The following is a 121,357-nucleotide window of genomic DNA, read 5'->3' as shown; positions in this document are numbered from 1 at the left end:
CGTTATTGGTTATCTTGACCTAACGAGTTATTTTTGTATGTGTAGGTTTCTGTGGTTTGTAAGGCCGGTGACTAATGATTCCGTTACAGTGAAGTATTTTGAAATTATAAGTTACTAGACACAGTATCCTCATATCACAGTTGAAAAAACTGATCCACATAATCAAGATGATCTGACTTATTAGTTATGAGCAGGGGCTCTTGGGCCAGCCTGCCTGAGTATAAATTCTCACTCTGCCTCCAGGGGGTTCTGTGTGAATCTTGGACAAATTATTTTTGTTTTTGTTGTCGTTGTTATTATTTGTGCCTCTTTTTCCTTACCTTTTAAGTAGCGAGGAATATGTGGACTCTATCTCCTACTGTGTTGGCAGGATTAAATGAGTAAACGTCTGTGCTGCCCACTTCCCTGGGTTTCAGCATTCTCCAGGCAATCAGTGCCAAACTCAGAGGCATTCTCCACTGTCTTCGTCAGTCTGGGATGCTGTAACAAATTACCGCGTGTCGGGTGGCTTAAACAACCAGCATATTCCTTATGGTTTGGAGGCTGAGACTTTCAAGGTCAATGTATCCTTGAGAGGATTGCCAGCTCGAAGATGGCTGTCTTCCCAATATTTTCATATCCCAGAGAGCAGAGAGAAGCAAGCAATCTGGGGGCTTGTATAAGAACACTAATCCCATTCATGAGGGCTCTACTCTCATGACCTCATTTTATCCTACAAATCACCTCCCAAAGGCCCCACCTCGCAATACCATCACCCTGGGAGATGGGGTTTCGACATACGGATTTTGAGGGGATGCAAACATTCAGTCCACACATCGGCTAAGTCTCCCCAACATGCAGTCATCAAACCTGTAGCTAATATCAAAGTAATATTTATATCTCTCTGCCCATTTCCATTCCTACATCCACTATCACTGAAGCCCTGTTACATTTTATTCCTTATTTTTCTTGTAGAGATTTAATTGATTCCTCTAACTCCAATGCTCCCCTCGCTCCAGTCTGCTTAACAGCCCTGCCAGGTAAGTCTTCCTTAAAACACCTTCCCATTTCACCTGGTTGTTTTTTAGGTGTAAATGTCAGAATCCTCTCCACTCCCCATCCTATACCTTTAATCCGTTACAATACGGCTCACTATGTTATTTTCCTCTTACCAATGTAAGAAATTTCCATAAGCTTAAGAGCTTAAACCAGCACAGATTTATCAGCTTATGGCTGTGGTCAGAGATCCAACACAGTCCTCACTGTGCTAAATTCAAGGTAGCAGCAGGTTTCCTTCCTTCTAGAGGGTCTAGAAGAGAATGTTTCCTTGTTGTTGTTTTTTTTTTTCCAGTTTCCAGAGGTAACCCACCTTCCTTAGCTTGTGCCCCACGACTTCCTCCATTTTCATGGTCAGCAGCCTTTCTGAACATTGCTCTATGGCTACACCTCCCTCTGAATTTAAACTCAGCTGGGAAATATCCTCCATTTTAAGGACCCCTGTGAATACATTCGGCCCACCTGGACAATCCAGGCTACTCACCCTATTGTCTCATCTCAGGATCCCCTTGTCCCATCCAATTCAGGCATTTTGGATGTGGCTGAGACACTCACCTGTGTAACATTTCCTCTCATGAGCATTTTATGGTTCAAGGCACTTATGAATGACTTTTTCTTTTTCTTCCTTAGCCTTTCTGCATTCAGTATGTCTGGTGGATTATATGAATCCTTTTTATTTGTTCCCCTGCACTAATCTTTAATAATGTATCATGGGTTTAAAACGCTAACTGATAGACAATTTAGAAGACAGAAATCCTCTAAGATTTTTGTCCTAAAATATCTGTCATGCATTTTGCCATGTACAGTAACATGTCACAGGTGGCTACCCTATGGCCGGGGAGGGACATGATTCTGCCATCACACTCCCCTCATTTTCACCAATGTGCTGATCACCTAACCAAGGCTCTATGCTCCCCGCTTCACTCACTTCCTCCTCCTTTCCATTGACTACCCTGTTCCCATCACTTCCTTCATTCAGCACATCAGGATTTCATGACCACATTCTTCTCTAAATGGAAAGGGTATCTTGAATCTAATGTCTGACAACTGTTCTTACTGTATATGCACACACTGACCTGCACAGGACCCCGTTCAGCTCTTTATTTTCCTAGAATCTCACAGAGGAATCAGTTCCATGATGATGGTAATGATGATGATGATATTGACAATGATGACAGGGACCTCTCAAGGATTCTGATAAAGAGGGAATCAATAAAGGGAGGGAATCATTGCAAAATTGCCCCAGAGACAGGCTTAAAAGTAAATAACTTCTATAGTGTTTAATGAAATTGCCTAATATTTAACTATTTTTAAAAATTTATATCGCTGAATTTAAAATTTTAACGGGAATTCTCATTCACCAGTAACCAAGATTCAACTCTAGGACCAAAGTCTAAGGATTTCAATCTTCTAACAAATTGTCCACTAGCCTTTTAAACACGTGATCCTTTTAAAAAGCTTAGTGCTGGGCTGAAAATAAGCAGGATTCATATAATCTCACCAGACACAGTGAATGTGGAAAGACTAAGGAAGAAAAACAAAAAGCCCTTCATAACGTCTTGAACTTCACGTTGCTCACAGGAGAAAATGTTTGCCAAGTTGAGTGTCACATCAACATGACGCCTGAGTGGGATGGGGAAGCTGATCTTCCTCATCAGACATTTATCCTGATTTGTTAGATGCCAACACAGTTTCCTCATTTGATTTGCTTCTAACAAGTATGGAAGAATTTACGTTCTACCAAAAGCAGTCTAAACATTTTCCCCTGCTGTCAGGTCTCTGGACTGAATGTCTCCACAAGAAGGACATGAATATGCTTCATAGGGAATTCTTCCTGAGAAGCAACAGGATTTTCGAGGGCAGAACTGCAGGCCCCCCATGGAGGGCTGGAGGAGGGCTACAGGGGGCACTGGAAAAACAGCAGGAGTGGGTTCAGATACTACCTATCAGGTCGCCAAAGACAGCATTGCTATCTCTGAGGATATGACATTCTCCCAAAAGTTCCATGAGTGAAGGTACCTGTGAACACTAAGCAGGTTGTTAAGAAACAGCAGCACATAATTTGCGTCACAACTCAATTACAGTATGTTTTGATATTTGGAAAATAATTAGCCCATTGTCCTTTGAAACTGCAGCAGTAGCAATAGAAATAAAAAAGGCTGAGCCGTCTTGTAGACATCAATCAATAAACAATTCTAAATCTGCAGGATTCCTTGACGATATGCAAGCAATGAGCTAGATGTGTCTTGCAGATACTTCTTATTGCAGGGCGCTCTCCTGCAAAGCATAGAACTAGTTTTCTCAGCAGACAGAGGGAACCAAGTCAAGATTGCAATTCTTGAGAGATATACTATATGGCAGGAAAGATCACACAATTACATCCAGCCAAATATGAATAAATGTAATCAAATATTATCAAATGTGATTGGAGCACAGATGAAACAGAAATTCCTTTCACCTGGGATCTAGAGAGACTTCTTCAGAAAATGTGGCTTTGGAGATGGCCAAAGATATGGGTTGAATTTTGGCAGAACAGGATGTAAGGAATTTTAAAACTGATTCTAAAATTCATATAAAAATACAAAGGATCCCAAATATCCAAAACAATTTTGAAAAAGTAAAACAAAGTTGGAAGACTTGCACTATCTGATTTTCAGCTTTTTTTTTTTTAAACTACAGTAATCAGAAAGTATGGTGTTGGTGTAAAACAGGAAAATAGAATAGTGGAGCAGAATAGAATGTTCAGAACTAAACCAACACTTATATTGACAATTGATTCTCAAAAAGGATGTAGTGGAGAAAGGATCTTTTCAACAAGTGGTGCTGGAAGAATTAGAGAGTGATATGCAAAAAAAAAAAAAAATGAACTTTGATCCACACCTCAGAAAATATACAAAAATTAACTCACAATGGATCATAGATCTTAATAGGAAATCTAAAACTACAAAACAGCTAGGAGAAAAAGCATAGGCTTAAGCTTTATGACCTTGGGTTTGGCAAATATTTCTTTGCTATGACACCAAAAGTATAATCTATTTTAAAAAGAAACTGATAGAGTGAACTTTATCAAAATGAAGACTCTTCAAAGCTGTTCTAAACACTGCTAAGCAAATGAAAAGACAAGCCATAGACAGAAGCTATTTGCAGATCATATATCTGATAAAGGTCTCTCTTTGTATCTGATCCAGAATAAAGAGGTCTCAAAACTCAATAATAATGCAAACACCTGAATGAATGAATGAGGCCAGAAAACACACTTCAGTAAAGATATCCAGATGGATAATAAGCATATGAAAAGATGCTGATTAAAGATGCCATTAGTCATTAGAGAAATGCTTTTAAAAACCACAGTGAGATACTAGTACACATACATACAAGAATGAATACGATTAGAAAGACCGACCTTACAAAGTGCTGGTAAGGAAGTAGAGCAACCAGAGCTGATACACACCACAAGGAATTTACAATAGTACAACCATTTTGGAAATGTCTTTAACAGTTTCTTTAAAAAAGGTAAATACCTATCTACCATATAACCCAGATATTCCTCATGTGGTGCTTTAGAAAAGAAAAGCATATGTCCATATAAAGACTTGTAACCAAATATTCACTGCAATTTTATTTATAATAGCTCAAGTTGTAAATAACCCATGCATCCATCAAGAAGTAAATGGAGAAACAAATGATGGTCTATCCAAACACTGCTCACAACAAACTCTTCAGTAAAAACTCAGCACTAAACAATACTCTGCTATAAGAAAAATAAGCTATTAATACAGCAACACAGATGACTCTCAAAATAATTACACTGAATGAAAGAAGTCAGACAACATAGAGTAGATACTGCATTAATCCATTCATACAAGGATCTTGAAAATGCAGACCAATATGTTGTGATGGAAAGCAGATCAATGGTTTCCAGGGGAAGAGATGGGGAGGGAGGGAGGGACAACAAATGGCAGGAGAGAAGCTTTGTGGGTGATGGGTATGTTCACTCTCTTGAATGTGGTCATGGTTTCTTGGGGATATACTTATGTCAAAACGTATTAGCTGTACACTTTATACGTGTGAAAATTACTTTGCCAAGTATACCTCAAAGCTGTTTTAAGAAAAAAGGCACTTCAGTCCTGATCCACCTCAGCGCCTGATTGGAGCGACATGATCAGTCCCTCACCCTGTTTGCCTAACAGGAAGGTAGAAAACCTCTCACGGAAAATAACATATGGATTTTTCATTTGCAATGTCTGCCATGTAATAAAGAATTTCAAGACATGCAACATGTCAAGACTATATAACGGATAATATGAGAATAAGAAACATTAGACAAAGGATGCAAACCCCCAGGTGATGTAGGCATCAGAGTTACCAATAAAGGCTATAAAATACTTTTAATATATTCAAGAAAATAAGGAAATTATGGGAGAATAGACAACAGGGTAAAGACTTTCACCAGAGAAATATACTGGAATGTATTTTTAAGAGAAATCAAACAGATACTCTAGAACTGAAGCTTTCAGCTCTGGAAACAGGTAAACAGAGCTAATTAGGATCCCTTTTAAGTAAAACTTTTAGTAATGCCGGGTAAAATACAACAACAAATGTAACACAGAGCTAACTATGGAAAGAGAAGTTCCCAGGTGACAATATAAAGAGGACACTTAAAGCCCAGAGTGGTAATCTTGTGAGCTGATGCCACCACACCCTGGAGGGAAGGGGTTTTAATCTGCACATAAATAGAGATACAATGTCCATTTAGGAAAAAGGGTCCATACCAGATGTAGAAGACACTTCCTTTATATCTATATAGTCAGAGACAGAGATGTAAAGTGGCAGCAGAGGTCACAGTGACACAGGGCCCTGGGCCAAAGATTGTGAACACCTCTGCAAGCTGGGAAAGGTAGGAGGACGAATCCCTCACTAGAGCCTCGGTGTGGAACGTAGCCTTGGCCACACGTTGGTTTTAGCCCACTGACAATGACTTTGCACTTCTGCACAATAGAAGAGTGAGACGATGAATGTGTATTGCTTTAAGCCACTGAGTCTGTGGTCCTTTGTTACAACAGCAAAAGGAAGGAAACTCAGGAACCAACATGAACATGAACCCCAAGCTGCCTGCTGTGCTGGCAGGAAGTTCTTTGTCTCTGATCCTGAGGGAGTCTCCTGTCTTCTGGCAGCATCCACAAACTACCTCATGCTAACTTGACAGCTTGCAGAGGGTTAAATCTTAACCCTGCACATTTCTTGATATTTAGTTAATAAAAATGATGGTGTCATCATGGGTATTTTTCTATCTTTTAAATACCCTTCAGTCTTCTAATAAAGCTACCTCTAATTGAGAGACAGTGTAAATAGTTTTCAATCTTCATAATAAATAACTGTGGTTTTATTTGGTTATTTAAATTATGAATAATAATATTCACATTAGTAAAAGTTATTAAAATCAACATTGTTTAATGAAAATATCATTTCTTTTTGCATGAACATGTATTAACTACAATAAATGTTCCATGCTTTGTTCTACGATTTACTGTTAGAGCCTTAAAGAATAATATTTTCCTCAAAAGATATTATGGCAAAGGGATTTCTTTTGGTGGAACAGTTCCTACATCAAATCTGGTGCATGGCTCAGGCCACTGGGAACCTAGAGTTGATAGAAATTAGGAGGCATTATAAACACAAAATGATTTTTAATGAATTAAACAACTGGATGTGTGAAAACAAAGAATCCGAGAATATTCTAGTGAAATAAATGTATTTTTCAGCTTAAGCAAGACACTGGGTGAATAAATCTAAAATGAAAAAACCACCCAGAGATCAGCAGTGAGTCATGCATGCAGTGTGACTGATCAAAACCAAGTTGTTTCCAAACCAGTGTGCAGGCTTGATGCCTTCATGAATCAAGTCTGTGTGGCACCAGGTCACCTCGAATACATGTTGATGAGGTATTTATAAGCCCTTCACCATCCCAGCACAAAGCCCACACATGAGCCACAAGACCATCACCTACACATCTGCAAAACACACAGCATGGTGAATAGCACTTTTCTTGTTCAGTAGCCGGTGGCAGGGCACTGTGAGCAGACAGAGATACAGGGACACAGAGACACAGAGGCACTTCCCCTCACTCAGCTGATAACCTTCCGTGCATTCCTGGGGACAGGATTGTCATAAAATGCACCATGGATTGATCCTCCTCCTAGGAAAGGAACGGTAGGTCTGTCCTCAGGTTGGAGCAAGGGTGGCCGGAGGATCTCAGAAGAGCTGTTTCAGCACAACCAATAGAATTTTCGGCCACCATGACCAGGAGAGACAGGTCTCCTGCCATCCCGGTAGGCACTTGGGCTCCTGACAAAAGCTGGGCTCAGTAAAGGCTTGAGTAGAAGGCACAGACCTGAGGGTTGCCCCAGCAAGAGACAGGAGGTAGGGTCTGGTTTATACTGCTCTGGGTGTATCCCAGCCTCATCCGAATACGAAATCAGAAATTTGCAAAACAGCAGAGCTGGGATGGATCATCTACTCCAGACTCCTCACATTACAGTTTAAAGGGTGGCAGCCCTGGGAGGCAAAGCAACGTGCTAAAGGCAGAACGTGGAAGAGGCAGCGCGAGATAAAATGCACCGTGCCAACCCCTGTTCAAGGATGCTGACACTGAGTGTGGAGCCAAGGTTTCCAACGAGGAGAATGAGACAGTGTAAATACTTTGTTCCCCCCAAAACCCCAAATATTTTTTAATGGCACAAAACTCACCTTAACTAGCTCTCTACTGAGGGGGCTCTCTTCTGCTTCTTCGTCTTTCTGTCTGTCTCCATTTCTCTCTCTCAGACAAAAACACATACAATTTTGTGAAAAGGGACTTCCTACCATACAAAGACAAAATTCATATCTTCAAAAATACACCTGACAATGCACGTTTCTCAATTCAAGTCTTTGTGTGGGGTCTGGGCAACTGGCTTATTTTCTAGAACATTCGGTGGTTAGAAAATCAGATCATCTTCCCCAAAGGAAGAGTTCTGGTCCGTGTTGATGAAGTTGGGGATGTCACATTTCATGAGCAAGTTCGGCTCCTCCTCTGGCCACCTGCTGCATCTGATGGCTTCCTGGAGCCGAACATCACTGTCAAGGGCTATGGTTGGGATACCAGCTTTGGCCTTGTCGAAGTGTCCCACTTCATTGACGTAGCTGTGAAAGATGGACCTAGATTCGTCATTGACCTGCCAGAGAACATCTTGGGCACCAGCGGTCTCCCAAAGTCTGACACAAATCTGTTCAGTCTGAATCTGTTCTCGGGAGACTCTGCATTGCTATAAAGAAAACCAAAATAAAATATCGCTCACACTCTAACTCGGTGACCTGAAGAATCATAGTTTTTGCCATCTACTGAGAGCAAACCCCTGCAGAGAGCATGCTGACAAGCACTGGAAGTGAAAGACATCGCTTCTGAACACATACAATTACACCCAAGGCAAAAGTCTCAAGTGAGGACCCTTGGAAAATCCTGAAAAGACATCGGGCCCTGAGAATCCTCAATATTGGTGTCTCGCACACCAGTGTTTCTCAGTGGGACAATCAGATCATCTTCATCAGATTTAGTTAAAGTGCTTCTTAAAATGCAGAATTCTGGTGTGCACACCCTCAGAGTCTCAGAGGTAAGGACGGGTAGTCTGTATTTTCATAGCCACCAAGATCACTAAACATGCTCAGGTTTAGCACCGCGGTCTACATCGGGTCACATGAGCATCGACAATGCTGTCTCATGTGGTGGGGTGGCCATGTGTGTCAGGGTGCTGTCCTACCCACGTGACTCCCCTGATTCTCAAAACTCACAGTGCAGCCCCATTGGGCAAGAAATACCACCATTTCACAATGCATACTCAAGGCGCCCGACTGACAGATACAATCAGTGATAGGAGAGGGGACAAAACTCAGCTTCCTGATACCTTCTTTCACTTACTGTGGGACAAATGATCAATTCAATGGTAATAAATTAGTGAGTGAGTGAATAAGATGACTCGTTATTCCCACGAGTGCCTGGAAGAGCGAGCCTGGGCACACTGAGAACCGTAACAGCCCATCTACGTAATTGCCATCCTCCCCAGATCTATGTAAAGGTTACTACCACGCAGGCAGTGTCTCCTGAAGGGCAAGAATCATGTCTGAACACACTCTCAAATCCAGAACAGAACCTGACAACAATTAGGCTCTGGAGTCTGTGTTTAGCGAGTGTGGAATCTCAGTGATTTCAGCTCTTAGACCTTGCCTTCCCATCCCACCCCTCATGATATGGCCCCTAAGACCAGTTCTTTCAGGGCTGGGGCCACGGAACCCATTTACAGGACTGGAAGAATCTGATCATATAAACCATCCCCCAGATTATCATCAAGTGTCACCTGCATTTCAGGGATCAGTAATTCCAGAAGCTTTGCAGTTCAGGCAGCTGAGGGATTTTTATATCAGCTCTGTCTTCTACTGTGACTGCCTGGGTGATATCCGACAAGGAATTCTCAAAAGCCTGAGCTTTTCCTTTCAGGAATAATCTAATTAACAAATCTCGCTGACCACTCAACCAATGTGATGTGAAGATCAATGATTTACACAGGAGTACAACATTCACTAGGTCGTGGATTTAGAATCAGAGAAAAATCATTTGAGAAAGATTGACAGAATTTAGCTTTAATGCAAATTTAAGTATTCTTACCTTTCAGTAAATCATCTTCCCCTACTTATCACTTCACCCAAGTTTAAAAGATATTTGAGAACAGGGATGAGTGTGCCAGCAATCTGGGACCCAATAACCTAAAATGTCACCTAGGAAAAAGAGAGGAGTAACACATTTTTAAAAAGCATGGTGAGGATGGCGGGGCCATCCCCCAACTCCACACTAAGGAGCTCTGAGTAATAGCTTTCCTGCCTGCCTGGAGCATCAGCTGATGTGAAAACCCACCCAGAAACCTCACTGTCCAGCAGCTCTTCCGTAACACAGGCTACACTTCCTCAGAATTAAGAATTGGGTCAAGTAACCCCTTCGCTGAAGAATAAAGACAAAGGAGAACAAGAGGTTTCTGCCCCTCCCCAGGGGAGAGCCCAGACCTTGGGCTGCATGCACTGCACCCACCTCCCAGGAGAAGAATTAACTGGAGAAGGTCTTTCTGCGAAACTGGGGCAGCAAAGTTTGAGATGGGAACAAATTGACCAGCTGGCCAGGGACAGCCCCCTTCGTCGCTGCCTTGGCAGCTGCCTCCTCCCCCTCAGCACATCCTGCCCACCTCCAGTGGCTAAGTTGTCAGGGAAACTGTGCTTTGGGACCTGGGGCAAAAGAGGCTGCCCCCAGGCCAAGCTGCGGAAGAGATGGGAGCTAAACCACCAGCTCCCAAGCGGCAGGCTCCATACCCCCCCCAACACCCCGCCGCCCCCTCACCCTACCGCAACCCCGGGGCAATATGACCCGGAGAAACGTGACCTGGGAACGAGGGTCGGCCACATCAGGCCTCCAGAGAGATGGGAGCTTATCCTCCACCTCGCCAGGGGCAGCCCCTCTCTCCTCTCCAACACCTGATCTCACCGCGCCCACCTCCCAGGAGCAACCTGACCGGGTGTGGGGTGTCAGGCGAATCTTGCGCGGGAGAGGCCATCCCCAGGCCAGGTCAGTGGATAGGAGAAGAAGTGGCCCCATTAGGCGGGGCAGCCGGACATCGCAGCTGCCTCTGCACTTCGACCGCATCGCGCCCTTCTCCCAGGAGCAAGCTGACCTGGAGACGGGCATCCGGCTTCTTGGGCAGCAGAGGACGCCCCCAGGATTGGCAGCGGGGAAGAGGAGAGCAAATTGACAGGCTCAGCGCTGCAGGTCTTCTACCCCCGCCGTCGCCACCCCCGCACCTTAAAGGCACCGCCAAGGGCACCCCTCCCCCAGCAGGTTGAATGGGACAGGTGTGTCTGGTGATCTGGGGGAGGAGAGGCCACTCCCACACCAGGCAATCGGGGAGACGGGAGCCAATCCACCAGCTCCCCAAGGCAGCCACCTACCCCCGCAGCAGCCACCTCTCTTGACCCCTGACCTCACGGTGGCCTCCTCTAGGGAGCAGGCTGACCTTGAGATGGACGTCCGGCGAACTTGGGACAACAGAGACCGCCCTCAGGGCAAACCATGGGGGGAAATGGGAGCAAATGGACCGGCTCCATGGGAAAACCTGCCGCTGCTGCCACCACCCCCAACGTACCACGCCCGCCTCCCGGGGTCAGGCCGACTAGGATACACGTGTCCCGTAACCCAGGGCAACAGAGACCGCCCCCAGGACAAGCCGCGGGGAAGATGGGAGCAAATGGGCCCGCTCCCCCGCTGCAGGCCCCCGACCCCCGCCACCCGTGCACCCTGACTACCCTGCCTCACGCCCCCAGCAGGCAAAGTGGGACAGGGGTGTCCGGGGACCTGGCGCAGCAGATGCCGCCTGCAGGCCACGCGGCACTGACATGGGAGCTAATACACAAGCTACCCCGGGGCAGCCTCCCTATCCCCGCAGCCACCACCTTACCAGCCCCCTGACTGCACCGCACCCATCTCCCAGGTGCAACCTCACCTGGAGTCGGACGGCAGGCAAATCTCCGGCGGCAGAGGTCGCCCTCAGGCCAGGCCGCGCGGGACAGAAGAAATGGAGCTACTCCCTGGAACGGACCGCCTCCCCCTGCAGCCGCCGCCGCCGCCTCCCAGGGGCAAGCTCACCTGGAGACCCGCGTCCCGCCTCTACGGCAGCAGAAGCTGCCACTGGCTCCGCCGCGGGGGAGAGCTGAGTGAACTGACCGGTTTCCGCGCGGCAGTCCCCCTAACCCCGTGGGCCCCGCACATTAATGGCACCGTCCCGACTCAGCAAGCTGAGTGGGACAGGCGTGTACGGTGACCAGGGGCAGCAGAGGCCGCTCCCAGGCCCGGCAGCCGGGAGAAGGCAGCTATTCCACCAGTTCGCCAGAGGCAGCCGCGCTCCGCCCCCCTGTCGCTGCCGCTGCCCCCTGACCTAACCGCCCCACCTCCCAGGAGCAAGCTTACCTGGAGTCCAACATCTGGCGAATCTCCAGCGGCCAAGGCCCCCCTAGGCCAAGCTGCAGGGAAGAGAAGAAATCGACCGGCTTGCCCTGGCAGCCTCCCACGCACCGCCGCCTCCGCCGCCCCAAACGATTGCACTAGCCTCCCGGGGTCAGGCTGACTGCGAGGATGTGCACTTGCCTTCTAATCCTGGCCACGTGAATGAGCACCTCCCTGCATCCCTACACTCCCTGCACCTCTGCACCCCTGCCACTATCTGCACTTCTGCACTGCCTGCACTTCTGCACCCCTGCACCCCCGCATCCCCTGAACTTCCTGCGCCCTCCACAGCCCCTGCACCCTTTTCACCAGTTACACTTTTGCACTGCCTACACTCCTGCACCCCTGCATGTCCCACACACCAACTCTTGGGCCTGTGGCAGAGTCTCTGCTGTTAGACCAATGCACAGGAACTCACATCTTTGCCAGTATATGATGCATCAGTGGACGTCTGGGGTTGGCTGCAGGAAGGTACATGTTCCCGGTCACTAGCCTGGGCCACTAGGGTGATCTCTCTGAGGTCACCAAGGGCGGGCTCAGAGATGCTGTTTTCCGGGAAGAGAGGAGTTGAAACAGGTCTTGAGGGCAGAGCTGTGCTCACCAGGCCGTCCACGCTTCATGTTTTACACAGGGCTTCGGAGAAGTGAAATGGATCCAGCCAAGTAAGACCGGCCTGCTGTACGCCCACCTCAGTCCTGGGCTTTGAGTCAGACCGACTGGCTCCCACCCTCACGGCCCAGTTTTGGTACCTGAATGGTCCCTTTGAGGCATCCCATCAGTTCTCATGAAGAAGTCTGGCTGCTTCCACCCCATGGCCCTCCCTCCTGTGCTGGCCTCAGGAAGTTTCCTTATTTGGGGAAGAAGGCAGCCCACCCCTACCCCACCCCTCACCATGCTCTCACCCAGGCTGCTTCTCTCTCTGCCCATCAGAGTCTGGAAAGCCATCCCTCTTCAGTTATGTCCCTTCTGAGATGGACTTGCTTCCACTCAATTCTAGGCAAGGATGCACCATGGAATGCACTGGGTAAGAGAACCAAAATAAATACTTTCTTCTGTGAGGTTTTCTGTTTATCTACTGGGATGGGCTGTGTGTAGTTTGCTACAGCTATTGGTGTGAGAGGCTAAAACAGCCTGTGTGTCCTTGTTTTCATCTCCCCGCTGTCTTTGGGTTTTCCCTTGACACTCCTGAGACATTTACTTCTTTTAGTTTTATTCCTGTTATTACACAGGGGCCCTACTGACATGGAGGTAAGGTGTTGGGGGAGCAGGACAGAGCAGGGCATCTGTAGTCCTGTGATTAGTTCTCACTGAGCCTATGCCCTGAGCTGTGACCTCCACAAGTGTGTCTCTTTCCCCCCACCCCAATTTGGGTGAGACAGAAGGGATTTCCCTTCTCCCAGGTTGGTTAGGCTCTGGTAAAATAATTTCTCATTAAAAAAACAAACAAACAACAAACAACTTCCCCAAATGAAACAGAATGTTTTGGGTATATTTCAATAGAGTTATTTTCTCCTTTCCAGGCAGGAAGCATGAGGAGTTATCCTCTGAGGCCTTCATTCTGAGAACAGGACACGGTCCTGGAGGTAAAATTCATGAAAAAGAGCAGGGGGCCCCTCTGACTGGCCCCCTGGAGTTGTCACACTCGGACTTCCCCACGCTGAGACTTCCACTGGCCTCAGGGACCTGTTAAATCTGCCTGCCCTGGGGGTTGTTACAAAAGCGGGTTCTGCCCTGGGAGCTGTGACTCGCCAAGCTTGCCTGGCTGCCTCTCTGTTTTGGGAGCAGATTTTCCCCTCATTTTTCTGGGATCTAAGAATTACAGTGGGATTGCAGCTCCCTCAGCTCTGGTGTTGTTTTCAGGACAGAAGGAGCAATTTCTGAGCTCCACACGAGCTGGAACAAAGGCTGGAATCCTCCCCTCCTCTGCCTCCGTGCAATAAGTGGCTGTGGTTCTAGCCGAGTTTCTGAAGATGTGGATTTAAACACACACATCCCAGCCCCTACAGGAGCACACAGTCCCATAAATCCCCCCAGTTTCCACTGGTAACTACTGAGCTGATGGGGACACGGGTTTCGGGTCCACAGAGGCCTGACTGCACTACTTGCTCCGTGGCCTATTAACGTGGTTGCTCTGGGTCTTGTCTGAAGTGGCTTGCTTACCGCACCTGGTACATGGGAAACACAAAATAAGTTCTAGAAACTTCACTTTTTCTCCCTCCAGGGCCTTCAAACATAGAAAGTATTAAGTGAACTCAGACGGCCTAGTCACCGCAATGAGGTCCGTCCAGCCTGGCTCTCCTGAGTGATGGGCACTGACTTGCACCTTAACTCGGAACAGTAGGGGAACCGCCTTCTTCTAACTGGGCCTCTCCCCACACCGGGCACGCCCTCAGCTGAGACGGTGTCAACTCCCCCATTGAGGTGTGTGCTGGTGGCTTCAGTGTGACCTGGCCCTGCCGGGATATGAACCTGCAGTGAGTGAGGTGGAGGGTCGGGTGGAGAGGGGTCCCTTCTGGGGTGGCAGGGGGCCCGGTAGCACCCAGCCCGGCCTGGTGCCTGGGGCTCCCTAACACCTCCTACAGCTCCTGGGTTGGCTCCGGTCCTGGCCAATCCATACACCCTCCCAGCATCTTCTCATTAAGTCCCTTTTTGCTTTTATCAGCGAGAGGTGGCTTCTGTTGCTTGTTCAGTGAAACAGTACATAGGGAAACCAGACTATTTCTAACATCAGTAAAATACCAACCTCAGTTATCTCGCCGGGCAGACCGTGCAGCACAAAGGCCTGCAGAGGGCTGTGCGAACGGCTTACGTGAAGGGTCCTCATCATCTGTCTTCAGAGATGCAGAAGCTGGTGGTTCAGGTAAAACCTCAGGGAGGGATTGAGGAATCCAAAGCTGGTTGGTTTCAAAGGCTAACTGGTCAGACCAGACCCCTGAGCTGTGGTCAGAAGCCTAGCTCAACATCACGCAGACTCAGCACCCTAAGTGCCAGGTGGGGGCGGTGGTGTTCCCTTTGCAGGCTCTCATTGGGGATTCACTGTAGTCCCTTAAATGCAGCAGAGATTCCAGCCCCCTTAGCCCCCACCCTGCGTGTTCCATGACACAAATCCCGGGAGTGTTTAATTTTCATCTTTGTTTAGGAGGATGAAGGAGGGGCAAGAGGAGACATAAATTCATACTGACTGACACAAGGTCACAGCCAGTACCTCCTCCTTGGAGAGATATGTGCTCCCAAAATGGTGGCTGGGGGGCTGGGCGGAGACCCTCCACTGGTCCCAGAGGGACTCCCTCATCTGGCCACAACTGATGGGTTGGACAACATATCCAGAGGGAGACAGAGCATCTTTCCTGGGAATTTGGAACTGACACACAGAAATCAAGTTCACTCATCTGGGGATTGGCGAGGGTGAGGGGCGGTGGTTGGAAGTCAAATGAAACCAGAGCATGAGAGAAAGTTAGAAGTGAAAGAGAGAGAGACAGAGAGACTGAGCTTGTGAGAGCAAATAGTCAGAAAGAAGGAAAACAATCAGGGGACAGAGGAATTCCAGCTCTTGACTGTCTAGTTTGTCCTAGCCCATCAACGACCCCGCGGGATGGTTAATAAAATTCCAGTTTTGCAGATACGGATAAAGGCTGAAAGAGGTGGGGGCTGGGTTTGGGTGCACAGTTAATTCAAGTGCCGCTGGACCCCTCATTTCCCATTGCCTGAAGGCACTGTAATCCTCACTGGGAACCCTGCGGTCCCCTGACAGCCCAGCACCCTGATCAAATGGCCCCTGCGGGAGTGGGAACCCCTCTGAGGGTGAAGAGTTCCCTGAACCGAGATGCCATGCATCAGCAGGCTCCTGCACACCCCAGGTTAACATCTCCACAGCTGTGCAGTCTCCCGACCCACTTCCCTCCCTGCCAGGCACCCCTTCCTTACCACCGAGTGTACTGCAGGAATTCAGACACAGGGATGCCCAAAGCAACACGAGCCCACCGGCTATACAAACAGCAGACTCCCAGCCCCACCTGGGTTCCGAGGGGACAGTAGGCGTCCTCAGCTTCCATGTGTCTAAGACAATCTTCTTCAGCTGGTGGTTATAGAGAAAAATAAAAGGTCCAAAACATAGTTCAGTGAGGAATTCCTCCAAGGACCTGACTCCAGAGACTACAACCAGGGGTCCCTACCCCCCGGACTTGGGGTGAAGGTGGATTATTGATCAGCACAACCTCCGGTGGCCCAGCTCCTCAACTTGGCTGCCCAGAGTGGGCTGGGGGAATGGGTAAAGCCAGGGCACTCAGGAAGAGCACAGAAGACCTGATCTCCCCTCTCCGCACTTGTAAACCCTTCCTCAAATCTCAAGGCATCTGACAGAGAGCAGCCACCACAATAAGGAGATGCTCCCATCTCTTCACTCACTCCATTCTGTTCACTTACGTGCTGAGCATCCACTGGGTCCCAGGACATGACACATAGGATGGCCGATGGGACAGGCTTGGTCCTTCACCCTGGACCCTGTTCAATCTGATGGAAGAATGATCACTCATAAAGAGTTTCTCAAAATTATACAGAGAGCAAAGACAAACTGCAGAGTGAACCAAATTTAAAAATATATATGAAGATCCCCCAGTCTCCCCGCCTAAGGTTAACAGCATAAAGCAAAAAGATCTTGCCTTTGATCACCAAGGAAGTTGTCACCCCCTCTCAGGTGGAAAGGACAGTTATTCTTTGAGCAGGACACAGAAGTGCTTCATCGGATTGGACCAGGGCATCTACAGTCATTCAGCAAATGTGTATAAGCTCCTACTACGTACGGGAATCTCCTAACTAGACCAATTCACAAGGTTCTCGGGCTTTATCAGTCAACAAAATAGACATGACTCCCCATCACTGGGGGCTCAGAGTTTTAGTAGAGGAAACAGGCAGCATGTTGGGGGTAGTAAGAGCTTGGAAAAATTAAAAAAAAAAAAAAGAGTGATATGAGCAAACTCCGGTGATGGCGGTGGGGTGGGAGGCAGGCAGGAGGGAATAAGGCAATCCTGGCAGATCTCACGGAGTAATGAACTTGAAGCAGAATAGATCCGGAGGAAGAAGGAAGAACCGGAGCCAGAGGCCCCCTGAGTGAGGGGGAGAGTGTGGGCAGAGAGGCAGAGCACGCCGGGTCCTGAGGCCTTTGTGACGACTTTGGCTCCTAATGAAATGATGACCCGTTTAGTGAGTTTTGAGGGGAGGGGTGATATAGTCCAACTTAAGCTTTTGTGTTTGTGTTTTTTTGTGGGAGGTAATTTATTTATTTTAATGAAGGTGCTGGGGATTGAACCCAGGATCTCTTTTTTTTTTTAACATTTTTTATTGATTTATAATCATTTTTGAACCCAGGATCTCTTGCATGCTAAGCATGCGCCCTACCACTGAACTAAACCCACCCCATCAATGTATGCTTTTGCAGGCTCCCTATGACTCTGTGTGGATGAGAGATTGTAGGAAAGCAAAGATGGAAACAGGAGGCTATTGGTGTCCAGGAAGGGCTGAAGGTGGCTCTTAGGAGGGCGGGGAGCAGGGAGCAGGTGGTTAAGAAGACAGAATACCCAGAATTTTCTAACAAGCTGGATTTGCTGTCTGTGTGTGTAAGAGAAAGACAGAAAGAACATTGTTAAAACATCTGGACCTGGACAATGGGAGGGATGTCCTCTCCATCCACAAGGGATGGGACAAGGTGGGGCTGAGCAGGTGGAAAAGGGCTGGTATCAGCTCAGTTCTTCAATGTCATGGTTAAGGTGTGTATTACATATTGCCACAGAAATGCCTAATAGGTAGAGGAGTCTGTTTTCTTTTTCTTTTTAACATTTAAAAAATATAATTTAAATGTATTAATTGTATTATGTGAATGATTTGGGAAGTTTGTTTCATGCCAAGGTATATGTTATATATAGCCAAATGGAAAATATATCAGAAAGGGGAGAAATGAGGGCTTTCACATAAACTGACTGTCCATAACGTAGGTAAAATTTCAATAAAACCAGTGTTCAGTGCAAAAACCTCATCTTGGTGTTACATAAAAATAAATGAAAAAGGACTATGTTAATATATCATTATTTCATGTTACATAATAGCCCCAAACAAACACACTGATTAACTATGAGGCTTGTAGAAATGCTATTCGCTTTTTTCACATAAATACAGAAATGCAGAAAGGTTCTAAGGTAGAATAAGCATCTTAGTGGAAATAATACAGATTTGAGCATTTTACATGATATATATATTTACTGATACAAAATTTGGAAAAGTAATTACATAGTAGAACATATGTATGAATGTGAAAGCAAGATTAATGAAAGAAAAAGAATGTGAGTCTCAGGGATAAAGGTCCAGATGGAAAGGGCAAATCAGGGAGTTTTGGAGAAATCGAGAAATTGATGGCATGCCAATTTCCAAGGCTGGGTTGCTTCCACCAAAGGAATAGCAGAGAGAGAGATGAGAGGCCCAGGAGCCAACCCTGGGGCACACCTACAGTGTATGTTTGGGAAAAAGAGGAGACATTGGCAAAGGACCAGCCAGTAGACCAAAAGCAGAAAACAGACAGAGCGATGGGCTGGAGTTTAAGTTAAGCAGGAACACGGGGGAGGAGGGATGGAAGAGCTGGGTCAAATGCTGCCGAGGGTCTACGCATGATGAGGACTGAAAATTGACCGCTATATTTAGCAACGTGTGGTCACTGATGGCCTTGACAGGGCAGTTTCCATAGAGCGAGGGATCAGGGGAAGAGCCAGAGTGGGTGTAAAAGGGGATGGCTCAAGAGAAGATGCAGACAGTGAGTTTAAACAACTCCTTAAAGATTTGCTGCAAAGACACAGGGTGGCAATTGGTGGGGGTGAATTAGGGTCAAGGAGTGCTGTTTGTTTCTTTTAAGAAGATGGACGTTTATATACTGATGGGAGCCAACTAGCAGAACAAAATAGATGAGGTAGTGAAAGAGAGGATGGTTTTGGGAGTGACAACCCAGAGAAGATGGGAGGGATGGGGCCCTGGGGACTTTTCGAGGAATTGGCTTTCGATGTCACCTGTAATAAGAGGTGGGGCACCGAGAGTGAGGTCACAGACAACACTAGGTGAGCGGATGTGCTGGGAGTTGCTTGTGAAACTTCTCTTCTGTTGGCTTGTTTGCTTGTTCAAAGTAGAAAAGTAACCTTACCAGCTGAGGGATGAGGAGGAAGAAAGAGTTACTGGAGCCATGAGAAGAAGATAAGAAAGAGCCTTCCAGGGAGAATGGGACAGTGAAAAGAGCAGGGGGAGATGGGGGAGTGCGCTCCCAGAAAGTTACATTTTCTCTTTGACGTCCCCAAATGTGTGATGTGTGATTACCCTTCCTGCTGTCTACGAAATAAAAATTAAGTATGGTTCAGAGGAAATGCCATTTCATTCTAAGAGGCTACCTGTTTCTCAGGAATGGCCATCTTAAACTGCAAATATTACAAAAAATGTTGAAAAGATGAACCTGTGTACCTAAAATCCCCTATTTTCTATTAATCTGTTTACTATTTAATTCCCCTATCAATAACTCATAACCAATAATGCCATGATGGAGGTACACTGATGCTTAAAAGGAAATGAGATCTGTATCCTTTTCCTAAATTCCATGGCTTCCTTAATATACAGTTCCCCTTGGAATTTAGGAATGTCTGGTATAAGAAGTGAGAAACAGTTTGAGAAAATCCCGGCTCAGAATTACACAGCACAACCGCATCTCAGAAGTATATACAGCCGTAAAGAATTTTAGAAGCAAAACTCCGTAACTACTCTTAAAGACTTTTGCAAACCTGGGCCTGCCCAGATGTTTCCAAACTGGAAAGGGACTCCAATCACTTGCCTGGTACCGGACCAGAGGCTGGCCAGCCTTTTCTGTAAAAGCGAGAGAGTAAATATTTTCAGTTTTGCAGATCATTTTGTTGTAACCATGCAGGTCTGCAATAAGAAAGCTAAGAGCACTGGGAGACAGGAAACAAATGGGCATGCCCACACCCTCCCTTCCACTCAGGGCAGCTTCTCTGTGGTGGGCAGTTTTGCCACAATAACTTGTTTCTTTGTTTCCATTGGTTTCTTTTTTTCCACCTTACTGCTCAAGCTCAGAAATTCAGGTGGTCCTGGTCCTTCAGCATCCATGCAGAGAGAAGGCTGAGTGGGGTTGGGAACCCCACCTGATGGAGAAGAGAGATTGCTGGGAGGGACACTACGGTGGCCACCATGACACGAGACAATCACACCTTCTGGGGTGAAAGGGAATGAAGACAAGGGAGGGACAGAGCAGTGGGACCCCTAGGTCGCCTGCCAGGCTTTCTCTCCCTCCACAGCCACCCTGGGTGCCTGGGGGGTGTTGGGATTCAGCTACGGTGATTAGGCTGAAGGGACTCAATATAAAGGACCATCCAGCTCCTCACTAGGTTCCAAACGCAGCCCCTCAAAGTCCACCCTCTGAGTTTCTGGAACTCAGCTGGAAGAATAAATGAGCAGGCCAGATCCGGAGCCCAAGCCAAACACGACGGTGGTCACGTGGGGTTGTAACCCCATGCTCAGTGGTAGGGGACGCCTTGCAAATCTGCAGAAATCCCTGTTCCACCTCATTCCTGGGGGAAACCCCAGATCTCCTTCTGCTCTGTCTGTTCTTCTCTTGATGCTATTGTCCTGGATGGATGCAGAGTCTTTGAACCTGGCCCTCCAAACGTACATAAGCAGCCTGTTCGATAAAACAAATTATGCACTTTTTCACATTTGCCAGTTTTTTGATTCCAGAAATTTTGCGGGACTCATTCTCACAGTCTCCTGTGCCCCCACCACTTGGTGGCCCTCTGCTCATGGAAACACCATTTCCCACAACTGCACCCTGCCTCCCAGCTGGTCAGAGGGGAAAGTCCCACAAAGACACAGGTGATTGTGAGGATCCTGTCCCCCAGCAGAAAGCCTACTCCTGGAGCCACGGACAGGGATCTGGCCTCCTGAGCCGCTCAGCTCTAATTCAAAGCCTAAACTGGGGGCCCCGAACATTGCTGACTGACTTTCTGAGTCACCTGGACTGGAGGGGCCTGATTTATCTTTCCAGGAATGGATGTAGTGCAGCTTCCATTTTCAGGGCTGATATTGACGATGGATCTAGTTCCCCCCACTGCACCGCAGGAAGGAGAGGCCCTTCCATCCCACAGCTTGGAAACCCAGCCCAGGTAAGTTCTGAAGCAGTGTATTGCTGCCAGGTCCAGTATCCATGCAGAGTGGCCTCTGTCCCTGAATGAGCCCCTTACCTGGGCCTTTTCTGCCCCGACACAACCACAACCCAGTCTGTGCCAGAGATCTGGGGCTCTGTGTGTCCAGGGCACACAGTTGGGACCTGAGCCAGGTGTCCCCTGGGCCTCAAGGGGGAGAGGTCTGCCTCTGCATCAGGGGAAGGTGATCCCTCATGGCTGGCAGGACGCTCTCAATATGGACCTCCAGGCGCCCAGGGAGCAGTTTCCCTGCAGGTGTTAGAAGCCATCATCAGGAGGGCAGGCCCCTCTTTGTGCAGACCATCCCGCAGTGCTGGGCCCACGTGCTGACCACAGAAACCTACATGTCCCCAGGTTACCCCAGGCAACCTCACAAATTCGTCACTTGGTGACCTGGGTACCACGGGATCATTGGCCATCCCATGAGGGTGGTCCTTGCAGGCATGGACTCCAGGTGCTCCCGTTAAGAAATCCCCCTGGGTTTCTGTGGTCACAGAGCCCACACCAGAATATTCTAGTCCTGCAGTGACCACCACAGCAGTCACCTCCCCTGTGCATGTCCAGGAAAAAATGACAGCAATTTATTGCCAGGAATCGTGATGAACAAGGGGGTGGGATTCCATACTAGTTTTAGGATCCTGGTAACTCACTCTGCACCCCAAAAAGCATCCATGAGAAATGTGTTTATTGGGATATCTGTGCCCCTAGAAGAGCTGTTCCTTCGGGCTCCTGGGACCCTCCAGCCCCTCTCAAGATTCTCAGAGCTTGGGTCTAAATTTCTATCTCCCTCCTTTGGTGTACAGCCACCTGTGTCTCGTGATCACAGGTCACTTTATTGCATGACTTGGCATGTTCTTAGTTCTCGTCCTCCACCCCTGCACTAGACTCCCACGATGTTCCCACTGACCCTTGGCTCCCTGGGTGGGTCAGGGGGCCCTAAGTCTGCACCCTTCACTCTCCTCCTCTACCCCCAACTCTGAGGCCACCCCTAGATGGACTGGAAGGTGTTTGTAAATGAGTCTTACACAAGGACATGACTGGACAAAGCAGGGCTCCACCCCCGGAAAGCACACCTGCTCCCTTCTCTGATGAGGACCCCACAGCCCCACATTGCCTCCAGGGGTCTACTCAGCACACAGTCCCCCAGTTCTGGGCAAGGCGTCTCCCTGGAATCCTTGCTTCCAGGCAGAGTCTCTCTGTCCTTCTGAGTTTAGAGTTGTTCCCATGTTCCTGAGCACCAAGGTGCCCAGCACAGACCCTTCACTGACCTGGAGAGACAAGGAAGATATGTGGCCACAGGTATCACAGGACACACCTGCTGGGACCCCAGGCCAAAGGGCCATCCTTCTGCCTTCTCAGGTGTGGATCCCGTGGTACCTTTTTGCAGGGGGCCCAAATGGGGAGTGGGGCCCAAAGCAGTTCATGGGGCTCTCTGGGCAGGGAAGACTTGGGCCAGGCAGCCTTGCCTGGTTTCCCTCCTGGGGCACTCTGAAAACTCCTGCTCCTCTGGCTGTGGCTGGAGGCCCCCCAAACTTCAGGGCGGGGCCCTTTCTCTCAGCCTCCACTGCCTCCAAGGCCACGCTGGAGCTGGCATGGGGAAAGAGCTTTCTTGCCCTCTTGTGGCCAAGCTGCCAGAGGTGGATGCTGCGGGGAACTGGAAAGAGTTAGCAGTTGCTCAGATGTGAGTGGTTAGGCAATTTGACACCCTGTCAACTAGCCTTAAACATTGGAAAGAGGGCTTTCCCGGGAAAGCTGGAAGTTACTTTCAGTAATTTGTTTAAAGATTTCTTTTTTTTTTCCCTTAAAGACTCATAAAACCTCTCCCAGGTCATTCCTGGTATGGACCATTATCCAGGGATCAATCGGGAAATGCAGGAGGAGAGGGGTGGGGGTTGGGGAGAGGGTAGGTGAGATCAGAGCCCACAGAGAGGAGATGCCCCTCCCAGGAGCCACAAACTGGGCAGTGGCTGCTGGCATCCAGCTCTCCTGTTCTCAGGCCCATTTCATCTGTGGGGTGTTTCCAAAAGAAACAATGGTGGAAGGGCCATGGAGGACCCCTAGACCTCCCAGAATAGACAGGGGGAGCAGAGTCACCATGCTGGCCCAGAGCTTGGAGACAGACCTGCAGTGGAGACCACAGGTCTTCTGAGAAGCCAGTTTCGAAATAAAGGCAGTATGCGCTGGAATACCCATTTCGAGCAATTGCTTCACCATAGACATGTAATTTACATAGTTCTTCTCACCACGAAACTGTGTTCCCAACACGCTACATGAATGACGGCTTCAACACACATTCATTTCTGAGATGTGAACAAGTGTAGAGCCGCTCATTCGTCCAGCATAATGGGCATGGTTACACCTAGGAAAGCTTACCAAGATTTCTCAGCAACAGCCAATTTCGAAATAAAGGCAGTGTGCGCAGGAAAAGCCGGTTGGAGTGAGGGCTTCCCCATACACATGTAAGTTATATAGTTCCCCTCACCATGAAACGCTGTTCCCAACATGCTACATGCATGAAGGTTTTGACACACATTCAGTTCTAAGAAGTTAGCATGTGGAGAGCCGCTCTTTCATTCAGCATAAAAGGCCTGGTTACACCCAGGAAGATTTACTCAGATGTCTCAGCTGGTTCCTTCACCCAGATTCAAAATAAAGGCCGTTTTTGCTGGGAAAGCCTGTTGGAGCGTGTTCAGAGCTGTTTCGGGCTCTGTCCCAGCTGGAGGGTGCAAACCCCAACCTCCAGAATGAGGGACAAGGACCCCACCGGCCAGGTGGTGTTGCCTTTGCTGGGGAACAGTGATCTTTGGGTTAGATATTTTGCAGCTCTCTCTAAAACCTGTTTTGACTTAAGTTTGCATCCTAGTCACCAGTTTCAGGGCAACAGAAAAAGCATATCCTACATCCCTTTGCACTGAAATCTTCCCAAAAGAGCAAATATTTGCCCATGAAAATACCAGCTGCTCTTCTAAGGCCCCCTAAGTACCCAGCAGTGTGGCCGGTGCACTCTTGATCAGGAACAGGATGAGAGGGACCAGCGGTCTTCCAGCAGGGTTGGCCTGGTGTGGCAGCTGCGCTGTGGGTCCGTGGTGGGAGGGCCATTCAGGGAATCCTGTTTGAGGGGCCTCTGTGCACGCCTGCATTATGCTCTGAGGTTTCATACAAAGCTCCAGGCATCCTAACTGGTCAGATACAGCCCCCACCCTCGGGCTGGAACCACCAGGACCTCAGTACCTGTAACAGGGACGGTGCCCGGTGTGGGGAGAGGTCATGGGACACTCTGGGGGCAGGGGTAGTGGTGCTGGGGAAGGCAGGGGGTGCAGTGAATGGTGGAGGGAGCAGGGTCCCTTGCTTGGGGGTGAGAGTTCTTGGGGAGACCACAGAGCATGGCACACACAATCCCCACCCCATACCCCAAATTCCTAGCCCCGCCAACACAGGGGCTTCTCTGAACACTCTCACCGTGGCTAGCCTGTAAGACCGCACCTAACCCGGCATCTGGCACCCCTGCACTATCTCCCCTCTTAGGACAGATCCCGTCTCCTTGGAAACTGCCCAGCAGCGTGAATTCAAGGCCGGCAGCGGGCCTGGAGGATCTGCACTTCAGGTGCCCTACCTGGCCAGCCGTTTGTGCCTTGGCTCAGTCCTCTATCTTGCCCAACGGCAGCCTGGGTCCACGTCCGGTGCAAGGGGAGGCCGCGGAGCCCAGGCTGAGCCACACACATGGACAGGTGAGGGTGCCCCCGCCCCGCTGCCCCACCGCCCCACAGCCCCGCCCACTGGTGGCAGCACCGCCCCAGCATCCGGCCAGCGCCAGCTGCAGGTGAGGAAGCCTGCTCGGCACCGCCCGCCCCGGCCCCGCCCAGCTGCCCCATAAGCCTCCCCCCAGCCCCCGTCCTGGCCGAGCCCTGGCTCCCATTGGCTCCGCAATTTCTGCCCTCTCACGTCTAGCCTCGGGAGGACACAGACGCAAGCGCTAGAGGAGGGCCCCCCGGCGTTGCCATGGCTACATGCGCCGCGCTCTGCGCGGGCCGGTGTGAGCTTCTGGGGCGGGCAGCGGGCTCCGGAAGTGTGCAGCTACCCGGGACCATGGAGGTGCTTGCTGCTGGGGCTGGCGGCTTGCTCGCCTGGGCGACTAGTTCTTGCCTGGTCAGTCGGCGGCCGACATCCTGTCTGGGGCGGCGTCCCACAGACGGTAAATGTACGGCCGCGCCGTTGGCGGGGCCAGTGGACATGGACCGGGGTGGGATCCTGGTTGGTGTGGCTGCCGGGGAGGCGCTGTGGTGCCAGGGAGCGGGTTGGGGCGGGGAGGACAGGGCTGGGGCACAGCCTCGGGCTTTCCTCCCCCTCGGGCACTGGGGCTGGGACCGCGAGTCCGGGTAGCCCTGCTTGGCCGCGGCCTCCCAGAACCCCCGGGAAGGGCAGGCGGAGGACCTGACTTTTATGAAGCGGGGCCTTATCCGGGTTTTGAAGAGCCCCAGAATCAGATGTTGGAATGGGGTGGTTTATCAGCCTTGTTTATCTGCAGGGAAATTTCAGTTCCATCCAGATGTTGGCTCCTTCGGTAAAACTCAGGAATAAGACAAGGGTCATTGCCGATTAGCAGTTATCTAGGGCTTGACTCAAAATAGACTGTGCGGGGTGTAGGGATGGTAGATGGGCCTTCCCTCTCAAAGTTGGCAGTCTTCTGGGATTAGAGGCCCCAGTTGAGGATTACATCTTCATCTGCGGTAATGGAGGTTGTGGGAACATTAACACAGAGAAGGGAGGAGTGTGGCTGCGATAACTCATTAAAGAAGCCAGGACCCTTGCCTGGCTCTTGTGTAGGAGAGTCTCGCCTAGGGTAGGGCAGCAGTTATCAAAGTGTGTCTGAGGCCCCTGAGATGCAAGACTATTTTCATAGAAACGCCGGTATGTCACCTGCCTTTTGCACACTCTTGCACTCCCGAGTTTCCTGTGGGGATTTCCAGGGAAAACCTGGTCTGTGATATCACAAAACAGGGAATTTAGAGGCAGATAGAATTCAGAACTCACCAGTCCAAAAGAGTTTTGCAGAAATTAAAATCACTGCTCTTCTTCTCATTAATGATTTTTGTTTAGAAAAATATACTTATTTTTTGCTTAAGAGTATTAATGGTAACATGTAGTAGGTTGTTATTATTTTTAAGTGAAATCATAAGCATTTTTTAAAGTTCTTATTTAAGTTCTAACACAGGAACTATTGATAGATTTAACCCACATAAACAGCAGCCTTTTGGAGTCCTCAGTAATTAAGAGTGTACAGGGGTCTGTAGGCCAAGAAGCTTGAGAGCCCCTGGAGAACGTGTGCTCAGGTACTAGTCAGGTACTTAGCGTTGTTAGACAGATGCCAAGATGTCTTCTGCATGTGCTTCCGGACTCGAAGTAATTGGCCACATGGAGACGGGTGGGCAGTGCCTCCACTATACAAACCAGAAGCTGCTGAATGTGTCTGGATTGTAGGCCATGGGCTGTGCAGGGATTCCCGTTGTATCTGTTCTATCTAAGCCGGGATTCCTGTGCAGAGGCTTGGCCCTGAAGACCCGCTCTCCTTTGCTCCCTGCCAGGTACCTTCTGTGTGACGTCAACCCTCCAGAGGGCTTCAGCCTCCATAGGAGCGTCTGTATCCACATCGCCTTCCTCCTGAAGACCCTGCTGAAAATGGAGGAATCGGTGCTGGTGATACCCCCTTGGGGCCACCTCTACCATTGGCAGAGCCTGGACATCCACCAGGTCCGGATTCCCTGGTCTGACTTTTTTGATCTCTCAAGTCTCAACAGAATCATCCCTGACACTGAGTACCAACCGTTCATTGCAGGGGAGATGGTGATCGTTTAACTGGGGCCAGACGGTTGTTGTTCTGGTTCTGATGTGAACATCAGGCCATCTTGCTTCGGGCTTGTCGGTCTGCTAAGGGGTCCTGCTCATGTTTCCCGCACTGCAGGTGAATTTGGTCTTTCCATAGTTTTTCTCAGGAAATAGATCTGAAGTGTATGAGATATGTGTTCGCTCCGCTCTGAAAATCCTGGCCTCCTGGTGAGATGGAGCGGTGCCAAGAAGGCCACTGCCACACAGGCCTTGTCTAAGGAGGACTCGCTCCCTGGGCAGTAAGGGCCATTCTTACCTGAAGGAAAACACAATGTGTGTGTAGCATGTGCCACGTGCTGGAGAAGGTATGTAACCTCTCATTCAGTATAATTTGGTCCTGCTCAAGCTTCCCATTTTACTTTCCGTAAGAGGTAAGAGTTGAAGATTTTCTTTGAATAAAGGTATTTAGAACTTATCTTTTTCTTTAATTGAAATGTGGTTGATTTACAATGTTTTGTTAGTTTCAGATATACAGCTGTTTTGTTAGTTTCAGGTATACAGCATAGTGATTCAGTTGTACATATACATAGTCTATTCTTTTTCAGGTTCTTTTCCATTAAAGGTTGCAAGATACTGAATATTTGCCCCTGTGTTCTGCAGTGAATCTTTGTTGTTTGTCTATTTTACATATAGTAGTTTGTAATTGTTAATCCCAAACTGCTGTTAGTTTTCTAAGTCTGTGAGTGTGTTTTTGTTTTGTAAATAAGTTCATTTGTATCATTTTTAAAAATTCCACATACAAGTGATATCATATGATACTTGTCTTTCTCTGAGTTATTTCACTTTAGTGTGATAATCTCCAGGTCCATCCATGTTGATGTAAATGTCATTATTTCCTTCTTTGTTATGACTGAGTAATATTCTTCTATATCTAAATTCTACATCTTTATCCAATCATCTGTCTGTGGGTGTTTAGTTTGTTTCTATGTCTTGGCCATTGTAAGCAATGCTGCTGTGAACATTGGGGTGCAGGTATATTTTGGAATTAAGGCTCCCTCTGGATATATGCCCAGGAATGGGATTGCTGGATCAAATGATAAGTCTTTTTTCAGTCTTTTGAGGACTCACCATACTCTTTTCCACAGTGGCTGCACCAAACTACATTCCCACCAACAATGTAGGAGGGTTCCCTTTTCTCCACAGCCTCTCCAGCATTTGTGGTTTGTGGATGTTTGAATGGTGGCCATTCTGACTAGTGTGAGATGATAACTTATTGTAGTTTTGATTTGCATTTCTCTGATAATTAGCAATATTGAACCTTTTTTTCATATTCCTATTGGCCATTTGTATATCTTCATTGGAGAATTGCTTGTTTAGTTGTTCTGCCCATTTTTGGACTGGGTTGTTTATTTTTTTTTCTTATTAAGTTGTATGAACTATTTATATAGTCTAGAATTTAAGCCATGTTCAGGCTCATCTTTTGCAAAAATTTTCTCCCATTCCATAGGTTGTCTTTTTGTTTTGCTTATGATTTCTGTTGCTGTGAAAAAGCTGATAAGTGTAATTAGGTCCCATTTGTTTATTTTGTATTTTATTTCTGTTGCTTGGGTGTATTGCCCTAGGAAAACATTGGTGAGATATATATCAAATAATATTTTGCCTATGTTTTCTTCTGAGAGATTTATAGCGTCTTGTCTAATGTTTAAGTCTTTAAGCAATTTTGAGCTTGTTTCTTTTTTTTTTTTTTGCGACTCTATTGTATGCTTTCGATTTGTGGTTATCTATTTTTTCAAGTATATCAACTCATTACTATATCTATTTCCTTTAGACTGATAATCACGTAGGCTCCAACACATCCTAAGAATAATGAGAAAAAAAAAAGAAAGAAAGAGAAAAAAATCTATCTTTTCATGCTACCGTCTCCCATTACCACCTTTTTGTATTTTGATGTGCTTTTTCTTTTGTCTATCTTCATGTTTATTGTCTTGTAACTCGTTATTGCATTTCCAACTATGGTTTCCCGTTTGTATAGCATCCTGCTTTCTTTCTGTTTAGAATAGAAACTTTTAATGTCTCGGTTTGGTTCAATAATGCTGAATTATCTCCCCACTCCCCTCCCCCCCTGCATCTCTGAATCCTCAGTGCAGGGAAGCCAAACCATCCTTGCCTTCATCGGTTCTGGGAAAGCAATCTTCATAGTGGGAAAGAAAACATTGAAAAATAATATTCTGTGTGTTGCTTTCTACCCTTGCCCAGAGAGTGAGAATCACCTCTGAAGGCGGAGGAAGAAAGTTGGAGGTGCGGGGCACAAAGTCTTTTGTCCTTTTGCTGCTGAAAAAATGATTGCTTTTGTAATTAGTGATGATGCCCTTTAAATTGGTGAGATCGAGATTCTACAGCTTCAGCGCCTGTGAATAACCAGCCGGGAGAAAGCTCTCCAGGGCCCCTGCAGTGGGAAAGGCAGCCCCTCTGAGCACCTGTTGTTCTGTATTCTTCCTGACTCCACATGGGTTTGCTACGCACCGCACCGTGCAGGACGATGCAGTTACCCGAGGTGGAGGACAGGGAGACCCCTGCTGGGTGGAGAGCCACAGGAGCCCACATTTGAAGGACAAAGTGAAGAGTAGTGGGGCGGGCATAGGAGGAGAGGATGGTTGAGACCCAGGATGGTGTCCTGGAGTCCAGCAGGCGAGGCTGGCGGGGCAGATGGGGCCCTGGGGCATGGGCAGTCCTTGAGGGATCTGAAGCAAAGATATGAACCAAGAGACTGGATTCGTGTGGGCGTACAGCGCCCCCTGGATGCCGCGGGGCAGTTCAGCAAGCCCAGGAGGAGCGGGCAGTTCCCCAGAGTTGGGTTGACAGGTCACAACCAATTCACTGGGGACCGAGAGGTACCGAGATATTGTTAACTTTTTGTCCCTCTTCCTGGAAAAAAGCTGCTTCCTGTTGAATAGCCTGTGTCATTAGTGAGAATTAAAGACATGAAGCAACATTTCCTCAAAAGTCATCCATTTTGTAGTTGTTAATAAGGGTCGAATGCAGACTTGAATAGACTAAATCAAACATTCATCATCGGATTTTAAAATCCTTTAAAATAAAAATTCTTGCTGTCTTTGTTCTTCATTTCAGGGTTCACTTGGTGATAATAATAGTAAACAAAGCAACAGCAAACCCTTACAGAACTCTGTCCTGCTGTTCCAGGAACTCTGTGTTCACGACAACCCAATGAGGTGGCACTTTACAGGAAGGACAGTCATTAATCACACAGCTAGTAAATGGCAGACCTGGGACTTGAACCCAAGCTGTCTGGCCCCAGAGCCCCCTCTCAGGCCTTTCACTGCAGCTCATCACTTGGCATGCCCGACACAGGCCAGCATTAAGGAGCAGCGTGACCTTGGCCAAGGCTGCTTCACCGCTTGGTCTCTGTTTCCTCATCTGTAGAATGGGGGTGTGGGCAGTGAATTCTGTGAGCTCAGTGGTCACTTCCTCCAGCTCTGCTATTCTACTGCTTTAAGTTAATTTATTAAGTATCTGAGCCTCTGAATGGGCCACACTGGAGCTTTGCTAGGACCTGGGTTACGGAGAAAAGTAAGATCAGCCTGCTTCTCCAAGGAGCCTGTCTCCCTCCACGGGAAACAGCTGCAAGGCCCAGGTTCCCTCGCTGGCGGACGGGGGCTGGGCAGGAAAGTCTGATAGAAGATGGAGGCAGAGCCCCTCCGAGAACAGTGTTGGCCACACAGCTCTCAAGAACGGGAGCGTCTGTCCAGGCTGCTGAGAGGGGTGTCCTCGTGAGGCCAGCAGCCCCCCCAAATTAAGCCCTCAGTACAAAGATCCAGCCAGCCCTGCAGTGTCACCATAGAGCCAGTCCATCCTCATCACTGTGCCCCTGTGCTACTTTGTCCTGGGGCCTCTCTTTCCCCTACACCCAGAAGACTCTTCTCCCTCTGTTTTCTGAGTGTCCCCTCACTTCACCCGTGGTCCCTGCTTCCTGGCCCACCATCTCTGGAGTTGACACTTTGCCCCCTCACACCCCCCGTTTGATAAGGAGCCAGGGTTTGCCTCCTTGTGCTCACTTTCCCCTTTCAGATGATTGCTCCTACTCTCCTGGGAGCACCTGGAAAACCCAGATCCTTTCCTAGCAGTGCCTGCCACCCTGGCCTCCCTGCTCATCTGCCTCAGTCAGGAGCACCTGGACCACCAGCTCTGTATTGCCTCGCCTCCTACCATCAAGACGTCAAAGTTCATTCTCCCTCCACCACCCAGTATGTTCATTTAGGGTCTTCTTCACCGTCAGCCTGAGCCAGCCACCCCCCATTCACCCTACCCACGGGCTCATACCCGGGTGTGTCTCCGCCCCAGTTCTAGCCTCTCTCTTTTAAGTGCCCACCTCTAGCCATCCAGCTGCTTCTCCACCAGCCTCGTTGGCCCTCATTCTCCCTCACTAAGGCATCATGCACTGACTCCTCTGCTTTCCTGCCTGTCCACATTCCTCTTACTTCCACTACCCCACCTTCCAGCTCTGCATCCACAGTCAGCACTCTCTTTATGACAAACAAAACCCCCTTGAGCCTTGACCTTTTCAGTTCCTCACCAGGCCGACTTCCATCTCGGTTCACCCAGCTCTATTTGTTCTGAGCCTGCAGGCAGCAGGCTCTCCCAGCACAGGTTTCTAAGACTACAAATCAATGCCCACCGTGTTGCCACTGCCAGGCAATCCTCCAGGATTTCTCTAGTGAGCACATTTCCCCACTTATCACTCAGTGGTGTCAACATTCTCTGCTCTCTGCACACCTCTAAGCTTCCCTCTGTCTCTTCCCTGACTCCCAGCAGATGGTCTTCCCTCCTGCTTCAGAGAGAATGACATGTCACTGGAAAGGAACTCGCTCACCTGCAGCAAATCTTCTCACCTCATCTTTTATCTGTCCCTCTCCCACCTGGACTCTAGCTGTAGTTCTTAATTCAGTGAGCTTAGTTGACATATATATACACAGTTAAAAGCATAGCACACTATCGCCTACCTTCTAGGGCTTATGTTTCAATTTAACATAGAGTGTGTGATTCATCCACTTCGCTGCATGTACCTACAGTTCATTTGTTTTAACTGATCTTAAGTGTTGTGTGTGTGAAAGTAACACAAGGCAAGGGTAAGCCAGGATTCAGGATGCTGGTTACTTCCTGTGAGAAGAGGCCAAGTGCAGGTTAGGACACAGTATGTCACTGTCAATAGTCCTGTTCTGATGCTGGGTGATAGGTTCACAACTGTTTCTTATAATATTAATTTTAATACATAAATACTTCTCAAAGGCACCTAAGGTGAGATTGTGTCATGAACCAAGGCATACAATGTGTAATATTACATCATTATTGTTATGTAATCTTGTTATAAAATATATTAATCATAATCCTACATTGTTATGTATTATATATTATATAGATGCATGAATTATATATTATGTATATAAATACCTACATACGTATTATATACTATCTGATAATAAATAAACAGAACATATTATGGTAGTATATCTACTATTATGTATTATTTAATAAATAATAACATACTGTATCCTGTTATATGACATGGCACCTAATCTTTAATGAAATAAAAATATGCCACTATATGTAATGGTAATTAATAAAATTAAATGAAAAAGCCCGCAGCTTTTAACGCCAACACCGCTTCAGCTGTCACTATCTTTTTTCTTCCCTTTCATGGCCGAGGTCCTCACAGTGCTATCTGTTCCCCCTTTCATCTCCTTGTCCTGAGCCTTCCTCTTCCTCCCATCCCATGCTGCCTTCTGCCCCGTGGCCCCTCTAGTCACCAGCGGCCTCTGGGGCACTGATTTTCGGAGATTGTCTCAGGCCCCTGCTCACCTGCCTGTCCGCTGCCTCTGCCACCGCTGGTGGGGGCGGGGTTGGGGTCAGAATGCACCTCTTGTCCTGGAAGAGAACACAGCACAGACTGTGACCAGCAGCAGGTGTGGCCGGGAACTGCAGGACTGGGGGGAGAGCCAGACTGTCTGCATCCAGACCGGGGGCTCTTGGAGTGTGAAGAAGCCCAGTCCTCACTGCCCCTGAAGTGAGGAAAACACCCTCAGGTGAGTTAAAGTGCTTAAGACCAAGGTCTGTTGGCTGGAAAAGACAAACGGGTCCCTAAGGGGAGGGTAGTTGATGTTCCAGTCCCCACCAAGGCCCTAAGGGCTGGCGGGGAACCAGGCTGGATGCTCCACTGGACCCAGTGCCCCCACGGGGCTGGGGCCTTCGGGAACAAGCAGAAAGCCCTCAGTCTCTGTGGGGAACGGGGCAGTGTGGGAGCATCCCTGCAGCGAGTCAAGTGACGTCAGGGCTTGTCGGATCCGTTTTTATGGCCACACCGAGCCTCAGCAGAAGCCATGGCAAGAGTGGATTCCTGTCTCTCCAGGTGCCATCTTGTCTGAGTTCCAGGATTCAGACCCGATCCCCTGGGGTGCTAGGACATTTATACACAGAGGCGGCTCGAGGAGGCCTCAAGAGGGTGGTAATGGCCTTCCTGCCAACACGATTACACAAAGATCAATCAATCAATGGGAAGTAAATAAGAACCATGGTCACATCTGGACCCCAAGCTTAGACGTGGTATATGGGTGACATTTATCGACAATCCAGCGAGGTTCTGGTCAGAGCTAGAGGCCAGGGCAGCAAGATGGGAGTGGCACTAAGGAGCATTGTGGTGCAGAGGCTAGACTGGGGGTCTGCAGGCTCCTCCCAGGAGGATCCTCAGAGTTTTGGAGGTGGCTAACTTGCCTGATTCGTGTCACCAGCAAGTGATGCCACGTGCTGAAAATCAGCTATAATCCTGAGCCGGGTCAGCCCTGGGTGATGTGATAAAAGCTCCTACAAGAGGGAGCACCAGGCGGATAGTGAACCAACCAACAGGCTGATGCGTTTCTGGCCTGTGTTTATCGTGCTTTCATAGCCAAGAATGAGGAGAGAGTTGAATGGCTCACCATGAAGATTTTAACAACTTAAGAGGTTTCCGTGTCTCACTGCATTTCAGTGTCACCCGGAGGAATTCAGGAGGTGTTTAGACCCAGTGGAGACTAACGGCATCTTGGTTCCTCAACCTGGCAAACCTACCAGCCCTCTATGGCCAGACCTTGTCAAGTGCCTTCCCTTGTAACAAAACCTTTCCACCCACGATTGTGGTATGCTTTTATTTTTTTTAATTAATGGGAATGAAGATACCTTACAGCCTACTCAGACCTTTCCTTGGGGCTTCTGCCCTTAGACCCCGGCAAGGGGACCCTCTGACCTGGGTCCTGCACTACAGAGGGTCCCTCTGGCCCTGACACTTCCTCTGGCCATGCCCTCCATGGGGTGGAGTCAGCAGGGCCAAGGGGACATGGTCATTGGCTCCGCCCTGTGCTCTAGAAACCCAGACCACAAATGCCCTGTCTCAGCAGCCCCTGACCCATTTCTAGTGCCTGCATCAGCTCTCCCCGGAGTTCAGATTCCTAGGACTCACAGAGAGGCCAAAGCATAGCTGTTTGCATGGAGGATATGAGCAGAGCCCGGACATGAGGTCTGTGTGTCCCCCTGTGCACATCCAAGGCCCCTTGTGGCAAGGGATGGACCCAGCATTGGGAAGAAAACGGTCAGGCTAGTGATCAGAGACTGGGAATCAGCTCTCCCCACACGCTCACTTTCTTTGCCGGACTCCCCTGTGTCTGGGAATTCTAAATTTGAACCTGGCCTTCCCCCTTATAATGAATGTATATTTGTAAAGGCAGGAGATTAGACCCTACTGCACTTAACATGTTTACATGTATAGGATGTGAGCTCCCAGGTATGCTCTGGCCCTGCACTTCCAAAGGTCCAGAGCAGTTATGTTGGCTCTACTGAGACTGTAAGTGGTAAAGACCATCTCCAGAGAGGAGGGGTTCCTGCTTCACGCTCCAAAGTCAGGATCTTCTGAGTGGATAAAACAATGGACACTGTGACCCTCAATTGTAAATTGATTTAGAATAACGCCAAAGTGTGTAAGACGTGTGTGTACGCATGCACGCACCTGGGGACGTGTGTGGTACATGACTGTGTGTGTGTGTGTGCATGCGCATGCCTGGGGATGTATATGGTTCTGTATGTTATGTATGTGTGTGCGCCTGAGAGCGTGTGTGGTTGTGTGTATGTTATGAGTGTGTGTGTGTTACATGACTCCATGTGTGTGTGCCCGTGGGGATGTATGTGGAGCAGAGCCAGTGTGTCTGCACGTGTGTTTGTGTGTACGTGCATGTATTAGTTTTAATAGTAGAAGCTGTCCTTTAGAATTATGAAGTAGTAAAAATTGTATGATGTCCTTGGCTGTATAATTCAAAATTAAAATAATCTTCAATCACCAGAAATTTAGTCCCCCTCAGATTCTGATTTTTTTTCCATATTGATTATGTCTTCATTTCACTGATGAGGAAACTGTAGCTTAGAGATGTTAACTGACTCAACCAAGGACATGGAGCTAGCGAGCCCAGGACCAGGACGCAGTCCAAGCCACGATGTTCCAGAGGCCTGGAGCCCTGCTCACGATCACACGTGGCCTCTTGGCGGGGGAACAGATTCTGATGGGCTGTGGCCAGCGTGCAGGCTGCCCAAGCCGGGGATTCGGGAAGCTGGGCGGAGAGTACCAGACAGCAGACAAGAGTGAAGGGCTGCTCAGAAGTCAGATAGGTTCCTAGGACTTGGATGAGGAAGGATGCTCACTGATAATCCTTGATCACTTTGCTGGTGGCTAAAAGGGACCAAGGCCTATGAGAGCAATTCTGGGAGCTGCCTGCCAAAACCTGGAAAAGGACTGCTCAGGACTGGCTCTGCAGTAGGAGCAGAGGAAGGAAATGCCGCCTCTTGGTGGACATTATTGGTGATGGCAGTAGGAGGCCTAGCAGCCTTGGCATAGAGGTGGCAGGACAAGGTCCTAGTGGATGATCGTTTTCAAGTGTCTTAAAAATCATTGCTTCATATATTTTATCCATTTTGTGGTTTATTGTAGGGTGGTAATTATGGTCAGTGTTACTCCATATTACCTGGATTAATTAATTTTTTTATTGTTAATTTTCTCTTCAGTGATTTGGAAGCTATATTACCTCTTAATGAAAATTCTCTCTAAATTTTTAAAAATCATCTCTAAGTTCGTAACTTTATATGCAATTGGACCAGTATTCCTATAAGAGTCTCAAAAATGAAATAATCTATTAGATCCTGTTCCTCAATAATGAAAAATTTAGCATATTTTACCTCTCTGCTCTTCCAAACTGTGTGTGTGTGTGTGTGTGTGCGTGTGTGTGTTTGTGTGCTCCAGTTACTTTTTAGACAGTTGCTTTAAGTTTGTTACATTAACAAAGAAAATATAGGTATAAACATCTTGGATTTCATTGCTCACTAACACTATTTAATTCCATGTGTTTCCCACTTTTGAGTTATTTACTTATCGGGATTTCCCAATCAACTGGACACAAGATTGACTAATTTTTTTCAAGCGGTTGACTTGGAAAACTTTCATATCTATATGCAGATTTATGTTCTCCTCATCAACAACTCTCAGTGTGTTGTTCATAGCCCAAACCTTATTTTAAATTAAGGCATTGTCTTTCATCACCAAAAAAAAAAAAAAAAAAAAAAAAAAAATTCTTAATTTAAGGTGCTGTCTTTTTATGGCTGGCTAGTCTTGTATGCTGAATGGATATTAATAGAGATTTCCTTAACCTTCCTCCTTCTTTTTGCCATAACTCGAATTCATTGAGAAGCATGTTTTTACCATTTATCACATGGGCTTCCACTTTGACTTCCGCCTTAAACCATCACCCCACTCTTTTTCTCCATGCTTATTCCTGAAAAAGTGAGCTCTCTATCTGTTTAAAGGTGGTTCCAGTTAAAGATGTGTGACTCCCTGTCCAAAGGTCCAAAGGAAGAGAAAAGGAAAGATTCCTGTTTCTGGTGGTTACATTTCGTCAGCTTAGAGATCTAGTTATCCGTGTGGCTGCAGTGGAATCTGCAATATCTTGGCACAGAGTTTCCTTTTTCTGGCTTACTAGGGGAGCCTCATTAGCTGGGGTCAAGACGCTGTGGCCGTTGTCAGGATCCCGGGGCTGAGGCAGCCCCTCTCCCTCCTTGTTATTTTGATCTTGCAAACTGGGTCCCAGCTATGTGAACCCTGGACCTGGCGGCCAGGATCGCCCCCCATGCACCGTGTCCCCAGTTCCTCGGCGTCCCTCACTGCTATCAGCTAGTTCCAGTAAGAGTACGAGATGGCTTCCACTGCGGTCCTTCCTCCTTCCTCTCCAGGCAGGCCCTCCTTTCCCACTAGTTGGCCCTAAGCCTTCTCTCCTGCGCTACATAAGCTGACGGAATTCCTCAGGGTTTCCAGCAGGTAGATGGCGCTCTTCTATGTTTGGACCCCTTCAGTGCTTGCAGTGGAAATTTAGGAGGTGGGAAGGAGGAGCTTGGGGGTTCTCCGGATCTAGGGGCTCCCTATCCAGCAGATTCAACTAACTGTGGATTGAAAATACTCGGGAAAAAACACAAAGTTTCAAAAAGCAACACTTGAATTTGCCATACACTGGCAACTACTTACATAGCATTCATGTTTTATTAGATACCAGAAGTAACCTAGAGATAATTTAAAGTACACAGGAGGACACAGCAAAAGAGAAAGTGACAACAAATATACGTGTATATTCATGTATAACTGAAAACTTCTGCTGTATGCTGGAATTTGATACAATGTTGTAAAATGACTATATCTCAATAAAAAAAGTTTGTATATATATTGAAAAAGTAGATGGGAGGATGTACATGAGTCCCATGCAAGTCCTATGTCATTTTATACAAGAGGTGTCAACATCCATGGATGTTGACGTCTGGGGGGAGTCCTGGAACAAGTGCCCCATGGTTACCAAGGAATGACTGGAGGCCCAGGCTCCTTATCCCAGCCTGTCAGGTCCCCATGTGGTCTGAATCCTACCTGTACCACACTTCCCTTGTCACTCTCCTCCAGCCCTGGCAGACTGCCCTCTGATTTTTGAACAGGCCACACTCACTGTGTTTCATATCTGGCCCCTAGAAATACACGTTACTTTCTGAGAATGGCTCTGCTTTCACAAAATGGGCTGCATTGTTACTAGAGAAGACAGTGTGGATGTTCCTTTAAAAACTGAAAATGGACTTAACTCATGATCCAGCCTTCCCACACCTGGACATATGTCAGAAGAAAACTCTAATTCAAAAAGTCACATGCACCTCAATGCTCACAGCAGCACTATTTATTATAGCCAGGACATGGCAACAACACAAATGTCCATCAGCAGCTGACTGGATAAAGCAGTAGTAGTATACTTATACAATGGAATACTACTCAGCCATGAAAAAACAAAACAATGTCATTTGCAGTAACATAGATGGACGTAGAGATAGTCATTCTAAGTGAAGTAAGCCAGAAAAAGAGAAAAATGCCATATGATTTCACTTATATGTGGAATCTAAAAAAAGACACAAATGAATTTAACTACAAAAGAGAAACAGACCCACAGACATAGAGAAACAAACTTACGGTTCCCAGGGAGAGAAGGGGATGGGAAGGGATAAATATGGGGATTCAAAAAGTGCCCGTCTTGGGGAGTGATGGAAATGTTAGCTATCTTGATCGTGGTGATGGTTTTCTGGGTGTAGACATTTATCAAATTCATCAAATAGAACATGTGAAATATGTGTATTTTACTGTACAGGAATCATACGACAATAAACGTGCCTGTAAAAAAACAAGAAAAGATTGGCGGCATTTTGTCCTACTTTTTTATGTGTCTTTAGTGAGTGGGTCTTCAAGTTTCTGGTCTGCCATATTTTCTGAACCAGAAGTGCCCTGCTTCCCTTTCCTTTGTTAAATTGTCAGTGGGTGGCATTTATTCCCGTGGCTTCAACTGCTCTCTGTCCACTGATTAACTGTCAAATCTTTTCCAGCATGGGCATCTCAGTTCAGTCCCAGAAATATATGTATAATTGACAACTAGACATTCCCATTTTATTAGCCCATAAAAATCTCAAGCACTGTATGTTTGGATTTACACTCGCTCAGACCTAGGTTTACTTTTTCAAACAACGGCATCACTATCCCTTCTGTTTTCCGTGCCAAACATCTGGGAGTTTTCCTTTACTTTTCCACTCCCTCACCCCCGTCAGTACTACAATTCTATTCCTTAATGTCCCCCAACTAAATCCCTGCTCCTCGCTCCCCACTGCATTAATTCCCACCCCTTGCTAGTCTGCCCAGTGCTGTTCTTTAGAGTGAACAATCCACTTTGCTCACTTTTAATGACAAATTTGTGTCACTCTCCTCCTTAAAACCCCAAAGAATTCCCCGCTGCGTATGTGAGGAAGTCCCCGCTCTCTGATTTAACGTCACACCTTCTCATAACCTAGTTGCTGCTTTTTTACAGCCTCAGCTTCCGTTAGTTCCTCACAGCCTCTAGCCTCACTGACCTTCCTTCCCTAATTGCAAAGTGCTGTTAGACACGACCAGACCTCTGCACGAGACACGCAAGCTGCTGAGAATCCCGTCCCCACCACGCAATCTCCTGGTCTACAGATTTGCTGGAATCCTTCAGATGTCAGTGCAGAAAGCATTTCCTCTCTGACACCTTCCCTACCTTCTAGAACCCTGCCCCAGGCAGTGCAAAAGCCCCTCTGAACATACAGTAAACATGATGCCAAGTGAATCTTAACACATTGTTTTGAAAACCTATTTAAATATGTCTTTTCCATGACACACTGTGATCTCCTTGAGGGATGGGGGCTGTTTGGTATTTGTCTAGACAGCTAATGTCTGGCACAGACCCCGGGCCATCGGAAATAGTCTGCTGACTCATCAAGAATTGTCGTCTTTGCGATGTAAGAAAGACTACATGATGTCTGATCTTACACCATCCGGCAAGGGTCAAAATAATTTCACATAGAACTACACAGGAAAAATATGTGTATACTTTTCCTCTTTGTGAGCCCAAGATCATAGGCAGCCTGGAACGGAGGTGTCACTCTAAGCTGTCTGTCCCCTAGGCTGTCACGTCCAGCTTCAACATATTTTTTAGAATTTGTAGGGATACGTGTACATCACCCCGTCTTAGAACAAACGGTGCTTCGGCCTGACCAACTTTAATGTCCATATAAAAATCAGAAATCTTCCAAACTGAAGCCTGAAGAAACATTTCACTTCTCTCCTTCCAGTCTGTCTGCCATCTGCATCCCACATCCCCACTGCTCACCTGCGTCAGACCACCTTCTATCTAGAAACATTTTAGGTGGGACACTTGGATGAGAACTAATTACAGCAGTCATGAAAATGGTCCCATGAACGTACGCTCTGCACAACAAGGATGTTTTGACCGGAGGCCTCAGCCGTGACCTTCAGGGTCTGTTCACATGTTCTGCCTGGCTTCCCTACAGATGTTCTGCAGAAAATCAAGCCTGCAGTTAAAGTCATAGAAGTCCCAAGAAATCCAGAAAAATAGAGTGAGATTCATTTCCTTGGGAATATTTTTGAAAACCATCCACTAATAGGAAGAAGAGCTTTAAGAGGGTCATTTCAGATCAGATGATGTCCAACTGCAGGTGGGTCAGTTTTGTCATTGTTGCTCGCTAGTTGGCTTTCTGCTGCTTCTAACATGCCGCTGTTTAGAGAAGTGGCCTGAGTAGGCCCTCAGAGCAGAAAGGTGAGCTGGGCCTGGAAACAGCCAAGCTCCTCTGCTGTGTAGTGACCCGCTGAGAAGGAAAGGATGGCCCAGGGCTTCCTCTGACTCTCTCCCTCAGTAATAAACTCTATGAAGGGAAAATGGAACAAAAAATCTTAATTCAATATGGTATTGTCAAAGTATAAAAATAATTGTCTTTGGAGGGGATGGTATAGTTGAAGGGGTAGAGTAAATGCTGGGTTCAATTCGCAGTACCTCAATGTAAAAATATAATAAGAAAAAGTCTTTACAATAAAAGAAAAATAACAAATAAGAAAAGAGATCTCAAAGAACCCAAGTTTAAAAAGAAAAAAATGTCTTTTAAAAATAGTAGTCAGCTCGGTCTTTTGCTAGATTAGGAGTTTGGGATTAACAGATACACACTACTATGTATAAAATAAATAACCAACTCCCAGGTCCTTAATAACCTAGTTCAACCTGAATCATTTCTCTTTTTTCCCCTAAGCAACCCGTGGAAGCATCTGAAATTCTCATCTTATAAAAGAATTCATTTAAAGGCGTTTTGAAAGTTACTGGTTAAAAGTTATTTGTGGTTCCATGAATATAGGTCTAGTAAGAATGACAGACAATAAACCACTAAGCAAATTAATATATGACGTACTGCCAGGTTCTAATAATTGCCAGAAAGAAACATAAAGCATATTAGGAGAGAAAATGATTGAATAGGAAATATGTGCGTGCTATTTTAAATAATGTGGTCAGGTAAGTCCTCTCTGAGGGTAAAATAATTTGAACAAAGTCCTGAATGAAGCAAAAGAATAAGCCACATAGGTAACAGACAAGAAAAGCCTCCCAGGCCGGGAGAATTGTAAGTACGAGACTTGGAGTTACAAACACAGCTGTCCTGGTGGGGACCATCTGGGCGTTGAAGATGGGCTGGAGCAGAACGGTGAGAACTGAGGCTGCAGAGACGGGTGAGGGACCGGATCACACAGGGCCTTGGTAGGGACTCTGGATATCCTTCTGAATACAATGGAAAATTACGAGATTATTTTGAAAAGCAGAACAGCTTGATCCGATTCATAATTTAATAAGACCGTTGTGGGTAATATTTGTGGAATAAGCAATGGAAGCAGGGCAAGGTAAGCTGATGGGAAGCCAATGGGAAGAGTGCTGCTGACCTGGAGAGAGACACCGAGGTTGGGCTGGGATGATGGCGGGAGACGGGCTGAAAGGGGGACACGATTTGACAGTAATGGTAACAGGCCTTAATGCTCGAGTTGGACACAGACACAGAGTGGTTCAGGGTGATGGTTATGTGATATTTGGGGCTGAGCCACAGTTTTTGTGCAGAGACCTGAAAGGAGAATAAAGTGGGGACGTTGACATCGGTAAGAAGGGTTGGTGGGTGTTTAATTCCCCCTAGAGCCGCGTCTCTGTTTCTCTGTAGATGAAGTCAGCAGAGCAGGGATAGGTGTTCCTAATTCTGCAGTGAATTGCGTGTCCTTCTCATCGACAAATTCGAGAGGCCGACCTGCCCATCCAATTGCAACATCTTGAATCTGCTTCTTTCTATCCAGGAGGAGATTTCCAACTAAGATGCCACTCAAAAATTCCCATGCCCACAGTTAGAGCTGTGTGCCTTTGGAATGATGTCAGAGATGCCTCCACAGAGGCTTGGTGTGCTCTCTCTCCCTCAGAGCACACAGTTCCCTTCAGTCTGGTGGGTCTCAGCAGAGAAGATTTCACAAGTAGCCCCTCTCAGGCCCTGGGGACCAACCTCATGCTTGGCAGAGCTCTGAAAATGAGCACGAGTTCCGGGCAAAGGGCCTTCTCCAGGGCGCCATCTGGCAGATTACATGAAGACAGTGTACAAAAGAGTGGGAGGGTTGATGGTATAAATGGATTTTACTTTTTGCTCTGAATCTGATTCTGTCCTTCCATTTTATTAAGGAAGAGTTCTTAGGCCAGACATGATTCTCTTTTTTCTTTCTATTTGATCATCCAAGAGGTTTGATAGGGTATTTGTTTTAGGGTAAGAATCTTTAAAAAAAAAAACAAACAACTATGCAAATTGTATCTTGTTAGGTATTTGGACAAGTAAATTCTCCCAGCAGTATTGAACCCCCTTGTACCTCCAGGGGTTCTCCAAAGGTTTACATGTTCCAAATCTGACCCAAAACCAATGAGCCTTTTTGTTTTAAGCACTTCACCATGGACAAAAGATGTCACTAAAGAAGGTGAGAAAAGAGCAGGTCCCCATCATCCAGAGTCCCTCCCAAAGGGCACACAGAAGTAAGGAGGAGATGAACGAGACAAACGGTTTATTTATACACAAGCAGGAGCCAACCAGAAAAGTAAGTACCATGTTAAATGGTGAAAGTTAAAGGCTTTTTTATCAACCTAACTTAATAGGGCAAAGGGAGAGGAGAGAATTGGCTTCCATGACAGGTTTTCTTCTACATCTATTGAATCTCAGGTGTCTTCAGCTTAAAGTGCTTTTGTATTAACCATGGGTTCCATCTGACTTTCCATTCCTCGAACTTTGTTTTCTTTTTCAACATTCACTCATGTATTCTGAGCCCCTGGATTTACCACATGAATTTTAGATTGATTGTCAATTCCTGCAAAACACCACCTGGGATTTGGGTAGGCATTCTTTGAATCCTTAGATCTATTCGTGGACTATTGTCATCTAAGTAGAATGAAGCCTTCTGCTCCATGAATATGAGATTATTCTCTGTGAATGTAGGTCTTAGTTTCTCTCAACAGAATCTCTAATCTATTGTAGTCTTAAGTGTCCAAGTCTGGTACTTCTTCCTCACCTCTTTGGATGCTGATTCAGAAGAGACACGACCTCCTGGAGAACCTCTGCTGCCACGGAGCTGACATGGAACTGCGTCCTGAGAAGACTTTAAATTCTTTTAAAATAGGATTAATGTACTTTAATTACTAGATGAGTAATGAATGGGTCACATTAAGATAGGATTTTAATCCTTTTAGAATTAGTAGAATAATATAGACACAGTACAAAAAATTGAAATATTGCCTAAAAGAGAAGAGATTTGTAATTCCCACCCACAGAGGTGACTATCATGAATGATTTGGTTCTTATGTCTCAGTCTCTGTGTCTCTCAGTATGTCTTTCTCCATCTCTGTCTCTCTCACACTCACAATCAGATCAGTTTACATCTATACTGATTTCACACATATGTGGTCATGCAGATGGGACCCTGGGTGCAGACAGTGGGTCTGCATACTTCCACCCTGAGGCCTCCCTTGACATTGGGTTGAGACCAGACACCCACTTTTCCAACTGCACAGCATTCATTCATCCACATGAACCAGAAAAAATGGACCCCATACACTCTTCATCAACATTAGTATTGCTTTAATTCAGACTGTTTCAACCAGTGCTGTGATGATCACCCTTGAAAAGGCATCTTTGAATAGGTGTGTAAGGATTTTAGTGGGATGAACTGTAAGGATCAGAACTTCTGGGGAAGAGCTGCATCTGTGGCCCTTTGATGCGTCCTGCACCCTGTTCTCCTGAAGAGGAGTGTCCCTTCTCTCTTCCCTCCAGGGGATCTGCTGGAGCCTCTGCCTGCTTACATTGTCACCAGGGCTGGTTGTCACCTGACTAAAGACCCGCCAGTGTGATGGTGACCGGTGCTCTCTCTGCAGTTTCCTTCTGCCTGTGTTCTCACCTGAGAGGTCAAGCATCTCTAACACACACTGGCCACCTGCATTGCCTCTCATTGGAACTGCCCATGTCTGTTCTGTTTCTGTTTAGAACACTGCGTTTCGAAAGGATTTTGGACTACAGGGATGGGAATCCTTTCTCCAACCTTGGGTTATGAGGAATGCTTTTTTCAGGTTGTGGTCTCACTTTCAAGCAGTTTTTCTGGGCTTTTGCTAATTTTTTTGATTGGTTTTGTTTTTGCCACAGGAAGAGCTAAGCATCTCCCTTATGTCTTCTGGCTGTGGTGTCACAGGGGGAACAGCAGTGTCTACCCTGAGATTATGCACAGAGTTACTAAAAGGGCTTCATTTTGTACATCACATCTTTAATCCCCCTGGATATCCCCTTAAAATGATAAAAATGCTGTTTCAAGTGAAAACAAAAAAAATCCCCAGCCCCAGCTAAAAACAAGTGGGCAGGGACAAAAGAAAACTTTTTTAAAGTTTCATTGACAGGGAACACCAAGGAGAGTTAAAGACACTCAGAGAGAAAGAGGACTTGGTGTTGTCAGGAGCTGGGTGAGGAGGGAGGGGAGTGCGCGCTCTGGATCCAAGGTTTCACTTTGAGGAAAGAAATAGTATGAAACTAGATGGTAGTGATGGTCGCACAACATTGTGAATGCCTCTAATGCTCCTCAGTTGCACAATTTAAAAGGGGAAAAGTCTATATTTTATTAATGAAACTCCAAAAAGAAAAATAAACCTTGCCATAAATGAAGTGAAACAAACAAAGGAAACTAAAGAAAACCAAACAAAAACATCTCCAGAGGAAGGGAAGTCAAGTTTGGGAGGGGGAGGGGAATGATAGTGGGAATTTGGAGAACATTTTGGAGAAGAAGGTGTGGGTGGGTGCAGAGGGGGCTCTACCCCAGTTGGTGGTGATGCCTGAACTGTTTCTCCATTGTCCAGCAGTCCAGCTGCAGATGCAGGTTCAGGAGGAGTTGCAGGAGCGGCAGGAGGGAACTCGCGGTCTCCTGCTGGATCCAGATCATCCTTTTTTGGTCTCTGACATCTTCCCCTGCCCCTGCCTCCTCTGTAACTATTGGATGTGGAGAGAGATTTAAGTCTTGTGGAAGAGCTCATGCTGTGTGAGAGGAAAAATTTACCCACCTGCCTCCCTTTCCATGTGCCTCTTCAAGGACAGAAAACTTCCCAGAGCTTTCCAGACAGCTCCCACCCAGAAAGTGCCCACAGGATGTGTTCTGTGACTGAATTTTTCCAGACAGGTGGTCTGAGGCCATTCTTTTCTCTGGTCCCAACAGTAGCTTCTGGGTACACCTCCTTGTGTGGCCCAGCCCTCGCCCCTCCCTCACCTACACACACGCATCAGCCCTGCCTTCCTGAACTTCGGGCTCTGTTTTGGGGGCTCCTGGTCCTCCACCTGACTTGCAGCGAGGTGGGCACTGTGCTCCATGTCAGAGCAGGGTGTGCTGAGCAACCCGTCATCCACAGGCAGGTACCAGGGGAGAGCCCTGGGTGATCTCTGGGTCAGAGGCGTGCCCCACTGATTTGTGGGCCACGGTGGAGGGGACCCTGCCATATCCAGACACACCTGGATCCTGCGCTGGCCCTCAGAAGAGCGGCACATCAGCCCTTCACTTGGGGGAGGGGGCGTTGGTTTTCTTATTCATCAGCTGCTGTTCAATATGTGGTATCTAGCTCTGCAATGACAGTGACCAGCAGCTGACCCGGCCTGGAAGCCTCAGAGCCCTGCCCGGCCAGGAACACTCCTGCTTCTGTCCACTCGACCCTCTGCTGACAGATCAGACCGAGACCTTGTTCAGCTCAGACACCCGGGAGGGAAAAGACATACCCAGAATGCATGGGCTCCACCTTGGGCAGCAGGACCCTTCCCTGGCTCTCCACATCCCAGCCAGCCAGCTTTGCCCTGGGCTGTGGATGTGACCGGCCCACCAGGCCTCTGAACTGCTCTTGCTTTGGGCAGAAACCCATCCCCAAATTGACTGCTCCACCTCCACCAGCCAGGACGGGGCCGTCGGGATACCTGGGTGGGATCAGAGTGGTGGCCTGGCCTGGGCGGGCCTGCCCTGGGCCTCCCTGTGTTACCTTTGGGTCTCTCTGGCCAAAAGTCCAGAGGCGCCTTGGGTGAGACATGACCCAGCGCTGGCAGCGTTGGTTAAGCCCCTCGCTGCGGGCTTTCCGGGGTCTGTGGCCTCGGGATATTGGGATGCAGCAGAACGTGACTCTGTCTCCAATCAAGTGAGCTGAGTAGGAACTTCTCTACAGAGTGGGTGCCTGGTGACTTTAGTTCCAAGTTCTGTTGGGCTCTATTGCTGGGAAAATGAGATCACTTCCTGAGGTCAACTTACCCAAGCTTCCTCCTGACACATAGCTCCCCAAGGACCTTTCTGGGCTGCCGATCTATCATTTCTCACTCCATGCCATGTCCACACACAGTGACACCAACTCAGCCCCCCTCATAGCCCTGGGGAGGCCTGGATGCAGCCAGTGCTGCAGCTCTGAAGATACAGCTGGGTTCAGACATGGCTCCCCCAACTCAACAGTTCTATCACCATGGAAAAGCCACGTGCCTCTCAGGGTCTCCCCAATCTCCCGTCAGCACAGTGGGGACCATTCTGGCCCCTGCTTCCTAGAGAAGCCATCCTGTCTCTAGACCTAGAAACACCTACTGCATCTGTCACCCCCATGGGCTGGCATCACAGGGAGCTCGTGCACAGACTTAGCAAAGGAATGACCCCACAGAGGGATGGCGGAGCGCAGAGAAGATGCCACACAGGCCTGGGTCTGCCCTGAGGTCTGGAGAAAGTCACTTTCCTTATTGCTTGCTTCCCAGCTCCCAGTCGTGCGACTAAATTTAAATACAACTCTGACGTCGTCAGCTCTGGCAAACAACCTCCTAGGTCTTTCTGTCATGTTGACATACAGGCCCAGATTCTGATCTCGGCCTCTGTGGTGGACTGCCCCACAATGTCTTCATACTTTTTGCCTTCAGTTCCCACGCCCTTTTGTGATCCCCACACCCTCCCCTGGAGGATGGATGGACTTTGAGACCAGGTTCTGACATGCAGACTGACTTGTGAAAATGTGCGTGAGTTCCACTCCTTCCCAGCTCCAGTTTTCCTTCTCTCTGTCTCTGTCTCTCAGTGCCTCTCTCTCTGTCTTTTCTCTCTGTTTCTCTGTCTCCCTTGCTTCTCTGTGTTTCAGTCTGTCTGTCTCTTTTCCGGTATGTATGTGTGTATATATTTATGTGTATATGTGTGTATTTATGTGTGTGTATTGTTCGGGCCCAGGGCAGGTCACTTCTGAAAATCCCTTGATGACATATTGATTATTTTGAATTCATGTTACTAAAGAAAAATTATCTTTGAAAATTGTGCAAGCACTTTGATGGAATCTTCTCTAAGGACCAGCACTGCTAGGGAAGTGATGTTCCTGTGGCACTTTGATGTATCCTGTACCTTGTTCTGCCGTAGAGGAGCGTCCATTTGCTCTTCCCTCCAGGGGACCTCCTGGGGCCTCTGCCTGCTCACGTTGTCACCAGGGCTGGTTGTCACCGGGCTAAAGACCTGCCAGTGTGATGGTGGCCAATGTTATCTCTGCAGTCTGTCCATCTGCCTATGTCCTCACCTTACAGGTCGAGCATCTCTAGCACACACTGGCCACCTGCACTGCCTCTCGTTGGAACTGCCTGTGTGTGTTTTGTTTCTTTTCAGAACACTGGGCTTCAAGATGTTTTTGCACCACAGCGATGTGAAGCTTTTCTCCGACCTTGGGTCATGAGGAAAGCTTTTTCCAGGCTGTGGTTTTTCTTTCCAGCTGTCTTTCTTGGCCTTTGTTTTCTGCTTTAGTTTGGTTTTATTTTGCCACAAGAAGAGCTAAGCATCTCCCTTCTGGCTCTGGTTTCACACTTAGAACAGCAGTGCCTACCACGAGATTATGCACAGAGTTACCAAAAGGGCTTCATTTGGTACGTCTCATCTTTAATCCATCTGGATTTCCCTCTCAAAATACAAAAATGCTAATTCACGTGAAAACAAACAAACAAAAAATTCACCCGTCCCTACTTAAGATATGAGGGCAGCGAGAAAAAAAAGCCACCTTTTATATGATTTCATTGATAGGGAACATCCAGGATAGGTTAAGACAGAGAGAGAAAGGGGATTAGTGCTTCTCATTGGCTGGGGGTGGTAGGATGTGGGGTGCGCTTTGTATACAAGCTTTTAGTTTGAGGAAGGCAATTGTCTAAACCAGTGGTGTTGGTCTCACAACATTTTTAATGCACTTAATGCTCCTTAAAATTGCACAATTTAAAATGGGAAAAGGCTAAACTTTATTCTTGTAAACTTAAAACAAAAATAGAATATACTATAATAGAAAAGAAAAATATCTGACTCCATAGAAGATCTGTCCTTTTGGCTTTAACCCTGTGCCCTATTTTCTAGGCTTAATCTTACTAGCTCTGCACCTTTTGTAAAACAGTGTTGCCTTTAGCCTGAAATATACAGGAAAGCCTATTTTCAAGTCTTTGGTCTTTAAGGATATTAACACTTTTGCACTTATATAAAGACAGCAAGTTGCAGAATAGAAAATAACTTTTGCTTTGTTAGAGGTTTTACAGAGGCCCTATGACCTGGTCTATGTTGACAGCTGCAGACCAAGATAATGGCAGACTAATATCTTGGAGAACCATCTTCCCCAAGTCAGACTTCAGGCTCCTTTTCTAGTAAATAGGGGAGGGGCTGTGGTTGGTTGTTGCAAAATTCTTGGTGTCGGATTTCTTTGTCCTTTGAATCCTTTGCAGCTGTCCACGTGAATCAGATCACCGTGTTCCTGTAACACCTGCAACAAAACAAATTTTTCTATTCTGCAACTTGTTATCTTTATAAGAGTGCAAAAGTGTTAATATCCTTAAAGGTCAGAGTTTTGAGAATAGGATCTTCTGTTTATTTCAGCCTAAAGGTAACATTATTTTACAAAAGTTGCAGAGCTAGCAAGACTAAGCCTAGAAAACACGGCAGAGGGTTAAAGGAAAGGAAAAGATCCAATATGGAGTCAGATTTGTTCTTCTCTATTACAGTGCCTTTGGGTGAGAGCTAAGAGGATGACTCCTGGGTGGGTCCTCTACAATCCCAGGCTGCAGTTCAGGCAGGGTCCCTGCCAGATTCACCATGACTTTGGACCTGATCTCCCGCAGAGAAAGTGACAATTATTGGATTAAAATTACCTGTCAAAATCCCTTCAATTGCCTGTAAACTATACCACAGCAGGGGATGTCTCATTGGCCAGTTAACTGCCAGTCTCCCCTGATGCAAGGGACCAGCGTCACGGCGGGATCCATGGTGGCCTGGACAGTGCACATTCCTACTTTTCTCTCCAGCCTTGGCTTCCTAAAATTGATGCTTTGAAAGCTCCCGTCCCTCTTCCCTCTGGCCTGGTGTGAATGAACAAGATACCTGCACCCACCTGGGCTGAGGCCAGGCCACGCACACAGCCCCATGCACACAGCCCACCATCTGCTGTCTACCCCTGGGCTCAAGTGCACCCTCTGAACTCCCCCACCCCAAAGGTCCGCGTGCCTAGTGCCTCCGCCCTAGGGGTCCAGATCACCATCAGGACCATCAACCACCCAAGGCCCACAGGCCATTGGCTGGCAGCCTGGGATCACCCTGACCCATCGGGTCAGATGAGACACAGGGTGCGGGGATCAGGGTGCCAGGGCGGGAATTGGAACCTCTTTCAGCCCAGCCTGCCTCGCCCTGTAGCCTCAGACACTAACTATGAAGGTGCACACTAGGCTGGATCCCCCGCTGGTGGCAGTAGTCATCATTACTGGAGCTCAGATTTCCCCACCCCAACCACAGGGTTAGGGGTGAGGGAGTGAGCTTAGGGTAGGGGTGCACTCAGAGTGAAGGGGATCCCATGGTGAGGGGGTATAGGTTGAGGAGTGTGGGGCCGCTCAGATTGGAACTGACCTGGCTGAGAGGTGAGGAGTATAGTTTCAGGATTTTGGGGGTCCTTTGGTGAGGCATGAGTGTGTAGGGGCCATAGGTTAGGACCAAGCAGGACGGAGTGTCAGGGCACAGACCTCGGTGTGAGGAGAAGAAGCCCTGTCTTTAAGGTCTGGTGGGAGACTGGGCCTGGCCAGGGGTGGGAGGGTAGTAACAGGAAGGGGAAGGTGAGCAGGGGAAGTGGGGCTGGTGGGGTGTGGCCTGGCCCAGGGCAGTCGTGGTTCTAGTTCAGTGCCAGGACCCAGTCGGTGGCGGGGTGAAGGCTCTGGGGATGGAGACCCGGCGGGACGAGCAGGAGGGGCACCACCTGGCTCCTCCCGGCCCCAGTGGCCAGGTCTGTTAAAGCAGGAGACCCACCCGAGCAGTTTGCACTGCAGGAGGGAGGAGGAGGAGGGGCGCGCACGCGCTGACGGACAGATGCGCGGACGCCGGAACCTGCCCAGAACGAGTGGAAGCTGGCGGCAGCCGGTTGCTCCTGGACCAGCTCCTGGAAGAGGAACACGGCCTGGGGTCTGGGCCGCCGCTTGCCCTTGGTTTGGCTGCTGCTCCCGGGCAGTTAAGGGGGCGCTGGTGGGGGCGTGCTGCTCGAAGCCGGCGGGTGACGCCTGGGCTGTGCGACTGAGGAGGCGCACAGGGAGGGGTGCGGAGGTGAGGTCACGGCCGCGCGTCCGGTTAGGACCCTGAGGCGGTTCCCAGCCGCCTCTGTGGTTAGTGGTAACCCCGCTATTAGTAGTTCCTGAACCCCGCGTTTTTGCCGCCGCTTATACCCGGGTTTAGGAGAGCAGGTACTGCCCCGGGAGGTGGGAGGGCACCGGACGGCTCCGAAGCATCTCTGACTGGCCCTCAGACCATGACCTGCTCCCGGGAGGCGGGTGCGGTGCGGTCGCGAGGCCTCGGATGCTATGGGGGCTGCCCCATGAGAGCCCCTGGATTTGCTCCCATCTTCCCCGCGGCCTGACCTTGGGGGCGGCCTCTAAATCCCCAGGTTCTTGTGACTCAGGTTACAGGTCAGGCTGCCCCTGGGAGGTGGGCGCAGTGTGATCAGTGTGCTGGGATGGCTGCAGCAACAGCGGGAAATGGTCTCAAACCCCGCGCTTTCACAGGGCAGCCCCAGTCCCGCCATCGCAGCCGCCGCCATTCCCTGACAGCACAGCACCTGCCTTCCAGGAGCAGGCTGGCCTCTAACCTGAGTTCCACGAATCTGGGGCAGCAGAGGCCAATCTCAGGCCATGCGCTGGGGAGTTTGAAGCCAATCCACGGGCTCTCATGGGCAGACCCCATAACCCGCCACTGCCTTCGACCACACCGCGCCCTACTTCCAGAAGCAGGCTGACCTGCGGACCGTGCCTGGAGCAGCAAAAGCCGAGCCCTGGACAGGCCGTGGGAGAGAAGGGGGCAAGTCGACCAGCCTGCCAGGTCGCTGCCCATCTCCCTGCCGCTGCCCCAGGTTCGTGGATCACTTGTTTTCAAGTCAGTGGGTTCCTGAGAGGCAGGAGCGGTGCAGTCAGGAGGCGGGGTCTGCGGGGAGGGGTGCTGCCCCAAGGGGATCAGGTGGACTTGCTCCCATCTCCCCCAGGGCCAGATCTGTGGACGGCCTCTGCTGCCCCATGTTCACAGGACGCATGTCATGTCAGTCTGTCCCTGGGAGGAGTGCTCAGTGCCCTCGGGGCAGCCTCAGTGGCTGACAATGATTTTGGAAGTGGGCTCTAGCCCAGCATAACTAACTCTCCTTTCTTCTCTTGCTTCCTCAGTTGGTGGCTGTATAGGCTTTTTCATTATAGGTTATTGCTGGATAATGAACATAGGTTTCTCTGCTATACAGAAGAAACTTTATTTAAAATCTATTTTTATATATAGTGGCTAACATTTGTAAATCTCAAACTCCCAAATATATCCCTTGCCATCCCCTTTCCCTGGTAACCTTAAGATTGTTGACTAAGTCTGCAAGTCTGTTTCTGTTTTGTAGATGAGTTCACAGTGTCTTTTTCTCTATTTTTTTAGATTGCACATATGAGTGATATCATTTGGTATTTTTCTGTTTCTGGCTGCTTTCACTTAGAATGACGATCTCTAGCTCCACCCATGTTGCTGCAAATGGTTTTATTTTGTCCTATTCATGGTAGAGTAATATTCCAGTCTATAAATATGCCACAACTTCTTTATCCAGTCATCTGTTGCTACATTTAGCTTGCCTCCATGTCTCGGCTACTGTATACAGTGATGCTATGAACACTGGGGTGCAGGTATCTTTTCACATTGGAGTTCTTTCCAGTTATATACCCAGATGTGGGATTTCTGGGTCATAGGGTAAGTATACTTTTAGTTTTTTGAGGGATTTCCATGCTTTCCATAATGACTACACCAAACTGGATTCCCACCAGCAGTGTAAGAGGGTACCCTTCCCTCTACAGCCTCTCTAGCATTTATCATTCATGAACTTCTGAGCGATGGCCATTCTGACTGGTGTGAGCTGATATCTCATTGTAGTTTTGATATGAATCTCTCTGTTTGTTAGTGATATCGAGCATTTTTTCATGTGCATATTGGCCATTTGTGTCTTCATTGGAGAAATGCTTGTTTAGGTCTTCTGCCTATGTTTGGATTGAGTTGTTTGTTTTTTTGTTTTTAAGTTGTATGAGCTGTTTATATATTCTGAAAATTAAGGCTTTTTTGTTAGTCGTATCATTTGCAAATATTTTCTCCCATTCGTAGGTTGTTGTTTCCTTTTTTTTTTACTTATGGTTGCCTATGCTGTGAAGAAATTTATGAGTTTAATTACGTCCCTTTTGTTTTTTTCTCTTATTTCCATTGCCTGGGTAGATTGCCCTAGGAGAACGTTGCTAAGATTTATGTCAGATAATGTTTTGCGTATGTTTTCTTTTAGGAGATTTATCATGTCTTGTCCATCTGCATCTTAAGCCTGTACTCTAGATCTGTGCTTCAGTTTTGAATTTTGAGCTTCTTAGAGAACACCTACTCTTAGCTCATATGTCAGATTCAACATGTCTAAAGCTGATTTCATAATCATTTTTCTTGCAGCGTATCCATTTATTCAGTGGCATAATCATTCTTCTAGTCTTGAATACCCAAAGGCTTGGAATGGTCTTTGATTTATATTTCTCTCACCACCCTCCACATATTCTTGGCTTCTGGAACTGTATGTTTTTGGTTTCAAATGTCTATTCTGATTGCTGATACTCTGATGAAGAGCGTTCATCCCTGATACAAGAATTTTTCCTTCTGCTGAATTCTTGGATATCCTCTCCCCTCCTTTCAGTCAACCTTCAGTTTTGACCCTCCAACATCTAGAGTCAAGTCAAAGACTTACCACAACCAGATCTCAGCCAGGTAGTCTCGACCCTTAATCACTTTGGCCTTACCTTATTTGTTCCAATAATTATGTGACTTAGCCTCCTAGGGTAACCTGTGCCTTATTAAAATCCAGGAGTCACCAGTCTTTTCCTATCCAGTCCTCAGTTAAAACAGCTTAGAATTGCCCTGAGAACTAGTTGGAGCCCCATCCCCTTCATTGATTCTTCCCTATTTACTCCAAATACTTCTAGCTCCTCTTTGTATTTCTGCACTGTTCATGATCGGTAGCCTGTAATCTAGTCTTTGAGTACTGACTTGGTACCATTGCCGGTTGGTTTCCAATGTGTCTCCTCACTTAGCTGGTAACTGGAGAAGACTCCCTTGTTCAGCCTCCTTTATACCTTCACCCTGCTTAGCATCGGGTAATAGCAGGCATCCAGGCAGTGCTAACCTACTTTATTCGCTGGGGTGGTGGTTTGGAGTATAGCTAATAACTATTAATTCAGTGTTACAATTAAAAAAGAAAGCCAAGAAAATCCATAAAACTTTATCTCCATGTTCAGTTTAGCGCTTTACCTCAACAGTTTTCTTAACTCTGTGTTTACATTCACATAGTGTTCAGTGCTTTTACTGTTCCCTGAGGCAAGCAGGTGAGTTGTCATTATGTTTGACTTTCACGTTACATTTCATATTGGATATATTTGTGCAATGACAAAACCTTCTTTTATAAGTAAACAGCTGGAAGCCCAGAGAGACTAACAGCCTAAACCAGGGTCACCTGGTTAGTGTTTGGCACAGGCCAGGACCGCGGTTCACATCTTCCAGCTGCTCCTCTTCCAGTGCCTTTTCATTCCAGTGCTGGGAAATGTAGCCCCATCAGCCAAACGGCCATGTCTCATTGCTGCCCCTTTACCTGCCAGTGATGGCAGTGCTACAAAACGTGGCAAAGGAAAGGTCAGAAATAGGAGTGATAAAAGACATGGAAGTGCTGGAAATGGATCCTCAGCCTCTTCCTCCCTATTTGAGCACCTCACAAGTGTCCCTCTCTGACACTGCTGTTCATTGATTATAACACAGTCTTTAAAATCAGACTGATCTTTTGTAGGACATGCTTTTATCCTGGTCCCTTTCCTGCTAGTAGTCACCGTCATGGGCAGAAAGTGCCTGACTGTGCTCTGTTTGTCACTTAGGTGGGAGGGGAAGTGGGAGAGGAAGCGGGTTGAACTGAAGCCGAGCTTTTTACAGCTCTGTTGTTCTAGGACCAGAGCAGTTCCACTCCTGCTTTCATCACCTCTCCACCTCTGAGTCCCAGCTACCCACTCCTGCCTGCTTCCCCACATGCCACGTCCTGGGGGAGGACAGTGTGGTTGGCAATGCCCCCTCCACCCTCCGCCTTCCGCCCTGGGAGGTGCAGGAGTCTGCTTCAACTTTTGAGCTGTTTTGGTAGTTGGGCTTTTCCAGCCTTTCTAGGCATCTGCTTTCCAGCTCTGGGAAATTGGAGATGTAACTTAACCATACAAGTTCTATACTAATGTATTCAGTGGCATTAATGTGATGTTGTCTTTAAGGTGTTCTGGGACTGGATAGGAGGTTTTTAACACAGGATGCTTCACATCCAATTCTAAAGGCCTACAGGATGCAGGTGTAATTCAAGTTCTTACATGGCTGTAAGGCAGACATGGACATTATTTTATAATATGACCATATGTTCATAGATTACGGTTAGTCCGCCGGCTCTGTATCTAATAAAAGTTTAAATTCCAAACGCTTGAAGAAAATTTGTGGACCATGTCTTTTTGCCTGTAACTAGTTGCAAAAACTGAAATCAAGACTCTACCACAAGCCAGTGTTTCCCAGTAGAGAAACCCTCTACTTTTACAACCTCTAAGTAATTCAGTGGTTCTTTGGGTGAGATGAGGGATGCCAGAGTATTTGGTTGGGACACTAGAGTGGCATGACAAGTATTCTGGGACTGGTTACAGTTGAATCTCTGCTTCCTATATCCTGGACTGATTACAGAGTCAATGTTAGTGCGTTAACCAGCTTCTGAATGCAAGGGTAGCTAGGAAGACAACAGAGAAAATAGAAGGATATAAAGTAATGGAGAGACTTCAGAGCAGTACAAATGTTGACTTTGACACCACCAGCTGCTGACGTGAACTTGGCAGGAATTTGTGAGAAATGGTGGGTGTCACTGCAAGAAAGAGAGTCCTGCAGCTTTTGGGGTGAACAGGCAAAGGGGAGAGCAGATATGGTGACCACTCGGGGGCTGATTATTTGTGTCCTGAATGTGAAAATGTCTGGTCTCCTGTTCAATTTTGCAGCCACAACTTCACGTGACTCAGGGCATTATTTCCACCAGATACCATAAAAACATCAACAACCTCTGTTTCCCAAAGTGTTTGTTCTCGATCTGAGATGATTGTCCTGTGGTGGGAGGTAAGTGGGCGGTGGGTCCTATTACATCACTCCCTTTCACTAAAAGTCTACCTCGCTGCTTTTCACCCTACTGCTAGGGGTGCTGCCATTCTGTTACACCTAGACCTATAAGACAGGCTTACCTGAATCCTCACGTGAAGAGGGATAGTTATGTGCAGTTTTAAATAATTGCTTGGGTCATGTGGTCCTTTGTTCCCTCCATTGGAAATCACTATTCCAGAGCAAATAGTATGAATCTATATAAACTATATTGTTTGTAAGATGTCTTCGGAAGTTTTGCAGTAGGTTTAAATATTTGCTTGGTGATGGCCTCTTGATTGTTTGAAGGAGGCAACCCTCACTAGGGGCTTTGTTGGCTCCCTTAGATTTCCCTTACTGGCAGTAGAGTGTTCGTCGGCAGAGTTAGAAAGTTAACTGGGCTGAGAAGCCGAATTTGCCCGCAGCTGGGAATTGGTAGAAGAGTCAGTTATGGAAGGAAGGATTTAGGATTATCTGGTAGCAGAGTTGTGGGATCCAAGCCCTGGGAAACCTCAGCTTTTGTAGAGTATATTCTGTAACAATAGGCTATTGGATAATTTTAACACTTGTTATGGGATGTAGAGTTGGGGAAATACTTAAAAGTGAAAGAACCTTAAAAAAGAATCTCCAAATATTTTAAAGAAAACAGTACTCAGAATGAGAGCTTTCCTGGAAAAGACTAGTTCTTCACTTCACAGGGGAAGCAGGGAGAAAGTGTAACTGCACTTACAGTAACTTAAAAGTTAAACCTTACCCTCCCACTTAGCTGTTTCCTGGTGTAAGTTCATATTCCACATCTGTAGTTTTAGACATGATGTGTCATTTTCTGGTACTCCATTCTGCTTCTGAGTGAGAGACTGACGCAAAGTCACATAGCAATTGAAAAATTGCACAAAAGTCTTTATTGTTAAAAATGTAGATATGTGGCAGAGTGCTGCATTTGCAAATGACTTTCAGTACAGAGAACACTTAAAAGAATGCGGTGTTATTTCTTTTTTTATTCCTTTAAGCCTTTGAATAGAAGGTTTTCTTTGCAGAGTTTCTGGAGTACATCAGAACAAGCAGGAACTAAAAATAGCTTTAAGAAAGCACCAGTATAGATGTTGTTTATAGTATGGTATCTGTCTTAAAGTTAACTCTTTAAAGCAGGAAGTTGTAACTCTCAATTTCTTAAGCAAATAAAAAACATTCTTGACTCTTAATGACATACTTTGTGGGGTGAAGCCGCTTTTGCTTCCATTCTGAGCATTGAAAGGCCTTCAAGGATAATTCTACCAGTCCTCAATATTTTATTTTCCTTCTGTTGTGAACTTGTTATTAAACTTGAAGGAGATATAAATATCATTAACTTGCTACATATGTAGATATTTAGTGTTACATAGTCAGAAAATTTGTGTACATCACACGTATCTACATAATTCCCCAGGTTCCAACTGTGTTCCTGATAAAAGAATGGTGGGAAATGGCATTATGGGGATATGTCTTGCAGTACACAGTGTTTCCCCTGTTCCCTCTACCAGATCTGGATATTCTTTCATCTTTCAGCTTCTAGAATTTCTACCTCTTTTTCTTAAGACAGGTGTAACTCATACCCCTGCTCACACAAATATGCGTATACACACACACACACACACACACACACACACACACACAATGTGCCATAGGGAGTAGCGTGCACCATCCCATTCTCTGACTACAGCTCTGATCCCACACACTGGAGGCAGTGTCTTGCACGAATTCATTTGTAAGTTCCTTTTTAAAACTCGGGTGGTCGGGAAATAGGACTGATATCCTCACCTAGTAGGCAAGCCCTCAAGGATAACTTCTATGGTTAATGCCAGGGTATCTTAATGTTTGAGTACCTGGGTTTCATGTCTTCCTGTACCATCTGTGTGACCCATGATTCCCACAGTTCTGTCTCCCGTTAGACTTTTTCTCTCAAACTCTGGACTCTTATAATATTCTGCTGATTTGGCATCTTCACTTGGAACTCTGATATCTTAAAACCAACGTGTGTAAAAACTGAGCTCTTGGTCCTCCTACCCCCCAAACTGGTTCTTTATGCAGCCTCCCCCATTCAGTTAGTGGAAACTTAATCCTTCCAGCTGCTTGGGTCAAAAATCTTGGAGTTATTCTGACTTTCACTGACATACCACATGAATTCTGTCAATAGATCTGGTTTGACACTGCCTTTAAAACATATCCAGAGCCCAGCCACTTCTCACCATGGCTCCTGCTTCCACTGCTGCTTCCCTGCCCTGAGCCACTGTCCTCTCCTCCTGCATAGCCCTTCTCAGTAGCTTCCCACCTTTCATCTCTGACCCGTTTGCACTATTCTCACCCCGCAGTCAAGTGAGCCTTGAAAACCTAAGTTAGATTGTGTCGTCCTTCTGCAGTGCCTCCCCATTTCACTCCGGGTAAAAGCCACAGTCCTTACAATGTCCTCCAAGGCCATACAGGATCTGCACTGACCCTTCTCCGCAGCTCCAGCCGTGCCCCCATTCTGGAACATGCGAGGTCACGCTGGCCTTGGTGATGGTTATTCCGTCCTCCTGGGACTTCTCACCTCCTAGTCTTAATTCTAACCTCAGTTCACAGTGTGCCCTGCTCTGGTATTTAATACAACATCACCCTCATCCTATACCCTCAACTCTCTTTACTTTGCCCTTTTTACTTTTATCCATGGTTCCTCTTTCCTAGCATGCCACCTCCTCTGCTGCTCTGTTGTGTGTATTGTCATCTCCACCCCCCACCCCAGCTAGACTCCAACCAAGCTCCGTGAGGACAGGACTTTTGTTTTGTTTATTGATCTATTCCAAGTGCCTAGAGTAGTCCTGGGTACATTGTAGGCCGTCAAAAATTATTTGCTGAATAAATTAAAAGGCTATTTTAAAAATGAATCATCCTTTCATTAACAGGTGAGGAAAGGAAGCTGCATGAAGGAAAATGGTGCAGTAAATAATGATATTTGCCTGTTGTACTATGTATGATATATATATATGTGTTTTAGTCTTAATTTGGTATCTCAGTTTCTTAATTTAATAGCTGTATTAAGGTGTAATTTACAGGCCATAAAATTCACATATTATAATTGTACAAGTCAGCCATTTTAACTATTTCTAGAGTTGTGCAACTGTGTCCTCATAAAGTCCCCTTGTGTCCATCCATATGCAGTTCGCCCTCCCCTCAGTGGCACCCTGATTTTATTTGTTTTTGTTTTTTTGGCAATCACATCTGAAAAGAATAATTTACACAGCAGTACTAATATAGCTTTGTACTTTTAGAAATGACACACTTAAATATGAAATCAGGAGTCATTGCTGAATGTAGGCAGCAGTATCAGACATCGGTGAGAAGAATGGACTTGAGTGTCAGACTGGCTGCGATATTACCCAGCTCCACCATTTACCAAGTTACCCAAATTATTTTCTGTCTCAAGCTCTATGTCTGTTATATGGGTGTAATAATAGCAGCTTAAAGAGTTGTGAGGATTAAGCAAACAGGGAAACAAAATTTAGTATAGTGGCCAGCTTATGTTATTACCTAAGAAATAGCCTTGCAGGTAGAGAGCAAAATTCAAATCAGTTTCTAAAGTATGTGTAAAATATGATCCAGTTCCTGCCTGGTTTGTAAACACGTATGCCTACTGCAGAATATAAAAGCAGGCTAATTTCCAACAGAAAAGATCATTTCTCAGCATTTCTTTCAAAGGTAGTTGCAAAATAATTTTTACTAAATTTTCTGTGCCCATCTCTGACAGAGCTTTGACACCAGGGAAGTAATTATCTACATTTTTGTTAAAATGATGCTGACCATCAGGAAGTGTTCCGAATTATATTTTAGCCTTTATGTTGGGAAATATTGTGAAACTTCTTCTAAATTAATGGGGGAGGGGCATTCATTGTAGCTGTTGTAGCCTGATAAGGCTTCTCTAAATTATCTTTTTTTAAATTTTAATTAAAGTAATTAATTAATTTTTTGCAGGGGGTGGTAATTATGTTTTTATTTATTTTATTTTTATAAGAAGTTCTGGGGATTGAACCCAGGCCCTTGTGCATGCTAAGAATATGATCTTTCACTTGAGCTATACCCCCCTAAATTATCTTTAATAAGGTCTTTTTCTCTGTTTGTTATTTTCTTTTATGTACAGATGCACAAAGCAGGGTCATCAGAAGCCTCTCAATTCCAAAGATGATTATAGTGAAAAACATTGCACAGTGACAGTGAATCCTTGGAATATGAAGAAAGATTGTAAAGTCCTGAATGAATTAAGAAGGAATTGTTACATTAACTTACATGTAACCATGGCTCTCTTACCTTTATTTTTCACTTTATAATGAAGATATTCCTCACCCGTCAAGGTTGCTTTGTTAGATATAGGGAATATCTAAAGCCTTTTCTGGAAGTTTTTTAAATAAATAAGAGCAGGTAATTTATCAGAAGTGTGAATGGTGTAATCTGCTCTGTCTAGTATGGTAGCCACCAGCCACATGTGACTATTGTGAATTGAGATGTTCTATAAGTGGAAAATACATAATAGATTTTCAAGACTTCGTACAACAATAATAATGTAAAATATTTATTAAAAGTTTTCAAAGTGTTAATCACACTTTTGAAATGATAGTATATTGGATATTTTGGGATAAATATAATTATTCCTGGAATTAAGTACACTTGTTCCTTTTTATTGTCTAAATGGGATTACTGGAAAATTGTGACTTGCACTATGTTTCTATTGACAGTGCTGGCTTCTAACTTATTGCAAATAATATGAAAAAAACTTTGATTAAGTATTTTATAATTGAGTAGTTGATTTCCATCATATTATTTTCAGGTGTACAACACAGAGGCTCAACATCTTTATATATTATATTCCATTTAATGTCACCATAAAATAATGGCTATATTTCCCTGTGCTGTATGATACAGCCCTATAACCTATCCATTTTATACATAGTACTTTTTACCTCTCAATCCCTTACCCCCTTCCTGCCTCCCTCTCCTCCTTCTACCCATTGGTAACCACCAGTCTGTTCTGTGTACCTGTGAGTCTATTTCTGTTTTATTATAGTAATTAACTTGTTTTATTTTTTAGATATACATATAAGTTAATAAATAGAATATTTGTTTTTCTTTCTCTGACATATTTCACTTAGCATAATACCCTGTAGGTCCATCCATGTTATTGCAAAAGACATTATTTAATTTTTTAATGGCTGAGCAGTATTCCATTGTGTGTGTGTGTTCATGTGTATATATGTGTGTGTGTATGCATGTATATATGTAAATATACATATATATATAATATACCACAACTTCTTTATCCAGTCATCTGCCAGTGAACATTTGGGTTGTTTCAGTGTGTTGGCTATTGTAAATAGTGCTGCTGTGAACACTGGGGTGCATGTGTCTTTTTGAATTATATTTTTCTCCAGACATATACCCATGAATGGGATTGCTGGATCACACGGAAGTATATTTTCAGTTTTTTAAGGAAACTCTATACTGTCCTCCATGGTGGCTGCAACATTTACATTCCCACCAACCGAGTAGGAGGGTTCCTTTTTCTCTTAAAAGGTCAAAAATTCTCTACATTTATATACTTTCCTTACAGTTTAGGACACAATTTGGCAAAAGCCAGATAGAATTTAATAGGAGTAAATACAGTATTTTTTCAAATGTCCATGCATTATGGATAGATATGTTATTGATGAGTTGGTTCCCTATTTTTGTAGATGCAGAAGTTTTTATAGCTTCACAGACATTTCAGTCTTGCAGAAAGAAAAATGTCTTTGCATTTTGCTGAACTTGTCCGGGTGGCTTTATGGAATTTGGTCCAGGCCTGCAGAGGTGAATACACATCCAAACCTGAACCATTTGAATGTCTGCAAGATTTTAAGAGTCTAGAATGTCAGATCTGGACTATAACTCTGGTGAATGACATCAGTGAGTGGACTCAAGAAAACTCCATTTGAGTGCAAAGCCTTTCATAAGCCAAAAAAGGCTTTGAAATTGTGGCAAAGCCAGAGACTTTTGTGCACCACATATGGCCACAAACCCATGGGGACAACCACAGGCCTTCTGGAGTGCCAAAGGAATTCCATGTGAGGAGTCCAGCACTCACAGGAATCCAACAAGTCCCTGCCAGCCAGAGCACCTTCATTGCTACTGTGGTATTTTGAGCAAATGTCTTTTCTTCAGGTTCAAATTGGTTTGTTGTTTTTTTTTTAATAAAAGAAAATCAAACAACTTCTTGTTCCCGTGGTGAAAGTAAAAGTCTAACATTTTCTGATTTCTTTTGACAGAGAAAACTTGAGCCTATGAATCTAAACTCATCTGTGATGGTCTGCAGCTGGGAGCAAGCAGATCAGTGTCAGTCCCTTTGCAGCCGTTGGCTGGGAGCCTGCATGTTCCCTGGAATGATATTTGAAACATGTCACCCTAGCCGTGCCTTCGCTCTGGATTGGGAGGCGAGTCAGTCAGAATCTGCATTATGGAATGTATGTTTCAGATCCAAAGCTAGGAGATCTTTTTTAATAGCCAGAGAATGTAGTCATAAATATATCTATTAATGTATTTATGCAAGAACAATTTTAAAGTTTTTTTATTATAAAAATTTCCCCCAAAATTGAAAATGAAAGAACATTGGAATTAAAATCCAATGGAATTAAAAGCAGTGGAATTAAAAATCATCTGTACCTTAGTTATACATAAAGAATCTTAAAATCCTTCTAAACATTTTTTTGTTCAAATGTAGATATTTTTCCCTTCCAAAAATGAAAATTATTATTTCACATTTTTTTCTTTTTCCTTTTATTATATATTCCATATTAATAAATATAATTCTTTTAAATCCCTTTTAATGGCTGTTTAACATTATATTGAACAGATATGTAAATAGTCCTAGGTTTAAGAAATTTAAAAAATTGTCATTACAATGCCCCTGCAAAGAATTTTTTCGTGTTTCTATTTTTAGTTACTAATTTGGACTAAAAGTTAACAAGTTTACTTTTCTTCATCTAAAACATTGGTTATTTTATGAATGAATTGTAAGGATTTTAAATAACTTTTCAGTAATTTCAACAAAGAAATTAACTTTAAGGCAAAAATGTATGATGGTTTGCAAATCTATTTTCATTATATCTTCACTTTTACCAGTGTCATATCTGTGTGTGTTTGCACAAGTGCTTTAACTACCAGCAATGTAAGAAAAATCTGTGTACTAAAAATGTGAAAATAGTTTCCTGGTTTGTGTTTTCATTCTCCCAATATAGGTTTTGGATGACAAGCTTGTATTTGCAAATGTACACACCCTGTGGGTGGTGCTCTGTACATACGCTGAGATACTGTACATAAAATTGCCTCTGAATCCCAATCATCTGAAAACCGTGTCCTCAGCCTTTGATACCTTCAGCTGTTTTATGAAAGTCCTCCAAGTGGATGAAAGTATCAACAACCGGAACAAGAGTTTTTCATTGCCCTATTTGAGAAGAGCTGCGTGAATGACTTTTATATTCAGGATAGAGATACATTCATCAATCCAACCACCAGGAGCCTCACTGTAAGTCTAAACCGAGTTTAGCTGCTGTCTTGGGGGTGATTTAGAACCTGCTGTTGAATTATAAGTGATTTGGTTTTGTTGGTTTGGTTTGGTTTTTAAAAGCTGCCCATAAAAATGAAAAAAGAGAAAGAAAAGAAATATGCCTACAGATTCCTGTTAGGATAGTAAACAGTGGCTGGTTATTTACCCTGTATAAACCACACGCTTTCTTAGAATCTATTTAGGTTTACTTCATCCTTTCTCAGATCAAGTATCAAGTAAGGGACAGTTTTAAAAAAAAATTCAGGATTAACTGGCTTGTGAGCTCCGGGATCTGCAAGGCAGCTTTCCCTTCCCATGGTGTAAGTCAAATGGCAGAAATGAAATAAAGCACTTCATGTATCCTCCGGTGTTAACAGGAAAAGGTGAGTCTTCTTGACCTTGTTACTTCCTGGGTAAAATGAAGATAATATGTCAGGAGTCGACAAGCCCATTTAGGGCAGGAACCATGTTGTCTTGTTCACTGCTGAATCCCAGGCACCAGGAAGGCTGAGTTTAACAAGTGGGTGAATGAATGAACTGTAGTTCCCCCAGAGTTACCATGTGGGGCAGTGTGGATTAGCAGCTAAGAGCATAGACTCGAGAGGTGAGGGTACAGCTCAAGTGATGGGGCGCATGCTTAGCACGCATAAAGTCCTGGGTTCAGCCCCCAACACCTCCTCTAAAATAGACAAATAACCCTAATTACCTCCCCACCCCCCACCAGAATTACCTTATTATCTCCCTGCCACCAAAAAAAAAAAAAAAAAAAGGTAGAAGTGGCCAAGAGCATAGACTCAGGCTGGAACACTTGTGCTGGTTTCTCGCTGTCTACCTTGTAAAAGTCATTTAGCCTCTGTGTTTATCAAGTTCCTCATCAATAAAATGGGGATAATAATAGTACCCACCTCGTAGAGATGCTATGGGGATTAATGAATCTGTTTGAATTTTAGAACAGCCCTGGCTAATAGTAAGTACTATGCATTTGCCAGCTCTTTTCATAATTACTGACAGATGTTATTATCAACCAAAGAAGTATTAGTTCTTTGTAAGGGAAATGCATGTTAGACCATTTCATTTATCATTTTCTGTAATTCAGGCTTTTTCCCTCTGAAATACCATTTTCTGTCTGTGCACTAGTAAATCACAGGGCTTTCCAAATTTCATCTGTCTGAGTTCTTGTCATGATGACAATACTGCAGAGTTTTGACATTTTTTAGGGACTCCATCTGAGATGACAGCAACCCCTCAAATTCAGAAGCACTTCTCTAACTGACAACATCTCGCATGAAATGAAGTTTGTAAAATGTAAGAGCTTCAGACGCTAAATGATGCCATAAATGCAAAGATGTTATATCTAAGCTCTTTAAATAAATCCTGTCATTGAAATAAAGGAAATACTATATTATAGCGCTCTATGACTTTGTTAGCTTGCTATCCGTTTATCTGACTCTTTAAGACAAAAGAAAGCAAAGACTGAGATTGATCATTACTACTGTGTGGTACACGTATTTGTGGATGAAGACCATACTGAAATGCACTGTCTAAGATACTAAAATGGACACTAAACAGCTGCTTGATGCACATGCATGAACAGAACAGGGAGCTGGTTGCAGGGAGCAGACACTGAGCTTCCTGGATCAGAGACTCAGCATAGCAGTCCAGCCCAGCAGTCCACATGTTTTATATTTATATCCCAGCAAAATTAGCAGTGAGAGTCTGAAATGAACTTTGGGGACACTTGCAAACAGCTGTCATGATTACTAATGTGGGACACCAGGATTCTACAGTGTTTAGTTGGCATCTGCACACAACCATTTCTTTTCCACTAAAGCCTGTTGTAATTGCTGGTTCCACATCCAGGCTGAGGAATCATCTCATGTGGTGTTTGGGAGGGAGGTAAGTGGAGTCAGGACCCATGCTAAGGCTGGGTGGGTAATAATCTGGTTCTAGTACAGGAGAAAGGAAAGTAGGTCAGGTGGGAAGGAGAATGACTGGATTTAAATTTTGTTTCTTGAGTAAGCTAAATATATAACATCATGTCAAGTTTCTTTATTGTTTATATTCCATGTGCTGTCACCGAATATCTACTGAATTGTGGGGACAAAAAAGCCTGGGTTTTAGAATTGACCCTGCCCCTAAACAGCCAGAGTCCAGGTTCCTCTGGGTGTCCAAGGAGGGGGCTGCTGCCTCCACTGAAGCAGTTTGGGCACTTGGGTGGCGTAGTTTTTTTTGCTGTGGAAGACTGGCCCGGTTGTAGGACATTAAGCATCTGCAAGGCCCTCACCGGGTACCCACGGTGGTCCCAGGACTGTAACATCCAAGTGTTCCTTTCCAGCCACGTTTGCAAATGACCCTCAAGGGGTTAGTATTAATCCTCGGTGAGAATTATGAAAAATTATATGGTACCTCCATCCCTTCTGGCAAAGGAGGGCCCCTTATTTACAAATGACCACAAAGTGTTAGCACCACATTTTATTAGCAGAACATGTGAACACGTGGTGACAGTGACGCTCACCTGTTTACTTCTGCTTCCCAGTGCAACTTCAGCCTCCATCAGAGGACCTCAGCTGCCCCAGCGAACAGGGCCTTCTGTACAGGGAATGTGCTCCTCCTCGAAGCATAGACAAGAAGCAGCCCTTAGATCTCATCAGGTGAGCTGTTGTGGAGAGCACTCCAGTGGGAAGGGCTCAGGGTTGCCCTCATGGCTTCTGAGTGTGACAGTCCTCCAAGAGTGTTACCAACCAGGAAGCTCACAGGAGCTCTGAGCTTTGTTGCCCCAAGTTTTTACTGGAGACTGTATTACAAAGACATGATTTATTGGGTCACTACTGACATGGCTACCCCAAACACTAACTGTAAGTCAAAGCCCTAACATTTGAGCCCCTACCTCTCCTGATGGTCACTCACTTGTCACAAAGCTCAAAGCCCCACTCCTCTAATCACATGGTTGGTGTCTCTGGCTGGCCAGTCCCCATCCTGAGTTATCTCATGAACACAAGCCATCCAAGGGTCCACCATGAATAGTAAAGACACTCCTATCTTGGGAAATTTCAAGGCTTTAGGGGTTGCCGTCCAGGAACTGGGAACAAAGACCTACCAAATTCTTCATTAAACAGGAGTAAATGTTAGGTTTCACTTAAATTATAAAATAAGAGAAGTATTCTCACTGCTTAGCTCTATCTGCTGTTCGACACCGTTTCACTACACCACTTGACTGTAATGTCGCGCTCAGCATGTGTATTCTCAGAGCATCAGCGCCGGCTGCTCCCCGGGAGCTTATGCTGTTTGTGCAAGGCTGCTGGGAGGAGGGAGGCCAAGGACAACTGAGCAAACAAAAATAATCGGGCTAATAAGGAAACAATTTCAGATTGAAATGAAGGAAATAATACAGTGTTGAGATGGGAGACTTGGGGGAAATGGAGTCAAGAAAGCTATCTTTGAGAAGGTTACATGTGAGCTAAGATGGTGATAAGGAGGCTGGTCTTTGAGGATCTGGGATAAGTCACCCCAGGAATAGAGGCAGCTTGTCCATTGCCCCGAGGCACAAATGTGCTCAGCAGGTTTGAGGAGATACTGGAGCCAACGCTGGTGAGAGTGATGAGACGCGAGGTTTAGAAGGGCATCAGGAGCACGGAAAGTAGTGTAGACTCTAAGTGCAGTGAGAAGCAGTCATGATAGTTTAAGCACTAAGGTAATTTTCTCTCACAATTTGCAAAGATAATGTGGAGAATGAATTGCAGGGACCCAGGAAGCAGGGAGGCCTGGTCGGAGGCTCTTGGAGTGGGCCAGATGAGAGATGGTGGGAGCCAGGGAGAATGCGTTTGGGGAGTGGAGCTGACAGGATGCAGTTATGGGCTGGCTGTGGATGGTGAGGAGAAGAGAAGGGTCAAGGTAGCCCCAGGTCGGCCTGGAGCCAGGTGCCTGATCTTCCTAATCTCAGTGTCCCATTCAGATGCCCACCTACTTGGGCAAGCCTCTTAACCTTCCAAGTGAGGGTTTTAAATCACTGAAGTCTTTTTGTTTGTTTCACATTTTATGGAAAGATTCAAACACGTACAGAAGTAGAGAGAACAGCACAGCCAGCCTGTCTGTATCAGTCACCCATCTCCAGAATTATCAACTCAGAGTCACTGTTGTTGCAACTTTCATCTCCACCTCTTCCCCTCCCCCACTTCGGGATCATTTTGAAGGCAATCCTACGTAGCTTAACCTTTCATTAGTGAAATGACAAGGTCTCTTTCAAATACAATTGGAATATTCATTTTTTTTAGGGTTACAAAATAATTCCCTGATTGTCACAAAAATACACTTTTAAGCAGTTTTGGGGTTGAAATCAGGATCCAGACTAAATTCACACATTGCAGCTAGCATATCTCTCAAGTGGGTTCTAATCTATAATTTTCCTGTTTCTCATTTTCCTTGAAATTGCTGAGGGATTTCTCTATTTCCTGTTTGGTTGATTTCATTCTCCCCTGTGGTTAGACTTATTTCTCCATCCTATGTATTGGCTTTAGCTAAGTGATTTGATCCTCCCCTAAAAGCTTGATCTGAACGAGGTTCAAATTTGTGCAAGAATATTTGTTATATGAAGTTTTGTACTCCTGTCATAAGGTACATAATGTCCAGTTGACTCTCTTTTTTGTGATGACAGCAGCCAATAATGATTGTCACCCGGGATCATTATTTCATAAGGGATTTTATTTCATGTGGTCATACTCTAATTTCCTCCCACAATTATCAGCAGGATCACAGTCATGAAGAGGCACTTTCTCATTAACCCGGATTATCCTGTAGAACAGTTTTAAAAGAGGAAGTTTATATATTTGTAAATATTTAAAGTTGATACATTTTTCTATTGTTTCTAATGTTTTTTTTCTAATAGAGGTACTGAAGATTGAATCTAGGACCTTATGCTAGCTGAGCACAAACTCTGCCACTGAGTGTACCCCATCCCCCTTGAGATTCATATTTATATGATATATTCCTTCTGTTATTTTTGTTTTATGTTATACAGAATTTGATGGCAGGGCAATGGGTTTGATGGCTATTTAATCATTCTTTATGGTATTTTGGGGTTGGTGTGTGTGTTTGTGTTTGTAAAGAGAACAATTTTCCCACTATTTTAAGTATGTTTTGTGAAGGAAATTATGTTGATCTGTTCCCTTCTCCTGGTCCATGTATTCCCTTGCTGCTTCCCACTAGTGGCCCCTTGAGCTCTGTGACAAGACTAGCATGTCCTTAATCCAGGTTGAAGGAGATCTGAAGAGATTTATTCAAGGAGATGAAATTTGTAGACAATGAATTGGAAAGTATTGAGAAAGTTATTCATTAGGAGAAGGTATGGGGTTGAATTGTTAAGCGCAGAGAAATCTAAGCTATGAACCACCAAGACAATTATTAACTCCAGGAAAAACAAAGTAGGGAATAAAAAAGTAAGCCTAGCAGACAACTTGCTACAGCTGTGAACAGTCTGTACAGAGTCCTAATAATGTAAAGCAAGGATACTGAGCTGATCAAAATTATAATGTATTTGTATCAAAAGTTTGGAAGAATGAAGGTTTGGGTGTGTAGAGGAGATGTGGTTTGAAAGAGAGCTTAATATTCATTTTCCAAAATAGAAAGTTAAATAGGTGATACATAAAGCTGAAAAAGTCAGTAGGCTGTGTTACAAGGATATTAGTCAGAAATAGGGAGTTTTTATTCCAAGAGTCAGCAGTAGGAGCTGAACATTGTTGCTTCTGACCAGGAAATGGGGTGGTTGTTGGGAACTGCTCCTTTTTACAATCGGTGTTCGAGAACTGTTTGACTCTTTAATGAATATATGGTATAAGTTTGATAAAAAGAAATCAAAGCTGAATTTTGAAAAACTGATGTTAAGAATTGGGGTGTTTTTGACAGAGAGAGATAACAATCAGACAAAACTACATTTGAAGGGATCCTCATTATTTCTAGCCTTTCAGCAAGGACTAGGGGGCAGACATCTGTTTAAGGTTCAAAAATTCTTTCTGACATTCTTGCCGACATGTAACCTTTGGAAGTAATGAACTCTCCGTCATTGTAAATATGCAGGCAGAGGCTGCCTGACCAGCTCTCTAACTGTAGCAGGTTGTGTTTACCATTGGCCAGTTGGAGCAAGCAACTTCTAACATTCTTTCAGTTTTGAATGTGGCATTTTCAGGATGGATAGTTGATAACAATGTATTACAAAAAGCTTAACAAGAAAGAGTCCAAGACATCTCAAACCCATTGCCAGGGTTTTCTCTGCCAGACACCATCCTGAGCCTGCCATCTGTGAGCCAGGCCACAAAGACCAGTCACATGAGAATGAACACACTTTGTCCCTCCTATCTGATTTGGCATCGGGCTCAGCCATTTTCCCCATGGAATGGTCCACGCCCAGGTCTCTGACGATGGAGCTGGTCTCACAGCAGCCCTGTGAGCGCTGGTCCAGCCCTAGGGGTCCCTGCGTGAAGTTTCTCAGGACTCCAGGCTGTTCTCAGAGCTGAGTCCCCCCTAGGCTAAGCCCTCGGAGCTCATCTCAGCTCCAGACTGAGCCGGAAGCTTCCGAGAGAACTCAGAGCTGAGGAAAGTCACAGGTCTTACCCAGCACTGCCGCGTCAGCAGTGCTCCAGCTGAGGGAAGTAGCAGCAGCAGCAAACACACCTGAGCCGCCGCCTCATTTTTCCGCCTCATCCCTAAGCCCTCTGTGTCTGCCTGTCTGTGTCTGTCTCCCTTTCAGGACCAGCCTGGCACCGCTTCGTGCCCTGCCTCCTTTCTTCTAATCTTGCCTCCCTGGCCTGTTCCGTCTACTCCAGCTTAACTGAGTAACATTGAAGTGTTTTTGAAACCTAGGAACAGCCGACGAGCTAGATACAAAGAATACAGGGCAGTTCCTTACTCAGCCACATCCCTCCTGCCCTCTCCCATTCCTACATGAGTTTTATAAATATTTTGTCAGAGAGACATTGCACTCCCAGTTGTTATCATTATCAGCCATTTCCTTATTATCTGTGGTTTACGATGCATTTGCTCCAGGGAAGTTCCCGAGATAAGGCAGACTCAGATGACTGAGCCAGTAGTTGAAGTCCACTTGTGTCAAGCCTGTTAAGAATGATCTTTGGTGGGATTTGTTGAATGTGCCAGACTGTCCAGTGAGTGGTGATGATCCCCTGCATCTGCTCCGGAGTCGGCCTCGTCCCCTCCTTTGCTCTGTTCTCATTTATCTCTCTTCAGCAGGTGAACCAGTGATCTGTATTTCTATGATACGTAAAATACTTCTTATTTCACGGTAGAATTTGGGGGCTGTTGTGAAAACGCATATGTTTTAAGTGTGAATTGAGTCAGAGGTTTAAACTTAAAGCCCCCTTGATTTAGAATCAGAAATTAGTATGATGGAAGGAGGGTATAACTCAGTGGTAGAGTGAATGCCTAGCATGCATGAGGTACTGGGTTCAATCCCCAATGCCTCCATTTAAAAAACAAATAAATAAACCTATTTATGCCCCACCTTAAAAACAAAGAAAAAAGAAATTAACATGAGGATGAAGCTACAGAGTGAATATGTGTGTCTTCTGAAACTACCTTCTGTCTTTCTACAGGAAATTCTACGGAGAGAAGGTCGGAATCTACTTTGCTTGGGCTGGGCTATTACATTCAGATGCTCCTCCTGGCAGCAGTCGTGGGGGTGACTTGCTTTCTGTATGTATATTTTAATCAAAATAACTGTACTTAGAGGTAACTTCTCTTTATTCCTTGTTACGGTGCTTACTTAACTTAGAATGACATTCTCCAGGAGCATCCACGTTGCTGCAAATGGCCCTATATTGTCAGTTTTTATAGCCGAGTGGTTTTCCATTGTATAAATATACCACTTCTTTAGCCAGTCATCCGTTGATGGACATTTAGGCTATCTCCATGTCTTGGCTATTGTAAATAGTGCTGCTATGTATATTGGGGTGCAGCTGTCATCCTGAAGTAGGGTTCCTTCAGGATATATGCACAGGAGTGGGATTCCTGTTTCATATGGCAATTCTATTCCTAGTCTTTTGAGGAAACTCAATACTGTTTCCAAAGTGGCTGCACCAAACTGCATTCCCACCAGAAGTGTCGGAGGTTTCCCTTTCTCCACAGCCTCTCTAGCATATGTCATTTGTGGATTTTTGAATGATGGCCATTCTGACTGGTTTGAGGTGATACCTCATTGTACTTTGGATTTGCATTTCTCTGATAATTAGTGATATTGAGCATTTTTTCATGTGCCCATTGATCATTTGTATATCTTCCTTGGAGAATTGCTTGTTTTGGTCTTCTGCCCATGTTTGGATTGGGTTATTTGGTTGTTTCTTAGTAAGTCATATGAGCTGCTTATATATTCTGGAGATCAAGCCTTTGTTAGTTTCATTTGCAAAAATGTTCTCCCATTCTGTAGGTTGTCTTTTTGTTTTACTTAAGGTGTCCTTTGCTGTGCAGAAGCTTGTAAGTTTCATTAGGTCCCATTTGTTTATTCTTGCTTTTATTTCTATTGCTTGGGTAGACTGCCCTAGGGGAAGATTTCTGAGATGTATGTCAGATATTTTGCCTGTATTTTCTCCTAGGAGGTTTATTGTATCTTGTCTTATGTTTATCTTGCTGAAGAGACTATCTTTATTCCATTGTATATTCTTGCCTCCTTTGTTGAATATTAGTTGACCAAAAGTATTTGGGCTCATTTCTGGGCTCTCTATTCTGTTCCATTTGGCTGTATGTCTGTTTTTGTACTAATACCATGCTGTCTTGACGACTGTAACTTTATAGAATTGTCTCAAGTCTGGGACAGTTATTTTTCCAGCCTCTTTCTTTTTTTCTTAAGTTATTCCCTGGAAATTCTATGTCTTTGATGGTTCCATATAAATTTTATTGTGATTTGTTCTAGTTCTATGTAATATGTCCAGGATAATTTGGTAGGGATTGCATTAAATCTGTAGATTGCCTTGGGCAGTGTGACCATTTTAACAATATTGATTCTTGCAATCCAAGAGCTTGGGATACCTTTCCATTTTTTAAAGTCTTCTTTAATTTCCTTCACCAATGGTTTATAGTTTTCTGTGTATAATTCTCTCACGTCTGTGGTTAGATTTATTCCTAGATATTTTATTACTTTGGGTGCTATTTTAAAGGGGATTGTTTCTTTACTTTCTTTTTCTGCTGACTCATCATTTGTGTAAAGAAATGCAACTGATTTTTGAACATTAATCTTGTAACCTGCTACTTTGCTAAATTCTTCGATCAGCTCTAGTAGTTTTTGTGTGGACCTTTTATGGTTTTCTATATATATTGTCGTGTCATCTGCATATAGTGACACTTTTACCTCTTCTTTTCCAATTTAGACCCCTTTTACTTCTGTTACTTGCCTGATTGCTGTGGCCAGGACTTCCAAGACTATGTTGAATAGGAGTGGTGATAGTGGGCATCCTTGAGTTGTCCCAGATTTTAGTGGGAATCTTTTGAGGTTTTCATCGTTGAGTGCTATGCTGGCTGTAGGTTTGTCATCTATAGCTTTTATGATGTTGAGATATGTTCCCTCAATACCCACTTTGGTGAGAATTTTTATCATAAATGGGTGTTGAATTTTATCAAAGTTTTCTGCATCTATTGAGATGATCATGTGGTTTTTGTCCTTTCTCTTGTTGATGTGAAGTATTACATTGATTGATTTTCATATGTTGAACCACCCTTGTGTCCCTGAGATGAACCCCACTTGAGCATGATGTATTATCTTTTTTATGTGCTGTTGGATTTTATTTACTAGTATTTTGGTAAGGACTTTTTCATCTGTGTTCATCAGTGATATTAGTCTGTAATTCTCTTTTTTGGTGGTGTCTTTGCCTGGTTTTGGTATCAGGGTAATAGTGGCTTCATAGAATGAGTTTGGGAATATTCCTTCTTTTCAATCTTCTGGAAGAGTTTGAGAAGGACTGGTATGAGTTCTTCTTTGTATGTGTGGTAGAAATCCCCGGTGATGCTGTCCAGTCCTGGACTTTTATTTGTAGGGAGGTTTTTTATTGTTAATTCAATTTCATTCCTAGTGATCCATTTGTTCAAGTGGATAGTTTCTTCTTGATTCAGTCTTAGTTGACTGTATGTTTCCAGAAACTTGTCCATCTCCACTAGGTTATCCATTTTTTTCCATGTAGTTTGTCATGATATTCTCATATGATATTCTGTATTTCTATGTTATTTGTTGTAATTTCTCCATTTTCCTTTCTTATTTTGCAAATTTGTGCTCTCTCTTTATTCTTCTTTGTGAGTACGGCCAGAGGATTTTCGATTTTATTTATTCTTTCAAAAAACTAGCTTTTGGTTTGATTGATTATTTTCTCTATTTTTTTAATCTTTATTTTATTTATTTCCTCCATGATCTTTATTATTTCCCTCCTTCCGCTGACTTTTGTGTGTTTTTGCTCTTCTGTTTCTTGTCTTTCAGCTGGTGGGTTAGATTGTTTATTTGGTATTGTTCTTCTTTTTTGAGGAAGGCCTGCATTACCCTAAACTTTCCTCTTAGCACTGCTTTTGCTGTGTCCCATATGTTTTGTGTGGTTGTGTTTTCATTTTCATTTGTCTCAAGGTATTCTTTAATTTCAACTTTGATTACATCATCGACCCATTGGTTTTCTAATAGCATGTTGTTTAATCTCAATGCTTTCCTTTCTTTCTCCTTTGTTTCTCTGAAGTTGATTTCTAGTGTCCATGGCATTGTGGTCAGTAAAGATTCTTGAGATAATTTCTATCTTCTTAAAATTGTTGAGGCTTCTTTTGTGACTAAGTACATGATCAATCCTAGAAAATGTTCCACACACATTTTAAGAGATTGTTTATTCTGTTATGGGGGATTGTAATGCTCTGAAAATATCCACTGAATCCAATTATTCTCTTGTATCATTTAATTTCTCTGTTGCCTTATTTATTTTCTGTCTGGAAGATCTGTCTAGTGATGTTAATGTGGTGTTAAAATTTCTGACAATGATTGTATTCCCATCAATTTCCCCCTTTATCTCTGTTAGTAGTTGTTTAATGTACTTAGGTGCTCATGTTGGGTGCATATATATTAATGATTGTAATATCTTCATCTTGTATTGATCCTTTAATCATTATAAAATGTCTTTATTTATCTTTCTTTATGGCCCTTGTTTTAAAGTCTATTTTGTCTGAAATCAATACTGCTACACCTGCTTTTATGGCATTTCCATTTGCATGGAATATCCTTTTCCGTCCATTCACTCTCAATCTATATGTGTCCTTCTCCCTAAAGTGTGTCTCTTGTATGCAGTGTATTGAAGGTTCTTGCTTTATTATCCAGTCTGCTACTCTGTCTTTTGACTGGAGCATTTAGACCATTAACATTTACAGTAATTAATGATAGATGAGAGTTTATTGCTATTTTCAACTTATTTTTGCAGTTGATTTGGTATTTCTTCTTGGTTCCTTTCTTCTTCCTTTTGTGGTATGGTAATTTTCCTTTGTATTGTATTTAGTTTTTGTGACTCACTTGTAAGTTTTTGGCTTGTGATTACACTTTTTTGTAAGTCTGTTAACCAATTACTGTAACTGTGTGTACTAAACAGATATTAATGTAATCTCAAACCCATCCTACTGAGAACAAGATTTAAAAAAAAAAAAAGAAGAAAGGAAAAATACTTTCACAGTCATGAATTCTCATTTCTGTAGCATCCTGCTTCTTTTCTATTTAGAGTAGACCTTTCAATATTTCTTTTAGCATGGGTTTAGTGTTGCTAAATTCTTTTAGTATTTGCTTCTCTGTGAAATTCTTTATCTCTCCTTCTATTCTAAAGGATAGCCTTGCTGGAGCAAGTATCCTAGGCTGCATCTTTTTTTCATTCAGGACTTTGAATATATCTTGCCACTCCCTTCTGGCCTGTAGTGTTTCTGTAGAGAAATCAGCTGAGAGCCTTCTCTTGTAACTCACTGTTTGTTTTTCTCTTGCTGCCTTTAGGAACATTTCTTTATCCTTCAGTCTGGCCATCTTGATTTATGATATATCTTGGCGTGTTTCTCTTTGGGCTCTTCCTGTTTGGGACCCTCTGAGCCTCCTGTGCTTGGGTGTCTGATTCCTTCTTTAAGTTTGGGAAGTTTTCAGTCATGATTTCTTTAATTACCTTTTCCATCCCCTTTGTTCTTTCTTCCCCTTCTGGTACCCCTATTATGCATAGATTGGCATGCTTTATATTATCCCATAGGTTCCTTATATTGTTTTCATTGTTTTATATTTGTTTTTCTCTCAGCTGTTCTGATTGGGTGCTTTCTGTTGTCCTGTCTTCTAGGTCACTTATTCGTTCTGCTGCATTATCTAGCCTGCTTTGTACAGCCTTTAGGTCAGATCTCATTTCAGCCAATGAATTTACCAATTCTACTTGGCTCTTCTTTATAGCTTCTATTTTGTTTTTGATATATTTTATGTCTCTAAAGGCTATCTCTTTTAGTTCCTTCAGTAATTTGATCACTTCTTTTTTGAAATCTTGATCTAGTAGGCCATCAATGTCTATTTTATTGATCGTTCTTTGAGGGGATTTCTCTTGCTCTTTTAATTGGCAGGACTTCCTCTGCTTCTTCATTCTGTTCATATCTCTCTGGCCCTGTGGCTTTTGGAGTATCAGTTATCTATTGTGGTCCTTAAAGGAGTTTATTTATTTATCTATCTAAAGCCTATGTGGGAATAAAACTTAAAAGAGAGAGAGAGAGAGAATTTTAAAAGAATGGAGGAAAAGAAGGTTTGAAAAGAGTGTATAATCAATAATAGAAGAGCAAGTTGAAGCAGAATAGGAATCGAGTTGAGATATCTTTTAAGAATCTTAATAAAAAGAAGAGAAAATTCAAAATACAATATTTGAAACCTGTGACTAATAAATAACAGATCAAAACCAAGAGAATATAAATGAAATGAGAATTGTAAACATATAGGACTGTTTAAAAATAAAGATTAAAAATGTAATAGGAATAAAACAGATATAAAAAGATTTTAAAAACAAAGATGTGTTCTCCTAGAGACTGTGTGCTCTTAATGGTTTTATTGAGAGGCCTTTGTGTCTTCGCCCTGTTTCACAAACTCACCTTGCTCTGTTTGCCCCCTTGTCTGTGCTGCTCACAGTGTCTTTCGGCAAGAAGATTGCACCCCTCCAACACTGGGTCAGGTGATCCTTTCCTTTGTGGTGGGTGGGTGGGTCACTCCCCCTCCAGATGCGGCAGTCAGTGCTGGGCCAGTTGCTCCATATGTGGGCTCAGCTTCAAGAGTAACAGCTTTATGGAGATATAATTCACATACCATAAAATGCAGCCTTTGAAATTGTGCATTAGGATTTTAAGTACATTTCAGGGTTTTGTAGCCATCACTCCCAAAAAGAAACAGTACCCTTTAGTAAGTCACTCCCTAAACTTCCTTTCCCTTAGACCCCAGCAGCCACCACTCTACTTTCTGTCTCTACAGATTTGCCTGTTCTGGGCATTTCATATAAGTAGAACCATACAGTATGCTGCCTTTTTTGATTGTCGTCTTTCATTTAGTGTGACGTTGTCAAGGCTCATCCATGGTGTAGCATATATCAGTACCCAAAGTCCTTTTTGTGTTCAAATAATATGCCATTGTTATAAATACACCACTTTGCTTATCCATCCATCAGTTGATGATGAATAATTCTGCTGTAAATGCTCATGGACAAGTTTTTGTGTGAACACATATTTTCAGTTCTTCTCAGGATATATCAAAAAATGGAATTGCTGGGATGTATTCTACTTTTAACATTTTGAGGAATTGCTAAAGTAGTTTTTAAAGTGACTGCACCATTTTATATTTCCAGTAGTAATGTATGAGGAGTCCAGTTTCTCCACATCCTCATCAACACTTTTTATTACCGAGTTTATAGATACATATTTATATATCATATATCATATATATTTGTCATCCTATTTGGTATGAAGTGGCATGTCATTGTGCTTTTGATTTCTGTTTCCCTAATGCCTACTGATGTTGAACATCTTTTTATGTGCTTATTTCCCATTCGTATGTCTTCTTTGGAGAAACATCTATTCAAATTCTTTGCCCATTTTAATTGTATTTGTCTTTGTATTTTCATGTTTTAAGTCTCCTTTGTCTATTCTGGATAAAAAGTCCCTTATCAGGGAAAATATTGGAAATATTTTCACCCATTCTGTGGATTGTCTTCTTACTTTGTTGATGAAGTCCTTTGAAGCACAGAAGTGTTTAATTTTACTGAAGTCCAGTTCACTTGATATATTTTCTTTTGTTGTTTGTGCTTTTGCTGTCATATCTTAGAAGTATTTGTACTTCAAAATCCTGAAGATTTTCTCATTGTTCATTTTCTAAAAGTTTTATAATTTCAGGTCTGTGATTTATTTTGAGTTAATTTTCATAAATGGTGTTAAGATAAAAGTTCAGTTTTCTTTCTTTCCAGGTGTATGTTCAGGTGTCCCAGCATCATTTTTGTAAAAATTACTTTTTTCCCGTTGGATTGTCATGGAACCTTTACGAAAAATTAACTGGCTACATGTAAGAGTTTGTTTATGGACTCTCAGTTCTTTTCTCTCAATCTATTTGTGTGTCCTTTATGCAAGTACCACACTGTATGGATTACCATTTTGTTACTGAGTTTTGAATTTGGAAACTTCAAACTTTGTTCTTTTTCAAGATTGTTTTGACTATTCTGGGTATCTTGCATTTCCATAGTTTTAGGAACAGTTTGCTCATTTCTCCCAAAAAGCCAGATTTGCATTGAATCTATAGGTCATTTTGAGGACAAATGCCATCCTAACAATGATAAGGCTTCTGATCCATGAACACAGAAGAGCTTTCCATTTATTTTAGGTCATTTTTAACTTCTATCAGTAGTATTTTAGTTTTCAATATACAAGTTTCAGACATTTTCCTCAGTATTCCACATATTTTTCTTAATATTCCGTAGTATTTTATTCTTTTTGATGCTATTGTAAATGAAAATGTTTCCTACATTTTATTTTTAGATTATTCACTGCTGTTGTATAGAAATATAATTACTTTTTTATATATCGATTTGTGTCTTACAATTTTGGTCAAACTATGTTGTTAATTCTAATAGTATTTTTTTTCTCTCTCTCTCTCTCTTTTTTCTTTGTGGATTCCTTGTGATTTCAATGTATAATATCATGTCATCTGGAATTGAAATAGTTTTATTTATTTCTTTCTAATCTAGAGGCTTTATTTTCTTTGTCTGTTTGCTTTGACTAGAACCTCTAGTACAATGTTGATTTTGGGAGGAAATAATTCAGTCTTTCACCATTATGTATGATCTTTGCTCCAGGTTTTTCATAGATGTTCTCTGTCAAGTTGAGGAAGTTCTCTTCTATTCCTAGTTTTTATCTATTATTCTATTAATATGGCATATTACATGAATTGACTTTTGTATGTTGAAGTGCCTTTGCATACCTGGATACATCCCACTGAATTGTGGTCTATTTTATATGTTAATGGATTGGATTTGCTTTTATTCTGTTGAGGACTTTTGCATTTATATCCATAAGAGATAGTCTTTAGTTTTCTTGTGATGCCTTTGTCTGGTTTTGGTATCAGTGTGATACTCGTGTCATTGAATGAATTGGGAAGTGTGCCCACCTCTTTATTTTTAGACGAGTTTGTGAAGCATTTTTTTGTTTGTTTGTTTTTTGTTTTTGTTTTTTCTTTAAGTAGTTGATGGAATTCACCAGCAAAGCCATACTGGCCTAGCATTTCCTTGTGGGAATGTTTTGGATTACTGTTTCAGTCACTACTTATTGTAGGATTATTTGAGTTTTCTATCTCTCCTTGAATTAGATTTAGTCACATATCCTTCTAGGAATTTATCCATTTCATCTAGATTATCTCATTTATTGGCTATACAAGTATTCATGGTATTCCCTTATATTCCTTGTTATTTTTGTTAGGGCAGTAGTGACATCCTTCCTTTCATTTCTCATCTTAGTAATTTGAACCTTCTCCCTTTTTTTCTTCAGTACTAGCTAAAAATTTGTCAATTTTCTTGATCTTTTCAAAGAACCAACTTTTCTTTTTGTTGATTATTCTCTGTTATTCATCTATTCTCTATTCCATTTATTTCTGCCTTTACTATTTTGATTAGAATATTTAATTCATTTACATTAATGTAATTTCTTATCAGGTTGAAGTTACATCTGCTATCTGCTTTCTATATGACTTTTTATTTCCCCAATGCTCTATTACTACACTTTTTTGTACAAAGTAGGCATTTTCAAGTGTGCCATTATAATTTGTTGTTTATTTTATCTTTTTCTTCTCCTCCTCCTCCTCCTCTTCCTCCTCCTCCTTCTCCTCCATTGCCCTGGAGATTATTATTAACATATTGTTTTAAAGCAATCTAGTTCACATGAATGCCAACTTAATTTCAATAGTACACAAAAACTTTGCTTTGATATCAATCTTTTCCCTCCCCCTCCTCATGCTGTCACTGTCATACAAGTTACACCTTTATGCATTTATAAGTGCATCTACACTGTTTCATAAGTATTGTTTTATGTAGTTGTCTTTTACATCAAATAGAAGAAAACACGTACATGTAATACTGTATTTATACTGTTTTATTTTCTTACTCATGTAGTAGTGCTCTTTATTTTTCAGGTGAGTGTCTTTTCATTTACACCTGCTGGACTATCCTTAGTATTTCTTGTAGGGCAGGCCTGCTAGCAATTGATTCAGACTTTGTAGGAGTGTGTTAATTTCTTCTTTTTTTTTTTTGAAGAATCATTTTGTTGGCTATAAAATACTTGGTGACAGTATTTTCCTTTTATCACTTTGACGATACCATCCCACTGCCTTCTGGTCTCCATGGTTTTTGATGAGAAATCAACTGTCTTACTGAGGAGCCTTTGAATATGTTGAGCCTCTTTTCTCTTTCTGCTGTCAAGATTCTTTGTTCTTCTCTTTTGACACACTTAGTCTGATGTGCCTATTTTCGATGTCTCTACGTTCATACCACGTGGAGTTTGTTGAGCTGCTGGGATGTACAAATTAATGTTTTCATCAAATTTGGGAAGTTTTCAGCCATTATTTCTTTATATACTTTTTCTACCCCTTTTTTTCTCTCCTTCCTTCTGGCGCTCACATTATATGTGTATTGGTATTGTTGATGGTGTCCAACCTATCTCTGACACAGTGTTCATTTTTTTTCATTCCTTTTTCTTTCTGTTCCACAGACTGGATAATCTCAGTAGTTTTAAATTAACTGACTTTTTCTTCAACAAGTTCATATCTACAGAGAAATCTCTTATTGAATTTTTCATTTTAGTCAATATATTTGTATCTCTAGAATGTCCAGTTGGTTTTTAATGTAAATTTTATCTATTGATATTCTCTGTACAATGAGATGTTCACATACTTAAATTCTTTAGGCATGGTTTCGGTTAGCTCTTTGATCATATGTGTAATTCCTTATTTATGTCTTTGTCTAGTAAGTCCAGTGTCTGGGTTTCCTCAGGGAGTTTCTATTGACTACTTTCTCCCCTGTGTTATGGCCAAACTTTTCTGTTTCTTTGTACATCTTGTAATTTTCTGTTGAAAACTGGACATTTAAAATATTACAATATGGCAGATCTGAAAGCCAGATTTTCCTCATCTCCAGGGTTTATCATTGTTTCCATTGTCATTGCTGCTGCAGATATTTATTTAGTTACTTTCCTGAACAAATTCTGTAAAGTCTGTATTCTTTATCATGCATGGCCATGAGATCTGTATGTGTGCAGAAAGCCTAGTTGTCATCACTGTAATAATGATTGGACAGTGAATTCTTTCAATGCCTGGAGCCAATCGTTTGAGCTGTTGCCAGGTGGCTGTGTGCCTGCGTGCTGAGGGATGCCCTCAGCACCGGCAGGCAGTCTGCAGCTATTCTGTAGCCTTTAGTTCTTGCTTATGCAGAACCTCAAGTTCAGCCAGAGTTGAAGGCTTAAGATTTTCTCAGATCTTTCCTTGCCATATGCCACACATGTGTACGGACTTCTACAATTCTCAGAATTTTTTGGAGCTATTTAACCCTACCTCCACCCCCAGAAAGTCTCAATACACAATTTTGCCTTCTAAGTTTCCTAGTCAGCATCTAATTAGCCTGTACTGGTACCACTGCCTCATGCAGTTGTAAAGTTACTCACTGCTGATTGTTTTCCACAAACACTCTGGGGACAGGCTGTTTGCACAGCATGAGTTTGAGATAGGTGAATTAGTGACAGCTCTCTGGGGGCGGATTTTTTGGGTAACTTCAAATCACTTCTGCCCCTTCCTTGATTGTGAGACTGTTGCTTTTAAAGGCCACCATTTAGGTGAGGATACGGGGATGGGGGTAGATCAAGTTACGATATGACAAAACTGACTATCTTTATGGAGATTTAGCTGTTATTTTTTCTCAAATAAACATTCCCCTTATTGCTGGAAGCCTTGGTTAAATTTCCAGAGTTCTGCAGAGGTTAATTTTAACAAATTTTCCCATTGTCATTGCTTAACAGAGGAGTAAGTTTTCCAAGATTTTTACTCAGATATTGTAGAAGTGTATCCCATTTGCATTTGTTTTTAACTGAGTTACTTGCAAGAGTAACTAATTCTACAGCTCCAGCCCCATTCAAATAAGAGTCCATCTGCATGGCTTCTCCTACAGGGAGAAGTGTGCAACCTGTTGTCCGTTTGTTGTTTTACTTATTAAAGTGTAGGGGTTTTTTAGAATATGCTCATGAATAGCCCTTTGTCATTTTTACACGTTACAAATCTTCCACTAGACTGTGGCTATTTTTTTCCCTTTCTTTTAGTTGTTTTAATGAAGTTCTCAGTTTTAAGGATTTTCAGTATAGCAATATGTGGATGCTGATTACACGGGTGAGGCATTTAACTACTGTCTAAACCTCAGTCTTTGCTCTGATTCACTGTCTAGAATATCTGAACATATCTACTGAACCCCATATACCAATGGACACTGACAGTCCTAATTAAAAAAATGCTTTTTAAGTAAAGCAAAAAATATTATCTTTGACACTGGAAAAGACAAATTTCAAATTTACTAGCTGATCTTGTTTTCTGTGATCATTAGCTACATCATGTTTATAGAGCCGAGAGGCATATTGAGCTACTGATTTTATTTCATCGGATTTTAGAATGTAGAACACATTTCAGGCCCACTTATAGCACCATATGTGTATCTTTAAGGATATGTACATATGATGATGTCTTTATTATAAGTACCTTATTTTATTTTAAGTACCAACTGCTGTGAACCTCATTAAGGAAACCTTGGAACTGCGGGACTAAAATTTTTCACACCACCACCATCCCGTAGCATCTCTTTTGCACTTAGATGTTGTGTGGCAGAGTATTTTTCTGCTCCCTAGGAATGATCAATGTTGAAGGGGGAAAAAAATCCCTCCTCTAATTAATAAAGTCCAAATCACATATTTATCTGAACAATGGCCACCATTTTAGTCCACACCAATCCATCTACTCATACTGACTCAGAGTCCTTAACACAGACAATCCACAACTGTTGTCAGGGTCCTCAGCCCACGTTGTATCCCCTCCCCATTCTTTGTTGATTCTGACCTACTTTTGTCCAACACGTCCTGCCAGCCTCTTCGCTACCTTACTGCAGTTTTTAATTTTTACCTTTGAGTCCCAGGCTGTGCCTAGTGATTTCCAGAGAAACGCCAGACACCTGGCTCATCAGGAGGGGTGGGGAGGATTTCAGGAAGCTATTACCAAAACTCACTTGCAGATCCGTAAGTGGCTGTTGTGAGCATTCCTTCTAGATCTCTGCCAGGCCCGCTGCATCCACCCCAGCAAAATAAAGTAGCTCCTCCACCCACCTTTGCCTCCAATCATCTGGGTTTCTGCTTTAAGTGACACTCAGAAGCTGCTGATGGGCATTATATATATATATATATATATATTTATTTGAAGTATAGTCAGTTACAATGTGTCAATTTCTGATGTAAAGCACAATGTTCCAGTCATTCATATACACATATATATGTATGAATTCCTTTCCATATTATTTTTCATTAAAAGTTATTACAAGATATTAAATATAGTTCCCTGTGCTATACAGAAGAAATTTAGTTTTTTTAGCTATTTTTATATATAGTAGTTAATATTTGTAAATCTCAATCTCTGATGGGCATTTTTAAAGCCACATCTGGAACCCTTGCTGCAGAAGAGTCTGAGAAATATATTTTCAACCTCATAGCATTTTGGTTAGGAAGTTGGAATAAAGGCTGAGCTGGCTCACCTAACTTTTCTGCCTTTGTGAGTAAAGAGGTCTGGAGATTCAAGGCCCAATGAAATGTCCCAGCCCTTCAGTAGCAAACTCTTAAAGCAACCAAAATGCTCCCATTTGCCAGAGCATGACTTGTCCTTAGATACTGCTGGCCATAACCACAAACGCTGTCTAATGCATCGTCTTCATCTGGTGCACACTTTCTTTAGATGTCTAATATCCTGATTAAGAGGACAAGCTGGTTTGGATTCCCAAGGTCACAGGCAGCCTTCTGCCTGACTTTGATGTATATATGTTCATTGAAGAGTCCTCTCTCAGATCAGCTAGAGCTGCCTGGTGTGTGGCTTGCCAGAGAATGTGGGTATATTGCTCCCCACCAGAGTCCTACCAGTTGTTTTATTGCAGGAAGAGAGAGAGCAAAAGAGACAGAACAGAAAGTTCTTGTCCAGCCACAAGCACAGTCACCCCTGCCCAGGGCTCTTGCTCTGGGACACGAAGAAGTACAGGTCAGCATCGACGTGGCCCTGGTGTACTCCAAAACATGGTGTGGTTTTACTGGGCTATCTGTGTCTTTCATGGACCCTGCAAAATTCTCCCCATTTGTGAAATGGGGTACTAAGGAACTCCCACCCATGCCTGTAGCTCCCAGGGTTTCCACCCTTATGGGTTTTGAGTATTTGCTGGCAATTCATTCTTTTACACCAGGTCATTTCTCAGTTACACGACAGTCCTGTGACTTCCTCATCAGAACTACTCCTTAAGTTCGGGATTCAGTGAAAGATGCCATTCATGTTCAGGGAGGAGGAGGAAGACAGCACAGATCAGAATTTCTGTTTTGCTTTTTTTGTTGTTGTTGTTTTCATAAGCCGTCTCCAGTTGTCGAATAGACCCTGAGCAAATGAATGACTGTTACACTCCCATTTGAAGGATGAGGAAAATGACACTCAGGGAGAGGAGGCAAATATCCTGAGGTTCCAAAGACAAAAAGGGATGAGCACAGAATAAGATCCCTGCAAACTTCTTGGCTGTCATCAGCCTTTAGGTCAGTGACAGAGTGCCGTGTGTAGTAGTAAAGTTGTAGCGTGCATTTAGAAGGTTGCAGATATTCTTGTTTTAGTTGATACAATCACACTGTTTTGTCTGGGACTCTGAAAAAGAGAAATGGGTTAGAAAATGTTGGTTTCTCATCCTTGGTCCTTCCTCACCCTCACCCGTCTCATGAGATCAGTACTCATTCATTTCATCCCTGCCCACCTGTAGGTGATAAAGCATAGCATGATTTTCATGTCCTGCTTCACTGATTCTTGTGAAATTAGGTGTTTGAAGATAGGAAGTCATGAAAGGAAGCTGCTTTTTTTAAATAAAGTGCAGTAATTTTCTTAGCAGTGTAGGAAATTGAGGATTTTCTTCATTGAAAATCAATAGAGATTTCAAGAATATCTGTATTTCTGATGTGTAGATTAAAATGACAAAATCTAGAGGGATTACAGAAACACAAGGATGATACAAAAAGTATCTTTAAAGAGCTTTCCTAAGACTGGGCTTGTAAAGAGACTGTTAGTTGACAGAGACCCTCTTCTCACCCATAGTCCCTCTCCTTAGGTTGCAAAGGGCCAGCGTTTCCCCTGTGTGCAGTCCTGGTGCTTCAAGTGAGTTGTGGGGTAGGGCGGTGCACATGGTGCTGCCTTCAGTTTGTCCACCCTAAGTAACATCTAACAGTCAAGGGGCGAGTGTATTGTAACGGCATGAACCATGCGCCATGCTCTCCGGGGTGTGTGCCCATCTCAGCTCATCCCAGTTCAGGTGATGGCAGAGCAGAGAGTGGTGGCAAGAGGTCAGCCATGAGTAGCAGGGAGCACCTGTAGTCAGCTGGGACCCAAGAGGCTAGGAGTTCCAGGTGGAAATCCCAGGACTTCCCACAGCTCATTCATTCAGCTAATACTTCTCCAGCACCTGTGATGTGCTGGTGCTTCCTTTGTGAACAGAACCAAATCCTTGTCCTCCTGAAGTTGATGTTCTAGTGGAAATAAGAAATGATACACACAGGAGCAGATCCTGGTCAGGACACATGAGTGCTGTCTACTTTGGAGTGCACAAGGTGAGATCATTTGGGAAGGAATGTATGATACAGGAAAATGTGGGTGAGAGGATGGCCATATCCCAGGTCGTATTTGGGTCCCTGGGATGCACCTCACCAAGTGTGGGTCCTTGGTTTGCCCAGCAACGAATTCGAGAGCCACAGTTCAGTAAAAGTAGATTTATTCAGAGAGATATATACACCATAGACAGAGTGGGCTGTTTCAGAAGGCAACAGAAAGGCCATGAGGCATGGGGGTTGGGTGCTCCAGTTTAAAGTAAAAGTAGATACACACTCCACAGACAGTGTGTGGGCTGTCTATCTCAGCAGAGAGAGCAACCACGAGGTGTGGGATTGTTAGATTTTATGCACTCCGTATCTTCATATGCTAATAAGTGGGAGGAATATTCCAACTGCTTTGGGAAAGGTGTTGGGATTCCCAGAAATTGTGCCACCACTCACCCTTTGACATTTTATGGTCAGCCTTGAACCTGTCCTGGGACCTGTGGGAGTGCCATTTAACATCCTGCTGTATTTCGGTGAGTGTGTATTGAAGCTCAAGATCTACTGGGAGTTGACTTTTCCACCATCTTGGTGCTAAAGGCTGTGCCATTCCTTTATTGGATTTGCCCGGCCCCTTCCTTCCTTTCTCATGAGGGAGCTCTGGACTGATTGCACAATTGCAGAGCAGGGGACACAGTGGAAAGAACTTCATAAGTGGAAGGTGGAAGGCAGTGTTTTCAGTAGAATTCTCAAGTCAATTACAAAGTAACGGTCTTCTTTTTGCTGGGGGTAAATGGTGTCACATGAGGTAACTGTGAGCCTTGGATACTGTAGTGAGTGGGTGGCTCACTGTGTATACTGTGTTGCTTCTTAGGTGGCCCGAGGACAGTTGGCTTATAGGTGACCCATTCCCTCAAGCAGGGGTCTCTTTGGGGATTTTCTGCATGTGAGGGTAACATGGGTCACTTGGGGGGCAGGACCAGCCAGTCACAGCTTGGTCCACAGTCACCTAGTGCCCTCAAGGCTTTCACCCCATGGATGCGTCACCTCCCCCTGGATGGGGACAAGGGCACAAGTGGTGGGGCAGCTTCTCAGTGGTGGAGGCATTGCTCTCCAGACCCAACCCTCAACAGCGTGGACCCCTGGTGTTGGCCACAGTCTTGGCTAGATGAGGCTGTTCGGTAGCTGAGCTCATGAGACGTGGGTGCCATGCTTCCATTCTCACCAAGAGCTCTAGTTTCGAAGGTTCTCGTCAGACAGCCACAAATACTCCATAGCCCATAAACAAAGAACAGTCTCCTTCAATCGGGGAAGGGCACACAGAAGGAGAACGGATGATCCCGAGAGCAGGAGAGGACAAATCCGTCCTGCCATCAGGGATCTGACAGACGAGCCAGCTCAGTTCCTCTTACTAGTTGTTTACTTGGAGGATCTGGGGTATTTGGGTGACCTGCAAGTGTCAGGAAATAGTACACGAGGGCTTTGTAGATTTTCTGGTCCGGTGTTTACTCACCCCATTGTAGCTGTCGTGTAAGGAAACAAAACTTGTTGGACAACAGGCCATGGCCTCTGCTCCCTGGTGGAGCCAGGAGATTACAATATTATGTACGACTGCGGGGGCATCATTTCTATGTTGAGAGGCCAGATGGCCTTACATAACTCTCATGCTGGATGTCTAAGTTGCAGAGGGAAACTGGATTCCATCCAGCTCTCCAGCCAAGGAGGATACCAGAAGTGGCCTCTGCCACCAACTGTGAGCTCTTTGCCTCCACTGACAGCAGCATCTATAGCAAAAAGCTGGGCTGCCACCTGCGTTTCCGTGTAAACATCCGAGTACCCACAGCAATGGCCTCGTGAGGGTTGGTGTGCCCAAGGAAGCGGTGTGTGAGATGGAGGGAGCAGTGCCGGGGTCAGACACCGGGCAGGCAGGCAGGCAGTGATGACATCTGTGCAGCGCAGGGCCCATGGAACTGAGCCAAAGGGAGGCGGGTTTTGGAGCAGGGAACCTGGGCAGTGCCGTGTTATTCGTAAGAAGATCCTGGGCTCTGGATCCACGAAGTCATTGGCTTGATTCCAGACACTAACCTTCATCTTGGGCAAATGTTTGAAGCTTTCTGTGACTCTGTTTCTTGGTGTCCCAAATGGGGACAATAGTAGCAATTACCTCTGAGAGTCAGGAGTGCCTTTATAGTTGTCATTTCATTACGCTCACAGCAGCCCACGAGCACGGTTCTAGGTCCCCCAGTTTACACGTGGCAGACCGGTAACCTTTTAATCAGTAATCACGCAGCTAAGAATGGTCAGAACGAGCATTTGAATTTGATCCCTTTGTCCAGATTATTTCTATTCTCACCCAGTATTACTGGAAAATTAGTAAACTCAGAAGAAACACTGCTGGGAAGTGGGTGCTTGAAACATGTTTGTCATTGGGGAGTGTTGAGTTCACGTTCCTCACAGCCCATCCGAGGCTCCCTGCATCTCCGGCTGCCCTTGCTGGGGTCTGCAGGGCTCTGGGAAGCTTCTCCTTGATCTCTACCCCAAGGCTCTCTGCTCTCTACAGGTTGATTCTCAACCCTGACTGCTCAGTAGGGCTAATGTCTAAAAACAAAAAAATGGTGGGGAGGGTATGGCTCAGTGGCTGAGCACTTGCTTAGCATGCAAGAGGTCCTGGGTTCAATTCCAAGTACCTCCATTAAAATAAATAAATCTAACTACCCCCCCAAAAACGAAAGTATTTAAAAAACAATAAACAGTACAAAGGCCCCACACCAGGCTGGGGCGCACTATGTTTTAAAGGCTCCCAGATGCTTCCCATGTGCAGGACGGTGAGAGCTACCCCTCTACATCTCTTCTCGTGAGCTTGTCCACTCACAACCATTAGCCTCTTGAAGCAGGAAAACTACTTGGCTCAGCCTAGAACTTTCTCCCGATTTCTAGACTTTTATTTGCCTATTGGACATCTCTCCTGGAGCCCACAGGCACCCAGCCAGAACTGAATCAGTTGTCTCCTCTCACGACTTGCTCCTCTTCCTGCCCTTCTTGTTTTAGGAAATGGCACTATAATTTAGGACACTGCCAAAGCCAGAAAGCTGGCCGGCATCTTTGACCTCTTCCTGCCCTTCCATCACATCTGTGGCCAATCCGTCCACCTGCTGAAATGTTTTCTTCTCTCTCCTCCTAGCGGGGCCTCAGCAGGCCTTCACATGAACCTGCCAATAGGTCTCCCTGCCTCTATCTTTTTTCTTTCTAGATCACTTTGCATGTCTCCTTTACCTTGGAGGCACACAGAGTCCTGTGTGATGTGCACCTGTGATCTCTCCACCTGGTTGCCTCACCTGCCTCCCACACCCTGTGCTCACTTCTAGACTATTTGCAGTTCCTGGAAGTGACCTGGCTCTCTTTGGCCTCCCTCCTTTGCATGTGCAGCTCCCCAGGGAGAAATGGCCTTAACATTATAACTTCACCTGATCACTTCTAGGGCATCTCAGAACTCACCACAGTGGTTCCCTCCTCTGGGAGAGCATTGGCTACAGTTCCGGCTCTCTGCCCCGAGCACCCACTGCTGACTGTTATCCAAGACGTCTTAACACGCCTCCTCAGCCATCATTTCATGATGAGTCCTGTGCACCTAGGAGCTCCCGGAAGCAGGGACTGTGTCTTTTTTCTCTTTATTCTCAGAGCATGGTAGAGACTCAGGTATAATGGTGGAGGGAACAGTGGTTATTCTGGAATTTCTCTAGAGTTAGGGCCTAGGGGTAACAGTCTGGTTGGAAGAAGAGCTTAGGGGATTTACCCTGAAGCCACATTTTTCAATAAACATTTCATGTTGTTTTTGTCTACTATTTGAAGTTACGAGTCTTAAAACAGATTGACGATTTCTAAAAATTACTTTACCGAAGATTGAGGAAAATGGCAGTTTTCCATATTTAAGAATATTATTTTAATTTTGTGTGACTGGGGTGGTGGAAAATAGAAATGCAAGGGTTACTAAAGCATTGTTATCCCCTTCCCCACCCTCAGGTCCTTTGGACAGAAGAGACAGGGATGTGAGGAGAAGGCTTGGAGGGTGGACCGTGCACTGCTTTTAAATTGTGACAGTTAATTTTACTTTTTTTTAATTTTCTTTTTTAATGGAGGTACTGGGGTTGAACCCAGGACCTTGTACATGCTTAGCACGTGCTCTACCACTGAGCTATACCCATCCCCCTGATATTTGTATTTTTAGTGGGCATAATGTGCTGGTAGCAGGTACTTTAGCATCAGACACAGTCACCTGCGTCTGACCATCACGTTAATAACTTTTTCTTGAGCTAGAGAGCTAGTCTGTTTTCAAAAGTTCAATAAATAATCTACATTTTCTTTTTTCTTAAAAAAAGGCATTAACTCATGTTTCTATTTAGTATCGCCTATGAATAAATGTGATTTTATTAACCGTTTACCAAAGTGTTAACGGTAATAAATATTAAGTACTGGTTTCTGAAGCATCAGTCATCACTGGAGATCCACATTCTGCTGTTCTCTCTCTCTGTTAGTCACCTTACTTCTGGAGTTCTGGAAGCGGCGCCAGGCAGAACTTGAGTAAAAATGGGACACGTTTGAACAGGAAGAACAAGTCCAGCCAGAATAGGAGGCGCGGTGTCCCCACGTGGAGACAGATGAGATTACCCAGGAAAAGCGGGCGCTGTTTAGATGCACTTTAGTCTGTTTACTTCTGGGCTTGTCAGACTTGGCTGCATGTTGGAATCACCAGGGTACCTTAAAAAATGTTGGTGCCTGGATTCCATCACTGCTAACTCGGATGGTACTTAGTGGCCTTTGGTGCATTCTGGCATAGGGAAGTTTTTAAAGCTCCTCTGGTTATTCTAATGTGCAGCCAAGTTGAAGGAGCACTGACTGGAATGGTGTACACAGAAGAGAAGTGTGGTCCTTCATTCATAGTAACAGTAAAAAGGGGGAAAAGAAAAAGTCTTGTATAAGTGTATAAGAAAAGAGGCATTGACTTTTATCCTTTCATAACACCAATAAATAAATGCAAAATATAAATTAGCTGCTATGACATAGATGTAGGAGGAAAGACACATTGGTTTTTATAGTTGACTCCCATTTTTTCACATGTGCCTTCATTATTGCCGCCTCCTTTTCATCGTAGACTAGGTGCCCCTTTGTCTTTAACTAAGTCCCGGTCACTGCTCCCACTTCCGGTTGGGATGTGCACAAAGCAGCATGACTCTCATCCTAAAGTCAGAGAAAGGTTAGGAGAAGCAGGGAAACATTTGTTGAGATGCCATCAGTGTTTGAGCAGTGTTTGAGCTAGGCATTTTATATAATTGGAAATGTAAATTTATTGCTGCCACTCCTGCTGCAAAATTAAAAAATAATAATATATATCTTTGTATCAACGTTCCAGAACTATGAAAAGATGATTTTTTGAGTCATCTGTATTATTGCTTCTTTCCATCAGCTGAGATAATTTAGAGCTTTTGGTACTTGCAGTCAGCAGCAGCAGGACAGTATGTTGTGAACATGAATAACTCTTGGAAAGAAAATGCTTTTACTAGGAGCATCTGAAAATGTCTCCAACTATAGATTTAATAAATTGAATCACAGATCTACAGAATGTTGGCACTGAAAAGTTCTGGAGGGAGCAGGTAAAACTCCTCTTTTTATAAATGGAAAAAAATGAGGTTCAGCTACAAATAGAAAGTGACATTTGTCTTTTACAATGTAATAAGCTTCTAATAATCCCCATTATGAATATTTCCCATTGTTTACAACTGAAGATGGGGGTCAAAGCATATGTTGGTAAAAGACTGTACATTCAGAGTTGAAAGCTGAAACTTAGACAAAATTAGATGTTCATAATGCTTTTGAGTCCTGAAAAACAAAAACGTATCATATTGGCAGCATACAAAAAATACTGAAGAAAAGTTTTTTGGTCATTTAAACTGCCAATTTTAAATTTAAAATTGCCAGCTAATAAGTTTAAATTTTCATTAGAACATGCTTGTTGAAAAATTGAAGATGAAAACTCATTTCACTTTATCGTACTTCCTTTTTTAAAAAATTGCCTAATATTTTTTTGTTTAGTTTTTTAATTGAAGCATTTTACTTTACTTGCGAAAGTATGCTCCATTGTTTAGAGAGGCCAGCGTTGTGGTAGTGAGAGCTTGGGAATGAAGTTGCCTAAATTCATATTTGAACACAGCAGCTTGCTTCCTGAGTGATCTTGGACAACTTAACTTCTCTGTGCCATAGTTTCCTATAAAATAAGAATAAGAGGGTTGCTTCTTCATGACTGTGGCAATGACGGGTCGAAGTAATGTACAGAATCTACTTGGAAGACTTCCTGGCACAGAGGAAGGGCCATGTACTTAGGGACAGCTATTATTATACTATATCTGTTTTTATAATCCAGGTAAACCTTGATTCTTACTGATTTCATCTCTTAAAAATATTCGAAATATAAACTCTAAAATGTAAACTCTAAAACTTCATAGTTGTAGCTAATTAACACATAAAGCTCAACCAAGAAACACACAGTGGAGACCAGTTAGCTGCCGACACCTGTGAAACATTCTGTCCTGCACGGACTCTATGCTGTCACTACCGTCACTTCTGAAATCTAAGGCAAGCTCAGGCCTCGTCAGGTACCCAGACCCCCAAGCTCAGACCATGGCAGGGAAATAGTTTACTGTTCACATATGCATTTTCAAAAAATAGTATTAAAATGAACACTGTACGTATTTTGTTGTTTGTTTGACATCGTTAACGGAAAAGAAAAGAACAAAAAAAAGGAAAAAACCAATGCAATTACAAATAATGAGGCTATGTCTGAAAATTATTTTTTTTAAATTATGTTTAGGATTTATTAACCAATTAGGAGAAAAGTCATTTCATTGGTGTAATCCCTTGATTGACTTAACTTGTTTTTTTAATTAGGAAGAAGAGAGTTTTCCATTTACCACCTGGGGAAAGTTTATACATATAACCCTTTGTGCAAGTGCTCTTTTTCTGGGTAAGAACCTGCCACAGACTTTTTAAAATCTAATGTGAAATCCTGAGAAAACTGAAAATCAAGCTGGGAACTATGAAGTCTCATAGAGAAAACTTTTTCCAGAGAACATCTGAGCCAATGCAGGGCGCCACTCTGGAGGTTCCATAGTCTCTTCTGCTCACAGTGCTTCCCCCTATTCTTTTCACCTCATTTGTTCAAATCAGATCAGTGGTTTAGGATTCTCCAGGGTCTGATTAAGAGACAAGATGGAGGCATTAAGATTTCTAAAATTTTCCAAGAGTAACAACCAAGGTAAAATGTCTAAGAATAACCTAAGAAAAGGATAGTAGGAACTATCAAAAAATAAAAGTAAAAACTACTGAAAGATATAAAAGATGCTTTAATCACATGATTCTAGATTAAAAGATCATATCTCCAAAATATCAGAAGTTATAAAATTGATTTGGGGTTTATTGTGAATAAAATCATATTAGTAATATAATAATTAATAAGATAATGAGACTTTTAGTAGTTCAAGAATAGCCAGATTAGAAAATAGGACAGGAAGTCCAGATATGGGCTCTGATATCAATAATAATTTAATATAAGAGATGGAAGGCATTACAAATCAGGGAGATAAATAAAGGTTATTCAGTGAATGGAACACTCGTTAGCTACTTGGGGGGAAAAGAAAAGATTGAAATCATACAGTGAACCATATATTGTGATAAATTCCAGAAACATTTAAAAAGTAACACAATTAGAAAAAAACTAGAAATAAATATGGATGTTTACACAAACTCTAGATGAACAGTAAGTTTCTGAGGAAAGTATACAAAGATTTCCATGCATCAGAAGCATCCTAATTTTAAACAAAACACCAGAGGATGTTATTTGTTTACAAATCCAACAAGGGGCTAATTCCTTCAATACATAGAGAGTTCAGATCACTTCAAAGGTAACATCAAAAAATCTCAGGAGCATAGAAGGCAGAGAAAAGGAACACACATTCACAAAGAAAAATAGATGTCACACTCCAATGGTAATTCACTCAGTTCACATCAAAATGAAGTAGTTTTCCACCTCTCAAGTGACACAACTCTGTTTATGAGGATGAAATGCCAGTGATCACCAATCCCTTGCCTAGGTTACTGGATATTTTTTGTGAAGTATGGTTGATTTACAATGCTGTGTTAATTTCTAGTGTACTCCTCAAGCTTTCTTAGAAAGCAGTCTGGCAGTTGATATCAAGAGTCAAAAATATTCCTATGCTTTAATCAACTAATTCAGCTTTGAAAAACTTTTAATCAGGAAGTATTTCAAAATGGCAGGGAAAAGTCAGTACGGATGCAAGTCACAGACATACTTTTATATGTATATATATATATATAAAATCTCAGCCAAAATATTCTTCCAAACGTTCACAAAGTAGAATAGTTTGCAGCCATGAAAAAGTGTGTCCATGAAAATATTTTATGACATGTCAAAGTGTTACACTTACGATAGGCTTGAGAATAAAATTAATATATAAAATGATTTGTAATATACAAACAATGTACCCTTCTGAAGGAATTATGTCTTTAGGTAGAAGCATTTTCCTTATTTTATTTTTTATTCATTTTCAGAGTTGGAGTCCTTTCATTGTAGGTGACAAAATCAATTTCCAATGTGTTTAAACAACACCCAAAATTGGGGATGCATGGGATTTATTGGTTCCTGTAAATGAAAACCTCAGATCTGAGGTCTGGCTTCAGTCAAGGAGAGATACTGTAGCCCAGATGATGTCAAGGGCTGGTCTTGTCCTGTCTTCATTCTGTGTCCAATGATGTCTCAGCATGCTGCTTCTAGGCACTCAGCATCCCAGATCATCCATCCAAACCAAGAGAGGTCTCTTTGGCAGCTTCCTCTCTTGATAGAGGAAGCTTATCATTCACATGGGCACAAGCACGTATCTCCTCACATAATAGTGGCTCTTACTGGGTTATTTGCCAATTCTCCAATCATGTGTGAGGCCAATACAATGAGGGGTATTATTTGTCTTAAACCAACTGAGATCTACCTCTGGTGCTTCAGAATGAGTTGGTTAATTGAGCTTAAATCACAGGACTAATAACAAAAGGGAGGTTATTTATCCTAAAGCAAATTCTGGGCCCTCTTCTAAGACTGGGGACAGATCCAGGACAACAGTTCTGTCCAGTACTGAGTACTTTCAAATTATCTTTAATGAGCAAATGTTAAAATTATGATCAGAAAAGATGATAAATAAGAAGAAACTTGAGGAAGGGGAATGGAAAGCTTTCCTGTTTCATAAGAAATATTGAACCCATTAAGTGCTTGGAAGAAAAATGGAAATGTGTCAAGTTTGTAAAAGTTCTGAAATGAATTACAATTGATTTCACAGACCATGTAGTAGACAGTGCTCTACAGTTAGTGTGTCTTTGGGCTCTTTGAGTATTTCAGTTCTTTCACTTAATAGTTGCTTCATTTGGGGCAAATTGCATCATCTCCATGTGGCTCTATTTCCTCATCTGTAAAAGAGATATAATATTACCTTCCCAACAGGGTGATTGTGAGGATTTAGAAAAATAGATGTGTGCTGAAGCAATAGTAAGCATTTAAAGAATCTTAACTATTAAGTTTACTTAATACATAATTAAAAAATTATTATGCAGACTTTTTAAAAATGCATAGTATTTAAATAGCCTATATGTGCTGTACAAGAGAGGAAGGCTTAATATACCTTGTATAATACATTTTTCACAGCCTTAACTAATTTTCACATTTAATCACACACACACCAAAAAGTTATACCTTTCACAATCATGAAGACTTACTGTGAAGAAAAGGATGATGAAAGAGAGTAGAGGAGAAAATAAAATGCTTTCTCTACAAAGTGATGGCTTAAAAACTAAGAAAAACACCTTTTTAAGACTTTGGTCACCATATTCATAGCTAATACTTAGGTATAGTTTTTCACATGCCTGTGGTTAATGTTCTAATTGTTTTCACAATTAGTAAATCATTGACTTATCACAATAGTCCTATAAATTGCTATTATTATCCCCCCATTATATGGGTGAGGAGATTGAAGCCCCTAGAAGTTAAGAAATTTGCACAAGGCCCCACAGCTAGCATCGGAGCTGGGATCCAGATGCAGGAGTGTGGCTCCAGGAGGGGCTTGTAAACACTCCAACTGCTCTCCCCTGCAGGTGCAAGCCAGCCTCCCGCTGTTACTGTAAATAACATGATGTGGTTCACCTAGTCTTGAAATTCACATTCTTTGTAGCTTTCTCTCTGGGGCAGCCATCAGGAGCAGCCAGGGACCCTGAGTACATGCTTCTGGACTATGACCAAGAAGGTAGATGGAAGGAAAACAGTTTAAAAATGGTACCTTTAATGTGCATTCTTCAGTGGGCAGAAAAATACCTGCCTAGTGAGGAACTGAAGCCTTACCAGCCACGTGCAAATTATGCTTCAGACACTCCCGTTGCCCTTGAGTCCACTCAGTCAGAACTACAATGGATCAGGGACATGAATCTTGTGCAAATGCAGGGAGTAGGAGTACCTGCCATTTTAAGATCTCAAGGAGTATGAAAAGCATGTGAAGCTTTCATCAGCAGAGACCTGCAGTCACTTCCACTATTTCCCTCAGGGCATGTCCACAGCTTCACTGGTCCTATTCAGAATGAAGATGACAGCTAGCACCTGCTGATCCCTGAATCAGTGATAGGTTCTCCCTTGAAAGGAAGCATATCCCCTTCATGGGTTACAACTAGTTCATAACCTAAATAATTCTATAGATGTAGAAGGGATACTTTCATTGGTTCTGCTATCACAGACTTGTCTCCAAAAGAACATGCCACCAGTTACTCCATTTTCAGCCATTTAAAGATATACTTAACAGGCTTCCTTCTTTAGTGCAGTTTTAGGTTACAGAAAAATTCACAGAAAGTGGAGTTCCCATATATTCCTTATGCCCTGCACACAGCTGCTCCTGCTGTCAGCATGTTACATTAGTGGATGTACTCATTCTTTTTGACATCCTTCATTCCTCCTCCCCTAAAATTTAACATGCCGGATATTCACGTCTCTTGTGGCATTTACATGCGATTTACATCACTTCTCAGGTTTATGTGAGGTTTACAGCACGTGCATGTTGTCTGTTTAAGCGTAGATTGGGGGCAAGTTTTCTGTGTAAAAATATGATCATTAGTGAGCCTTATGCTGCTGGGCTTTTGGGTTGTCAGGTCCTGTTGACCATTGCTTCAGTTATTGGGATCATTGTCTACGGACTTTCAGTGTTCATTGTATTTTCAGCAGAACTTCCCAAGAACCTGAATGGAAGAGACCCAATCCAGAAGTACCTGACTGTGCAGGTGGGCCACGCCCATCACTGCTTCCCTCATCAGTTTTAACATCATCGTGACCCTGAACGCCATATATGAGAAAGTGGCAATCAAGATGACTGAGTCTGTTAAGCTCCTTCTGCAGCTGAGGTCATTTCTACACCAGTTTTAGAACCAGGTCAAAACAGAGACTTTATCTTTTAGGCACTTCAATTCCAGTACATTACAGTCTTTAGAAAACTTCAAGTGTAAACGTATTTTCTCTAGCCTATATGAGAAGTGAATTAGCTGCAGCTATGCATTAGTAAAAGGGACAAAGAAAGCTTTAGAATGTCCAAGCTCTGTGTAAATATGTCAGTGCTTAATAATAATTTCAATTACATTAGATCATGTACCCTATTGTTGAAAGTAAATAGTCTCTCTATTGCAAATAAGTGGAAGAGGGTCGTGGTTCCAGTGGCAGATTTGCTTGTGCGTTACGGAGAGGACAAGTAATCACACTGTTATGTGTCCTCCCCCCATGCTGTTCCTGTTAGTGTAGCTCCATTCTCATCAGCTGTGGCTTCTATAACAAATGTTTCTTCTCTCTGGCTTGTATCCCAGCCAGCGGCTTAGCGGCCCTAGTTAACTGCTTCCCACACACTGCATGTGGCTGGGTCGTTCTCCCAGTTGTCTGCTCAGTGGTCATCTTCTGAAAACACTAAGACCAATTCAAATATTGAACTAGGAGGATGTTTTATGTTCCCCAAATGCTTCTAGCAAGTTGCCCCGTGTTTTGTTTGTTTTCTTCAATAGTCCTACCTTCCTGCCGTTCAGGGAGACAAGAGAATTTCACTTAGCAGGATGTTTAGAAGTAGCTTTCTTTCAACTTACACCTGACAGAGGACAGTTCTTGCCCATTGGATACTGTTGTGCTTATAAATTTTAAGGAACGGGTGACTTTGTTTTTTTTTTGCCTTGTGTGATATTGCATTCATAGTGGGAGAAACTCTTACAACAGTGTGTACAGTTGGAATTAACATAGTAGCTATTTTAAGGAATTCAAAACAGCTTATATGAAAAAAGTGTGAATTGTGTATATATTTATATATACATATTTAGCGTGTTAACTCATGTGTCCGTGGCTTTGATTATGGTCTCAAAGCTGTTCACAGTTTTACAGACTTAACTTTTCTTTATTCTAGCTGCAGAGATCCCAAGGACCAGACTGACTGTGGGAACAACCTAGCCATGAAGGTGTTCTTCTTCCAGTTTGTCAACTACTACTCCTCGTGTTTCTACATCACATTCTTTAAGGGCAGATTTGTGACTTATCCTGGAGATCTGGTGTATTGGCTGTGAAAATACAGAAATGAAGACGTGTGAATACAGCTTTGTGTTCGGACAGTCTAACCTGTTTCATGTTTTCTCTTAGTTGCCCAATGAAGAGTGTCTTTACTCTCTGTTCCTTAGATTTTTTTAGGCATAAAATAATGACTTTATTTCATGTTAGAGCTATCTAAAATTTACATGAGATTTTCTTTCTAATATTCCAGTGTGACCCAGGTGGCTGTCTCCTTGAACTGATGATGCAGCTGACAATAATCATGGGAGGACAGTCCATCTGGAATAACATACAAGAGGTGTTACTTCCGTGAGTACTAAGTCATGTGATCTTGGGGTGAGAACGGCCCACCCATCCAAGTAATTTTCCTGCATGCCCATCTCTAAAACAGGGGAGACTCTCTGCTTATTAAAGCTCTCCAGATAAGATGATCCAGCCAACAGTGTAAACATACCTCCTGTTTAATAATTATGTTTAAATTCCTCCCTTTTTATGTTTAAATTAAATCCTCAAGTGCTATAGTTTCTGCTTATTAGCCCATCACTGGGGACTGACTGATCAGAGCCCGTTGAGAGATGGCCCTTTTTGGGGCCATGAACTAAGTTTTCCCACAACTTCCCGCAACTTTCTCCTCCTTTTATACATGCATTTAAAAATCCATAACAGGAATTTGTTGAGTGCCTAGTATGTGTTAGTCACTGTATTAAATGTTGTACATATATGTGTGTGTGTGTGTACAATTTAATCACCCAAACAATCCTTATTCTTATCTTCCTTTTCAAATGAAGATCCTGTGGCTTAAAGAGGGTAAATGATTTGCCCAAGTTCTCATTGCCAATAAGAGACCACTGTGGGACTCAGATGTAAGACCCTATCTCATGGAATTCATGTTCTTCTAAGAACAGAGACTCTCTTGGTGTCCTAAGGCACAGGGCTACATAATGTTTTAAGAGACACTTGTCTAAAATAATAACTACAGAGGTTTTGACTTACTGTTCTCTTCCTAAAAATGAGAAAAGCAGATGTTAGCAAAGGTCACACTGTCCTTTGGATTTTCACATAAGCCCTATCCCATATCAAAGTGGATATTCCAGTGTTATCTGCAATTTCTGAACATTTCAAGGAGCTTAGTGTATTCACTTTCTTTTGTAACAAGTATCCCCAAATGACATGGTAGTAGGAAGAAAAAAGAAATAGTCTCCACTAAACAACACAAATTTAACCTTGTAGGGTTCTTGAACGCAGGAGCCTGCTGAAGTCAAAATATTGGCACGGCTGTTTCTGAAGGCCTCAGGGGAAACTGTATCTTTGACTTTTCTGGCTTCCAGAGGCCACATACGTCTCTTGGCCTGTGACCTCTTTTCCTTCTCTCAAGGTCAGCATGGTTGTGTGCCTCTGACTCTGATCCTGTGGTCAAATCTCCTCTCCTCTCTCCCCTCTTCTGTCTCCCTCTTCCTACTTTAGTGACCCTGGTGATTACAATGGGCTCACCTCTATAATCCAGCTCGTCTCTCTTAGAGAATGCTGGTTAGCAACGTTAACCGCATCTGAAATCATAGACCCCCTTTGCAAGGGAAACTGACCTCTTCCTATTTTCTGGTGATAAGGACATAGACATATTGGGGGGGAACATTTTTCTGCCCACCACACTAAGCTTTTTAAGATAATTTCTGGCTTTGAGTTTCTGTCCTCATGAAACTGTTGATCTCTCTTCTGTCTTGCCTTCCACAAAATCATTCTGCTCCTGGCCAACCTAACTGCATTGCTCACCACTCTCTGTGGTGTCCCCCAAAGCCAATTACACAAGCAATTCTTACTGTTGTTTGGAGCATGGAGGAGAAACTCAAACAACTTGAATTTTGAAATAAAAACCTCCATCATTTTAAAATCTTCCATGCCACTATAAAAAAAATTATTTTTTAACATCATTTTTTAATTTTTAAACTATTTTAAACTTTGTAACTTTTTTTAAACTTTACTTTTTTTCTTATCATCCTTCATTGTAAGCTCCAGAAACCTGCTATTCTGTCCACTGCATCCAAGTTCCCTTTCACTGTTTCTCCTCCCTTCCCTAACTTTCCTTCACTCTCCCTTATTACCAATTTTCTGTCCATTCTCTTTATAGGGCAGTTAAATTATTTTTTCTTTCCTTCTTTCTGTTTTTGCAGAGTGAACACATTTGTGTGTCAGTGTGTCCTTCCACATTTCTTCACAAGGTCTTCATCTTTCAGCTTCAGGATGGATTACTGTGGTCTGTCTCTAAACAAAGGCATTTCCCTTGTCCCCCAGCTCACCATGCCCCTCAAAAAAAAGATTCTGATCTTTGCTGTGAAATGAATCTTTTTTTCCCTACTGTGCAGTAGACAACTCTTACCCTGAGCTCACAATCAGATTTCTCCAGAGGAGTAAAAGTAGCTCATGTGCAAATAATACTACTTTTCTCTGTGAAAAGAAATAGATCAGATAGAGGAAATACTTAACTCAGATTACTCAAAAGCATTTCCTGAAGGAAATAGGTTAATTATTTAACACTAAATTTTGTTGAATCTGGTTATCAGTGAGCTATTTTTACCAATCAAGAAGGATATATTTCCTAAATTGGTACTGAGCAATTCATGTGAAATGAAACTTGCTCACATTAACTAGTTTAAAGTAAAGAATGCATTATAGTATCTGTGGTCTGTTTATACCTTCGCTTAATTAAGCACATTGTTGTAGGTTCCAGTGAGCTGAACTTTGCCTACATGTATTTCTAATCTGGGCTAAAGTATTTAGGGAAAATATTTTGAATTATGTTTCCCTTTTTTGAATACCAGAAATTCTGAATGGTAGCCAAGTTTGAGGGTGGCTTGTGTTTTCCTCACTGCCTCTTCTCTTTGTATAAGGTGCCAGTTTCCTTCTTAATTTTTCATATAAAATCCTAACATACTAAAGATCTATCAATTACTCTTGCTGCCCCAAAACTATACCCATCCTCAAAAATACATAGGAAGGGAAAAGAAAACTTATCAAAGTTAGTGACTATTTTCATGCTATTTAAATATGTCTAAAGGAACATAATTAAATGAATTTTACCATATCTCACCTGCCTCCACCCCCCAATCCCATGTGGGTTTGTTGAGTAGGATTCTGGGAGCAAATGAAGAAGGACAGTGATGCCGTGATCCAGGCTCTCTCTGGGGTCTCCCCAGCACTTGGATCGGCATTTGGTATAAAGTAGGTCTCAGTCCGAGCCAGCTGAGTGAGTGAGTGACTCACAGGCATCGAATGAGTAACATCAGTGAATTAACAGCATTCTTTGTAGGACTCAGAGAATAAGCTGAGTGCCCTATGGCCTTCCCAGCCTCACGTACTATTTTGATGTTGGGGTCATTTCTGAGAATGTTATTCTGTACTTGACAAAAGTCTAGTACAATTCCAGGGTTAAGTAACTTGCCCTAGGGAAATTTTATGATAAAATATTATGAAAAATGGTTAAATGCCCAACATGACATAGCACTGTCCTTTGGTGTTTAGATAATGTATGGCTGTAATTTTCTTACTTTATATGCTTTCTACATTTTCCACCGTGTGTACGCACTACTATATAGTAAGAAAATGCAAATATTTAAAAGAGAAAATCTCTCTTCTCCAGATATGATTTGGTTAGAGGATGAGTCAGATAGATATATTAAGAGAATCTTAAATACATGTGTCCATAATTCACTCTTTAAATCCAGGAACAGGAAACTCAGGAATGAAATAGATTAAGAGAATCAAAGATACTTGTATTCAAGATTAGCAAGTAGGAGTGTCCTCAAAAGAAAAGGTGATTATCTATAATTCAGGGATTAAATGTGATAATGAACGTACAAAGACAACATGAAGTAGAAAATGCCATGTGGGAAGCACTGAGTAAAGGGCAATTTACCATGATTATGCCAATATGTGTGGTCAATTCACAAGCAAATTATTGTGTAACCCCTGCTAGAGGGAGAAAGCTTCCAGCCTTGGCTGAAGAGTGGGGAGGATCCAGTGTCTGTATTTTTTAAAATGTCTACAGGTGTTTCTCATGTGCAAATTGGTATCCCTGCATGAGAACCATAAACCAACAGAAAACCCAAAAGACCGAGGACAATGATGGGTTGCCGACAGCCCAAGCTTTTCTGCCACAGAAGAGTGGTTCCAGTCAGGAAGACTGAGCAAGAGGCTCAGAGTCTTAGCTAAGGACAAGCAAGTCGGGACTTCTAATACGACCTAATGTCATCGACGGGGGAGGGCAGTTCAGCACAAGAAGCGAGCACCAGGTGAGTTAACATGGAAGTTACATCCTGGATCCAAGCCGTGATGGATTTGGGTCCCGGAGGGTTAAAGCCCTGCTTCCGTTGGGCATGGACCGCATTCCACAAGAGGCTGAGACAGGAATTATGAGGCAGAGAAAAATTCCCCCAGGGGACTCCCGAGTCTGGGTGCCTGGAAGGGTGATGGACGAGCGCGGTCCCAGCTCCACCCGCACCGCAGGGCTCCGAGTGGCTGTGGAGCTGTGCGCTCCCGGCCGGACCTCAGACCTGACTGCAGTGCTCCGGGCTGAGGCCTGGGGAGCGGCGTCAGGAGCAGGCTGTCCCCGTCATTCTCGTAGGTGCTGCAGTGACCCCCACCCCGGTGGCCACGGCGTTCCCAAGCCAAGGGTCTAAGTGACTTCAACCTTATTTACAGGTGACCACAGCTGGTTAGCCTGTGCTGCTCAAAAAGAAGATCCCATATGGGGTTTTGATGTGTTAGGGGGTTTGCTAATACCTGGCCTGCTTTGAATCGTTTCATCTTGACAGCAGCCTGGGCAGTCGAAGTTTCACCTCCCAATTTTATTTCAACATTTTTTGTTGAAAGTATAGTTGGTGTAAAATATTGTGTTAATTCTTGGTATACAGCATAGTGATTCACATATACATACATATATATATATATATATATATTCCTTGTCATATACTTTTCCACTATAGGCTATTAAAAGTTATTGAATGTAGTTCCCTGTGCTATACAGTAGGATCTTGTTTGAAACAAAAATTACTAAACAAAGTAACAAAGGAAGCAGACTAAACCTATCCATGTATACGGCACAGTTGAGTTTATATCAGGATTTAAATGTGGTTTTGAGCTCCAGGATCTCTTTATCAACTTATCATATGTAAAGTGCCTGTGGAACACTTCTCAGAAAAATATTTAAAAATCATAAGATTTAGAGAATAAAGAAGGAAGATAATTATACTGAAAAGCAGGTATCAAAATATAGAAATGGGCATTTGTGATACAGTAATATCTGAATTATTGGAAGGACGTGTTGAATAAGAGGATCCAGTGGTGGGTCTACTGACCGCAACATTCTGCCACAGCAGTGAGTGTAAATCAACTTCTGAGATCTGCAACAATTGCATTTTGAATGTAAATAAAGTTAAATAACAAATAAGCCATGAAGTGTGGATTCAGATTCAGGGGTATCTCGGGTCCATATCCCCACCCCCTCACAGAGCTCCCTGCTCTTCCCCTAATGTCATTGAAAGAATTGGGGAAAGTTTGTGAAGCGAAGGGCATGTTCCATTGCAAAGAATTCTCGTAGCAACCCTGGGAGCATGGCCAGGGAAAGGTTAACGCTGAGATCAGAGGCAGTGGGAAACCTAGCAGGGGCAGCTCTTTACAAGTCACATCATATACTCTGTGTGTGTCCACGTGTGTGTGCATACAGACGTGTGGGCATGTATGATGTATACACCTGCCTTTCGTGTGAAGCCGCCTCACTGTCCAAATTTGAAATCCATCCAAACGTGCAGTGCAGTCAGCCGAAGCTCCGCAAGATGCTAAGTTGTCTGTTGTTGCTCTGTCTCTTCTGCTGAACTCCACGAGTAAACCACGCGCCAGCTGTTGCTTTCAGGAAAAACAGCTCTGTAGTCTACAGGTCCATGCCTTGTTTCACTGCCAACTCCGAATTCCTTTCATGACAAATTGCCATTTGAAAAAGGGGGAAGCATTCAGTTGTCCCACAAGCCTCTGAGTGAGGAAAAAATATAACCTTAGAGACAGCTCTGTGGGACAACATCCAGAAGGGTGCAGAGCACTGGGCTGCGAGTCGAGGCTGTTTCTTTCAAGCTCTGCACTGAATTTGAGGTGGCATGTCACTTCTTTGGCCCTTGATTTGTTCAGCTTAAATTAGGGTCTTGGACCTGTTCGATCCAACGTTAGAGTGTCACTTTTCTGCTCAGTGATCCTCCATTGTTCCACAGTTCCTTCAGAGGGAAAAATGCCCACATCCTCAAGGCAGCCTCTAAGGATCCACCCCCCAAAAGCACCACTTATTTCCTATTCACTCTGGCCCACACCAGCCTCCATGCTGTCTGTCCAGCGTGAGGGACCTCAAGGCCTGTGATCACTGTTCCCTCTGCCCACCCCTTTGCCTCCGTCTTTGCCTTATTCAAAGGTCACTTGCCCCATCCACACTCCTCCCTACCACACATTCCTCGCCCTCCTTTATTTTCCTCTGCAGCACTTATCACCAGCTCACCGACCCTGTATTTCTTTCTTTTACTTATTTTCTCTGACAATTTACAGACTGAAAATGCCATGGTGGATAATAGCAGAGAAATGGGGGAAAAAACAAATGAGGGTAGGTATCTTCTAAAAGCTAAAGTGCCCACCTGAAAAGGAGGTAGGAGATAAAGTAGTAGTAGTCGTTACAATTTTGGTAAACCCAAGGTACGTAGTCAGGACTAGTTTTCACAATACTTGAGGGTAGGGAGGCAGCAATAAAAAGAAATTTACCCTGAGAACAAGAAATTAAATACTTGGGAAGATGATGTGTTCAGCTTGAAATGTCAGTAATACTTTTATGACCTTGGTCTGATAATATCTTGCCTTATAATTTGATCTGTTTGACAGCTGGGTCATGAATCTAATGATGCCACAGTTTCGGGAGCAGAACAGACCACCCCACGATGGGAATGGGACAACCATCTGTATCCAACGGGCAAACTGGGGTTATTTTATGAATACCCTGAAATGAGTAAGTCATCAGTGGGGATTTCTGTGCTGTCGGTTATACTAGAATATGCTTTGGGTCTCAGAAGCATCGGTTACCGAGCCAAACAAAGACCTAGCATACCGAAAAGGAGCCCGCTTTTCTCAATTAGATGCAATTATGCAGTCAGGCTTTCAAATAGGTTGCCTGTGTATATCTTTGTCAATATTTATGTTGTACAAAGCTGAAGGTTTACTGCCATGGAATAAAATGGAATACTCATTCAGGTAATTCTCCATCATTGATTCTCAGATCCTTCTGGTCATGTCGTCTAAGGATGAACTCAGAACCGTTACTAGATGTGACTCAGCACGGGCTGCAGCCCGTGTGGCACAGCTGTTGGCTGATATCCTTCTAAACAGAGTCATGTGAGCCTGCCAGCCTGTGCAGAAAGCCCGCAAGAGCATCCTGCCTCATGGCAGCAAGGGTCACAGGGTCACCCCTTCCACACCTCACACCTGCCTTTGACATTTTTCCTATTTCTTCTGGCCGATGGTTTCAGCCTGGTTCCTTGAGTGACCTCATGGCACATCACTGGCTTGAATTCAGGATGAATTTGCTGATCTGGAGTATTGGTAGAACACAGATCCCCTCCTTCTCCAATGTCTTTGTTCATTTCTGTACATTTGCTTGGCCTTTGTTTCTCTTTGTTTGAACTTGGTTTTGAGCTCTCGGTTGCCTTTAAATTGTTGCATCTCAAAATAGATTTCCATAGGAAACTTCATCTTTTCTATTATGCATGGCGCACTTTTATCTACTAGAAGGCTGATGATGTGCACGTTTTGTATCTGAGACCTTTGAGCTCACCACTGCCTTGAATTACTTTTTTTTTTTTAAACTTAGGAGACAGGAAAGTATTTTGGTCAATAGGCTTTGCATTTATGCATGCGGGTTCATGTCTGCAAGACACCCCATTGGGCTTCCTGTTTATAAGTCTACAGAAAGAGGGAGTTTTCTTTTTCCTAAATTACATGCTATATATATAATAATTGCTTTTAAAATATATAATATACATAGAAATGCATCTGATTCCCTAGGTGAATGAAAGGTCATTTTGTGGCATCTTCAGTCAGCTATGCTTTGTGGCCTGGTGTCTGATTTGAGTTTCATCTTTGCTTTTGTTGTGCTTAGTGACCAGGTTCGATTAAGGGTGCAGCTCCTGTCCCTGGTGTAGAAATTATGTTCGTTTTTTTTGCTTATTTTCAAAAGGACTTTAATCCAATGACCTGTTATTCCAAAATGAGTCATAATTGTAAATATTTCTTATTGGGGCTATTATCAGCATTAATAATAACAACAACATTCTGAGGGCAGCATATCATTTGGTATTTTAACACACACGAAAAAAGCCTTGGAAAATAGTTATTGTTCTAGTTAAGTCAAATAAAGGTCATTGAAAGGAAAAGTTGTACGCTTTTGGGAGAAATTGATAGGACTTTTACAACTTTATAGTCTCATTAAAATACTAATTAAATAATTCAGCCTAACTCTACCCTACATAACAGGATGGAGTAACAGCTATTCTAGAGAGATTGTTCAGATTTATTCGTTTTCCTATTCTCTAAATAATCCCTAACGAATTAGAAATTTCAATCCATTTTTGAGAGTAGGCAGTCTGTTATTCTGTATTCAACGCTGGAGTGAAACTTATTTTGTGTTCTTTTCGTTCATGGGAGATAGGATTTTCAAGTGCTTTTTGAATTATTTTTGTTCCTCTCAAATAAAGTGCCTTTGGTGGTGATCTCCTGACCTCAGTTTTCTCCTCCCAGTTTTCCCCATGATCATTAATGACACCCCACCTGCCTTTTTAGTTAGGCCTCTTAGCTGCTGAAGGGGAACAGCTTCTGACAGATGACCCTGGAGCCCTCCACCCTTGCTTCTTTAGGCCTCGCACCCTGCCACCATCCCTAGACTCCTTCGCCAGAAGTATCTTTCTCTGCTTTTCTGCCTGGAAGGGCTCTTGCCAAGCCTTGGCAGCAAACCCTCAACTTTTTAGAGATTTTCTGCTCTCCTCTCTAAGCATGAATTGCAGTTGATTCTTGTCTTGATGGTGCTTGATCATGTCTGTGTCCATTGCTCTCCCCGGCTGGACTGATCCTGTCGGAGGCAATAGTCAGGCTTTTCATCTTCCCGTGCATGTCTGAAGCACCACAGCCTGGACCCTGGTTCTCATATGTGTTTAAGTGACTTGAGCTTGGAGTTTTAATGCACTCACATACAACTGTTAGATGAGTTGGCGGTAACATTGCCCCCAAGGCCCCCACAAGGTTCTATAGGGCATATGTTTTTTTCTGAGTGAAATTTCTCTTTTATTTGTTCTAGTGATTTCCCCACTGTCCTTTGAGATTATTGGAGTAACCCTTAGTTATTAACCACAATAGCTCACCCCCAGAAGCAAAAGATCCTGCTGTTTGAGAACTCAGACACGGGACACAAGAGAAATAATCTATCAGTCTTAAAATCTGGAAGCCATAAGATACCGTTTTGTACTTAGAGCACCCACAGCACAAACACCAGTCTCTCAAGAACTTGGCGCTGCCTTCCCAGAGGGCGGGTGCCGTAAGTGAAATGCAGTGAGTGATGAAGTGAGAGCTCTTCGTCTCTGGTACTGCCTTTTCCACCCTTGCTGTGTTAACTTGATCTTCCCTTCATATATTATGTTCTCCATTTAATTTACTGCAGTTAATATCAGTTGTTCTTCAACATCTCCTTGCATGCGCCCACTCCATTCCCTCTCTCTCCATTGTTATCCCACCCACGCCTCTCCTGCGCTCTCCAGGACCAGGCCTTTCTCCCCCACGCCCTCACCTCTGTTCTGTCTGCCCACCACCTGCACTGACATTTCCTTAACTCCAGAGAATGAACTTTCCAAAATGGCAGCTGAGTAACTGGGGGGGATTGTAGACCTCTCATCTCTTTACTGATTCATTCATTTATCTATCCAACAAACACTGAGCACCTGCTATGCTAAACACTGTATCAACTGCTGGGGAGAACAAGACAGGTAAGATTTGGTGTCTGCACTCCGCAGGGCAGGCGAGACTTGGCGAGTAGTTGATGGATTGCTAAGCAGGTGAACACACATTGGACTTCATAGAGCTGGGAATATTTGAACTGAATTTTGAAAGGTGAAAGGAAGTTAGCTCTCTAATTTGTGGTAGAGGGAGTGGACACTTCATGCAGAGAGGTAGAGACATATAAGAGTACACGGCATGAAGCGGCTTGGCCAGACTGAAGAACAACAAGTAGGGTTAGAACAAAGTATCCACAGGTGGGAATATCAGGTGCACAAGGCCACTGTCACAATGGGTCTTGTGTGATTAGACTTGAATGTATCCTTAAAGAAACAGGGCTATATTGGAATATATGTAAGCAAGAGAATTGCATATTGATTATGTTAAAGTATATCTGGTTATACTGGCAGCAGAATGGATAATAACATTTTTGGGGGGAGGCCCACATTTTGGGGGGAAAGGATATTTCGGGGGCCACCCCAGGTAATCCAGACATGTGACACACGCCTGCAGAGAGGCCCTTGGCTGAGGGAGAGAGTCGTGGGCGGCAGAAGTGGTGACTGCTGCAGAGGGGACTACAGGGCCGGGGCGGCGGGCTGCAGAGCTGCTGAGGTGACTTTCCAGTGACCCATCTGGAGAGTGGATCTGCAGTGGGAGTGTAAGGGGAGGAGATGCTTTCGAGGAGATGGTTCTGTGTGTGGCATTTTGATTGCAAAGTGTCTATGGGACATCTGAGGAGTGATGCCCGTTGTTAAGCTGGATTCAACAGTCAGGAGCTCAGAGGAGCTGTGGGTGAGGCCGTGGGGGCGATTCATTCCTGCCAAGTGGAGGATTGAGGACGAGGCCCTGGGGAAAATGGCCATGTACATGGCACATGGGAGAAGAGAAATCCACCAAGAGAAAGAAGAATAGCAGAGCAGTTGGGAGAAACTAGTTGAGGCAACACAGAGAAGGCTGTAACCTGGCTTAAGAGGGATTTGAACACTGACTAAAAGGAGCATAGTGAGAAAGGGGGTGTGTGTGGGGCAATAAAGCAAGAGCTAAAGCCCACCTTTAATTGCCAAGCCTGGGGAAAAGGAGGAGGAGGACTATACTTAGGTAGACTTTAAAAAACAGATCTGTGTGTATCTGTGTGTGTGCATATGTGCACACAAACTTTTCTGTCTGGGCTTTTTAAGTTTATTTAAGTAAAACAAAAATTACGGGGGGAAAACGTCCCCCTGAGAGGAAAATATTTGTCCACGGCAAAAGCTAACTGGTAATCAAATAAACACGAGCTGAAAATGCTGACTAGTTTGAAACACGCAGCCACCGGCAGTACAACTCCTGTCTCAGTGCTGCGATGAGGCCCGTGGGGGATGCAGGGCTCTGAGCCCTGAGGTGTCTTCAGCGCAGGTACTTCTCCAAGAAACTGGACTTTAAAGGGAAGAAGAAAGTGTAGAACATATCAGAGAGCAATACAGGGCCGTGAGAGAGGGTTGGGCGAGGGTTCGTTTTGTTTTACAGTGGGCGTTTCTGGCCTTGCTGAGTTGCTAGGCCTTTGCACTTTTTGGTCTTTGTTCCAAAAGCTTTTTAGAAAGTTCTTCTCGCTTGAAAATCTGAACAGATTAAATCATGTTGGGTTATTTCTGGTGTTTTATTTTTTAATTAAAAAATTATCTGGAATTTATTTTAATGTCATAAATGAGGACAGTCTACCAGGCCTTCCAATGATTTAGCTAATTACTGCAGAACTTGAATCCACTGATTTGAAGTGTCAGTTTTATAATATTACTAAAATCTCATAAATATCCACGTCTATTCTTGAAATGTAATGTATTTCATTCATACTCTCAGTGCACTATTTCTATACTGTTTCCATGAACATAGATTAATACCTCCTAGAGTTGGTCCTGTTTTATCCTTTTCCAGAATATCCCTAATACTACAAATTGAAACATCCCTCCTCATTACTTTATTTGTATATATAGGTATATTTCTGGAATACATTTAGGATCACCTTTCAGATTTTTTTCTTAAATCCATTTGGGATTATTAACTAAATTTGCATTCAGATACTAAATTTATTTTGGAGAAAAAATGTTCTATGTCCCCCAAATTTGAGTCTGCCCACTGAAGAGGGTGGTGCATTCTACTGTTCATTCAATCATCTTTTTTTTTCTTTTTTTAAATCATTTATCAGAATCTTCTTAATATTTTTCATTAATTTATCTCTGAATAGTCTGTGCCTGCTTTGTCATTATAAAATGATATCTTTTCTGGGTTTTGATCTGGGTTGATTGCTAATAAACTCTTAATTTCTGGCTTCTCTTGAATAAGAAGGAGATCTGACACTGTGAGGCCCTATTTCCAATAAGGTGATGTTGAGCATTGCGTTTCCTTAGGATGTCCACTTGCCAATTTGCCAGTGGCTGCACCCACTCCAAGCATTTCTGCTACTTACCTGCCCCCGTAGGCAGATGAGCTCATGTAGGGTTAGGTGGGTTATGGACACAGATACTGACATCAATGCTGCCACGCTGCTGACCCTGTGGCGTCACTAACTCTGGTTCTTGCTCTCTGACCTCCCTGAATATGACAGCTCCTTTTGGGCTGTGGACCTACTGCATCTTTCCAGCACTGTCGGCTTTTCTGCAACACACGCCTGCCTCTCAGGTCAGAAGCAAATGTCAGCTCCTCCTACGCATCCACCCCATTCACGGTCTTGCCGTTCCTGGCCAGAGTGGTCCCTACCCCTTGACTGAGCAGTAACACTAAAGGGACTATAAATTTGCCTCTCATCCACTGTCTTAGTTACATACCTGTGCTAGTTTACTTTAAAGGTCTGCCAGTTAGGAGGGGAGGGTCTAAAAGTCTTTTAGATCTCTGACCTTATCATTTCTAACCGCTCCCCCACCCTATGGAACAGCTTACCACAGATCTCTGCTGCCCCATCTGTAGCATTGCCCTGTAAATTACACACAGAGAGAAAAGAACTTCTAAGCCACCACCATAAATTTGACTTCCTGTGACCACACAGACCATAGAAATATCAAGATAAAAATTCCTGAAGAAGAATATTTTGCTTAGGAAGACACTTTAATTGCATACATTTCTGTGGCTTGTAATAACTTCATAGACTCTCTGAATGTGCTGCACTCACTTTCCCAGACTCAAGGGAGCTTGCTCACTTGCCTATATTCAGTGTATTTCCTCCAACATTCTCTATGCATAGCTTTCCCAAAGGTACATTTCTTATTTCTATTTAAATTGTTAGATACATCCACAATATTCTTTTTTTAATCCTCAAATACAAATCATCTTCCAAGATTGTATTATTTCAACACTGAGAGTGAATAATATGCTTCAAGATTCCCAAGTTTATTATGAGCAAATAATTATGGTTGGTTGAAGATTTTTAAGTATGTTATTCCTACTAAGGGTATATATGTGAAAGAAACAGGTTGTAATGAGTCTTCTTCCCAGAGATTTTATATTTGCCTTTTGTTTGGATTCTTTCACTGTTGAAAATTATTATTACCATGAACGTCTTTTCTCTTTGGGATTTATTTCACCATTTTCCCCTCTCTCTTTACAGGAGTAAAAGAATTTATGTTGTCCTTCCATCCATCCACCACTCCATGTTTTGTGTCCATTCCTTCAACAGGTATTCAGTTTGGGTTCACCACAGTATATGTGGCCTCTTTCCAGTGGCCCCTCTGTTGGCTCTGGAGAACAATATATTGGAAATCAGAGTGGGTACGTGGAACCTTGACTACCCAGTATAGACGCATTGTGCCAGAAAAAGCCCAGAACATCGCAGCATGGCAGCCCACCATGCAAGGAACAGCAATTCTGGCTGTGGTGGACCAATGTGAATAAAAAGGCTTCATTGGGTGAAGACTTAGAAAAGTACAAAAATGCATTGGCGTTGTTTCCTAAGGAATCTAGTGTTGGGTACTGTTTAATATGAGAGGGAGATGCTAACACTATCATCGTTATAAACAACATAGTTGTTGTAACTGTAATTGTTATTATTTTTAATATATTTTCTTTATAATTATTATTTGTGACTTACAAGACCCTTACAGAGGCAGTTGTTAAGGAGCGTGGCCGTTATACTGTTGCTGAAGTGTTAATTCAGAAGAAGCATGGGAATAGCATTAATAAGTACTCACTCTTTTGATCCTCACATTGACTATAAAGGTCACCCAGCAGTGCTTGTATAATGGAGATAGAAATCTATCCGTTTAAGTGTTTGTAGAACTTAAAATAAGAGCAGACATTCCACCGCATTTGACCATATATTCCAGACTATCAGTTTAAAATAGGAACTACCTGATGAGGCCATAGAAACCCTTTGTGCATCCCCAATCATTCACTACCTTCCTGGTCCCCTGGGGCAGCGGTTCTTCCAGAAGGTGGCCCCATCTCTCCTCCCCACCCCACTCTTGGTCTTTGATACCTACTGTTGGTCATTTGCTAAGCATCCTCATGTCCTGCATGTGTCTGAGCTGTGAGGGAACAGAACTCAGCTGTTTACAAACTGTAATGACTATGACCAGTATGAACAGCCTCTCTCCTTCCCTGCCCACAACCCCACAGTGCAACACGGGGCTCACAACCACAGCGATTCCCATGCCAGCCCATCAGGGAACCTTCTTCCCTAGAAATATTCTTACAACCAGAGATGTTTCCTCCCTTACTTCACTGCCAGTTTCACTCCCAGGTTACAGTCCCCAACAAAAGGCTATCCCAGTTTGAATTTCTTAATCAAGTCGCATTGACCCTGAGTACCTGGCTTTTTCCTATGAGCACTCATAGAAATAGAACAGGGCCAGGCAGTGGCTGTGGGCCAGGTTCCTGGGTGAGGGGACTTGCTGGGAGCTTCAGGTTCTGTAGCCTGGCCCGAGCTTAGCTCCCAGCACGGCGTCTTCCCATCTGCATTATTTCGGGCCAGGCTTCAACAGTTCAGAGTTTCATTTTATCATCTGCAAACAGAATAATCCCCTGCTGCATATTTTAAGACTGTTATGTACCACAAAGGGTGCTTAGGGAATTCAGTGAGTCAATGCATGGAAGTCACACAACCTGGTCCTCAGGTAATGTTAGTTATCTTCATTATGCACCATCGATAAAATTGGCTCACAGACTTGGCCAGGTATCAAAGCTACAGGCACAAGAATTTGACAGTGTGTTACTGTCTGGATCATAGTCACAATTTTACACAGTAAAACAAGCTACCTGGGACCACCCAGCTGTCAGCCCACCTGACTCCCCACCCCAGGATCCCTCAATTTATCTGATTTGCTTGCTACCCCTACTTTTTGGAGAAAGTTGGCAAATCACACACAGTCAATGACTGCTAGGTTATTTCCATTCCCATTCACTCAAATTGCCCCATTTTCAGTATCCACTGTGCTGCAAAACATAGACTAATGTTCAGAAATATGACAGCAAGGCCTTTCCCGTTCCACAGTCAGAGAACTAAGAAACTGTCATGTTTAATATGCCATGTGACACTAAGCAAAGCAGGAAAACAGGCTTCTGTGCTTTAAGAAAGTTTTTAACAATGACGTTTGAAACTAAAAGTGTTTTTGTTTGGCCTTCAGCTAACCAGAAAATTCAATTGACTCCTATTACACATTACTCAGGTGTCCTGGTTTGATTGTATTAGGCACTTTTTCCTCATCTCCCCAGCATGGCTTTGCTCCATCAGCACAGATGGAGTGTCCCCAAGGCTGCTCCGTGTGCATAGGCGTGTGTATGCACACATGTGCACCCACTGATTGGTGCCACTGATTCATATCCAGGAGTTGTTCTGTCTTATAACTCAAGCACTGCTTTATTATATCCTAGAAAACTGCTTTTAGATCATTGATTGAACTATAGACCATCCTTTTGCCCACATTAGAAAGTGACATCTTCCAAGACACAGGTCCTGTGTGCTTTTATTTATGTATAAGTAAGAATTAAATATGTATGTCATCCCCTCACATATTTAATTTGTGCCTTTCCAATTGAATGTGCACAGTAAAGGCTAACTTCCCATAACAGGAGAACTTTTAGGAAGTAAGAAGAAGGAATTAGCCACCATGGAGAAGACAGGATATCAAGCAGGAGTTTGGTATAAAGTCATTTATTCTAAAGCTGCTCTGGCTCAATAAATAAGTGGAATTGACATTGTTGTATCATGACAGAGCATCTGCTATTGAAGACTGATTTTAATTTACTTTGATATAAGAGGAAAATTGTGTCAGAACAGCATGGGAAATGAAGAACACTGCATCTATCTGTACTCCTGAAGTGTGTTTCAGAGCTGCTGAATTTTGAGGAAAATTATCTTGTCTGGAGACAATAGAATTATTTTCATTGTTGGAAATTTTGTAGCTCCCAGAAGCACATCTGCAGGTGATTCTGTAAATGTCTAGAGTTGACTTAAATAGCAGTAAATTTTAGCCTATTGAAATCAGGAGATGTGAAATATTTTTGCCTACCACCACCACCGCCACCACCACCACCAGGCAAGCACTTGTACACCCAGAGAGATTTCACATCAGAGGGAATGACAAAGCTGGTTCTGTTACTGAGGCCAAACTTGTTCTGCTCACTGCACCACAGTGATAAATAAATAAATCAGGAGACAAGGTTTTGGGGCAAGGAATAGTAACTTTATTCAGAAAGCTGGCAGACCAAGAAGATGGGGGACTAATGTCCTGGAGAATCATCTTTCCCAAGTCAGAATTAAGGCTCCTTTTGAACTAAAAAGGGGAGGGGGTGTGGTTGGTTGTGCAAACTTCTTGCTGCCGGGATTCTTTGTTCTTGCAGCCATCCATGTGGCTCAGGCTATTGTGTCCCTGTAAGCCTCCAACAAAACAAAGGTTATTCTCTATTTTGCAACTTGCCATCTCTGCATAAGTGCAGAAGTGCTAACATCCTTAAAGGTCAGAGCCCCGAGAATAGGCTTTCCTGTAGGTTTTAGGCTAAAGGCAACGTTGTTTTACAAAAGGTGCAAAGCCAGCAAGATTAAGCCTGGAAAACAGGGCACAGTGCTTCAAACTGAAGGAACAGAACCAATATGGCGTCAGATTTGTTCTCAATTACAGTTTTATTTAGGGGAAATTTTGCAGCAGAAAATCACCTCAGTTGTTTTTCTTGCTTTGCCTGAGATCTTGTTTGCTGGCTTGTGGTCTCATGTTGTCAAAACCGTATGTTCAGATGAATACTATTAAAATCATATGGTGCACAAATCATACCTATTCTGCTTCAAAAAAATGACTGAAACATTTAGCTTTGTTTATTCCCATAGAATTTGGATTGAATCTATTCTCGACTTTCTTCTTCTTCAAACCAGTTTTTTACTGGAGGATTTAAAGCCCAAATTAAAGAATTTTGGAGAAGACTCATGTAATTTATAAGACGTTTACATCCGAATTTAAGACTGACTCATATTTGTACTTTTAATCAAGGAACACAATAAACTTTGTTAGTCAATCATTTATGACGTTTTAAACTTTGTCCATGTAATCTTTTGGAAGTTGAGAGGCTTAGACAATTGATATAACAAAACAGGTATCATTGCTTAACTGTGTGAATGAATGAATCCCAGTATAGTTTCCTGAAAGTATATTTTATTAAAAATAATAATGAATTCTTGCTCTCTAATAAAGCAACAGACAGAAGCACATACTGAGTGTTTAAAATAAATAATACTGCGGGAAAAATTATCTAAGCAACTCAAGATAGTATAGAGAAAAAAGGATGAACTTGAAGGAAAATACATATTGTGCAATTAATATCTTATTTTTAAGAAGCAAATGATAAAAAAAACCAATTTTTAAATGATTTATCAAAAAAGGATTTATATAAAGCCAACTTATTTTTATAAGTATTACATAAAACAGGGCTATCTAAATCTATATTATTAAAGAATAAAATATATGAAATATATCTCCAAGGTTAATTGATTTTCATAATATTATAATTTTTGAAAATATAACTTACATATACATATTCAAGAAGCTCTTCAGATAAACACAGTAACCTAGTATACAGTTATACCTATTCCACATAAAAAATGAAAAGGCAAGGATAATGCCCTTGCTTACGAACTGCCACTGGACTTCTGGATATTCCTTTAGGTTAAAGACCAAAAGCAAAGTAACTAGTCTACTTTGAAGCGGTCGCTCAAGATTTTAAGATATTCACTATCTATATCCAGTTACAGGAAAGACTTAAGTTTTCTGAAGTTTAAAAAAAAAGAAATCAACTGCTGAAAACGAAATTCTGTAATGTCTCATGGCCATAACTATAAAGGCTCTAAATTAATGCTCCCTTAACTGTTTTTTTACAAGCACAGGTCATGATCATCATTTTCAAATTCCATTTATGCTAGATGAACGAACGTCTCCCCACATGCTCAATTCTGAGAGTTAAGTGTGTGTGAAAGCCGTCAGTCACCTACCTTATTGAGAAAACACAGTTTCATTTAAGTGGGAAACAACACTACATACATACATATGGGGAGGAACAAGTTCCAACTGGGAATTAAAGTGAAAACTGCAGGAACTTAAAATCGGCAGAGGAAACATACTGAGAATCCAGAGTAAGTGTTTTAACTGCAAACCATTTCCCTTAAGCTAGATGAACGAATGTCTTTCCACATGATCAATTCTGAGATATAAGTGTGAGTGAAAAAGTCAATCACGTAGCTTGTTGGGAACACAGCTTCTTTTCAGTGGGAAACTACACTACATACATATATATGGGGAGGTTCTAGCTCCAAATCTGTTTTACAGTAAAAACTGCATGAACTTTCAACAGGCACTAGGAAACATACTGAAACCAGAGTAAGTGATTCTACTGAAACTCACTACATTTGAGCTAGATGAACGAATATCTCTCCACATGCTATGGTCTGAGATATAAGTGTGAGTGAAAGAAGACATTCACTTAGCTCGTTAGGAAAACAAATTTCTTTTCAGTTGGATTCTACACTACATAAATATATATTTATTGTTACTACCTCGAACTCGGGTTTACAGTGAAAACTGCATGAATTAAAACCCGGCATTTCGAAACAGAATGAGAAACCAGAGTAAGTGATCCTACAGCATCCAATTCCGTTTGTGCTACATGAAAGAACATCTCTCCAAATGCTCAGTTCTCAGGTATACGTGTGTGTGTGGCCGTCAATCATCTAGCTTGTTGGGAACATAAAGTTTCTCTAATTTGGAAACAACACGACATACATATATATGGGGAGGTACAAGCTCCAACTCGGTTTTACACTGAAAATTGCATGAACTTCAAAACGGTACTAGGAAAAATACTGAGAAACCAGAGTAAGTGTTTTTACAGCAACCCATTTCCTTTGTGCTAGATGAACGAACGTCTCGCCACATGATCAGTTCTCAGAGATAAATGTGTGTGAAAGACGACATTCACATAGTTGGATGGAAAAAAAGTTATTTTCAGTTGGAAAAAACAGAAAATATATATATGTGGGGAGGTACAAGCTCCAACAGGTTTTTAAGGTGAAAACTGAATTAATTCCAAACCAGCACTAGGAAACATACTAAGAAACCACAGTAAGTGTTTCTACGGCAACTCCTTCCGTTTCTGCTAAATTATAGAACGTCTCTCCACAGGCTCAGTTCCGAAAGATAAATTTGTGTGAAAGCCTAACTTCACCTAGACTATAGGGAACATACAGCTCCTTTTATGTTGGAAATTACACTCCATACATATATATGGGGAGTTTCTAGCTCCAACACGGTATTACAGTGAAAAATTTAAAGTTCAAACCGGAAATAGGAAAAAGACTGACTAACCAGAGTAAGTGTCTCACCTTCAAGACGTTCCCTCTGTGCTAGATGAACGAACGTCTCTAAACAAGCTCAGTTCTGAGAGATAAGTGTGTGTGAAAGCCGAACTTCACATAGATTGTTGGGAACACAAAGTTTCCTTTCACTTAGAAACAAAATAGCATGGATATATATTGGGAGGTACTAGCTCCAAATAGGTTTTACAGTGAAAAATACAGGAATATCAAACCGGCACTAGGAAAGAGACAGAGAAAACAGAGTAATTGTTTCACCTGCAACCCGTTCCCATTGTGCTAGATGAAAGAAAGTCTCTCAACATACTCAGTTCTGAGAGATAATTGTGTGGGGAAGCCGACTATCACCTAGCTTGTTGAGAACACAAAGTTTCTTTTTAGTTGGAAACTACAATGCATAAATATATACGGGGAGGTACAAACTTCAACTCGGTTTTTCATTGAAAACTGCAGGAATTTCTTACCAGCACTAGGAAACAGACAGAGAAAAGAGAGTAATTGTTTATATTTCAAACAGTTCCCTTTCTACTACATGAGCGAACGTCTCTCCACATGCTCAGTTCTGAGAGATAAGTGTGTGTGAAAGCTATGCTTCACCTATCTTGTTGGGAACACAAAGTTTCTTATCAGTTGGAAACAACACGACATACATATTTATCGGGAGATACTAACTCCTAGTCGATTTTACAGTGAAAACGGCATGAATTTGATAACGGCACTACGAAAAAGACTGAGAAACCAGAGTTAGTGTTCTACAGCAACAAATTCCTTTTGCGCTAGATGAACGAACGTCTCTCCACATGCTCAGTTCTGAGAGATAATTGTGTGTGAAAGCCGTCCTTCAACTATCTTGTTGGGAACATAAAGTTTATTTCAGGAAGAAACTACATAATATACATATATATGTTGTGGTATTAGCTCCAACATGGGTTTACAGTGAAAATTGCAGGAACATCAAACCGGCAGTAGGAAACAGACTGAGAAACCAGTATAAGAGTTTCCCCTGCAACCCTTTCCTTTTGTGCTGGATGAACGAACGTCTCTCCACATGCTCAGTTCTGAGAGATAATTGTGTGTGAAAGCCGTACTTCACCTAGTTTGTTGGGAACATAAAGTTTCTTTTCACTTAGAAATTACACTATATACATATATCTGGGGTGTTACTATCTCCCACTTGGTTTTACAGTGAAATCGGCAGGAATTTGAAACAGGAACTAGGAAGCAGAGTGAGAAAAAAGAGTAAGTGTTTCTCCTGAAAACTTAACTTTTGTGCTAGATGAACAAACGTCTCTCAACATGCTCAGATCTGAGATATATGTGTGTGTGAAAGCCGTCCTTCACCTAGCGTGCTGGGTACACAAAGTTTCTTTTAAGTTGGAAACTGCAATTTATACATATATATGGGGAGGTACAAGCGCCAATACGGTTTTTCAGTGAAAACAGCAGTGACTTTAAACAGAACCTAGGAAACAGACTGAGAAAACAGAGAAAAATATTTTCCCTGCAACCCGTTCCCTTTCGAATAGGTGAACGAACGACTCTCAACATGCTGAATACTGAGGGATACTTTTGTGTGGAAACTGTCCTTCAACAAGCTTGTTGGGAACACAAGATTCTATTCAGTTGGAAACTACACTACATACATATATATGGGGAGTCACTAGCTCCAACTCGTCTTTACAGTGAAAACGGCAAGAATATGAAACCAGTACTAGGAAAAAGCATGAGAAACCAGAGTAAGTGTTCTCCTGCAAACCGTTCCTTTTGTGCTAAATAAACGAACGTCTCTCCACACGCTCACTTCTGAGAGTTAAGTGTGTGTGAAAGCCGTCCTTCACATAGCTTGTTGGGAACACAAAGTTTCTTTTAATTTGGTATATACACTTCATACATATATATGGCTAGGTACTAAATCCAACTCAGTTTTACAGTGAAAAGGGCAGGAATTTAAAACCGGCACTAGGAAACAGAATGAGAAACCAGACTATGTGTTTCTCCTGCAAACTCTTCCCTTCGTGCTAGATGAACGAACGTCTCTCCACATGGTCTTTTCGGAGAGAGAAGTGCGTGTGAAAGCAGCCCTTCACATATCTTGTTGGCAACACAAATTTTCTTTTCATTTGGAAACGACACTACTTACACATATATGGGGAGGTACAAGTTCCAGCTCGGTTTTACACTGAAAACTGTAGGAACTTCAAACCGACAGAAAGAAAAACACTTTGAAAGCAAAATGTTTCTCCTTTATCACGTTCCCTTCGTGCTAGAGGAACGAATATCTCTCAAAATGCCCAGTCTGAGAGATACGTATGTGTGAAATGCGTACTTTACCTTAATTGTTGGGAAGGCAAAGATTCTTTACAGTTAGAAATTTTACTACATACATATATATTTGGGGAGGTTCTAGCTCCAACTCTGTTTTCAGTGAAAATTGCAGGATCTTGAAACGGGAACTGGGAAACTGACTGAAAATCCAGTGTA

General features: G+C 43.4%; 4 long non-coding RNA genes across 4 annotated transcripts; 2 read left to right on the top strand and 2 right to left on the bottom strand.

Moving 5' to 3' along the window:
* Positions 1–6,310: 6,310 nt before the first annotated feature.
* LOC141579316 (uncharacterized) lies at positions 6,311–10,401 on the bottom strand. Its single transcript, XR_012510463.1, has 3 exons — positions 9,731–10,401; positions 7,783–8,336; positions 6,311–7,231 (listed from the first exon to the last, which is right to left on the bottom strand). It is a non-coding gene; the product is annotated as an uncharacterized LOC141579316 (long non-coding RNA).
* A 2,627-nt stretch (positions 10,402–13,028) lies between these two features.
* On the bottom strand, positions 13,029–25,091 carry LOC141579311 (uncharacterized). Its single transcript, XR_012510462.1, has 6 exons — positions 24,956–25,091; positions 19,909–19,990; positions 16,529–16,615; positions 16,031–16,181; positions 14,850–14,973; positions 13,029–13,126 (listed from the first exon to the last, which is right to left on the bottom strand). It is a non-coding gene; the product is annotated as an uncharacterized LOC141579311 (long non-coding RNA).
* A 25,972-nt stretch (positions 25,092–51,063) lies between these two features.
* LOC141579310 (uncharacterized) lies at positions 51,064–62,823 on the top strand. Its single transcript, XR_012510461.1, has 3 exons — positions 51,064–51,250; positions 60,522–60,799; positions 62,677–62,823. It is a non-coding gene; the product is annotated as an uncharacterized LOC141579310 (long non-coding RNA).
* Positions 62,824–63,188: 365 nt separating this feature from the next.
* On the top strand, positions 63,189–116,536 carry LOC141579530 (uncharacterized). The gene is made up of 7 exons (XR_012511071.1): positions 63,189–63,932; positions 66,490–66,604; positions 71,552–71,651; positions 99,209–99,306; positions 103,040–103,283; positions 105,904–106,027; positions 112,634–116,536. It is a non-coding gene; the product is annotated as an uncharacterized LOC141579530 (long non-coding RNA).
* Positions 116,537–121,357: the final 4,821 nt, after the last annotated feature.

This window comes from Camelus bactrianus, chromosome 2, assembly GCF_048773025.1.
Source record: "Camelus bactrianus isolate YW-2024 breed Bactrian camel chromosome 2, ASM4877302v1, whole genome shotgun sequence".
Lineage (NCBI taxonomy): Eukaryota > Metazoa > Chordata > Mammalia > Artiodactyla > Camelidae > Camelus > Camelus bactrianus.
Note: the sequence above shows the minus strand (reverse complement) of the source record. Positions and strands in the feature narration are given on the sequence as shown.